The 121896-nt window shown below is 53.4% G+C and overlaps 1 protein-coding gene across 21 annotated transcripts; it reads left to right on the plus strand.

Moving 5' to 3' along the window:
• The first annotated feature begins 19902 nt into the window (after positions 1–19902).
• Zmynd8 (zinc finger MYND-type containing 8) lies at positions 19903–117723 on the plus strand. 21 transcript variants are annotated; one of them, XM_076851996.2, is made up of 27 exons: positions 22312–22331; positions 23141–23226; positions 23518–23624; positions 23871–23953; positions 24668–24822; positions 29842–29912; positions 51665–51813; positions 58015–58233; positions 61093–61206; positions 63150–63242; positions 64345–64432; positions 66734–66789; positions 69241–69318; positions 70982–71097; positions 75807–76288; positions 85657–85797; positions 92288–92440; positions 94500–95003; positions 98905–99285; positions 101291–101481; positions 104509–104589; positions 106241–106319; positions 108026–108265; positions 109631–109791; positions 110660–110726; positions 115565–115648; positions 117108–117723. In XM_076851996.2, the coding sequence occupies exons 5-27, from the start codon at positions 24782–24784 to the stop codon at positions 117245–117247; spliced, it is 3729 nt and encodes a 1242-aa protein (XP_076708111.2). In that variant the 5' UTR covers positions 22312–22331; positions 23141–23226; positions 23518–23624; positions 23871–23953; positions 24668–24781; the 3' UTR covers positions 117248–117723. The 21 variants fall into 21 exon arrangements, with proteins under 21 accessions (XP_076708115.2, XP_076708119.2, XP_076708120.2 ...); XM_076851995.2 differs by having other exon boundaries at positions 22314–22331; positions 23138–23226; XM_076851997.2 differs by lacking the exon at positions 23871–23953 and having other exon boundaries at positions 22314–22331; positions 23138–23226.
• Positions 117724–121896: the final 4173 nt, after the last annotated feature.

A 121896-nucleotide genomic window follows, 5' to 3' on the forward strand; every position in this document is an offset into this window, starting at 1 on the left:
ACGCACGCATGCCAGGCAAGCGCGCGACCGCTTGAGCCACATCCCCAGCCCCACCCAGGGCTTCTTGATCAGCGCTTTTCTCTTTGGCGGGGGACAGACTCAGGCCTTGTACCTGCCACGCAATTGCTCCACCTTAATTCTCTGCAAAGCGTGTCAGTGGTCAGTGGTCACAGTGGTCAGTGAACCTCAGAAGTGAAAGTATGGGGCGGGAAGACTGACTTTGCACACCAGATCCCCCCAACAGATCTATAATCACAAATCAGCCCTAGAAGGAACAGGAAAGGGCTGATGGAGATTAAAACTGGCAGGGGGGTGGTGTGTGTGCTCATTTGGTTGAGACTGGTTCCAGAAGGCTCAGTTTTAGGAACTCAAACCAAAACTAGCCTAAAAGGACTGACTAAAGGCCAGCAGAGCACAGAGACCACCGAAAACAGCACTCCGTGGGCTGGAGATAGAATGTAAAACCAATGTGACATTTTTTGCCTACTTCACATTTTAAGAAATGCCACGAGCCCGGTGCGGTGGTTCACATCTGTAATCCCAGTGACTCAGGAGGCTGAGGCAGGAGGATCATAAGTTTGAGGCCAGCCTTAGCAACTTAGCGAGACCCTAAGCAAGTTGGCAAGACCCTGTCTCAAAATAAAAAGTAAAAAAGGCTGGAGAGGTGGCTCAGTGGTAGAGGGCCCCTGGGCTCGATCCCCCATACCAGTAAAGAAAGGATTTGAGGAGTGACCCAGGGTACAATGAGGTGACGTGCGTCTTCATCAGGTCGCTCTACCCCGTGGACAAGGTGCTGTGGGCAGGGTGGACGTGAGTAGACCTGGAAGGGGAGGGGACTTGGGCTTTGGGGGCTTCTGTTCAACGTGCGTTTTGGGGGCCCACATTCAGCCCATGGTAGTGTTTAAGAAAAGCAAAGCAGGATCCGGGAATGGAATGGCTTGGGCTGGTGGTGGCCATCAGGGATGGGACCCTGTGTGGAGACGAGGTGAGGAGAAGCACCCCAGGAAGTCCATGGGGGAGCCACCTTCCAGGGAGGGCAAAAGTGAGTGCAAAGGCCCTGAGGCCCCGGGCCCCAGGAGGATGTGAAAGTGAGAAGACAAGGAGGTGCGCTTGGGAGGAGCCGGGGAGGGCGGGAAGGAAGTGAAGTGGGGAGACGGTGGGAGGACGGATCAGGCCGAGCCCCGGGTCGGGAAGGGTGTCTTGTGTCCGTGGTTCTAGGGCCTGAACCCAGGGGCACTTACACCTCTGAGCACATCCCCAGCCCTTTTTATTTTTAAATTTGAGTCAGGATCTCATGAAGTTGCTGAGGCTGGCCTGGACCCCGCAGTCCTCCTGCCTCAGCCTCCTGGATCTCTGCTATCCTGGGTAGGCCCCATCACGCCTGGAGGAAATTCTTTTTTTAAATTGTGGTCAAACGCAAGCGTTTGTGTTCTGTCCAGTGTCCTTGGATACCTTCAGGTTGTCCCAACTTCACACCCTTCTCCAGGATTTCCTTATCTTCCCCAGTAAAACTCTGTTCTCATTAACCCTTCCTCCCTCCCCCTCCTCCCCAGTCCTTGGCCCCTGTGTGTGGCGCTGGGAGGGAACCCAGGGCCTCCTGGTGGCAGGCCACTGCCCGCTCTGCCATGAGCAGCCTGCCCAGGCCTCCTCAGGTACCACTGTCGGTGCCTCCAGGGGGTCGTGTGTTCGAGGTCACCTGTGTGGTCACACTGCGCTGATTCTCTCTCTTCAGTTCTGGTTTTGTTTTTTTGGTGGTGGTGGTGCTGGGGATTGAACCCAGGGCCCTGTGCATGCGAGCTGTAGCCCCGCCCCTCTCTGTTCTGTTCTTCTTTTTTTTTTTTTTTGTAGTTGGACTCAACACCTTTATTTCACTTGTTTATTTTTGTATGTGGTGCTGAGGAGCGAACCCAGGGCTCACATGGGCCAGGTGAGAGTGCTCTACTGCTGAGCCCCAGCCCCAGCCCGAAAAATTGCTTTTTAAATAAGCGAGAAGGAAAACCCTGAGAGCCTGTTTCCCTGAGGAGCTGCTCTGGCATTTACATGAGATGACACTGCCTCCACCACACCACGCAGGGGCTGGAACAAAGGTCACCTTTACATCAGCCCAGACAGCGAAGTGCCTCCCCTGTCCTGTCCAAAGACAGTGTGTGATATCTGCTCCCTGTTAGGACTTAGCGTATGGCCTTAGAATTTTATTCTGTATGGAAATTTGGCTTCATTTCCAGATTGAGTTTCTTTTTTCTTTTTTTTTTTTTAGTTAATTGATGGATTTTTATTTATTTATATGTGGTGCTGAGAATCGAACCCAGGGCCTCCCACAAGCGAGGCAAGTGCTCCACCACGGAGCCACACCCCAGCCCTCTAGATAGAGTTTTCTTCCTCTCCTGGACTCTAGATGTTTTGTGTTTGGTGCTGGGGATAAACCTAGGGCCTCAAGCACTCCAAGCTGGTGCCCTAGGGCTGGGCTACACCTGGCCAGGCTGCAGGTTTCTTTCTTTCTTTTTTTTTTTTGAACTGGGGATTGAACTCAGGGGCACTCAACCACTGAGCCGACTCCCCAGCCCTATTTAGAGACAGGGTCTCACTAAGTTGCTTAGAGCCTCATCATTGCTGAGGCTGGCTTTGAACTTGGGATTCTCCTTCCTCAGCCTCTAGAGCCACTGGGATTACAGGCGTGTGCTGCTGCACCCGGCTCAGGTTTCTTGAGTAATATCTCTAGATGTCCTCGGAGCTGAACTCTGACCTCATACAGTACGGTTTTCACAATGTGTCTCATGACCAATGGCTAAATCGGGCTCCTCCCCCTGTCTTCCCAGTCCAGGCTCTATCAGAGGGACAGTACCTATTCCTTAGAAGGCCCAATCCCAGGCCTAGACTTCCTGAAGTCTCCCAAGATCTCAGGTTTCAGGGATTGTCAATCAAAATCTGTCCCCTGCAACTTCCACAAAATGAAGCTTCTAAAAATTGACCTTCATGTCCTTCCTCTGATACACAATCGAGAAGCATGTTTGCAGTGTGGCCATAGAGTCCAACTTGAAGGGCACACACACCCTTGTACGTATTTACACCAAAGCTTAAGTGTACAGAGACCCATTGACCCAGCTACTCCTCTTCTAGGAATTTTTCCTGTAGATAATCTTTGCCCAAGACAGATGAACAAGGATATTTATTTTTCCATTGTTCATAATAGCGGAAGACTGGAGGCGACCCAAATGTCCATCAGTAAGAGAGGGTTCACTAAATTACAGTCCAGCTGCAGTGGCCAGGGCTCCACAGAGACTAAAAGGAATAAAAGAGGCTGTGTGCATGGAGGGCGAGCAGCTCTGGAAGACCATGAGTTCATAAAACCAGGGTGGGAACGTGGTGTGACATGTGACGACGTGTGGTGTGCCAGGCCGGGTGGGAACGTGCATGTGGCACACCAGGCCTGTGGTAACAGACAGGGAGGGGCAGTCCCTGTCCAGGTTCCAGGGGTCTTTCGGCTAACTGGAGCAGTGAATGCGTCTCGGAGGGCATCAGAGAGTCAGAGAAGGGGGGGAAGGAAATGTCATTTATTTTTTCTTTTTTGGTGTTGGGACTTGGGGTGCTTAACCACTGAGTCACATCCCCAGCTCCCCCCTTTTTTTTGAACCAGGGATTGAACTCAGGGGCACTCGACCACTGAGCCACATCCCCAGCCCTGTTTTGTATTTTATTTAGAGACAGGGTCTCACTGAGTTGCTCAGAGCCTCACTACTGCTGAGGCTGGCTTTGGACTCATGATCCTTCTGCCTCAGCCTCCCAAGCCACTGGGATTACAGGTGTGTACCATTGCGCTTGGCAAGATCTCACTTTTTCCCTGGATAAAAATTTCTATACTATTTTTAGTTTGTGTATGTGTGTGTGTGTGTGTGTGTGTGTGTGTGTGTGTGTTCTGCCAGGGATCAAACCCAGAGCATGGAACATGCTAAACTAGAGCTTTACTACTGAGCTACACTCTGCCTTTACTTTAATTCATAACTGTGTGTGCATGCACTTCTTACTTAAAAGGATTTTTTCAGAGCTGGGGCTGGGGCTCAGCACGTGTGAGGCACTGGGTTCAATCCTCAGCACAGCATAAAAATAAAATGAAGGCATTGTGTACACCTACAACTAAAATATTTATATATATATTTTTTCAAATTAATATGATATATGCATCATGTGTTGGTCAGGGGTGGTCAGGTCCTGGCCTCCTGCTAGCAGGAGGTTGGGAATTCTCCATCTGTTCTCTGCTGAATTGTGTCAGCAGAAGCTATGTGACCTTCAAGTGTTTTGCGGTGGCAGTGTTTTTACATGCAGGCTCAGTGGGCAACTGTCACCCCTAGTCCTTAAGAGACCCCTCACGGTTTGCCAGGCTGGGAGCGGCTCATGCCCAGGAGCTCATCTGCCCTGACACAGTTCTGCGGTGTCACTGGTCACTGGAGCAGCCAGGAACTCCTCCAAGGTCAAGAGTAGGAAATGCTGGAAATGCCCCTCAGGGTTGAGCCCACATTCTTTCTCTGCTCTCCCTGGTGACTTCAAGCGGCAGTCCTGTAGCTCACCCTGGGTGCACCTGTGAGCCGGCCTCCACCTGACCCCCTCGAGGCTCCACCCAGGGAGCAGCTCCGGGCCCACTTGACCTTCGGAGCGCTGGGCCTGGTGGGTCACCCCTTCCTCCTTCACCTTCCTCCCCAGGTTCCAGATGCCCCTCTGCCCTGGTCCGCTGCCATCTCACCTTCATGGTCAAAGCCAAGGTCACAGCCCAAACTTCCAGCTGTGGAAGCCCCCGGGGAAGGCCTTGAAGTCCTTCCGTCCTTTCTCTTCCAGTCCTAGGTGATCTCATCCGGATCCTCGCTTAAATAGTCCAGATGCTGGCCGGGCCGGGGCTCCGTGTAGGGCGCTCGCCCAGCGGGTGAGGCACCCCCGCCCCACCCTGCACCACCACATTAAAAATAAAAATAAAAAGTCCAGATGCTGAGGCTGCCCCAGCAGGACCTCCAGCCCAAACCTCCGTGCGGCCTCCCTGACTGACGTCCCCACCGGGATGACTAACAGCTCCTCCGCCCCCTCCCTGTCCTCCCAGCTGCCAGCTCAGGCCGGAAGCCCTTGGAGCCATCCCTGCCTCCTCTGCCCACACCCAACACCCTGTGGGTAGAGTTCTCCAAGCCAGCCGGAGTCCTGCCCCTTCTGTCCACCTCCTCAGCCTCCACCCGGGTCTGAGCCACCCTCATCTCAGGCCTGGAACGTTCCAGCAGCCCCCGCTGGTCTCCATACCTCTGCCCTGGCCCTCTGCAGGCTCTGTTCAACCCTGTGTCCCCGTGAACCCCTTAGCCTGTGCCCCCAGGCGGAGAAGCCTCCAGTGGCTTCCTGTCACTTCTCCTTTAGAAACTGAACTCTAAAGTGGTCTGGGCAGAGGTGTGGCTCAGTGGGAAAGCCTGGCCTAGGGGCCTGGGACCCTGGGTCCAACCCTGCCCTACGCCTCCCAGTGAATAGGAACCTCTTCCTATTCTACCCCTTCCTTAGAACCTCCTGGCCTCGTCCTCCAATTTCCTTCCAGGGTACAAAACATCCCTGACCTCCCACTGTCCGCGCAGGACATGGGGGGGCGGGGGCTCCTCTTCCCTTAGTCTCAGCCCCAGTGTCTCTGGGTGGCATCATTCTTTGTGGTGATCTGGCCTCTGCCACTGGAGGAGGGTAGGACCCCGTCCCCCCATATCTCCAGACACTGCCAAATGATCCCATGGAGGGCAGAACTGTCCCTGCTGAAGACCACGGCCTGCCATGCAATGCTGCCCCAGACGTCCACGCCTATCTCCAGGTCTACAATCAATTGTCACCTTTCTTTTTTGCGGGGATTGGGGTGCTGGGGACTGCACCTGGTGACACTCTACCACTGAGTTACATCCCCAGACACCCCCCTTTCCTGGTCCTGGGGACTGTGCCCGGGGTGCTCTACCACAAAGCTACATTTCCTGCCCTTTTTATTTTTTGAAACCGTCTTTCTAGATTGGGTTGGGCTTGATCCTCCTGCCTCAGCCTCCCAAGTTGCTGGGATAAGAGCCGGGCCCCACTGCACCCCGCTCAGCTCTCTCCTTGTTGGAGGCCTCTGTCCACCCTGATTATCATGGCTGCCCCTTCCTGCTCTATTTTCCTCCATGGCACTCCTGGCCACCAACAGGCTGCCTGTGTGGTTGTTGTGTAGACGGGCTCCTGGCTCCTCTCTCCAGGAGGGAGTGTTCCTGGGGTGTCAGCTGCTGTGTCTGTAGCACTTGACTGCGGGCCTGGCTCGGTGGGCACGTGGGAGGGAGTTCTGGAGGAACACGTGAAGCCAGCCCTTGGAAGGGACGCCTGAAGGGGAGACCTGGGCCTGAGGAGACGTGCCTTCCCCTGGGGGCGCTCTGAGCACAGACAGACAGAGCGGAGGAAAGCCAGACAGCCCTGTTAGTGTTCTGCCGAGGAAGGACTGCAGGCTGCTGGGCCTGAAGCAGTGTGGGCAGGGCTGCTCCCTCTGTCCAGAGGCAGAAGGGGCAGTTCTCCCCGGCCTCTCCGGGCTCCAGGTGGCGTGGCTAGCTGCTGCATCTCTCAGTCCTCCCTCCAAACATCCTCTGCCCTCGGAGCGCACCCATTGCTGTCCAAATTTCCCCTTCCATTAAGGATGTGGGTCATGGAATTAGGGCCCATCCTAGTAACTCCATTTGGGCATTCTGACTGACCCCTTCCACCGTCCTTTGCAGTGGTCCGTGATGCCTCCCTTTAACAGGGGACTGTTCACGCTGGGCCAGAATCCGCGAGTCCTCTGTGAGGCCAAAGTTGCCTTGGCCCTGCATCTGACAGCTTAGTGTTCTTTACATTTGATACAGACCCAGGTGGGGACTTTGTTTTTTATCCCTTTCACTGAGTAGGAGGTCCTCAGTTTTCCTCCTCTGTAAAATGGGTTCAGAGGGATTTGTGACCAGTCCCTAAGGAGATGGAAATTGCAATAGAAGGATGGCCTAGTTTCTCTCTCTCTCTCTCTTTTTCCTGCAAGATCAAATCCAGAGCCATAGACATGCTGGGCAACACACTACCACGGAGCTACATCCCCAGTTCCATCTAGCCGTTCTTTGTGAAATCTGTGCTGGGGAGGTCATTTCCTCTGAGTCCTTATTCTGCCCTCAGTGGCTGGTGGTGTTCTCTATCTACCCAGAGGTTAGAGGGGGTGAGACCTTCCAGGGAGGTCAGGCAGAGAGGTAGCTATGAAGAGGCACTGCCCGGGAGGGTCTGATGGGATCAGGCAGTCAGGAGCGCCAGGTGAAATACAGGATGTACTTTCCAGTGTCAGTCCTTGTTTATCTGAAATTCAGATTTAACTGGGCTTCCGGTTTTTGTATTTATTCAACCTGGCCACCCCACAGAGGTTCTGATGTCAGGCTGTAGCTGGGACAGGAGGCATGGAGGCCAGCGAGCCTCCTGAGGCTGGTGAGCAGGGCACTGGGGGAAGGCAATGTGGGGAAAAGACCCAGGATCAGGGCCCTGGGCAGCCGGATGTCCCAGCCAGGGTAAGCCCCACCTGTGCAGCTTGGGGCCTTTGGCTCCCCTGGGCGTGGCGCCTCCTTTGTTTGTGCTGCTGCCCACAGCCGCTATTCCAGGAACCAGACCCACACAGGGACTCCCAGCTGTGCTCCCCAATTTGCAGCTTGCTTTTGTAATTAAGGGGGTTCTCCCCAGCAGCCCCCCCCCCCTTCCTGCATCCTCATTAAAATCCACTTTGCTCCTTCTCTGACTTGAAAATGAGGCACTTGCACATCCTGAAGTTGATCCATTCATCACTCCCTCATTTAACACTCACCAAAATTATTTTTGAGGACCTACTGTGTGCCAGGGAGACACAAATTGAGCCAGTCACTAAATAAGAAATTGATCATAAGAATCTATCAATGTTTTTTGTGCTGCTGAAGATTAAACCCAGGGTCTCCTGCATGCTCAGCAGGGGCTCCACCATTTGTACCAGAATCTGTGCTCATTATCAAGCTTCAAGTGTTGAATTAATCCGAGGACCATGGTAGAACAGGACCACCTGACTTATTCAAAGCAGGCCTGGGAAGGCTACTCTGAAGGAATGAATTTCTTTTTGGGTGGTTTTTTGGTGCTGGGGATTGAACCCAGGGCCTTGGGCATGCGAGGCAAGCATTCTACCAGCTGAGCTATGTCCCCAGTCCCAGAGTTAACTGCTAACAATGGCAGCAGCAATGGCCAACCGGTTCCGGGCTCTGCTGAGTAAGCACTTTTACTACTTGAACTAATTTGATCCCGACAATACTGGGGAGGGCTCTCATCTCCAGGACATAGGTCCAGAAAGGTTAAGTTACTTACCCGAGGCAAGAGAACGCAGAGTCGGGATTTGAATCCAGGAGGCCCAGCTTCTGAGCCTCAGGCTGGTGGGAGCTCAGACCCAGGGCCAAACTGGAGGGGAACGGGCAGGCCCCCTGCAGCTTGGTTAAGAATTTGAGACTTTGGCCGAGAACAATGGGAAACCTTTTAAGGGGTGTGGAGATGGGGGCTGGGGATGGAGAAGTGACCTGGTCCAAATCGAAATTTCAAAAGGTCCCTGTGCTGCCGGGGTGGGGGAGGGGAGCAGAGTCCTGGGACAGGGGCGGGTGGGGAGGCTGTTCTCTTCCAGCCCAGATCACAGACGAGGGTGGCTCTGGGGCAGGGGACTCCTGTGCAGGATGGAGCTGCGCCGCCGCAGTGGACTGTGGAGAAAGATCAGAAGGTGAGTCCCATGGTGCTCGGGACGGAGACCAGGGAGAGAGGTCCAGGGTGACATTGGGGGCTGCAGGACAAGTGGGTGGGAGCCACTGGGGGCTCGAGATCTTGAGCTTTGGCCGATGCCTCTGCGTCTGGATTCCTGTCTGTCGTTGGTGTATTTTTGTTATTATTGCTACGTGGGTTCCTCTCGCCGTCAGGTGTCCGAATCCACGTTGGGTTCCTTTGCTGTAGCTCTGGCTTTTTGGAATCTCAGAGGCGGAGAGAGATCAATTTCATTTTTCCTATGACTGTCTTCCTTTTTCCACCCCTCCACGCCTCCGTTTTCTCACCTGTAAAATGAGAGACCTCTCGGGTTTGTCAGGAGGATTAACTTAATGAATACATAAAATGAGGTTCAGAATGGCGTTGGGTCTGGCGAGACTCATGGACCATAAGCTACTCTTACAAGATGACGGTGGTGTCCTCTGGAGGAGGGAGATGCATCCTGGGGTGGCTGCAGGAGGAGGAGACCAAAGCCTGTGGAAGAAGCTCCAGTTTCTCAGCAATTCCGAATGGAGCTACTGTACCCAGCGATAGGGGAGTTGTGTTTTAGAATTTTCTACAGAAGCTCAAGGATTTAATTCACTCAGATCAACAGGCCTTGAGACTTTTGTGTGCGGGACCTACTCCAGAGTTGCCACAGTGTTTATGAATGAGAGACTTCCTGCCTTGAGAAATAAGGACAGCACATTAATTCTAGAAGTTTCTAAGTTCTGGGAAGAAACTGAAACTGCCTGTGACCTGATGTGATCCCAGAAGGTCCCTTGGAGGTGGAGGCATTGGGTCCTGGTCTGAAGCAGAAGATGGGCAAGTGCCAAGGCCCCAAAGAGGGCAGGAGACAGTCGGCAGGTCGGGGGACACTGGAGTGCAGTAGAGAGGCAGCGGGAAGGTGGCTCACTTTTTAGAAATCATGTACAAGTGGAACTTTGTGGTCCAACCTAGTAGACAGTGCAAGGTGCCCCGGGATGATCTCCTGAAGATGTGGTATAGAACTACTTTGTGTTAAGAAGCGGTCATTCACTGGGCAGATGTATCTGTTTCCGCGCACTGGGGATTGAACCCAGGGGTGCTCTACCACTAAGCTACATCCCCAGTCCTTTTTTTTGAGATAAGTGTGGCTAAGGTGTTCAGACTAGTCTTGAACTTGTGATCCTCCTGCCTCGGCCTCCAAGGTAGCTGGGATTTTACAGGGGTGCACCACAGGCCCTGGCTGCACAAATGTTTGTTGAGCAACTACCATACCCCAGGCACCGTGCCACCCTGGGGAGCTCTGGTCAGTGGGGTGCACAAAATCTTTGCCTTTGTACACAGACATGAAGCAAGCAAAGGAGTGTGCTCAGGGAGTTTGCTGAGTCTTAGGAGGGAGATACAGAGATGCCTCCCAAACTGAGGGATTTGGTGTCCAGAGGTGGTCAGGATAGGCCTCTGGGAGAGATGGTGTTCGCGGTGGGACCTGAGCCAAGCGGAGTCCTCCTGTGAAGGGGTGTTCTAGGAGCTGGGGGCCGCGTGCGCCCAGGACTGAGGTGGAAACCCAGCCTGCAGACAGGGAGGGTGAGAGCTGGGTGGGCAGAGGAGGGAGGGAGGGAGGGAGGGAGCTGCCCAGGGAGGTCCGCCGCCCTGTTCAGAGCCCTGTTCAGAGTGGCCGGATTTTCTCCAAACCAGAGGGTTGTAAATGTTTTTGTAAATGGCCCCATAGTTAAATATTTTGGATGTTCTGGGCCAGCTGTGGCCTCTGGGTAGGTACTTGACCCACAAAGACAGCCATCAACGCATCAGCATATGGGGCTGCCTTCTGATAAAACTTCATTTTTGGACACCAAACTTTGAATTTCATGTAATGCATGCATTCCACAAATTATTTTTATTTTTGACCAATTTAAAATGTAAGAAAACTTTTTTAGCTCAAGGACCCAACCGAAACAGGCAGTGGGTGGTGGAGAAGGAGCTCAGTGGTGGAGAGCTTGCTTCATGTGTGGGAGGCCCTGGGTTCGAGGTTCAGCTCCCAGCATGAGGTGGGGGGGGCACAAACAGAAACAGCTGCGGGGGGGGGGGTTGGCTGAGGGGGTCCACAGCCCAGTTCTTCTTTTTAAATTATTTTAGATGTGGTGGACCTCTATTTTATTCATTTATTTATATGCGGTGCTGAGAATCAAACCCGGGGCCTCACACATGTTAGGCAAGTGCTCTGCCACTGAGCCCCAGCCCAGGCCCCGCGGCCCAGTTCTGAGCAGGAAATGAAAGCATGTGATTAGTGATGGGAAAGGTGGAAGGGGAAGAGCCAGGCACCCAGTGCACAGGGCGTGGCGTGCACAGGGCTGAATTCCCATAGGACACAGGGAGGGGGGCTGCTGGAGGGCCCCAGGCCGCGGGCAGGCAAGGTTCCACTCAAGGAAGTCTGGGGAGTGAAATACAAATATCTACAAATTTTAGGGGTCACAAGAAAGATACAAATGTCTGCCTGTAATTACAGCGACTCATGAGACTGAGGCAGAGGATTGCAAGTTCGAGGCCAGCCTGGGCAGCTTGGGAGACCCTGCAGCTCAGTGGTAGAGAGCCCCTGGGTTCAAACCCCAGGACCGGAGGGGGAGGAAGAAAGAAATGATGGGGCTGGGGTTATGGCTCAGTGGTGGAGCCCTTGCCTAGCATGCATGAGGCACTGGGTTCAATCCCCGGGTCCACATAAAAATAAACACATAAAAATAAAATAAAGGTATTTTGTCCATCTACAGCTAAAAGAAAAATATATTAAAAAAAAAAAAAGAATTGAAGGAAGGACTTCCAATTGTGCAAAATCCTCATAATGAAACGACTTCCCAAGGAGCTGGGACTCGGGGTACCCTACCACACTCAGCTAAAATTTGCTTTACTTTTTTCTTTTTTGTGATAAAGGGGATGGAACTCAGGGCCTTGCACAGGTCAGGCAAGGGCTCTGCCCCTGTGCTGTAGTCTTTTAAATCTTTTTTATTTTGAAAGGAGATGTCACTAAGTTGCTGAGGCTGGCTGAACTGGCAATCCTCCTTCCTCAGCCTCCCCTGCTGCTGGGATGACAGCCGTGTGCCGCCATGCCCGGCCCAACCTGTGCATTTTCGTGTAGCCTGTTGTTTACCAGGCAGATGAATCAGCGCCTCCCTGTTCCTCACGGCTGAGAGATGTTCCGTCCTGTGGACTTCACCCATTTTGTCAATCACTGGCCACTTGATGGGCATTTGGCTTGTTTTCACCTTTGGGCTCTTGTGGATAGTGCTGCTCATAGGAGGCTCGGAGCAAGCAGGTGACACTGGCTTATTATCAGGGTGCCGTTGGCCATTGTGTGGGCAAGAGGCCAGTGAGAAAGAACAGAGCTCTCAGCCTTGACTCCAGAAGGTCCCCTGGGTGTTGGGATCTATCAGGGAACTGGAGCAGAATCCCACGCCCCCAGCGGGTGGTGGGGGTGGGTCAGTCCCTGGGGGAGCAGGACACTGGCCCCTGTGCAGCCATGGGGAGTGGTGGAGATGGTGAAGGGCAAGTTCAGCCCTCTCTGAGGCAGAGACCCTGGCCTTGCTGATCTGTGCTCCAGGGCTGGGAGCGGAAGGGGGTGGAGGAGGCTTGAAGCAGCTAGGGGAGGGGATCCTGCTGACCCAGCAGAGGAGCCAGTCATTGCTCCTGTCCCAGCAGCGACTCAAGCTAGGTCACACTGGCAGGGCTACATGCCTGGGGGTGAGGGACAGGAACTACATGGCCTTGTAGCTGAGGAATCAGGAAAGGCTGTCTAGGCCTGGGATTGGAGAGAGGAGCTATTTCGTCAGGTAGAGTCCTGAGGGAACCCTGCCCTGTGTCATCCCTAGGAAAGGGGGAGAGCAGAGGGGGAGGGGCAGGAAGTCAGCTTCACTGGGAGAGTCCTGGTGTCATTTAATTGGTGGAGAATCGCTGGAGGGTTTATTTATTTATTTATTTATTTTGTGCTGCTGGGGATTGAACCCAGGGCCTTGGGATGCAAGGTAAGCACTCTACCCACTGAGCCACATCTCCAGCCCCACTTTTTATTAAGTCAGCAATGAAAGTGATTATAGCCACGTGAGTTTTCAGTGCTTTGTTCCCACCACCTCTTTGGTGCAGCCCTGTGAGCTAACCAGCAGCCCTGTGAGCTAACCATCGGCGCTTCCTACCTTGCCGATGGAGAACGGTACCTGGTAGTTATGGAAGGTACCTGGGGCTGTGCAGCTGGAGGGTGAAGAGTCACGGTCAACCCTGCGTGCAGCTCGGTCCCGTGTGGACATGTCTTAATTATCTTTTTATGGGGATTTCATCTGGATGGACTGGATATGGAGGAGAGTGAGGGTCGATGGGAAGGAGAACATTCTGGAAGTTTTTGAGTCTGAGGAATGGGGGATGGTGGAGGAAACAGTGATCTTGTGTCTGATGACGTCTTCATGCTCAGGCCCTCTGCACCTCTTCCTGATGCTACTTGGGCCTTTTTGTTCCTCTGACAACAAGCTCAGGCCTCAGGGCCTTTGGGGGGGCTGCTCCTTTCACTGGAAGCTCCTACCTTCAGCTCCAGTGTGAAGCCTCTCTTGAACTTCCCCCACCTGCCTGAGGCTGGTCCTGCCCACCAGCTCCCATGTCACTTCCCGTCTCATCCCTCTGCCTGTTTCCAGCAAAGGATTTGACTTTTTCTTTTCTTTATTTATGTTTTAATTGAACCCGGGGTACTCTGATGGTGAGCCATGAACCCAGTCTTTTTAATGTTCTATTTTGCGACATGGTCTTTCTAAGTCGCTTAGGGCCTCGATAAATTGCTGAGGTTGGCTTTGAACTCATGGTCCTCCTGCCTTGGCATCCTTAGTTGCTGGGATTACAGGTGTGCAGCACCACGCCTGGTTCAATGTGACCTTTATGTTATTCATGTACCCGTTGCTTCCTCTGTTCAGCTGTGGGCTCCTTCAAAGCAGAAGCTACAGACAAGAAGTCAGCATTAGCAGGGCGCAGTGGCACTCACCTGTAATCCCAGTGGCTCCGGAGGCTGAGGCAGGAGGATTGTGAGTTCAAACCCAGCCTCAGCAACTGCCAGGCACTAAGCAACTCAGTGAGACCCCGTCTCTAAATAAAATACAAAATAGGGCTGGGGAGGTGGCTCAGTGGTCAAGTGCTCCTGGAGTTCAATCCCCAGTACCCTTACCCCAATAAAAAAGAAGGGCTAGGGATAGCCCAGTGGTAAATTGTCCCTGGGCTTAATCCCTAGTACCACCAAAAAAAAAAAAAAAAAAAAAGAAGAAGAAGAAGAAGAAAGAAAAGCACTGTTTATGTGTTTATGAATGAGGGAACTAGTAAGATGTTACATCTGATCTAAAGATGGATTTAAAGTACTGCACATATAAGATGTGAATAAATTTACAAGGAGATGAAAAAACTGGCAATAATTAGTTGCATTCCAAGGAACTAAATTTGCATGTCTAAGGACAAGAATCACTTCTACAACTCACAGTAATAGCTCAAAAATAATGAAGGGGAGCTGTGACTTGGTGGTTGAGTGCCTGTGAGGCCCTGGGGGGAGGATCAGCACCCTGAGCACCAAACAAAAGGAAAAAAAAGAAAGAAAAGTGCAGATAAAACTGAACCGAACACACGATGATCTTTGTTTTGGTCAATTTACAATTTTACCCAATGTTAAATTTACTAATTTATAGTGAACAGAGTAACACATTTATGCAGTTGAAATGCAAAAGGTGGAAAAAGACATGGGCCTGGGGCTGGGGCTCAGAGGCAGCAAAAGGTGGAAAAAGACATGGGCCTGGGGCTGGGGCTCAGAGGCAGCGCTGGCCAGGCACGCGAGGCCCTGGGCTCCATCCTCAGCACTACATAAAGTAAAATAAAGGTAGTGGTCCACTTACAACTAAAAAATAATGTTAAAAAAAAGATGAAAGAAAGAAAAGGGTGTGGTGGTGAAGAGTGTCCCATCCCTCACCTGTCACCCAGGACTCCTGGATGTAACCATTGTTAGCAGGTTTTTTTGTTTGTTTGTATTTGGTACCAGGGACTGAACCCAGGGGCACTTCACCACTGAGCCACATCCCCAGTGCCAACCCCCTGCCCTGTTTTTTTTTTTTTTTTTTTTTTTGATTTAGAGATAGGGTGTCGCTGAGTTGCTGAGGATGGCTTTGTGTTAGCAGTTTTAAGTATGCTTCCGAGAAGAGACTATGAATCATCAGCAAATACATTACACACACACACACACGCACACACGCACACACATGCACAGTTGCCTTAAAAAAAAAAAAAAAAAAAAAAAAAAAAAAAAAAACCAAGCTGGGAGTGGTGACTCATACCTACAACCCCAGTTACTTGGGAAGCTGAGACAGGAGGGTCTCGTGCCAAGGTAGCCTGGGCAATTCAGAAGACTGTCTCAAAATAAAAGTTTTAAAAAGGCTGGGAAATAGTTCAGTGATAGAGCACTAGCCTGGCATATGGGAGGCTGGCCTTGATCTTGCAGTCCTCCCGCTCATCTCTAGCAGCCAGGATGACAGGCATGGACCACTGCGCCTGCGTAGCAGATTCTTGTTCCACGGCTGGCTGCGTAGTGTCCTGTTGGGTGGCAGGATGGACGGCATGTGTTCAAGCGGCCTCTTAGTTGTGGTGTGGAAGTAGTGTGTCAGTAGCTCCTACCTCAGTTTCCTCATTTGGGAAATGGGGTTGATGACGATACTGGTGCCCAGCTCATAGAGATGTGAGGCTCCAAGGGTCGTTCATGTCCCAGTTGGAGACAGTGCCTGGAGCAGCGCCAGCCTTGTAACATGCCAGCTATCCCTGCTTATCACTTTCCCCTTCGGAAAGGTCATGGTGAAAGGAGGAAGGAGAGCGAGTTAGAGGCATCAGAAAACACCTTTTTGCAGGTGAGCAGAGGAGGACACAGTGATGAGCAGAGTTTCTGGGGAGTCACCACAGTGCTGGACAGTGTGGTGCTCCCAGGTGGGTGTCACTATTGCTCCCACTGTGCAGACGAGGACATCAAGGCAGAGAACTGCACACCTCCAGCAAAGTCTCGCAGCTGGGATCCAGAGCCAGACCGTCAAACCACCCGCACACCCACCCGCACACCCACTGCTGCGTAGCTCTGCCTCTTGATGTGGGGAAGAGAGGAAGAAGATTCAGGGTGCAATAGAGACGGGGTCCAGGGGGCTGGCTGCTGGGCTCGGCTCAGAGGGAAAAGCCTCTGCAGAGAATGGGGGATGATGCTCGGATCCTCTCTGAAGCCGGAAGGAAGAGGTGGCCAAGGCCAAGGGAAGGCTTAGGAGAGGAGGCTTGCTGATGCTGAGAGGGGATCTGGGGAAGTGAGGAGGCCCTGGAGGAAGTGCAGAAGCCCCAGAGAGGGAGGGAGGGAGGAAAAACCGAAGGACCTTCACCTTGGAAGTGGTTGGAGCAGAGTGAGCCCAGGGAAGGTGGGGGAGGTGGGCATCAGAGATGGGAGGGGCCTTGGCAGGCCAGTTTCAGGACTTGGGCTGTCACTGGGAAGGTGACTCTGAACTTAGGAAGGACAGATCTGATTTGTGTGTGCGGGGGTTGCCTGTGACGGCATTGGCCAGGGCAGAGCCAGGGGCTCAGGCAGAGGCTGTTTGGGCCATCCAGGGCAGATGGCGGGGACAGATCTCTAATCCACAGCAGCCACCAGTGTTTGGCTCCCACTGAAGAGTTCGGACCATGCTCTTCCTTGAAGCCCCCTGACAGTGCAGTCTCCCAGCCTCGGGTGGTGCCCGTGCTGGGGACTGGCAGGTGCTCTGGGTGGGGCAGTCTAGCCTGCTGCAGGATTCCCTCCCTCTCTCCTTCCTTCCTGTCCTGGGGCTTGAACCCGGGGCCTCCTGCTACCCCAACCACCTCCTAGGATGTTTGGCAGGAACCTTGGACTCCACCCTAGGTGCACCTGCGCTCCATCCCTTCCATGTGACACCCCAAAGTGTATCCAGATATTGCCAAATGTCCCTTGGGAGGCAAAATCCACCTCCCCCACTCTCTGGAGGGAGGGAGACAAACCGCCATGGCTGTTAGGAGACAGTGGCCACTCCTCGCCTGCCTGCTGGAGGCTTTATTTTGTCCCTGCACCTCACACCTTGCCTTCTGGTGCTGGGCCATCTGCCTGATGGGGCACAGCCAGTCCCTCCACCGCCTGCCCTTTGTACCAGGCCCTCTCTGCCGCTAATCCTGCCAATTCCTCCTAGAAAGAAGTAAAAGCAAGCAAACAAACAAAAAACCCAACAAAACAAAACAAACAAACACCCCCGCCCCAGGGTAGATAGCTTCTCCCAGGGAGGGACAGGGCCTGGCTGCAGCTAGCCATCACGTGGCCATGGCTCCCTGCTCTGGAGGTGAGCCTTTCTGTCGTCATGCCCAACATTGGCCTGGATTCTCTTGGGCCCAAAAGGAACAAAACAAAACAAGATATTTCAAATACTCCCTGCCTCGGTCCTGTCCCTTTCACATAATGGACAAGCCTGCCGCAAGTTGGGGGCAGATAACTCCGAGTGGCTTCTTTTCAGAGGCAGTCACACTGGCTATCTCTGGAGATGCAGCCTGCCTGGGCTGCCGCTCCTGCTGCCCGCCTGGCCGCCTGCCAGCGTGGGGTGGGGGGGGAGCCGTTCTGCAAGGCCAGGCCTTGGCCAGCGAGGTGCCTGGGCAAGAGCTGGGGCCAGCCTCACTGCTGGGATACTGTCTCCACCGCCCCCTTCTCTCTGTCCCCTGGGAATATTAAGAGAGACACGTTTTAATCTATTTTTATTAACTCGTTGCTTATTAATATCACCAAGGAACCTACTTGTTTAGGCCTGTGCCGGCTTTTCTATCCAGAGGCAAATGGTTTCCCTTTCATTTCAGCCAAGGATTCCCAGGCCCAGCACAATGGGCCTTTTGGATCCGATAATTCCTAGTTGTGTGGGGGCTCTCCCGGGTCCACTAGGTATTCTGCAGTATCCCTGGCCTTCCACTACATGCTGGCTCTGCCCCCATGGCAGTGGTGACAGTCTAAAACTCTCCAGACATTGCCAAAGACCCCCACCCTGCTCCCCCAGGTGGTGGGCAAAATCGCTGAGAACCACGGATTTCAAGAAATGTAAAAGGCACGTTTTAGAGATGGTCAAGGGAAATGGCCTTGCTGGAGGTTCCCAGGGGGAGGGCGCTTCCTCTGGGCTCCAGTCAGTACTGAGGGGGGCTGGATGAGTCTAATGTAGAGTTTCACCCAGTTCCTTTGGGTAAAGCGCAAGGGGCATCTCAAGGGGTGGACCTCCTGAAAGAAAGCTCAGGCGTTGCATTTGATGTTGGGAGAATGGAACCTTTTGTTTCTGCTGAGCTTGGTTTAGCTCTGCTTTTGAGTCTAGAGGCAGGGCAAGGTACAGGCTTTAGGGATATGAGGTCAGAGTTGGGTTGGAAGTCTGAGTGACAGCACTTGCTGGCTGTGTGACGCCGGGTAGCTCATTCACCTCTCTGGGCCCACTTCCAGGTTCCTAACAATGCTCCTTCCTTCATGAAATCAGTCTGTGCAACACTCATTTAACAGTCACCGCACTCAGGCTTTAAGAAGGGATAGAAATGGGTCTCCAGGTTGAGGCCTGCAACATTTGGCTTTCTTTATTTCCTGTGTCTTAGCCACATTCCACCAAGTCCAGGAATGACCCTTAGCAGGCCGGGCCTGGCTTCCTCTTCAATCCGCATCCCTCCCAGGATTCCATCTGCCACCATACCTTTGTCTCGGTCCCCAGCCGAGCTGTCGTTTTCCCAGATAACCTCAGAGCTATCCGAATGCCAGCAGCATTCCTCCAACGGAGCTGAGCTGCCAGAATAAGCCAGCAGCTTCCTGCTCTTTGCCCCAGAAAACATTTCAAGTGATCAAGTGATGGGGAGAGGGCGGAGGGCGGGGGAGGATGCGGCAGCTGCTTATGCAACAAGCTTTAATCCAGGGTTAAAATCCTCCACGCGCACCCGCGGCCGCTTTCATTTCCTCATCGGGTCTTGGAAGTTAGCTGCACATCAGATCCGCCACCAGCCCCGCCATCCTGTTGGTTTCCCCAAAAGCAGCACCCGCAGAAACCGTGTTCCCAGTGGGATGGTGGAGGGCTGGATGGTGGAGGGCTGCCGCCCGCACAGCCAGGAGAGCACAGCTCCACCGCTCAGGCCTCTGCCATTTGGTCCCTGGAAGTTCCCCTCCCCAGGAAGAGCCAGCTTCTCCCTTCTGGTGAGGCCTCTGCCTGTGGCACTGGGTGCTGGATCTTTGTCAGCCCAAGTGGCTACATCTCAGCCTCAGCAACGTAAAACAACGAAATCCTGTCCCTTTTCAAAAGCCTGGGCCTTGTCTTACAGTACAGTGTGTTTGGCTCCCCGGCCAGATCCTGATTCTAAGATTCCCAGCCAGGAAGAATTTACACACACGCTCTAGGCATCGCTGGGGGCGGGGGCAGGGAGAGCTAGCAATCTGCTCTTGGCTTTCTTTGTGGGATGGTGTGAGACCAGAAAGTCCACAAGTCCTCTTTTCCGAAGGAGAGGAGACTTCAGGGTAGCTCTTAAAGAAAGGCACTTATTTACCTTCTGTTGTTCCGGCTTGCATTTTTTTAAAAAACAAGTCTTTTTAAGCACCTGATTGTTTAAAAACAAAATAAATGCAGAAAAAGAAAGCATCCTTGAACATTTTTAAGATCCACTTGGATTGGCCTTTCCTTTGCCTTCTCCACAAAGGCAGCTTTAGGAAGAAACAGGCTCTGGCCTCCTAATACTATGGAGATGGGTGGAATTATAAGCAGCTCGGAAAAACTAGTTAATGTTTTACTGGGGAGCAGTGCCGGAGATGGGGGGGCGGGAGGGGCCATCAAGTGTAGGTCTGTGTAGGTCTGTATAGCTGTTGCATCTGCCTTCGGAGCCCAAAGAAGCGGGTCTCCGTGGACATAAATTGAAGCAAGAATCTTTATGAAGCTCTTGGGATTTGTGTGCCCCTGAGGAGGGCCCAGTTCCCTAGAACGCACTTCAGAGAGGAGTGGCGGGAAGGGCTGACCTGGGGTGTGCAGGCCCCACTGTAATAAGGGTGCTTGTTTCTTGGCCGGGTTTGACATCTTTCTTTCTCCCTCTGGATTTAAATGGCTTCTCAGACTGAGAGGCAGACTGCCTGTGCCCTGGATTCAGAAGGTACACGCCTCCTCGGGAAGCAGAGGCGAGAGACAGCGGCTCTCTCTCTCTCTCTCTCTCTCTTTCTGCATCTGCCCAGAGAGCTGCAGCTGGTACTTTTCCACAGGCCTTTTCTGCGATCTCAGGGCCTCGCTTTTCCCAGCCAGACCCAGAGTCCGAGAGAGGGTTAACAGGCAGGAAGCTGCAGCCATAGCAGACTCATACGGAAGTCAGATTTTTGTTTAACTGACAGGTTTAGCAGGCCTCAGGGGTGGGGGAGGGGGCTGGAGGGGAAGGGAAGTTAGTAGGTGGAGGCCTGTGGCCTGCTAGGAACGGATTTGGCTTTTCTTAGGGTAAGCAGGAGAGGGCCCCCCCTTGGCAGCTTGGCAGGGAGGCAGGAGCCATTTTGCTTTTCCTTTGAGGACTGACCCAGGGGGGCCAGAGGTTAGACTCTGGCCTGGCCGGCAGTAGCTCCCTGGCCTGCTTTTCCAGGAGGCATTTTGACAATGACTGTGCAGACTTGACCACGCTCTCCCCGCAGTGGCCGGCTGCTGTCCTGGGAGAAGCCCGGCGGGCCTGGGGCTGATTTCCTGGGGCTGGCACCAGAGCTGCTCTGAGGCCTCCCTCCAGCCCTTCTCCTGTCCCCCTGAGTCTTTCCTGGGCTCCTCGCTCTGCTCAGCATTCCCCTTGGGGAACCCCTCTGCCGGCTAGCCGTAGAGAAGGGCCAGCCTTTCTCCTGAGGAGCAGGCCAGGGCCCTGGGGCCAGGTGACGGTGAGCCCTTCCAGCCCACCCCAGATGCTGCCTTCCCAGTGGCCTCCGGGCCTCGGGCTCTGCAGGAGCAGGTCAGGCTGGCCGCACTGGTTCGCCAGTGCCGGGGAATCCAGCCAGGGTGTGGGAGAAGTGCGTGCGGGGGCCCCTTTCCCAAGTTTCTCTTGCCGCAAAAGGCCTAGCTTAGCCTGTCTTTTTCTATGCACAGGATGGCTCTGGCTCACCCGAGCCTCACAAAGATAATCGCTCAGGAAGTGTTTCAGCCAATCCGGGGCCGCTTTACACTCCGACTGGCCGGCGCAGCCAATCGGGGATGAGCTTTTATTAGGCGGCCAGATCATCAGCCGAAGTGCCAAACCCTTTTTCTGTGAGAACTAGGAGCCTGTCCTCCATGTTTTATAAGTATTGACATTACACAGTGTTAACAATGCATCCACAGAGGTAAGCTCGGCTTTTTAACCATCTTTTTCCCCCTCCCTCTGAGACATCCGAGTTGTGGGCGAGCAGTGTGACTTCTCTGTGGCTGGCTGTGCCACACTCACCCCAGAGCACTTAGGTTAACTTGGAACTCTTTAGAGAGATTTTTTTTCTCCTTTTTTTTTTTTTTTTCTTTCTTGGGTCACATGGCTAAGTAGCCATTAGCCATAGCTTGGTTTTGCAACCTGGCAAGGGCCTGGCACACCTTTGCCTCCACCAGGGCATGGTGTTTCTGGAATAGTTTGAAGCTAGACCCTGGTATGCCAAGAGAGAAGCTTTCTTTTCCTTTTTTTCCCCTCCTTTCCCTCCCTTCCCCTCTCCTTCTCTCCTGAGCAGTTTCCCCTGCACTATTGTCTTCTCTTGGGTCACATGCCTGCTGGGGGAAGAAAATGGAAGGTGAACACGCAGGCTTCTCTCCAAGGAGCGCTCATGGCAGACAGCAGAGCAGGCAAGTTTGCCTTCCCAGAGAGGTTCTGGGAAGGCTGGACTAAGTTCTGACAAGAGAGGCCGAGCGCTGGAAAGAGAGCCCAGCCCTCAGCAGAGCAGCCAGGAGCCAGGGTAGCTCTGGGCCTAGGTGGGTGGCGGGGTGCGTGCCTCCTCTTTCTCTTCCTCTCCAGAGCTTCTCCCTTGAAACTACATTGTTCAGCCTTTTCTCCTGACTTAGCTTGATACAGAGTGTTCTGCAAACCAGCCTACAGCCAGCAAATGTTTCTGAAAGTGTTTGCTAGGCTCTGGAGGAAGTTTTTGGAGTAGGGATAGGGTTTGGGGGGCGGGGTGGGGGGGTGGGAGAATCTTGGACAACATCCTGCATAAAAAAAAAAAAAAGAAAGAAAGAAAGAAAATCTGGGAGGACCCTGAAGCCCTCAGCTTTCTAGTCTTGCATGATTTTCAATGAACTAATGTATCTTTTATCTTTGTTTTCATTTTTTTCCCTTGTTTTAAACATTGTATCATCCTCTGTGCTCCTGTGTGATAGAGTGCAGAGGAAATAAAATCATGTTTGTGGCTCCTGACAGCATTCCCTATCCAGTTGTTGGGTTGTATTGTTGTGGTGCTGGTGTGTGTTTTTAATAATACCATGTAACTGTTTAAAAACAATTTCGTTTTTGATCAAGTCCCAAATCTGCCAGGCTGTTCTCTCTTCCTAACTGTGGAAAAATGAGACGGTTACTTGAACATTTGTTGGGTAAGTAAAGCAATCCATTTCCTCTGTGACCATGTAGCCAGATTTTTTGTGAACATTTGGGGTCTGTTTGGAAGAGGGGGTCTTGGCTATAGCAGCTGGGGGCTTCATTAGCAGGAACAAAATAAGAGCTTTTAAAGAGAGTCTGGAGTTTAGGTGACTGTTTGAATCCACTGTTTTTCCTGATAACCTGCAGCTAGGAGGGAAGATTTCACTTCCTGTTTACCCTCAGCCAGGGGAGAAATGTTCAGGGCATGTCTCTTGCTTCTTTCTACACCTTTAACTGGGTTTGTTTGGATCTTAGGACTCTGGGTAGGAGGTCTGCTTGTTGTTAGTTAATGCAACTGCTTGTTCTTAAGTCACAGAGCCCTACAAACATGGGGGGGCCAGGAGCTAACTGGTGGTGTGCGTGTGGGGGTGGGTTGTGTCAGTACTTAGTTTTAGGGTTACTTAGTGCAAAATCCCATCCACCACCAAACTTGATTTCATTCAGGACTCAACTGACCAACAGAGTTGGCCTTTTTCCATGCCTGACCCACACATCTGTAAGCATGCTGGCCTGACTTGGCTTTATTTGTCTTTTTCTACCTTCCCCCTGATATCTGTATGCTGTAGCTAGAATTTAAAAGTGAAAAAAAAAAAAAGTCAACTTTTGCTTAGCGTTACCTTTAGAATTCCCTTGGAAATTCATTCCATACATTTCCAGCTGGGAGACCAATTCAGCAGGATTTTAAGTGCTAGAAATATATTCAGTATCTGTGTTATGCCAACTTGATGAAGTCAGTTAATCTTTTTTTTTCTTTTTAAAGTAGTGTCCAGCCACCCAACTTTTGACACCAGTTGGATGAAGGTGCATTGAATAAGGAGAAATGCACCAGATTCTAAGTTGAAGTCTAAGGTGGGCCAGCATCTTAGAGTCAAAACGCAGAGGGTGGTGATATTTTATGTGGAACAGCCCCCCCCCCACTTAAGTTCAGACACTTAGCTATTTTCTTTGTTCTTATCTCCTTGCTCTAAATGGAAATTTCATATTGAGCTTCTTGTGGTCTCCCTAGAAGCAATATCTAATCACAAGACGCCTGGTTTGGTGCCTTCAGTGTTTGCATAATACTGTGTTTGTTGGGCTGCAAGGAGACTTAAGGGCAGAGCATTTGTCCTCTAAAAGCTTGCATTAAAATGGCTCCCACAGGTTTGGAAAGCTAAGACCTGTTTTCAAGTGTGCTGCCCCAGCACCTTCCCAGCCATGGATCAAGCTGGTCACTTTTCCTCTGGTACTGTGGCCATCACCAAGCACGGGTCAGTAAAAAGTTAATTGCTTTTCAAAGTAGCCCTCATTTCCCAGTTCCTAAAGGGAAGGAATGTCTGCATTGCAGCAGGACGAGGTAGAGACAGCAGTGTGGGCCCACGGAGCAGCCCAATGGGCTTCCTCTCTCTGGCTCTTGAACCAATAGACTGGGAGGAAAGGTTAAAGACTGACAATTGCAGTGGCCGGACTGAGAAGGGTGTTCTGGAAATTTCTACTACCATCTTTGTTCCTTTCAGGAAAAGCAGTTCCCCAGGCTGAAGAGTCCTACATTCCATTCCTCGGGCCTCCCCCTTCCTCCCCCCTTGCTTCTCTCATCAAGGTAGAATGTTCTTCTGCCACATTGGTAAATTGCAGAGGGAGGAACAGAATGATGGGCTGTTTTCCTTTTTCCTTCTGCCTCCTTGGTCCCCAAAGAGGATGACAGCTGCAAGGAACAAACACAGACACACTGGAGCTTTTGATTCCTTTTTTTTTTTTTTCCTCCAAGACCCTCCAGGATGGATGCACTTTCTGCTTTGGGAAATTAAGTGGTATTCACGTGGGGGAGGGGGAGGGGGAAGCAGCGGCTTTTATTAGCTCCAGAAAATGGTCAGTGTTCAGTCTGTAACTAGGAATTAATTATATATAATCACTCAGTAAACTTTCTTCAGAGTTTTTCTAATTGCTGAGCATGAACATAGTGAGGCCGTTGGAGCCAAGTCCAGCTACTTTTATAATTAACAGCTCAAAGATTCGAGTCAGAAAGAAAGAAACAATGAGGGCCTCTTGGTTATAAATTAGGGATGAAAACAATAGTTATTTTCCTTTCTTTCTTGTAACCCCTTTTCTTTTAAACAAAACATCCCCCTTTTCTTTCCCTGGGGAGAGCCAGTAGGGATCTTAGAAGTAGAAGACCGAGTCACTCTTTAGAAAGCTGGGTGACAGTAACCTAGCAAAACCTGCAGGCAGGGGTGGGTTTTGGAAGGACCAGCCACTTCCAATGGGTGACCTTCTTTGTTTCTTCAGCCTTCTCTCCCCTTCTCTCCTCTGGCAGAGGCAGCCAAACATTTGTCAGCCCTGGATCTTGTTTTGCCTCTGGTTGACCCTGAAAAGAAAGATACATTCAAGGGGGCCTTCCCCACCCTGCAGCAGAGACCTGAAAGCCGGCATGTTTGGAGGCCCCAAGTTGTTCTTAAAATGCACAAACAAGTAAGGATTCACCCTTGGCCTCAGGTTGCTGCACTGGGGCTGCCCTTCCCCCCCTGCTCTCCTTACAGACAAACAAGCAGGCGGTGGCCACGCCAGCTCTGCAGCCTGAGCCTGCCAGGCTGGCCCTCCCCATCACGGTCACCTACCTACCGGCCGGCACTGAGCCAGTGCCCGTCCTCGCCCTGGCTTGGCCCTGGGCTCTGTGCCCTCTTTCTCCCCTGGAGCAAAAAAGCAGTCACCTTGAAACTCCTCATTCCCAGCTCTGGAGGAATCCTGAGGCCAATTCTCAGACCTTAACAGTAAATGACATTATCCACCATGAGGCTATTAGTTTGGCCTCTGAAAACGGGTTTTGCAAAACCTATTGTTCATTCTCAGGGCCCTGTTGGGGGTGGACCTAATTTGTGAGTATCCTGTTCCTTGGAGAGGGTAACGTGCAAGTTGGGGTTTCTCTTTTGCAGACTGGGGTTGTCTTTCCATGATGTTCACATCTTGGGGGTGGCTCTGCAGAGAGCTGGGTGGAAGGTGGCCGTTTTCAGGCTTATAAACAGCCTTTTAATTTTACCTTGGCCTCAGCCTGGGGTGCAGTCCTCCAGCTTAGCTCTCCAGACGCCTGCTGTTCCAGAAGCACTTTCATTTTACCTCACTTGCAGGATGGATGCAGAGCTGGCCGCCCTGCCCTGAGAAGGGGGAGTGGGCTTCTTCCCACCCCCACCCCGCCCCCACCCCCAGCCTGCTCCCTGGGAACATTTCCTGTTTGCACGGACACCTGTCTTGTCTGCCAGTGTGATTCCTAACCTTCCACCCACCTAGTTCCAGGGCAAGAAGGCCCATCCCAGAGCCTCCTGTTGAAGGCTCAGAATCTGAAAGGGAAGGCTTTTCCTCAGGAACCTGCGACTTCACAAACTCTCTCTCCCTGTCATTGCAGGTTCTTTTTTTTTTTTTTTTTTTTTTTAAGCTTCTAAACGTTGGGTTGTTGGTGTCCTTTGGTCGAGCTTCTCCTGGTTCTGATATTTAGGAAGGTGGCTTTGAAACTAGCAGAGCTGCTTAGACACAGGCTCAGCTATTGAACAAACTGCTACCATTTTAGCTTCAATCCAGGAATGAGGCAGTGTTGCCAGACGCCATTTTAAGAATCCTGCATAAATAGCTTAGCCACCGATGACGGCCTGTTTTAGGTGAGTGCTTATACAAAGCTGCTCTGCTAACCATTCCCTCCCCCTGCCAATTTAGAAAAAAATTAATTGCAGATTTTAGGGAAGCATGTTTTTTTTTTTTTTTTTAAATTTGGATGTTCACTGTTTTGTGTTCTAGAAGAGGAAGATGTTCTGCCTTGGGGATTAAACATTTCTTACAGCCTGGACCATTTTGGGATTTTGAATGAAAGTAAAAAAGCCAAGAAAAGTCCTGTCGAATGATGCATGATTCTTGAATTGCCGTGTGATGAGCCTCATCTGAGAACCAGGGTCTTGTGCATGCTGGTTATATATTCTAGATGGGTTAGAGATTGTTGGTTAAAAGTCAAATAGAAAGGGCACTTAGGGAAAAGAAATATCTGGGCGTTGTGTATCTAGGCATTTTTTTTTTTCTGTCAAACCTGGATGCTTTTTCTTGTCTCTCTCTCTCTCTCTCTCTCTCTCTCTCTCTCTCTCTTTTGGAAGTGTGGAAGGGATGAGATTCCTGGGAATTACGGACCAGCCCTGAGCCCTTCTGAGTCCTCAGAATTAATAACCAGAAGGCTTAAAGCATCCTGGAGGTGTAGCAGTTCATCTGTAACTTTTAATTGCTCTTTTCTTTTTTCTTTCAGTGCATGCAGGTTCAGAAGCAAGCGCAGACTTTTCTTGATTTGGCATTAGGGGAAAAGCTTTTATTCTTTTGGGGGCCAGGGTGGGGGATGGTCTTCATTGTGTTTGTAGGTGCTGTTCTTCTTCCTTCTTTGAATTGCCTGGACTGTATCAGTTTGTGAAATCCACAGGCAAGTGACTTGGGTAAATGTGAGTGCCAAAGGTGGTGGTGGTGGTGGTGGCGGCGGCGGTGGCGGCGGCTACAGTAATGTATACAACTAGTTGATGGTGAATTTTCCTATGGGGCTGTGGGGTGGTTTTCAGCTAATCTCACCCTTTTCTTTTAGTGGCCCCCAGTCTCCCCAATAGACCTTTAAAAAAAGAAAAGGCATGCCAGTTTGAAACCAGGACTTGTCCTTCCTTTGTTTTTGATTTAAATGATCAGGTTGCAGGAAGCTAGCAGATATGGAAGGAGAGAAGCTATGTATTTTCTAAGACTTACTGTGTTAATGGCAGAAGTTCAAAGCATCTCTCCAGATGCAGCTGCCTTTTCTTTTTAACAAATATTTGACTGTTTTTCCCCAAAATGACCTAACAGTTCTTAAACCTAAGTTGACTAAGATCTGTTGGGCATCCAGATAGATACAAATCTTTTCTCATCACCCCTTTTGATGCAATATTTATAGCCCCCCCCAACACACCAGTACTTAACACTAAAAAAAAAACCAAAAACCAAAAAACAAAAAACCTGAGATCAGTGGTATAGAAAAAAAAAGGAAGTCTCTTTAGATGTGGCTATTGGAAATGACTAATTGTGCATTCTGGTCTTTGCTTTTATAAACGAAGTTTTTTTTCCCCCTTTTAATGCATAGGAACTGCAATTTCCTTTAGTCAAATATAAGTGTGTGTGTGTGTGTGTGTGTGTGTGTGTGCACGCGCGCATGTGCCTGGGCATATATGTGCACGGGTTTCTTTTGAAAGGATGGCTTGCTCATCTGTGAAAAAGATGGTTTTCTCAAACCGTTGTGCTTGAAATCCTGGGCTAGGGCTGGTGGTGCTGTTGCTGAAGTTAGGTGATCTTGGTGCCCACTTGTAATACTTGAAAGGATAAAACAGCTCAACTTTCCCCCCTCTCTTTTGCTCCAGAATTGATTATCTTAAACTCAGCAGCAAACAGCTACCCCATAACTAGTTTGCATTTCTTAGCCTCTCAGCAGCATTCCTGCCTCAAGTATTCAGCTCCTCCAGGCTGTTACAAGCCAAATAATTGTTCTCTTGAATGCCTTCCTCCTCCAGGATCAATACACCTTTGAATGTTTTCATGGCAGCAGAAATCCTTCAAGTGGGTTTTTGGGCTCTGTTATGCCTAATTGTTGCTTTCACCACTGTACGGTTTAGTTGAAGCCCAGATTAGCGTTTTCTGCATCATTCAAAATATGGGATCGGTTTCAAGAAGTTTAGGATTTCACAGACTTCTTGCTAGAGAGGGAAACCAAATTCTAGTTGCTGGAAAGATCAAGGTTGCTCTTTAACCTTTTGAAGTTAACCATCCACCCATCTCTGAGAGCGGTGTGGGGCTTTTTTGTTAAAATCTGTTTCCAGTCACTCCAAGCAAGAACCAACCCAGCAGCACAACCCGTGTGTGTGTGTGTGTGTGTGTGTGTGTGTGTGTGTGTGTGTGTGTTCGATCCAGTGGTGTGTTGTGGGCTGAGATGTGTAGCTCTGAAGTTGGAGCAAAGGAGTCTTAGTGCTAAAATCACCTTCGATCAGTCACCGTTGTGTTATTGTATGTTAGTGAGGTGTTTAAATTTAGCAGGCTGCTCTCTTCTGACGAAAACCATTTGTGACAACGTGTCAGTTGTTCTTTGGTGATTTGTGTCACTGGCTTCTCTACAGATGCTGTGTAAATTAAGTTGTTAATGGGGTCCAATATCGGAATGCTAAACGTGTTAATATCCTGATTTAAACCCAGGCCAGCCTCCTCCTCTTCCTCTGCTGGGACTGGCTAGTGGAGGCCCGGAGCTCCTGTAATTTAATCCTGAGCTATCATCTTTTCCTTTCTGCCTGCCGCCCATCCTGAACTCTCCTCCCAGCCAACCTGGGGCTCTTCTGAACACGTCTGCATCCTACACTGGGGTTCCAGGCCCAGGCCGCCTTTCTGGACTCTTTTTGGCCTTGTCACTGTCTCAGATGGCCCGACACAGACAGGACGTTCTTCTCTAGCCTTCTTCCTGCCCTGGCTTGAGTCTTCCCAATGGAAAATTCCAGCCCTGTCAGTTGGCGACGCACCTCTTGCTCCTTGTGGAGCTGTGGTCTGATGGAATCGCATTCTGAGTGGTGGCTGCCTGGAAAGTTCTAGCGCCTCCAGCCCTTCTTCACACCTATAAACTCATGACTTCACTTCTTCCCTGGGCCTGGCTTGGGAGGTGGTATGGGGGGAAGATCTGGAATGGCCCAAGTTCCAGCGGAGAGGGAGAGAAGGTTCTGGAAGACTTTCCAGCTAAAGGTGCTTGCTTACCTGCCTTCTCTCCCCATCCCTGACTCTTGGCGGGGTCTTTCCTCATTCCACCTTTGTGGGGGAGGATAATTAGTCCAGCTCCAGAGGGAGCCAAGCCTGCTCTACAAGGACCCACCATGGAGGGGTGGGGGGCGGGTGCACAGATCTCTAATTCCCGGAGTCGATGCTGATTGTTGGAATTGTTTTGCAACCAGCTGTTCTTCGGCATATTTCACTACTTTGTAATTTAACCTGTATCTTTTTTTTTTCCCTCTTTGTGTTCCTGCCTCATCAGAGAATTGTAAGATTTTGAGGGGGGGGGGCGGTCTGGGAAATACTCACTGCAGAGTTTAGAGATGAGAACTCTGGGAACTCTGCGAACCCTTCCCGCTGCCTGACTTTGAACCCAGTGCTGGCAGTGAGAAGCTTGTGTGTTTGAAGGCTGGGTTCTCCTGAGCCCAAAGGGGTAGGTTGTAATTGTGTATCCAAAAAGATTTGCTTCTTTGCATACCCAATAGCATGACCATTGGAATAGTAATTTGACTTAAAGAACCATCTAGGGTTTTAAAGGAGCCCTTTAGGAATCTTACACTGAAATCAGGTCTGTCCTTTCCCCTGTGGTGGAGAAGGATGGGGCTTGTCTTACCAGTGGGCTGTGGCTAGGCTTCTCAGGGGCTGAGAACCTCCCCAGGCAGGTTCTAGCCCACCTAAACATGAACATAATCTGCTCTGTTTCAGCTTGGCTGAAGAGGAAATAAAAACAGAACAGGAGGTGGTAGAGGGCATGGATATTTCTACTCGCTCCAAAGGTGAGTAAAATTCTTGCATTATCTATTTCTGCGGGGTTTCTTTTTATTGTCGTGAAGGGTGGCCCTCTGAGCTGGCATTGCAACAGTCTGTGAATTGTGAGATGTGGACCCTTTGATGGCTGAACCTAACTTCTGGAGAAATCTTTTGATTGTCTAACCCTAACCCTAACCCTAACCCTAACCCCTGCACGTATGCATAGGTGTTGGGAATTGTCGGGAATTGTCCCGACATTAGGTTTCGGGCATGTGTTAGGCCTGGGGATGGGCAGCTGCTGCTGGCTTCCTGATTTTAGCAACAGGCCTCTTTGGGATCTCAGAAGAGGGATGAAGTTGGCCTGGTGCCTGGGGAAATGGTGATCTTGGGTCAGAGATGAGAAGGAAGATCTGGGCTTTCTGGAATGCTGGGGGCAGTGTTTGCATTTAGGGCAAATCGTGGCACATTAGGGCACATCCAGTTTGTTTGCTCAGGGTGTGAGCGGACTCCTCCACCATACTCCTGGGCTGGTCTGTGAGACTCACAGGCCTCTGCAGAGGGAGCAGGGCCTCACTCCTTCCTCAGTGTGCTTTTAGAAGTGAGCTGCTGAGTCCTCCTCATGTCTGGTTGATGAAAATGCTTGTCCCTAAACTTAATGGCTGTACCAGTGTTTTTATTCCCTTAGCACCTCCCTGAGTGCCTGCTCTGCGTGCAGGGAGGCGGGAGGGGCTGCAGAGAGGGCGCTTACAGATTATTCCAGAAGGACATTCTCATCTGGCCAGAGGATCACAACAAGTGACTCCCTAAAGGCTCCTGAAACAACAACAACAAAAATGTTTTGAGGATTTTTATAAAGCAGCATGTCTGTCTTTCTCTTTCTCTCTCTCTCTCACACACACACACACACACACACACACACACACATTTACTCAGTACTGGGGTGTGACCAGGGCCTTGTGCATGATAGACAAGCACTTGACCACTGAGCTGCACCCCCAGCTCTTTTTATTTTGGGACAGGGTATTTGCCAAGCTGCCCATGCTGGCCTTGAACTTGGCGATCCTCCTGCCTCAGCTTCCCTAGTGACTGATGACAGGTCAGCATGGCATTTTGGGCCCAGCTGAGGCTCAGATCACCAGCAAGGCCGGGCTGGCTGGGGCTGGCCTGTGCTGGGAGCAGGAGAGGTCGCAGCTCCTTCCCGTGCAGGGCCATCGGGTTCCGTTGTTGGGGAGAGTCACGGAGTACCTCATGCAGAGGAAGTGCCTTTCCAGAACCGTGTTTGGAGACAGTGGTGCCCCTTGCCTGCTTGTGGCTGGGTGCAGTGAGCCTAGAGAGGCGTGGTGGCTTTGTCCTTGCTCTGCTGCCTGCTGTCTGTGTCTGACCTGCTCTTTTCTTATCGTGAAGGGTGCTGGGTTTGAAACTAAGGCTCCCTCTTCCCCCACAGCTATAAAATGGCCTTGTGTCTATGAAGAGCTTATGAAGGCTTGGCCATACCTGGCGCCTTCTCTTGATGAATTCCTCTGATCTTTTGTCTTTGTGGCGCAGGGCTTGCGCGTGCTAGGAGGGTGCTTTGCCACTGAGCTCACCGCATCCCCTTTGGTTTCTAATTAATTAATTATTATTATTTTTTTGTACCGGGGATTAAATCAGGGGTGCTCAGTTACTAAGCCACATCCCCAGCCCTTTTTAATATTTTATTTAGAGACAGGGTCTCGCTGAGTTGCTTAGGGTCTCATTAAGTTGCTGAGGCTGGCTTTGAACTCATGATCCTCTTGCCTCAGCCTCCCAAGCTGCCGGGATTTCAGTGTGCGCCACTGCGCCCAGCTGTTTGTTTTTTTTTTTTTAATTTTGAGACAGGGTCTTGTTAAGTTTGAGCTTGTGGCCCTCCTGCCTCAGCTTCCGGGAGGTTGGGGTTGTAGGCGAGCGCCTTTGTGCTCAGCCGCCCAGTCCCCTTCTGAGGTGGGAGCTGTCATTTCCCCTTGCAGATGAGGAACCTGAGGCTCCAGATGATGGGGTCTCCGGGTGGTCAGCAGCACAGCAGGACTGAACTGAGACTGGCTCCAAGGAGGTGCCTCCATCCTGGATGTGCCTGCAGTGGCCCCTGGACCCTCACGGTGACAGTCAGGGATCGCCATCTAGAGCAGGGCGCTGCCCTGCTCAGGCCCATCTGCCTGTGGAGACGCCTCTTCTGGTCCTGTAAGCGAGGAGACCTCCCTTCTCTTCATCTCACGCCTGGGTGCTCCTGACTCGTCACCAGGTGGCAGCCCCTCTGCTGCCTGAGTGACTGCTTCGGGTGACCATGGCCTCTCCCTGCTGGAGCTAGGAGCATGTTAAAAAGCGTCTCTTTTGTGCTGGTCCCTCCACCGACCTGCCAGCACCCTCCGTTCCAGTCTGAAGTCCCTGTGCCCTGCCTCCTGGGACAGCCTTGCTCCCTTCCTCTTGTGACATCCTGCTCTCCTTGGGCCATTTCTCCCGACTCCACTCCAGCTGCTGGCCTCCTTCTGTGCCTTCCTTGGGGCCTGTGTGCCCTCTGTCTGGAACACGCTGCCCTAGGACCTGGCTGCCTCTGTCTTGGATTCATCCCCGAGGGTGACTTTTCTTGGCCGCCTGGTCTGAAGGAGTCGTTCTTTCATTTTCTGTTGTTTTTTGAAATAAACTCTTTGCGTTTTAGAGTCACTTTAGATTTCCAGAAAAGTTGTGAAGGCAGTGCTGAGAATCCCCACGTCACCCGGCCTGCGCGCCCACCCCACCCCGATCCTGGCATCCTGGGTGTGAAGCATTTGTCAGAATCCGAGGTGGGGTGGCATGTCATTACCAACACAACCCTTTGCTGTGTTCAGATGTCCTTAGCTTAGCCACTGAGGCCCCTTTGTGTTCCAGGCTCCCCTCCACCATACCTGCTTGTCTTATCTCCTCAGGCTCCTGGCTGGGACAGGTTTTCAGCCCTGCTTTTGATGACCTTGACAGTTTCGAGGTGTGGGCCAGGCGTTTGGTAGGTTGCCCCTCGCCTGGGTTCGTGTGGCGCGTCTCAGGATGGATGGCGAGTTGCTAACCTCAGGATTGGCTGGATGGGTTTTGGGGAGAAGAACCCTCGAGGTACAGTGCCATTTCCGTCACATTAAGGGTGCCTGTTATCAGTAACGTACATCAGTGCTGATGTTGACCTTGGCCACCTGGCCTTGGTGACAGTTCCTTTGCTGTTCATATGGCCTCCTTTGGAGGGAAGTCGTCCAGGCCACAGAGTGGGAGGCCCACTCCACCTCCTGAGGGCGGAGGATCTAAGGAGATTATTTGGAGCTTTTCTGTGTGGGAGGTTTCCTTTCTTCTGCCCTGTTTGTTTGTTTATTTAATCCTTCATGTGAGTGTGAATTTAAGGATAATTGGTTTATACTTGAGGTTGTAATACAATGCTAATTCTCTATTTTATTGCACATTGTTCCCATTTTGGAAGTTGAACCCCCCCCCCACAACTGGGATGGAACCAGGACCCCTCTACCACTGAGATACATCCCCATCCCTTTTTATTTTTTATTTTGAGACAGGGTCTCACTAAGTAGTGGAGGCTGGCCTTGGACTTGAGATCCTCCTGCCTCAGCTGCCTGAGTAGCTGGAGTCACGGCATACTCTACCTCACCTAGATCTGTTTTTTTCTTTTTCTTTTTTTCCTTAATTGGAGAATGGTATTAGAAATCAAGATCTGGGGCTGGGACATAGCTCAGTTGGTAGAGTGCTTGCCTCACATGCACAAGGCCCTGGGTTCAATCCCAGCACCAAAAAGAAAAAGAAGTCAAGATCTGTGTGTTGGACATGCTCACGGTTCCTGGGTGTCTGTGCTTCTAGGTTCTCTGATTGACAGCAGGGAAACATTTACCTGTGTGGTCACCAGGGCATAGGCACCTGTCTGTCCATACTCTTGCATGTACCCATCTGTGTTAGCTAAATGTGAGATCATGAGATCCTGCACCGATCAGCTCTAGCCTCGTCCCCTTAGTTGAAATCTCCCCCCTTCAGCAGTGAGAAAGGTGGCTCCTGCTGTCTGCCCTTGGTGTACCATGTCCTCATGCACAGTTAACCTGATCTGTGACATACAGCTTGACGAATGACCGAGCGAACACTTGGGGCTGTGACTCAGGTCGAGATATTCGAGCATCGTCAGCATCCAGACGGTTCCTTGATCGCTCTGATATTGCTCTCATTCTGTATTTGTTGGTTTCTATGCCAGAATGTGGATGCCTTTTTTAGAAGGGCCTGGGCCTCCGTGCTCACTCCTCCTCTCCCTTCGGGGGTCAGGAACTGCAGAGGTTTCAAAAGCCAAACTCCTCCAGCCAGGTTCCCTGGTTCTGGGTTGCCTCCTCCCCAGTTCAGTCTTTATTCTTTGTGGCTCGGTTTCCCCCCTGGGGATGACGAGGACATAGGGTTAGTGCTGAGGTGAAGTGGCCCACTTGGAGAGTGCTCAGAGTGGAGCTGGGCCGCCGTGAGGGCCGAGGGGCTGGCCTCTGTAGGAACGGGCGTGTCCAGGTGGGCCGCCAGGGCAGGTCCTCCTTGCTGTCCGCCCATCTTCAGCCTCTGGGAAGAGGGTGTGCAGGGAGATGGGAAAACAGCATCCAGACCAACCCCTGCTCAACAGGGAAGGATCGCGTAGGGTGGCCCCGCGGACGGGCTTGGGACCTCTGTCTAGACTCCGACCCCGGGCACCACCCTGCACCTGCCTGTCTGCGGCCCGCGGCAGTGGGAGAGCGCTGCTCTGCCGCTGTTTGGGATGCGCTCCCAGGTGCCCTGTGCCTTGCTTGGGTGGGGAGTCCCTGGAGGGGCGCACCTTCCTCTTTACTGGGCGTTTCTGGGAGCTGTCCTTGGGCGGAGCTGAGTGCTCTTTCCTGGGGAGGGTGTCTGTGGTGGTGGCTTTTGTGTCCAGGACACTTTTCTCACAGAGCCGCTGGCACAAAGGTGTCATTTGTTTTTTGGTACCAGGGATTGAACCCAGGGCGCTTACCCACCGAGCCTCACCGCCAGCCCTTTTTGGTATTTTATTTAGAGACAGGGTCTCACTGAGCTGCTCAGAGCTGTATACACTAAGTGGCTGAGGCTGGCTTTGAACTTGGGATCCCTTCCCTCAGCTTCCTGAGCGGCGGGGACTTCAGGTGTGCGCCACCGTGCTTAGCCAGTGGGACGTTTGTAAAAGTGGACAGGACGGCTGTGGAGCCCGATCTCTTTCTGCTCCAGTTACCGCCAGGTCCGCGGCGCAGGGCTCCTGACTCAGTGAACGCTGGCTACTCCTCCAGCCTGCTTTTCTGTTTGGGAAAGTCAGTGCTTTGGTCCCACATGACACTTCCCGTCTGATTCTTTGGTTATGAGCCGTGGAAGCCAGCTCTCGTTCATTGGGATAGGAAGATGGTCAGTGGGCTCCCAGGAAGGCCAGTGGTCCAGGTGGCTCTGGGGAGTGGAATCGGTCTGTGGCCTCTCATGGACAAACAGAGAGTCCATGTGTCATGTGTCTGCCCTTTGGTTAGGGAAGGGACCCACCAACACCGTCCCCTCCAGGGAAGAGAGAGTTCTCCAAAGGAGCGGAAGGGACCACCTTGGCATGTGGGGAAGCTAGCGGCGGTACTCTGCTGGCAGTTAGGAAACAGGCCTGGGCCGTGCTCTACTTGGGAACCTCGGACACTGCTGATTGGCCCTTCTCCGGCGTCTGCTCCTTACAACTTCCAGGTTATCTGACTGGATTTCCACCTGCGCCCTCTGCCCAGCGAGCTCACCTGTTAACCACGTCCCAAGTCACCCTTTCCATTATGCCAGCCTTGGCATTTTTCAGGGTGTTCACTTCTCAGAAGATAGAGCTTTCAGGGTTTCAAGATGCCACTTGACCTTTGTGTACAAGGAAGTGTCATCTGGATGCCAGACGTGTTTGCGGGGCACATGTTTTGTGAGCACTTACTGGGCTCACAAAAAACCTGCAGATGACCACATTTGGTTCTATGATAATGCTTTGGGGTATGTACGCTGTCCCTGTTTTATAGTGAAGGAAATCGAGGCTCCTGTGAGTCTGACAAGAGTAGCACTGCCCGTCAGACTTGGTCTTTGACTTTAAGCCTTTCACTTAACCGTGGACTGTATCCAAGGGTTCTGAGTTAAATACGCGTAGGGCCCAGCGAGCAGGTCGGTGGCATATGGGATTCTGGGGGCTTCTGTGAATGGGGGTGCTTCCATTTCATTGTTGACCCCTAGGGATACGGCCTACCTGGTTTAGAAATGTGGTAAAAGAGAGAGGAGAGATGTAGTCTAGGTACACCAGCTTTTCAAAGACTGTGGATGAATTCAACGAAACTTATCTTGAGACGGAAGTGGCCGAAGACTGTCAGTTTGCATTCTCTGTGTTGGGTTGGTCACAGCAGAGTTCTTGCAGGACTTTGGGCACCCTGTGTGTGAGTCAGGACAAGCCCCTGGAAGGTCTGGCTCTAGAAGCTTGAAGAGTGATGGGCGCAGGTTGAGTCCTGTCTCTCTACAGGAGGGACGGTCCTGCCATGCACCATACTGCCATGCACCGTCCTGCCGTGCATGCATTCACAGCAGCAATTGTGGTATGCGTTTGCCAGGCTGACAAAGCTGAAAACATTTTAAAAAAATGTCTGTGTAATGTCACCGGCACAAGGGAATGAGCCACTTGGAAACCAGGCACAGATGCAGCGGAAGCCCGAGATATTAAAATCCTGCACGGTACCGTTGTTGCTGAGATCTGCCTGGGTAGGAGATGTTTTCGGAGACAGGATGCTAGAGAATATACAATTATAGCAATTTGCTAACCAGCCCCAGACCTTAATTAGTACAGGATCCTCGTTTTCATTGTTGTATGTAAATTAAGATTCTCACAAAGGGATTGTTTATGAGGATGGCTCCAAGATAGAGACCTTCTGTCATTTTTCAAGGAAACTCTTTTAAGAAAATGAAACTGTAAACACTTTGTGTAGAAGTGCTGAGAATTTTTTTCTTTGAAGAAATGAGCATCGTAATTTCAAGTCTACTTTGCCTTTTTTTACTTCTCCAAGTAGCACCGTCCGTGGACTGTGCAGTAGAGTGTATTTGTGAGTTAGATAACCACCAGATTGTTCCTCTCCCAGCAAGATCTGAAATATCCCGGAACTCGGAAGATGCCTGACTGGCAGCTGGGACGCGGTCCACCCTCCCTGCACGGAGCCCCGTTGGTGACGCCTGAGTGACTTAATTTAGCTTTGGGGTTCACTTGCAGAAACCTTGCGCCCGCTCCACGTTTGAAGCCTGTCCCTGGGACTTGTTTGTGGGACTATTACTATTCTGAGGGATCATGGTCAGAAATCGACCCTTTTTAGCCTTAAAAAGGAGCCCCATCTCTTTCTTCCTCCCAATGCCTTGAGTATACCCCAGAGAGCTTTTAGAGACCCTGACACTTTTTCACTTGAAGTTTTGGGTAATGTTACAGGTTGAGTGTCCTTTGTCTGTAATACTTGGGACCAGAAGTGTTTTGGAGTTGGGATTTTGCAATATTTGCGTGTGCACAATTCAGTATCTTGGACGGGACCTAACAGAGTTCATCACTGTTTCATACGCATCTTCCACAAGTGGCCTGTAGCTCATCTTGGGCAGTATCTTTAGTGGGCCTCTCTTGCGACTGACCTGTCACACGAGACCGGGTGTGGAATTTTCCGCTTGTGATGTCACGTCAGCATGAAAAGTGTCGGATTTTACAGCATCTTGGGTTTCGGGTTGTTGGTCTCGAGATGCTCAACCTCTACTTCATTTGGCTACAGTGGATTTTCTTTTCTTTTTTTTTTTTGACGTGGGATCTTGCTGTGTTGCCGGGGGTGGTCTTGAACTCGGGGCTAAAGCCGTTCTCCTGCCTCGACCCCCTGAGTAGCTGGGACCACAGGTCTGCGCCGTGGGAGCTGGCTCATATAGTGGATTCTTCACCAGTGACGTACGGAGCACGTTTGGGAAGGCCATGGCTTGTGGTAGGAGTGAGTGCAGTGCTGTAAGGTCCCCAAGGTCCCTGTCAACCTCCTGGGAACCCCTGCCTCCCCCGCATTCCTAGGAACCTAGAGATCAGCATTTCACAGACAGGAAGAAACACCTTTATTGATCCCCGCCTCTGCTGTCCGGTGTGTGCCTCGATTCCGTCCTGGACACGCCTTCTCACAGGACTTTGAGGACCATGTGGTTCTAGGTCAAGAAAAGCAAATCCCACCCCTTGTTCTATACCACTGACCTGCACCCCCTGCTCTCCTTGGTTTTTAGGATAAAGATCACAGTCCTCAAATCCTCATGCACTGTCCCTGCCCATCTTCCTGGCCACCTCACTGGCCTCCTTACTCCCTGTATTCCTCTCTTCTTCATTCATACTCCACCTTACAGATCCTTGAAAGAGTCACTGCTGGCCACAGGGCCTTTGCTCATACCTGGAAGCTCTCTCCTCCCCTTTCTCTCCTTGATGCCCCTCCCCACCCCACCATTTAAAGCTCTAGGAGAGGAAGAGTTCTGCCTGTTGTTTGGGTCCATCCTCTTAACTAGTACTGTGCCTGTCGCAGGTGGTGCGCCATGAATCTTTATTTTGAATGAATGACTGAACTTTGTCTATCTGATGGATGGAACTTTGATCCTTTTGTCTTGGTTTCTAGCATAATCCAGTGCCTGGAAATACTTCCCTGGCTCAGGTGTCTGTTCTGTGTGCTACACCTCCTGGCTTATCTTTTTCCTCCAGGGACGTGGGACTGTTGGACGTGGCCCCTTCCTTCTGATTGCTTCCCGTCTTGAGTACTGTTTCTGCTGGGCTCCAGGTGTGTGTCCTGCTTTGTGTCGAGGGCTGCGGCGGATTGGGTGGTGCAGGGCAGACTCCTTGTTGTGTTGGGGACGCCCCACAGGGCTCTGCAGACTGGCTGCCTGTGGTCCTGTGATGCGCCCTTACTGAGCCGCCCTTCAGCAGCCTTCCAGGCTGCCTCTCTCTGAGAACACCTCCCACTGGTCTTCCATATCCCTCAAGACCCAGGCCCTCCCTCCTGAGCCCTTGATTCACACAGTGTCACTCTTGAAAGTGATTAAATGGCTCAGGAAGGGAATCCGTTTTGATCAGAAATTCTTAGGCTTTCTAAAGGTCTGAGAAGTTTCAAGCTAGACTAAAGGAGGATCGAAAGGCAAGGCCGAGTCCACCTCTCTAGGCCTTGAGTTCACCTTCCAAACCCTCCAGGCCGGTGGGGGCCTGCCTGCCTGTGGCCTGTTCTGGGTCTTTGTATCAAGCTCCTACTGCCCAATATGGCAGCCACAGGATGGCAGTGTGTGTTTGATTCACAGTTTGCAAAACCAGACCTAGCCCCGCCTCATGTGCACAGCAGCCCGGTGGGGCTGGAGGCCGCCATAGTGGAGAGCACAGATGCAGAAGAGACCCAGAACAGGGCCGCCATTGTAGCCAGTGCTGTCGGGCCGCCCTCCTCTGTGGCTCCAGAGGTGAATGGGCTCATTGTGAACTGAGCTGGGCTCGGAGGGGGACGCACACAGCCGGGCCCAGGGCCCAGTGCCGTGTGGATACTCCGCCTTGTGTGGAGTTGACATTTTGCTAGATGAGATCTCTCTTCCCATCTTCCCAAGTTGGCATTTCTTGCCCAGGTCCTGAGCAACTGCCTTTTGCCAGACCCCAACCAAGGTTCCTCAGGGGGTGGAGAGCCAGCTGCCTTCTCCTGGCCTCCTTCCTTCCCTGCTTTGGGTGTGTTTCCTGTCCCTGCATAGGGTGGGGGGGTAGGGTGGGTGGGGTCAGGGGAGGGGGGTAGGCCTGCTTCCTGTCCCTTCCCCCCGGGGGTCCAGCGCTTGCATCTCTTGACTGTGGGGCAGTCACCTCATAGTAGCTGAGTACATGCCTTTTTCAATGAAGGGTGTCTTCCTAGAATTAAAATCAAGTTTAAGGGAAAAAAAATGGCTTGTTGGGTTTTTCCTTTCCAATTACAATAAGATCAGTGTAGATCTCCTTGCAACAAGTCAAACCACTCAGAAAAAGTGAAGACCCCTCTTTTGGCAGGTGACCACTGTTAACCGTGGTGTCTTGTATCTGGACTCCCTGCCCCATGTATAGACAAACCTGTTCAGATCACAGGAGGCTGAACCTGAACCCCCACTCCATGTCCCCTAGTCCCGCTCCTCTGGCCTCCACTTTTTCTCATTGACCTCTTGGCTGCATCTTCTCCCTGCCCCGTGAGCGGTTAACAGTGGAGACTGGCCACCAGGGAGTCTGCAGTCCCACCTGAGGGGCAGCCGTGGCCAGTGCTCTGTGTGGAATGGGGGCCCTGCAGGGCCTGATTTGGTGACTTCACATCTGGTTTTTAAAATTTGGATTCTACTTTTCTTTCTTTCTCGTTTTCTTTGGTGGTGCTGAGGATTGAACCCTGGGGTCTCGCATCAAATCAATTAATTAATTATTTTGGGTACTGGGGGGTCTAACCCAGGGGTGCCTGACTGCTGAGCCAGGTCCCCAACCCTTTTTGTCTCAATAAGTTGCTGAGGGTCTTGCCAAGATGTCGAGGCCGGCCTCCGTCAGCGCCTGAGTCTCTGGGATCACAGGCCTGTGCCACTGTGCCCAGCTGCCAATTTAAAAATTTTAGAATAGTGATGTCCTGCTGTGGGGGCTTCTGATGGCCATCCTGGATCGCTGGTTCCCTCGTTACCCTGGTGGGGCTCTTCCTTCCTCACCAGGCTGACCTGGTTTGTCACCTCTTCCTCCCGAATGAGCCTAATTCCCTTTGTGGCACTTCAGTCTTTGGGGACCATCCTTCAAACCAGGTGGCTATTTTTGTGGGGCCAGAAATAGTCGGCTGTGAGGAGCGAGGGACTGTGTGGTAGGGCAGCTGGGCATCTGTGAAATCTGGACCAAGTCTGGGGGCCGTGGACGCCAGGCTGAGGAGGGGAGCGGAGGCAGGAAGGAGGTTGACTCCTCGCACTCCTGCCCCTGGGGGCGGGATGGGGTGACAGGCTTGAAAGGCCACTTTGGCCTTGTCCTGGCTGCAGGAGGCTTCACCGTGCAGGTGCAGAACTGAGAATCCCGGTGGCTGAGGACCTGGGGAGGTGTCCCCACAGAGATTTTCAGACTTAAAAGGCCCCTAAGACAAAGGGCAGGGAGGCTGGGGCCTCCGGTCCCTGTGGTCTCCTGGCAGGGAGTGTGTTTTCCCCGGGGAAAGTCACTTCTCTTTTTTTACTGCCCCTGATTCTCGGGAACAATAGCTCTCCCCAAGAGGTGGGATGAGTGGGAAGTGGGGGGCCAGGAAGCCTCCCAAGTCCCCTACATTGGTGTTCCAGTGGTGAGTCTGAGCACAGCCCTGACACATTCAGGGTATAAATCCTTATTTAATCCCTTTCTTTTAGGGGGAAATGGGCCCGAATGGCCCTGTGCCTGTGGAGCGGGGAATTTCCTGTTTTCAGGTCCCCTTTGGGCTGTGGGCTCCACATTCCTGCTCTTCTGGATTTGCTGAAGACATTCCTGAAGGCTGGGGAAGACAACCTGCAGAGAACATTCTAGATGGAGGTGCATCCATGTGCAAATGGCTTGTCTGAGCAGTAGAAAGGGGGCCGCTGCTCGCTGGGGGCGCTGTAGGTCTTGATAAGAGGCTCTCGAGGAGGGCTGGAGCAGGATGTGCCTGGTCTTGTTGAGGCAAGCAGACCAGCCGGTGGTTGGATAGTTGTGGGACTGGAAAGTGGCTGCCAAGAAGGTTGGAATGAACGGGCAGAAGTGGTGGTGGGGCAGGAGCACCCTTTGCTGAGCACCTTTTAGGTGCCAGGCACCCTGTAGACCTGTCATCCTAACCTGCCTCCCTCCCTCCCTCCCTCGCTCTCTGCCTTCCTTCCCAGCACTGGGGATCAAAGCCAGGGTCTTGCATGTTTCAGGCAAGCCCTCTACCCCTGCCCTTCTTATTTTGAGACAGGGTCTTGCTAAGTTGCCCGGCTGGCCTCCAACTTGCAGTCCTCCTGCTTGAGCCTCTTGATTTCCTGGGATGAGGCCTGAGCCAGCACACTCCCTGCACCCTGGGAGGCGGAGGATTCTTAAGGTAGCTTCTCAACAAGCCGTAGCCGAGAAATGTAGGAGCCCTGTACAAAAAGAAAATAGAGAAGTACTTCCCTTGCTGTACCTTCCTCCCATACATAATCACACACTCCTGATGTTTCTTTTTAAACTTTTTTTTGGTCTAGAATGCAGTCAGTCATTTTGAATTTACTAGCCATGTGGCCATGGGGCTCTTTTCCTCTGGGCCTCAGTTACCGTGTCAATAAAATGGGGTTTCTGAGAACCTACTGTCTCTCACAAAATTGTGGTGAGTTGAAAATCCACCCCCCCACCAGTAAATGGAGGCAGCTGTTTGTTTCTGGCCCTCCTCCCTGGAGGGCAGGCCCTCCCCTGATGCTGGTGGCCTGGATATCTGGAGTTGCTCAGTGACTATCTGTGAGTGACTGTTGCCTTTGTTTTCTTCCCTTTGAAATGCAGGTGAAATGCTGGGTGTCCTCAGCCCAGGCCCAGGCCAGGCCAGGCCAGGCCAGGCCAGGCCAGGCCAGGCCAGGCCGGTTGCAGCAGCGGGGTGGCATGTTTACTCAGGGTTAGGCCTCCTGCCAGCTCACCGGAAGGTCCTTGATACCGGGCTTCTCAGCACAGTGGATCTTATGGACCTGATCAGTCTGTCCTGGGGCCGTCCTGTGGGGTGTATGGCAGAGTCCCTGGTCTCTGTCCACCACAGGCCAGTAGCAGCCCCTCTCTTTGTCTAGTCGCAATTACCAAAATTATCTCCAGACTTTGCTGCTGGGTGTCCTCTGGGGGGACCCAGTTGATGACCTCTGTTCCACACTGTTTTAAACATCTGAGTCCCTTAAAGGTGGGCCTGGATGGATGTGCGGTTGGGGGAGGGCTGCTCTGAGTTCCTGCTGTATACTGGATCCTGGGGATACAGATCCAGGGTAGGAGCACCTGGCGTGTCCTGAGTGTTCCATCAATCTGTTATCCCCATCCCCCACTTAAAGTGTCACAGCATTCAGGGGCCCAGCACTTACTGCGTGTCCTAGGTCTTGGCAAACCCAGCGTGCCTGGCCCCTCCTGCACCTAGGTCTTGTGGCTGCCTGGTTTCTGAGGCCTTTGTGCCCTGACAGCACACAGATGGGTCTCTGCGTCCCACCATGTGGCCGCCCCTGATGCTCTGCATGATGCTCTGCGTCCCACTCCCGCGCTGCTGTGCGTCCTGTCTTGGGCTCCCGTGGCCACGCTGCAGTGGCTGCCCTGGCGCCCACTCTGAGCGCACCTTACCCGGGGCGGTAGGAAGGGCATCTCAGCATCGCCCCACTGGTGTCCTGGGGACGGGAAGCCTCCCTCCTTCCCTCCCTCGGCTCCATGAAATGTGGGCGATGTTCTGCATCTGAAGTCCTCCCTTCCCCAGAGGGGTGCCCTGCGATCGCTCTGGAGGGCTGTGCTGGTCAGCATGCTCTTGTCTTCATTAAGGGGACTTTCCAGAGGCCTGCGGAGCGCTGCCCGGTTCCCAGCGGCTCCTCGGCCTTCATCTCCTCCTTTCTGAGGCGCCTTTCTTCCCCTTTCTTCTCGCAGACCCACTTCTGGGCTTCAGCTGCAGCCGCCACAGAATCGCCTTTTTGTTTCTGAACGGGCCCTCGAGCCGCCACGGCTCCCACTGCCCCATTTGAAGTGTGGGGCACCTGAGCTTCCCAGAAGCCCGGCCGCGCAGTGGGGGTGGGCACGGAGTCCCTGCAGCCGCGTGAATCACGCAGATGGGTCTCTGCCAGCAGAGCCAGCGGCCTTGGGACGGCCGGCCTGAGGCAACCGGTTCCTCCACATTCCCTGTGTGGTCTGGCCGAGGTGGCTGGCCGCCCTCCATGTGCCATGTTGGAGTGGCCTGGAGGCCTGGCCTCTGAGGGTGGGGAGTCAGTGCTTTCCTGGAGCGGGTTGGGCTCTGCCTCTTGGTAAATTGCACCAAGCTGGTTCTCCAGCAGGAGATCCCTGGCCGGTGCTCTCGCCTCTTCCTCCCCCAGGGCCTCGATCCAGCTCCAAGGAGAAGTGAGGTCGCTCAGGCTGCTGAGCTGGAAACAGAAGCCCTTAGGAAACCAGCCCCCTTCCCTGGGTAGAAGCAGGTCCACCTCTTCATTCAAACTGCCCTTTGATCCCATTTTGCCCTGTGTGTGGGGTGGGGGAGGCTGTGCAGGGGCAGGGTCACTCCTCCCGCACCCAGGAGGGGCTTCTCCTTTCCAGGAAGCGCATCAGAACTCAAAGGCAATTTGAGCAATTATTAAGACAATTGAAAGCACATTGAAAATACAAGGCACTGCCCGCAGTCCCCTTCCCCTCCTCACTCCTGGCTTGCAGAACAACCAGGACTCCTTGTGTTTATTCACCTTCACCTGAATAAATGGCCCTTTGGTGCAGTGCACTGAGGACTTGCAGCTTGGCTCTGCTGCTGTCGAGGGTGATAAATCAGAGGCGAAGGCTCAGGGACATGAAGGCAAGCCTGTGCCCCAGACGGCCTGGTCGCAGAGAGGTGATGGTGTCCTTGCCCCACCAGGCGACCTAATGTGTCCAGGACCAGGGCTGGCCTGCTAAGTGGTGACTCTTAGCCTGTCCTCTGCTTCTTCCTCCTCCCCCTGGGAGAGGCTGCCGAGGAGCCGGAAGCAGGAATGTCTGCAGAGCAAGCCTCTGTGTCTTTGGAAAAGGACAGGCCAGACCCTCGGAGAAGCCAGGCTTCCTCCATGGCCGGTAAGCGTGCCCTCCCTGATTCCTGTGCTCACTGTGGGTCGCGGTGCCTGACTTGCCGGGGAAGTGACCCTCTTATCCCTCTACCTTGTTTTTCCTTCCACCCCGTCTCCTGGTTCTGGGTGGGAAGCTCCCGTCACCCAGGGTGTCCTGGAGGAGCCACCAGGGCCGTGGAGGAGGCCGCTGTCCTCTGACCTGGCAGACCTAGGCAGGCGGGCGCCGTGCTCCCCAAGGGTTCTGTGGCTCTGAGGCCGCGTCTGCCCCAGGACTGTGGGGCTCACATGCTCCTGGAGGCTCGACTTTCTTTGCTCTAAGGACAGTTTCACTCCCTGCCCCCATCCTTTGCCCTGATTCTTGCTCTCTGCCAGGAGGAAATTCCGGGCCTTCTTCTTTTTAAATGATGTATTTGCTTCTTGCGGAGGCCCCAAGGTTCCTGCAGTGGGAGGCTGCTTGGGTCCCTGCTCCGGGTCCCTGGAGGGCAGCTGCTTTGGAAGTGATCAGCCCTGCTCCACCTCGCTGCTTCTGGGAGGGCAGCTGCGGGTGGTCCTGTTTGAGGCGGGCTGTGCCGAGGGCCCTCGGAGGGCCGAGGGCCGTGGTCACTGAGAGCTGTCTTAGCCTGGCCTCGGCCTCCTCTGACCTCCTCTGCTGCTGTTACCCGGGAATCCTGCATTTTTATGGTCTGATTGAAATGCAGAAATCCATCCTGGCTCATTCTGCATTCCACATGGACTGGTGTCTTTGATAACTGTGAACTGTTTGTGGGGTTGATTTAACTTGCACTTTGGAGAAGGCAAGCTCTGCTTTGGGGGCATGGTGGTGGTGGGGAGGAGGAGGAAGAGGGGGAAGAGAAGGAGCAATGATTGAGATAGTTCCTTGATTGAGCTCTCTTTGTGCCCAGTCTTCTCCTGAAAGCTGAGCAAAATCAACTCATCTCCTCCTTTGGTGACTCTGCCCTTATCACCATCTTACAGAACAGCCCAGAGAGGCTGAGTCGCTTCCTTACGGTCACACTGCTGGGGAGAGCAGAACTATGTTCTGGAGGCTGTTAATGCCAGAGAGCAGTTTCCTGACCGCCTGTCTTTGTCATCTATGACCTGGTGCCTCTACTCTGTAGGATGACCAGTTGTTCCAGTTTGCCCAGGGTACCCTGCTGCGGTGGTGGACATGTGGTGGTGGACATGCGTGTCCCACTTATCTCGCATGCAGGCCCCAGCAGGCCTGTGCAGACGTCGTTAAGGAAATTTAACACCCACAGAAACAGGAGGCCTGGGCCTTGGCACTTCAGCCCTTCCCCTGGAGGGAGGCGATTCCCTGTAATACGTGTCATTTCCGAGACCCAGGAGAGCATCCAGTGCTGACTCAGGCCCTGGGCGTGGGTGGGGACAGGGTGCCTGGCGTGGCCTGTCTGGGAGGCCTCGGTGGAGACAGGGAAGGGAGGGGAGGTGACCCTGGAGCCCCCAGCCTCTTTTGTAGCACCCGGCAGGTTCTGATGCCACCGTTGGAAGATTCGAAGGTGAATGTGCTCCTGGGGGACTGTCGTTGGAGAGAATGGTGTGCCACCTTTGCCCAGTTCCCGCAACTCCTTGTGGGACCTTCCCTGCCCCTACAGCTGTTGGGGAAAAACAAAAACAAAAGCAAAATGAGAGCCACCTGTTCAACCCTGGGCCCTAACTTAGCAAGTCCTCGCGCTCGGAGCCAAGGATGAGGCCCTGCTGGGGCGAGGTCCCGTGGTGCCAGGGTTGGCAGCGTGGGCCTCAGAGCCAGCACAGCTGCCTGGGTTCAGTTCCCAGCCTGCCACTCAGCAGCTGTGCCTTCTTGGACAAGTGACCTGGAGGGAACCACAGGGAAGCATTTTAAATGGTGCCTTGTGCTTATTGCATGTGACAAAGGACAGTCTTGGCTGTTAATACCTGTGGCTCAGGAAGGCTCAGAGGCCAGGCCTGCTTGGAGGATGGATCCCCTCAAGTCACGGCGTGGCGGGCAGGGGCGGGCAGGGTTGTTCTGGTGGCTCCCTGTTAGGTCTGGGGAGGATCTCATCACATGCTGGCTCTTGGTGCCCAGGAGACTTCCCGTATTCTGAAGATCTTGGGGACGTGTCACCAGCCGGGAAGCGTGTGCTGCTTCCTGTTGCAGGCCAAGCTGTTTCCCAGAGTCATTACCCTGCTCCTCCCCAGATCCCTCACGGGCCAGACCTACCCGGAGGGCGGGTGGGGGCCCAGGCTGGCTGGTGGGCCAGCCCCATAGAGTCACCAGAGAAAGTGGCCAGAGAAACCCAGACTGAAACAGAACCAAGAAACCCTTCAGATCAAAGGTGAACCCTTCCCCGCGCCACAGTCCAAGTGGCTGTTTGTCATCCTTCCAAGTTCGTGGATGAAATGTGCTTAGCAATACGGCCTCGTCAGAATTAAATCATTAAAGGAGAGAAAAAAAAAATTGACTCAGCCTTTTGGAAAAGCTCCCCGGGGTGGCTTTGTTACCATGACAGCCAGATTTCTACCACCATCTTGTCACCACCAGAGGCCTGGTCTTAGCCAAGGGCTTGCGTCAGAGCTGACCGCCATCTTCGACCTCTGAAAGGTGTGGGGTCTGGTGGACGTTTCCTGGGGTTTCTGCCTCGGAGCCTTCAAGGAAGGCCCTGCTCTTGCCAGATGTGTCTGCTGATTGGGGGCTATTAAATTTCTGCCCCTTGGATACAGCCACTCAACTCTCATTAACTCTGGGGGGAATCAGGGCCTTTGTAACCGCAGACAATTGTTTTTTTTTTCAAAAAAATTATTTATTTATGTTTTTAAAAATATTTTTAGTTGTCCACGAATACAACACCTTTATTTTGTTGGTTTAGTTTTATGTGGTGCTGGGGATCGAACCCGGGGCCTCGCACATGCTAGGCAAGCGCTCTATCACTTGAGCTACGACCCCAGCCCACAGTTGGGGTTTATATGTTCTGCTGAGACTGGAAAGTTGGGGATACTCTTCAGTGTGGTGACCTTGGGCCAGACCCGTCCTTTTATAGTGCAGGACCCCGGTTTCCTCTCGGGGTCCTGGTGGGCTTGGGCAAACCTGCGTGGGTCGCTCTAAATGGTTGACGGGAATATTGATTTCTAGTGTTGTTCGTGGAATTAAAGGAGTTTGAAGTCCCAGAGGGACTTTAAGATCTTCTGGCCCCGTGGTCTTGATCTCCAGGACACCTCTGAGAAGCCTGAGTAGGCTGTGGCCGCTCGGCCCAGGGAGTGGGGTCTGTGTGCAGGACGCACCTCGTGTTGGTGGTGGGCTCCAGGGAAGAGCTTCCACTTGGGTCCCTTTCTTCCTTCCCTCCCCACTTTACAGACCAGGCGCTGAGGCCCTGAGAGGGAAAGACACTTCCTGGGGCTCTTTGACATAGCCTCATTTTCCCGCCTGGTTGCCTTGCCCGGCTCTGTTAGTGGAGCCCCAGACCAGGCCCCGCAGGGTGATGGGAGGACGCTTCCCTCCGCGGAGCACACCTCCCCGGGCCCGAGACCTCACAGTCCCCCAGACACACACCACCCGGAGCATCTCAAACTGGGCGCATCTTAGTCCCTGGAAGGCTGTTGAAGAGGGTGGCTGGGGCCTGCCCCAGTGTCTCTAATCTCCTGTAGATCCAGAGCAGAGCCCCAAATCGTCATTTCTAGTGTATTCTCAGGTGCTGCTGCTGCTACTGCTGCTGGTCACCCTCACCCCAGGGGACCTCAGTCACAGAGATAACAGGGTGCCAGGGGGAGCTGGCGCTGCTCCGGCCCCGGCGGCCACCTGAGCGCTGGCTGGGCTGGTCCGATCACCAGACCCTGTGTGTCTGGGGCTGAGGGAAATGAGTGGCAGGTGCTGGGTGGTCCTAGCAGTGAGGATGAGCTCCCTTCCAAAATCCTCCTGAGAAACACTGAAAGCCTTCCCTCCCTCTCCCTCTGGTGGGCTTCTCTCCTCTCACAACACACTTGAAAACACACCAACCAGAGCCTTTGCCTGATTGCTCTCGGTGTGTGTGTGGTGTGGCTGGGGTGGAACCCAGGGGTGCTTTGCCACCGAGCTACACCTCAGCCCTTTTTAATCTTTTTATTTGTTTATTTTTTTGGTTCTGGGGATTGAACTTGGGGGACGCTTGACCTCTGAGCCACATGTTCAGTGGTGTTTTATTTAGAGACAGGGTCTCACTGAGTTGCTTAGCGCCTCACCTCACGGTTGCTGAGGCTGGCTTTGAACTCTTGATTCTCCTGTCTCAGCCTCCTGAGCTGCTAGGATTATAGGCGTGTGCAACCAGGCCCAGCTCCTTTTTATTTTTTAAGACAAGATCTTGCAAAATTTGGAGGCTAACTTTGAACTTGTGATCCTCCTGCGACAATGGGATAACAGGTATGCGCCACCACTCCTGGCTCAAAACACCTTTCTTAAACTTTTATACTCTGAAACTTGAGCAGAGTAGGGGTCACGTAGCACAAATCCCAAGCGCCTTCTGTGGTTCTTTTTTTTTTTTAAATTTATTTATTTTTTTTAGACAGAGAGAGAGAGAGAGAGAGAGAGAGAGAGAGAGAGAGAGAGAGAGAGAGGGGGAGGGAATTTTTTAATATTTATTTTTCAGTTTTCGGCGGACACAACATCTTTGTTTGTATGTGTCTGTGGACTGGCTCGAACCCGGGCCGCACGCATGCCAGGCGAGCCGCTACCGCTTGAGCCACATCCCCAGCCCCCTTCTGTGGTTCTCAATCCAGTTCCAACTTTATCACCTGGGACTTTTTTTATCCTGAATTGGGCCTCCTCCTTCATTCATCAGGGACTTTGGTTCGCACCTGCTGCTTTTTTTCTTTCTTTTTTTTTTTAAATGTGTAACTGAACTTTATAAATACTTTTAATCTCCCTTATTTTGATAAAGTCATCCAGGCACATAGTGAATACAATACACAGAGGTATACAGTGAAAGATAATCTCTCTCCGCTCCCTACAGGTCTCCTTCCAAGGCGGCCACCTGTCCCTGCTGTACTTATGGTTCATGTGAGAGTCTTCTGAGGATGCACAAGCACCAATGTAGAGTCACATCCTTACGGTCCCTTAATGTGCTGGATACCTGTTGCTTTTACAATGTGGCACCGAAGCTTGACAATGTCAGGTCATGGGGAGGTGCCCTTTGGATCCTTTCTGGTTTTGCAGTGCTAGGGAACACTCCAGGGCCTCACACATCCCCGGCTCTTTTTAATTTTTACTTGGAGACAGGGTCTCACTAAGTTGCGGATGCTGATCTTGAACTTGCCATCCTCCTCCCTCAGCCTCCCGAGTCACTGGGCACCTGGCTGCCTGTCTTTCTCAAGGGCGGGAGCATTCCATTGTGTCTGTGGACTGGCTCTTTGTGGACGCAGAAGTTGTCCAGTTCTGGGCACAACACACGGTGGCTGAGTGGGATCCTCTTGTTCCTGCTCTGCTCCAGGAGGGGACTGTGGAGCCAGGCAGTGTCGAGAAAGTGAGTTTTCCCGTCAGACAGTGGAGAGGACCCTTCTGGGAAAGCCGTTTTCCCTGGGGACGGTCCCTATTCCCGGAGCCTGTCCTGGGTTCTGTCTTTTAGCTTTCTCACTAACTAGCTCCTGTGTCTTGGGGGCGACCCTTTGGGCTTTCTGGGCCTCCACTTGGTGTCTGTGGGATGCTCCCCCAGACCCGGGCTCTTCACCCTCAGGACACCTGTGGTTAGCACTGAATTTCCTCTCATCACTGGTTTGCCGATCATTGGTTCAGAACTTTCTGGAAGCCTGGTGGTGAGGCAGGAGAGTCCGCTCATTGTCAGGCCTTGCGTTCCGTGATATTGGACCAGTCCACCTCCCCTGAAGGCGGGAGATGGTGCAGGGTGATGTGCGTGCTGAGACCTGCCCGGTGGTGAGCTGCAGGAGGAACATCTTTGGAGATCGTCATCTTCCTGTATCTCACATCCCGTCCCAGCCCGGTCCCAGCCCAGTGCGCGGGGTGTGCTCTCTGCTCTCCACTCTCCTGTGTCTGTAGCTTTTGCTCTCCAGGATGTCAGCTGTCCCAAGCTGCGCCACTATTATCCATAAGCCGAGGAGGCCACCTTGGGGCATGGGATGGACTGTGGTCCTTGCAGGTGAAGACGGAATGGATGGTGGTAGAAGGATGCACTAAGATTCTGACTGGGAGGGAGGCTGGAAACAGGCGGGTCTAGTAAGAGGGGGGCTGGTACTTTTCAGGCGAGAATCAATAAGAATGTAATTTGTATTGATTTCTTGGGAGGAAGGTCTCAGAGTGCCCACTGCTGACAGCTGGGAGAACTTTCCGGTGGGCAGGGTCATTCTTTTTACCTGTTCTGTTTTGTCAGCTGTGAGCATACACAGCAGCGCTCCTTTTCTGCACAGAGCAAGGTGCGTCGTTGCCCTGGTATGTGGCCTTGGTGACCTGCCTTTCATCGTTTCCTGATTGGCCATTTTTGTGGGTGTGGAAAAGAAGTTCTTGGGCATGCGAACAGCGCGGGTGACTATGTGACGGATCCTAGGAGCTTGGTTGCGGCCTTGTCAACAGGGACACAGTCGGGAACGGTGATGAGTGTGCAAGGTGGAGACTCATTCTCACCCCGACGTGGGATTGTTGCCTGTGGGCCCTGAACTTTTTTTGTTTTGACAACCAACCAAGATTTCATAAAAATATCACGTAGGAGTGGAGAGTGGTGGTTCATGCCTGTAATCCCAGCTCATTGGGAGGCCGAGGCAGGAGGATCACAAGGTCAAGGTCAGCCTGGGCAAGACCCTGTCTCAAGATAAAATTTTAAAAAAGGGTTGGGGATGTAGCTCCGTGGCAGAGTGCTCCTGGGTTAAATCCATAATACCCTCCCCCCCAAAAAAGTCATGCACATCGAAGAAAGACTGTTTGACCTTGACCTTGGACAACAAAAAGGGGGGCAGGTATATTCTAGGAGGAGGAGTATACTTGCAAATGACCTTGAGTTTGGGGGAAAATGCACCCCATCACACTCACCCTCCTGTGGGACCCTGGCCACCCTGGTGCTTTAAAATGTGTGGTCCTGTGTGTGTCTTTCAGATCCTGGCTCTGCAGACAGAACAGCCCAGAAAAGAAAGTTCCCCAGCCCCCCCCACTCTTCCAATGGCCACTCGCCGCAGGACACTTCTACAAGCCCCATTAAAAAGAAAAAGAAGCCCGGCTTACTGAGCAGCAACAGCAAGGAGCAGGTAAGGCTGCTGCCGGGCGCGGCGTGGCATGGGCCGCCAGCGGGCAGCAGTGCTCCGCTCCTCGGGGCCGGGCTTGGCAACTGTTCAGCAGGCTGCCCTGGCGCTGCCTGCCATTTGCATGTGCAGAAAGGGCAGCTCAGAGGGGCTGTGTGAGGTTTCCAGGGGTTCTCGGGTCTGTTTGGGGACAGAGTAGTGACCCAGAGGAGATGAGGATATTGTTCTCGAGGGGCTGGGGCTTCTCCCTGGCTTCACGTTGCCATACTCTGAGGACAGTTTTCCCGGTGGCCTCAGGATCTCCCCTGCTGACCAGTGCTGGGCGACACAGCTCCCTGCCGGTCTCGTTTTCTCATCTGTAAAATGAAGGGTGTGGGCCCCTGGTAGAGGCATGGCCCAAGGGTCACCTCCCCTTCTCCTGAGCACAGGCTCTCTGTCCCCTTGGCTGACAGGGTTGTCAGAGGCTGGGAAAACCTTTCACCATCCTGGGCCTCATCTCGGGAACCTTCTGGCCCTAAAATTCTCTGGTGCAGCTTAGACATTCCAAATAGGGGACGTGAGAGCCCTGTGGACTCACTGGCGGAAGTGTCCACCCCGTGTGGACTGCGAGGTCAGGGGCCTTGAGTGGTTCTTGAGCTGCGGTTCCTGCGACCCGCTCATCTGTTCTGTGCATTGCCGGGCCCTGGAGTGGGCTCTGGGGATGGAGGGTTGAATTAGACGAGATTGCCGCCTTCACGGGAAGGGCCTGCCACGTTCAATGCCCGGCCTGGGAGAGGCGTGTGTCCAGCGCAAATCTATTTCATTCTCAAAATTATAGAGTGAGCTGCCAGCTCTGCCCTTGGCCCTGTGACTGGGCACGTGGACCTCCGTGGGTCTGGTTTCCTCGTTCACGGAATTGGGCGTCCTGGCGCTGCTGCTCAGGCCCCGGGGCTGTCATGGAGACTCACGGAGCTAAAGGACAGGGCAAGAGCAGAAACGAAGAGCGCAGCCGGGCTCCACCGCCAGAGTGTGATTTGACATTCGACCTGGGAGGCAGGCTGTTTCTGTGGCAGTGTCCTAGACCCCGACACAGTCACGTGTGGCTCGTGAGCCCTCGAAATCGACCAGTGTCAGGGAGCAACTTGGTCTTTTCCATTCTGTTTAAAGTGACGTGGCTGCCTGGGGCTGGTAGCTGCCTCGCCAGTTAGGGATCCCATCGAAGGAGGAGCAACTGGGGGGTCCCACGTGTGTTTTCAGGGGCTCTTGGAAAAAGTACTTGGGGAAATAAAAAAGCGTTGATGATGATACCGAAGCAGTGTTTGCCCCATGTCACCTGCTGTTGCAAACATTTGTGTCAGTCTGAATGTTTGTGCCAGGAACGGCCGTGTGCGTCACATTTTACAGTGGAAAACATAGAGATTGAATTGCTCTTTCTGTCCCAGAAGCTGGTGAGGACCTGCTGCAGTTGCCCCGGAGCCATCTCAGAGCTATCAGAAAGAAAATGGCCGTCAGATAACCCTCAGCCCTTAATTAAACCACCAGTTTGGCTTCCTGAGCCAGCACTCCCTTTCCAGTTCCCAGGGAGTCCTGAGAGCAGATGCCCTTCCTGTCGGAAGCTGTCTTTTCCTGTCCCCTCCCTCTGCCCGTGCACCCATGCCCATCCATGCACACCCATGCCCATCCATGCACACCCATGCACACCCATGCACACCCACAGTGGGAGTCCCCACTGTTCTCTAAGAATTTGCTCACAGTTCTTTCTCTGGAAGCTAATCCGCTCGGGTATTTGCTGCTTTGCCTTCTTGCCCTGTGTGAAGACCGTTTCTGTGGCACAGAAACCTCATGACCAACTGGTGTGTCTGTAAGTTGGTGTCCCCTGCTTTGGACTGGCAGCCTCAGAGAAGGAGCCAACGTGCAGGGCTGTTGTCACCTCAGGGCCTGACACAGGGTGGGAACTCGCGAATGTAGAAGGCACCCGGCCAGGGACACACAGGGCCTGAGCACACTTCCTGTCCTCTCCAGTATCCAGATGGGGGAGGCGCTCCTCTTGGACACAGGATCCTTCCAGTTCACTGCATCTGGGACTCACTGGGTGGTCACATCAGTGGCTTTCTCTTTGAGCTTCAGTTATGTCCTAAAACAGGGTCTGGGCCTAGAACATCGTAAGGTCCGTTGCACGTTTGCATTACTGATCCAAACCTCCAAGGCTCAAAGGCCCAGAGACTTTTGTTGGCAAAGATGGAGTGACCTTCACTGAAACCGGAAGACGTCCCTGACCTTCGACCCTGTCATTCCTAACAGCATTTTTTTTTAAATGCTGGCAGAGTAGGGTCAATATTCTTCATGTGCAATCTCTGTTTTCCTCACAGGGAACTTACAAGAAACACTGGATACCTACTGTTTTAATTTTTAATATTTATTTTTTAGAAGTGGTTGGATACAATACCTTTATTTTGTTTATTTCTTTTTCTGTGGTGCTGAGGATCGAACCCAGGGCCTCGCACGTGCTAGACGGGAGCTCTGCCGCTGAGCCCCGGCCCCGGCCCCTGGTTTCCTACCTTTCCTTTCCCTCCCCTTCCCCATATGGTGGTTTGACCAATGTGTCATGATTTCTGTCAGACACCAACCTCTGAGGATCGTGAGATTTCAAATAACAGCTTGCATTTCTGGGTTCTTATAAACACTCAGTGTCTTAGCTGTTTGATTGGCTGTGACAAAGCACCATGGGTGGGTGACCTACCAACAGCAGGAATTTCTGGAGGCTGACGTCCGAGATCGGTGCCATCACAGTTGTGCTCTGTGGTAGAGGTGAGATAGAGGGTGTCCTGTGCTAGAGGGGGCTCGCTGGTATCCTCCCGGATAAGGCCCAGGCTCAGAGGCCCCGCCTTCTAGAAGATACCAACTTGGGAATTTTGAGGGAGACACGAAGATGTAGACCAAGCACTCAGCAGAATCCAGCAACAGCCAGGGCTGAGTAGAATCTGCCCTGCAGACGCTGGGCTGAGCTGGTGTCAGCCTGCAGCCGCACTCCCCACCCCTCCCTAGAGTGTCACTAGCAGTCAGCTCTGCTCAACCCTTCCACCTCTGAGGGGGGGGATGGGATTAATAGTTTCCTGACTTTTGACTTATGGTCTCTTTCTTCCCCCGCCCCCCCCCCCCCCAGTTTTTTTCTGTGTTCCAGTGTTATGAAAGAAAGCCATTCTGGCCTTGTAAAAAAGCAAACCATACATTTCCATTTTGGATGGAGACCTGTTATTATCAAGAGCTGAACCAAGTTTAAGTGCAGCACTTTTTTGTCTCTTTTTCACGTATCGGGAATTCAGAACTTTTAGAGGGAGGCTTTCTGTTCTTTTTTTTTTTTTTTTTCTTTAATTTTTCTTTCTGTGGTGGTACTAATCAGACCCAGGGCCTTCTGAAGGCTGAACATTTGCTCTACTACTGAGCTGTATCCCCAGGAGGAGTTTTAAAAAAAAATTATTTTTATTTTTTTTGGTATTGGGGATTGAATCCAGGGACGCATAACCACTGAGCCACATCATCTCCAGCCATTTTTAATATTTTATTTAGAGACAGGGTCTCTCTGAGTTGCTTAGGGCCTCCCTAAGTTGCTGAGGCTGGCTTTGAACTTGGGATCCTCCTGCCTTAGCTTCCTGAGCCTCTGGGATTACTGGTGGAGCACACCTGGCCCCAGGGCGGGGATTTAAGAAGAGCTTTAAAATACTTTATTTTGGGCTGGGGATGTAGTTCAGTAGTAGAGCTATTGCCTGCCATATAGTGGGTTCCCTCCCCACTATCAAAAAATAATAAAACAGAAAAACCTCAACCCACAAAAACACAAACTAGCACTTCTCACAGCAGTCCTTGCTTGGAGTAGGCAGCATATTAACCGCTGGAACAGTAGGTGGGGACCCCACAGGTTGGCGTGGGCTCTGCCCACCATCCCACTCACGTCCAGGCTGGTGAAGGTTCCTCACTCCGGGGTCTGGTTCCAGGGCTGTGTGGCTCTCACGGGCTTTGCAGTCAGCCCCACTCCTTTGCAAATGCAGGACACAAGCTGATGCACAGTGCTGTCACTCATCTGTGCCACCTGAGTGGCCTCTGCAGGCATTTGAGCTTGTGGCCTCCCCTCTACCACACAAGTGCAAGTCCAGAGCACCCGTTCTCGGGTGGATGTAGATGAGGTGTTGGCGACTGCTGCCTGTGGCCCAGGAGCCTGTTTTTATAAAGTTTTATTGGCACACAGCTCTGTGGCTGCACTGCACGGCCAGAGCTGAGCACTGTCAGTAGAGACCGAGTGGCCTGCCAGGCTCACCTCTTTGTAGAAAGTGCTTGCCGGCTCTTGGTGTGCACGAAGAGATTCCAGAAATGAACAGAAGGGTCTTTCCCACGCTTCTTGTCATGCCAGCCCCTGGAAGGGCAGAGAATAAGAACATGTGCACTCAGGACCTGTAATTGTCCCATGATATCACCGGCTGTTTACCTGCCTGCTCTGCTTCCCTGTGGGGAAGAAAAAATCATGACTCATTTTGCCTGAAATGATTTGCTTTTCCTTTTAAAAGTGTTCCATGTTTGTTATCAGATTATTTTTATGGAGCAGGTAACACTTACAAGCAGCAGATAAGGAAAGGATCTGAGTGACAGGCGATTAATCAGGCAGCTGGTTCTCAGCACCCAGGGCTGCTCCAGGAGAGGAGGGAGTCTGGAGACTGGACAGCCACCCAGGACAGTGGGGTGGGATAGTGACGGGGTGTGAGAGAAACTCCATGCTGAAGGATTAGTCCCCAGCACCAAGGAAACAAAAACAAGACCAAAAAGATCCGGCTTGTATTTGACGGTAGACGTGGTTGCGAGTAAGGGAGGTTCGCGGTCACACTGCACTCTTCCTGTTTTATTATCATTGTTATTTTTTGGTAGTGGGGAGGGGACCCAGGGGTGCCGAACCCTGAGCCATATCCCTGTCCCTTCTTGTGCTGTATTTACTTATGGTGCTGGGGTTTGAACCCAGGGCCTTATGCATGCAAGGCAAATACTCTACCCACTGAGCTATATCCCCAGCCCCCTTTTTATGTTTTATTTTGAGACAAGGTCTCAGTAGTCCTGAGGGCCTTGCTATGTAGCTGACCTGGCTTTGAACTTGTGATCGTCCTGCCTCAGCCTCCTGAGGCTCCTGGGATTATAGGTGTGCACCACCACACCTGGCCCCCTCCCTTTTTAAAACAAGTTTTTTGAGACAGGGTCTCACTGAGTTGCCCAGGCTGTCCTTGAACTTGAGATCCTCCCGCCTCAGCCTCCCGAGTTGGGGTTACAGTTGTGCGCCAAGCTTTCTCGATCACCCCGCTAGTTACCGGGCTGTTTGATGCTTCCGTGGACTTGATCATAGATGTAAATAGGATTCCATATTGGAGGGCAATGGCTGTTTTCCTAATGAGTTTCTTCTGAGTGATTTTATGTGTTTGGAGGATGGCTTTCCTGTATTTTTGGTGTCCCTGGACCTGCCACCAAGTCATTTTCCTGTGTTGTTTGTAATGAAGGCTGAGGTTCTCTGGCAACTCCAGGTTGCCTCAAGTTGTTCAAGAGATGTGACTTGAGGAAGGTTCTGGTTGGTTCATGACTTTGTGCCTTGGGGGTGGCTTTAAAAATGGAAGATCCTTTTTTGGTCACTCAGATCCAATTGCTATATTCTCAAAGTGCCTACAGCGTGAAGACTCCCAGGGCAGATTGCACACTTCTGTTGGCTTTGTAAACGTGAACTTGTGTACGTTGGGTTCTTAACCATGGGGACGACATTGGTGATGGTGGCACCGTGTTAATTCCATACATTCTATCCTCTCATTTGAACACAGCCCCATAATCCCGTGACGTTAGATACCTCACCTTCATTTTACAGATGAGAAAACTGAGGCCCAGAGGTGGGGAGACCCGTCCAAGGTCATGCGGCTGTTTAGCGGTAGTTAAAATTTGTACCTATGTAGGTCAGGGCCGCCTGGTGACTCTGAGACACTAGTGTTCAGTCTGTGGCCTTTTAAAGTGGGAGGGAGGAAAGACCCTCATAGTTACCCAATGACCTGCTAATGTTGTGGACATAGAGGAACCGCAGCTAGCTCGCCTGTTTAGCAGATGTGAAATGCTGTGATTTTCTTGTGTTGTTATTGATGTACTTGTTCAAATTCCTGTTGAGAATGCACATTTGTTTTGAAACCAAACCTGTCTTTCTTGCCTACATTTCAGTCAGAACTAAGACATGGTCCGTTTTACTATATGAAGCAGCCACTCACCACAGACCCTGTTGATGTTGTACCGCAGGATGGACGGAATGATTTCTACTGCTGGGTTTGTCACCGGGAAGGCCAAGTCCTTTGCTGTGAGCTCTGTCCCCGGGTTTATCACGCTAAGTGTCTGAGACTGACATCGGAACCAGAGGGGGACTGGTTTTGTCCTGAATGTGAGGTTAGTTCCCAACGAATGAATACATTACCTGCTTCGTTTCCTCTCTCTTCTCTTCTTTTGACTTACAAACTTTCCAATAATCCAGATTAAGGGGAAAAGAGACATTTCTTGCCTCCCACTCGCTCTGTCCTGGCCACCCCCCTTTTGGTCCAGCATCTGCCCCTGGCTGCGGTCCTGCAGCTCTTGGAGAAGTGATCGCATGGAATATTGTCTGGGTTCTTCTCGAGTCTTTGAATCGCTTCGAGATCTGCCGCTGTCTGCTCCTTCTGGAATGCACGTCTTACACGATAACTTTTGAACCCGTTGACAGTTCACACGATCTGAAATGCTCTCGCGCAGCTTCTCTTGCGTGTGCCCTGCTGTGTCATGGGATCAGCAGCCGCCGCCGACCTGGGACACCCAGTTTGGGTCCTGGGTTCTTGGTGGTGGCTGTGCCATCTGAGTCTTTCATGCAACAAGTATTTCTAAGGGAGATCTGGAAAGTGCTCAGAAAAGTAGGACGGATCACTTTCCTTTTAGCAGAAAAGGACAGAAGTGAAAATAAAGTTAGAAATAATGAGTTTGAAGAGAGGTGCAAATTGAAGATGGGGAGTAGGGAGTTCAGGAGCCGCAGGGCGTTCCATTTTAAATGTCCAGGCCTGGAAGCCCCCCTGAGATTTGAGAAGGAGCTGATGGAGGTGGGCCCTGCCGCTGTCTGGGGGAACCTTCCAGGCAGGGGTGCGGCCTGGGCAGAGCAGGGGAGCACTGAAGGCAGCGTAGGCCTCGTGGGTAGCCAAGAGCTGCCCGAAGCCAAGCTCCCGCTCTTATTAGACCAGTCCCTGGACTTGCAGGGTTCTGAGGCAGCGTCTGTCCTTGGCCACTCTGGACTAGGAGGCTCTTTCGAATGCTGAAAAGAAGAGTCATCTGAAAGTCATTTAGAGTAGAATGTCTCTTGGATCCCAAGGCACGTTGGCCTCAGATCTCACATGAAGATGCGTCTGGGGAACCGTGGAGGGGCTGCCTGGGTGTCTTCTGTGGGAAAGAAAACAAGTCACAGATAGTGTCCCTGCCTCCACTTCTGTGCAGGGGAAGGAGGAAAATAGAAAACAGGTGAAAAGAAATCAGGCATCGAGTCGTTCTGGTGACGACCCTGGGATGGCACTCTGCTTCCGAAATGGCTGGAAGGTGGCTGCTGGTTCCCTTGGTCACTCTTCCACCGAGACAGAGGTGGGCTGGGTGTCGCCCGCCCTGCCCGCCTGTGTTTGGAGCCAGGTCTGGTTCTGCTACACCTAGAGCGAGACCTGGAACCTCCACCGGTTCCTTGGGTCCTAAGCGACTGTTCCCATTTGTTTCATCCTATTGCAGAACAGGTAGTGGTTCCCCTGGGACGCTTCCTCTGCAGGGAGAGCTCCTTCGAACTGTGCCTGAAGCGGTGGGGTTTATTGTCAGCATGTGTGGGAAGGGCCCAGAGACGGGGCCAGTCCCAGCTGGTGCCCAGTCAGGCCCTTTCCATCTCATCCTGAGGCCACGCGTCCCCCTCAAGGCCCTCGGTGGGCTCCGGTGGCATGTGTGACAGAGGAAGACACTTCTGGCAACTCTTTGTCAAGCAGAAGGATTTTTTCCTCCTTCTCCAGCGGATTTACCCTGGCCTCAGGGTGAGCTTCCGATCCTCAGTTCCTAGGCAACAAAGGCTTCCTAAGGGCTTCATGTAGCACTTCCAGGCGGTGCCAGCCAGGAGGAAGGAGCAGGGGGTGAGGGAGTGAGGGACAGTTGGGCATGTAACCCGAGTGTTCTCCTTGGGTGGAGCCCAGCATCAAACTGCAATTCAAACCATCACGAGTTCTGCGTGCACGGTCCACAGCCTGATTTTCTTCCAGGGTCGCCCGGTAAGGCAGGCCTCTGGCAAGACTAGCTCTTCAGGCTCTGGTAGCCCAGGGATGAGATGCGTGCATCCTGCAGCCTTTCTGACTTCCTAGTGACTCTTGGGTGGTCCTTCTCCTCAACCAGCCAGACACATCTGAGAGTTCCCAGAGAAGTGAAGAGTGGAAACAGTCCAGATTACCCAAGAAAACGTATCCTCGCTCCCTTCACAGATGGCCGAGGAACATTTCATGACTTAGGAGCAGATGCTATTTTTGTTGTTGCCAGGACATGGGCCTTTGAATCCCCGAGATGTGGTATCATATCATTTCTCTCTGTCTCCTCTTTGATGGGACTTTCCCTTGTGACATGACATCTCTTGCCTGTGTGGACAGACAGGTAGATTCTGCCCTTTGGAAATGTGCCCAGGAATCCCAAGGGAGTTCACCTCAGTGCTGATGAACAGTGGATTAATTATTAGTCCACTCCCCCCACCCCCCAGGTTCTTCCTGTAGGGAGCCTGTCTCTTGCCATCAGCACAGTGCTGGGCCACGTTCCTGCACGATAGCTCTGAGTCTCAAGAGGCTCGAGATTAGCAGCTGATGACAGTTCATCTTGGGAGGAGATCCCTCCCCCGAAAGCATCGGTGACCTTCCCACTCACATCCCCTTCTTGAGAACCAAGGTTGGGATAAGGATGCTTTTCCAGATTCCCATCTCCCCCAAGCTCCCCCGGATCCTGTCGTCTCCCTGAGCTGGAGACACTTCCTTGTAAGGTAGTCAGTGGGTGGTTGCTTTCTAATGTCTACCCACAGATCCAGCATATTTTGGTCTGGTAGATTGGAGTCCTTGCCAAGGGAAACAGCTATTCACATTTAGATGGGAATCTCTTTTTATGTGTATGTTTAAAAAAAAAAAAAAAAAAAGAAAGAAAAGAAAAAGTAGAAGGAGAATAATCCCGTGGCTCTGTGATTTTCTTTTTTCTAACCGGATATGTGTGTGTATGATTTTTGACTCGTAGAAGATTACAGTAGCAGAGTGCATCGAGACCCAGAGCAAAGCCATGACAATGCTCACCATTGAACAGCTCTCCTACCTGCTCAAGTTTGCCATTCAGAAAATGAAACAGCCAGGGGTAAGAGGATCGGTCCGCCGGTGTAAGCGTAAATGAAGATAAGACTCCGTGTAGTTCTGTTAGCAGCTTTCCGCGTTGCTCGTCGGCTTTGCTTTTCAGATCCCTCTCCGGGCTCTTTGGACTTGTCTTGTGTGTCCCCATTTTAAGTCTGTCAGGTAAACATCAGGTACGGTGCCATTCAGTGAGTTCTCTGTGGTGAGCTCTCCGGGTCCCCAAGGAGCTTAGTCAGCAAATAACACGAGGTCCAGCGGTCAGTGGGGCCTTAAAGTCCTGATGGGTGGAGAAGTACAACTCCACAGCCCCTGGCCCGAGGGCTGTGTGCTCCTTCCCTCAGCCTGGGTGGAATTCCGCTTCAGGGAGAGGAGGGCATCCCATTTTATTTATAACTGAGGTCTGGTGTGGAACCAGGGAGATTTCCATAATGGGTGAGAATTCGGTTAGTTCCGTCAGTTGTGAAATGAGTCCTGCTGCACAGCCTTTGCTACTTTTGGAAACTGTAGACAGCAAGGCTGCCAGGCTTGGCTGTGCCTCACATGGCACCCTGCTGGGAGGGCCCGCCATGCCCTAGGTGTGTCTGTGATCATTATGATAGTTTTCAGGAAAATGGCGGAGGAATATCTTCTGCCAAAAATAATGTGATGATACAATGGGCATGTTAGGACTCTGTCTCCCTCCAGATGAATCTAAAGAAGTTGAAGGATGGGTCCTTCCTTTCTGATTCGCTTTCTAAGTCGGGGCATATGCAGTAGCCGACTATCTCACTGCTTTTAGTGACCACTGTGGTTCTGTTTCTTTAAACAAATAAAAGTTTGCTTTGAGAGATTCTGAAATTTGTTACGATGAAGAAATTAGATATTGAATTAGTTACTATTTATCTCTTGAATTAAATCTCAATTGATGGAAGCAAAGCTGTGCTAGTAGCTTTAGTTTAGTTAAAAAACAAAGATCTTGGGCCAGGGATGGATCTTGCCTAGTATGTGTGAGGCCCTGGTTTCAATCCTTGGAACCATAAAAAAAGAAAAAATCTTTGATTAAATTTTTTTTTTTTACTGTGGAGTGATTGAACGTGATGACTATTTACAAAAAGAACGGACGGAGTATGTAGATTTGTCAACTCTGTCAAGTTTTAAACCAAAGGACAAAGAGAAGAAGCTTTACTTTCTCACTCTGTTTGATGTAAAGTTGCCGATTTTGTTAACCTCCATGCTGGAACCTGGGGCCTGGTACACGCTAGGCAAGTGCCTTTCCCGTGAGCCATACCCCTGCTCTGGAGCATTTTTTAAATTTACAGTGGTCAAACTTTCATTCTGGATCGAAGTGAACACAGGTGATTGCAAAAGGAAATCTGTTCCGATTCTTTGCTTGGGTATAATTTGGTATTTAATTAAATCTTTGGATTTAAAAAGAAAAAAATTGCTAAGTAAATACCACCCAGCCATCTTGAGCTGAGTCAAGTTAGAGCTTAAGCAAATGGGTGAAGGTAAAGACTTTTTGCACAGTTCTTGTACTGAAGGCAATTTGACCTCTGAAAAGAGGAACGAAATCTCACTGTCTAGATTTCCCATTGCATCAGAAACATCTGTTGGCACCCAAGAGACTTTGTCTTTAGGTGTGAACACATATCCCCCTCAAGTCAGTTTTGGTGATGAGTCCTCTAGGGTGTGGCCTAGCTCTAAAGTGACCCCTGGTGTGTTGGGACTCTCAGCCTCATTGGAAGGGGACAGAACCTGCTACTTGGGTGTATGTTGATAGCGAAGCAAATAACAAAACCCCAACCAGTTTGTCTGGGCCCAGGATTATCAACATCCAGGCAGCCTGGGATGGTGGCCAGTGGAGCTGCCCACGGCCTCCTTCCTGGCAGTCTCGGAGAGGTCCTCTTCTCGGTCCCGTGTTGGTTGGAGCGTGGTCTTCCTGGCCTGTGCATGTTACCTTTTCTCTTACAGACAGATGCATTCCAGAAGCCCGTTCCCTTGGAACAGCATCCCGACTACGCAGAATATATTTTCCACCCCATGGACCTTTGTACACTGGAAAAGGTTGGCCTCCGCCGCAGAGCCTCCCGTGCTGGCCCCCGGGGGTGGAGATGCCAAGGCAGCCCCTCGCTTCCACGTTAGATCAGTTTTATTTGGAGAGAAGAACTCTTGGTCCGCTCACCGCCTTTCCCCTGTGACGTCCTTCCGGGGGTTGAGGGGGGTCCTGGGAGGTGTGCTCACTGCTCTTCTGGGAGTGATTCCAGCTTCTACCTCAAAGAGCCATACTTCTAAGAATTAGCGATTTGATCGACTCGCGCCTTACGTCCTCTTCTCTTTCTTTCGGATGTGCTAATGAGAGCAGCAGGAAGGAAGAAGAGAACATTTAAGTAGCTGGGAAACCTCCAGATTAGCAATAAGGACGTGGCTTCTTAGAATCGGCTTCTCAGCCGATAAGGCTATTTTGTTAATGCCCGAAGGTGTTTTTCCGAGTTCATGCTAAAATTCCATGGTGAAAATTATATTTGTAACACTTTAGATTGCGCACACCACCATGGTGCTGATCTCAAGCCATTAACTCAATATGGGTGATGAAAAGTATCCATGAAGAGGACACATTGCTGGGTGTGTTGGTGCACGCCCGACATCCCAGTGACTCAGGAGGCTGAGGCAGGAGGATTGCAAATTCAAGGCCAGCCTCAGCAACTCAGTGAGACCCAGACTCAAAATGATATAAAAAAATGAAAAGAAGGACTGGGGATGTGGCTGAGTGGTAGAGTGCCCCTGGGTTCTTCCCTAGTAGTCCTGCCAAAGAAGAAGAGGATACATCTTTCATACTGTTGGCATAGTGTTGTGTGAAGTGGGGATGGTGATGTGTGCTTCCTTGAGTTTTCAGGAGGCTCATGCGAGACCTGTCTTTATAATTCACACAAATAGAGAAATCGACCTCTTCTTGGAAGGAACCTCTTAACAAATGACAGCAGCGTTAAGATGAGAAAATCCAAGTTCCTGTGATGAATTCAGTGGTGCATTTTTTAAAACAGGGTCAGAGATCTCACAATAATAGGATCATGGGGAATGAGTGGTGGTGAGCGGATGGTGTGAGGGGCAGGTGGTTCTGCTTGGTGTGGAGCCACTGCTTACTGTGCCCCGTGGCTTCTCTTCCCAGAACGCTAAAAAGAAAATGTACGGCTGCACGGAGGCCTTCCTAGCTGACGCCAAGTGGATCTTGCACAACTGCATCATTTATAACGGGGGTGAGTGGCCGCGCGGCGCCCGGAGAGGGCACCCCGTGCCTGGTGCGCGCTCTGCTGCCCCTCGCGAAGAACCGGGCTGCAGAGTCGAGCATCAGGCTTCGGGGGACCGAGGACACTGTGTGCGCATGGCCGTGGCGTGTGAACGGGGCCAGTGCGACGTGCACGGTAAGGCGTGAGCCGACGTCCGCGGCTCGGTGATGCGTGGTTTGCGCTCTGACGGTCCTCTCCAAACTCCTTAATTGAACGGAGGTGGAAATGTCAGGAAATGCGCAGGTTCATGAGCACGTTCAGTGACTTGGACGAGCGCAGGGCCACACCTCAGGTCAGGCGGAGGCTTCGCAGCCCACCTCCGTTTCTGCCGGGGCTCCGCTCTCCCTCTGTGCCTAGAGTTCCAGATGGACGGGGCTGGGGATGCTCTCCGTGTGGGGGCGCCCACCCTGCGTTGGGATTTGGCGTGACTGAGGATCGTGCCTTTGTAGTTGCCGGTGATCTTTTGCTTGGTCAGCACGCCTCGGTGGGTCCCTTCCCCTGGTTAATGATGGACGTTCCGGTGGTCTCTGTCTTTGGGCTGTTGTAGAGGAAGCTGCCGGGGATGTGGTGCCCGTGGTGGTCTGGGCAGGTGTGCCCGTGGCTCTTGGCTGTCTGGTGCTGCACCGAGTGGGTCATCTTATCTTCATGAGCACTCTTGTCCCAGTGTGTGCACAGGGCTCATGTCAGTGTGCTCCACGGGCAGACATGTGATGTCCAGCGTCCCACATCCTGGCCTTGCCTGGCTTTATGACATGGCCGTTCTTGGGTGACGTGAAATGTCTCCTGTGTCACCAGGGGCTTTGATTTGCCTTTTCCCCATGGCCAGGGACTGAGTCGTCATTTCATGTACTTCACAGTGATTTGTGTGTTTTGGTGAACCCCCGACTGTTCGCTCAGAAGCTGGGCTGTTGCGCTCTGTGGCTCACTGCTGGAGCCCTTTATGTGCTGGATCTAGTGCTGACGGTTGTGTGTTCGTGGATTTGGAGGATGGAGGAGAATTTCCATCTGATTTTCCTCTGGGCACCTCCCTTAAGGTTCTTTTCTGTCTGCCTCTGGCTGGGCGGGTCTCTCCGTGTCCTGCCCACCTGGTGCCCTGGTCTGCAGGTCAGCTTGTGCTTGTGCTGGGTGGTGCCTGCGCCTGACCCTCCACTTGCCTCCGCCTCCCTGGCCTTCCCTGTGCCTCAGCCTCTCGGCCTCTAAGACTCCTTCCCCGAGGCCCAGGCCATTGGAGCTCTCTGTCCTGGGCTCTCTACTGACCCTGGCTGCATCACCACGATTCCCGAGTGGTGCTGTTTGTATGTGCTTCATCTCTGTACCCGGAGGTGCCTCCTGTTCTCTGCGTATGAGTGGCCAAGTGCAGACCCTCAGCCAGCGTTCCAGGGGGGCTCCCTGAGCAGGAGCCCGCATACTGCAGGGCTGGGAGAAAGGGGAGGCGCTGGGCGGTGAGCAGAGAGGCCCACCGAGCATGTGAGAGAGTGAGTGAGTGGGTCAGGGGAAGGAGAAGACCAGCAGCCGCAGGGATGGCCAGTGGGGTGAGGGGAGCAGGGACTCCCGGTTATTTGGAGAGGCTGCTGTTGGTAGCTCCAGGGGCTTGTTGGTTACAGGGTCATCAGACCTAAGGAGTTTGGATATTTAGGTCACACGCGCGTGTGTGTGTATGTGTGAAATCTGTTTGTCAACAAGTGTAAAATTTTTGAAAATATTGTAAGGGTCAAAGAAAGCATGGTTTTTTTTAACCACTTCATCCCCTGCTTTAGAGCAAAGGTGAGGATTTGGGTTAGACCTGTCCAGGTCTCTTCTTTGTTATGAGTGTCCTGCTGGAAGAACCTGACCTTGGCTTCTTAGTTGATAATTGAGCTTGAACGCTCTTCCTTGCTTTCTGCTGTGGCTACTGGAGGACTCTTTGGAAGCCCCTGGCCCAGCCACGTGGTGACGTCCCCGTCGCCTTCTTGGGTTGCTGCAGTGTGGGGTGACGGGTACAGTAAGGCTCCTCTCCAGGACTTTTGAGCCTGTAGAAGATCAAAACCTTTTTCAGATATTAATCCATGATCTGGGGAAAGCCACACCAGTTGCTTGGTTTGGGAGATGACCTTGAGGCATCAAAGACTGGTTGGTCTTGAAGGGCAGATAATCGGAACGGACATTAGAAAGCAGAAACTTTGGTCAACTGCTGGAGGAAAGCGAGCTAAATGTTGTCAGGGGACATCTAACGGCAAGGTGGGGTGCTACAGTGTTTCCGGTAGAATTAATCCTATTTTCTTATTCCCTTAGGAAATCACAAATTGACGCAAATAGCAAAAGTAGTCATCAAAATCTGTGAACACGAGGTATGTGTTTCCCACCGACCTGTAGACGCATCCAGAGCGGGGTGCTGGGATCTGGAGGCGCGGTGGGGGGCCGTGGCCACCGTGGACTTGGTAGAGGGGCCGCAGTGTGATGAGCGCTCTGCCTCCCGGTGGCCTCAGGGAGAAGATGCTCCTCTGTGGTTTTCTCCCTGAGGTCCTGGCCACCGCCGGGGTCCTGAGCTCTTTTCCTGGTTGTCACTAGAGCTCGCTGTGTCTGTCCCTGGCTGCACAGCCTGTGGCTTGGAGTCGGTGTCCTTTCTGTCCTCCTGAAGATGAGGTTTGGGTGAAAGGTTCCGTAGGGGGGCCGGGGTGTCCTGGAGTGGCTGTCCTACGGACCCCCACAGGCTGGGCTGGACCTGTTGGGTCTGTGAGCTGTGAGACTTCGTGTGGTGGGACAAGATGGCAACCAGAGTGACGGGGGGCGGCGTTCTTTACCAGATCCCTTTGTAAGAATAGCAACCCGAGACCCGTCTTTGTGCATCTGTCCCTTCCTTCCTAAGCGGACCTGCCTGGGATGGCCGGGGAGCATCCACGAGGCACATGCCTCTGTGCGTGTCCACAGAGAGAGAAAGTGAGATTTTCTAAGCTGCCTTGTCACTTGAAGTTCGAGTACTTTCTATTTTCTGGGTAATTGAACACATGGAAAGAACTGAATTTTTCATGGCTGCGTAGTATCCACGGACATTTTTTGTCATTTGAGTGGAACCTACTTGTGACAGCACTTTACCTAAGGTGACAATGCATGCCGTTGCCCTTCCGTCTTGGAGTGTCCCATCTGCTTCTGATGGTCACTTTGCACAATGTTTAGACACACAGTGACCAGGTCGGAGGATGTGAACAGGGCAGAGGGCTAGGTAGATGCTTCCCGGTTGTCTTCCCGAAGAGCTGTTACGCCTCACTCCGCAGCTCGGGAGCGGACAGCGGGGAGGTGGTCTTCCCTCACCGTGGTCACCAGTTTGCCTTTGTTGGATGACAGGTGGCTGTGTGCGGTGTGCCTCTGGAAGAGCCCAGCAGCTGAGTGGGGTGGGAGGAGATGCCCCCTCCCTTCATTCACTCATGTCTTTGGTCACCTGTTAAGTCAGTCGGTTTTCAGTAAGTGGCCCCTGGCGTGGTGATAGGTGACAAAGAGAAAATCGGGGCTGTTGACGTGGGAGACAGTAGCAGCAGCTCACCATGCAGTGGGGGAGCTTCAGGGCTTCGGAGCCTGGTTGCCTGGGTTTACTTCCTGACCCAGCCACCTTGGTGCTGGGACCCTTGGACAGGTTCCTCAACTTCTCTGGGCCTCATTTTCTCCTCCTGAAAAATGGTGGTAAGAAAAATCTCCCCTCGTTGGCATTGTTGAGTCGATCCTCAGGGAGCACTCAGAAGGCCACCAGTCCCCAAGTCTTCGACAGCTGTTCACTTGTGTGGATACTGTGTCATCTGGCTCATTCCGTGTTTTTTTTTTTAACCCTGGGGTTGGGTACCGATGGCACCCTTTTCCTTCCGAAGAAGAGGGGAAGACCAGGGAATATGGAGCATCTTTTCCTAAAGTTAGTGAGCTGGGAAATGGTGGCAGTGAAGTTGGATCAAGGAGCTTCCTGGCTGTACTTTCTGAGTCTGGAAGTTACTGTGTGCTGGATTGGGGTTGGATTTTTGTCACTGGAAATAAAGTAGGGATGGTGTGATTAGAAATGGAAGTGGAGCATGGTGTGTTGGGGGACAGAGCAGCTGGAAGGGCTTGGAGAGCGGCGCTGGTTCCAGGTGAGCTGTGTCCAGGGTGTGCACATGACCTTGAGGTGCTCCAGGCATTTAGGTTTCATTGTTAGTTTCTCAAATTGGCATGACTGGTATTTGGGGCCTGGGAACCCCCCAGGTGTGACCATCCAAAATGCCTTAGACCTTTCCAAGTTTCTGGGGCGGGGGACGGGTGAGGAACCTGCCTGCAGACCCAGTGCAGGGAAGTCTCTGGAAGCTTTTGAAGCAAGTTCAGATTTCTGTGGCTCTGGGTCCCGCGTGGGGGATGTGCTGTTGTGGGGTGAGAGTCCGGGCTGGATACCTGGGGTGTGCTTGGTCCAGAATGTGATGGTGGTGCCAAGGTTGGATCTGTTTCCAAAGTGTTCCCACTGTGGCCCAAATCATTAAAATCATTAAGAAAACTCTGTGTGAGCCTGCAGTCCCAGCTCCTCAGGGGTGGGAGGATCCCTTGAGCCCAGGGTTCTGGAACAGCCTGGGCAGCACAGCAAGAACCCTGTCTTACAAACCAAATCCAGCAACCAGCCAAATCACCAAAAAAACCCAAAAAACCAAAAAAACAAAAAAAAACAAAAAATCAAAACCCTGGACGTTCAAATAAAAGCACAAACACTTTTAAAAAAACCCATCAAGCATTCATGAAGGCCCCCAGGTGTGAGGCTCCTGGTTGACATGTTCTAATGTATTTTTGTTTTACAGATGAATGAAATTGAAGTATGTCCAGAATGTTATCTAGCTGCTTGCCAAAAACGAGATAACTGGTTTTGCGAGCCTTGTGTAAGTTGGATTTACTTTCCTTATTTCATTTTCTGAACTCTGTCTTTGATGGCTCAGCCTTCTCCAGGGGGCTTAGGAGTCGAAACTTTGGATGAAGTTCTAATACGTGTTTTTACTGATAAAATAACCTAGATAGAATGAGCCTCCTAGGCTGTTCGTATGCAAGAACTAGTTAACCCGGGAGAACTGCAGAACCTGAGTCGAAGGGAATTCGGTAGGAATGTGGGATGCAGGCAGGGGCAGGTGTGGGATGTGGGATGTGGGGGACAGGACATGTATGATATGGGTCACAGGTTGCATAAATAATGCTGAGAGTTTTGTGAGTATTGATGAGTGTGTCATCCACAAATCTTCTTGGGCCTGTTTTAAGAAGGTTAGAAATACTTTCATGGATTAATGTTATAGACTCTCCAATCCATGGTGGTATTTTTTTCTTTCTTTCCTTTTTTTTTTTTTTTTAAATTAGCAAAGTTTAGCTTTTTATTGAAAATGTTAAGAGCTGTCAAAAAGATCAAAGCCTATGCTTGAACCTTGGATTCCTGGTTTCCATTTTCTTCTCTGGGGCAGAGGGAAGGAGGGGAGGGGCCTCCTGCTGACACAGCACCTGCTGCTGCAGCGCCCCCACCAGCCCTGACGTTGCAAATGCAGCTCCCCAGTGTGGACATTGGCCAGGGCCTTTGCAGATAAACCAGGCCAAAAAGATTCAACATTTATACCCCCTGCCTCAACAAGGGTATCGACCTCATCCTCTGTGACAGTCACCTTGTCCTCGAGAAGGGTGAGGGCAGAGTAGATGCCAGCTCGGGGACAGAGGCCATGGCAGGCTGCAAGGTGAAGTGAGATCTTCACCCCAAGTGGCCTTAGTTTCCTTGGAAGGACCGAGTACCTGGGTGGCATCTGAGGAGAGAACAAATCATGGTTCTTGAGGACCTAAAGACACCTTGGTTTCTCACTGTGGATCTGAATTTCCAAAATGGTGTTTATTTTTGCCCTCTGTGACGCTGGAGGTCAAAGCCAAGGCCCCGTGCCTGTCAGCTGGTATTTAGCAGAGAGAAGTGTATGGGGGGTTGGGTAGAGGGGGTGGGGATGGAGGGCTGGAGGGGCATGACCGGGCAAGTGAAGGGAGAATCACGACGTGCCTATGTCACTTCGGGCCTTTGGAGATAAACACCTGGATAGCTGGGGCTCAGTGGCAGAGCGCTTGCCTAGCACGTGGGAGGCCCTGGGTTCCATCCCCAGCACCACAAAAAAAATAAAAAAACTAAATAAACAAAATAAAGGTATTGTGTCCATCTACAACTAGAAATATCAAAAAAAAAATGGAAAGAATAAACCCAGCCTCTGCTGCCCTCTGTGCTGGTGCAGGGCACGTCAGCCCACACTTGCGGGGAGTGGCATCAGGGCTCACAGGAAGGCGAGTGCCTTGCTCACAGCCGTCCAGGGGACAGCGGAGCCAGGACTCCAGCCTGGTTTTGTTGTCCTCGGATTCGGTCCCCTCCCCATTGGAGCCCTCCCCAGCTCTGTGCAGGCACCGCGGCCCCCTCTCTAGGGAACCCCACGGGGCCTCTGTGGCCGCCTTCTCCCCGCCGTCTCGCCCTCCCCAGCCGGGAAGTGTGTCTCACTGCCAAATGTGTGCCAACTCTGGGTTCTGTTTTTCTTCTAGAGCAATCCACATCCTTTGGTCTGGGCAAAACTGAAGGGGTTTCCATTTTGGCCTGCAAAAGCCCTGAGGGATAAGGACGGGCAGGTCGATGCCCGTTTCTTTGGACAACACGACAGGTGGGCGTTAAAAACAGGCTTTGAACATGTAGCTTCACCCGAACCTTTGACACTGTCATTGGATAAGAAAAGAGGTGGAGGGTATGGCTATTATTTTTATTATTATTACCATTTTTTAAAAGCTGATTTTTCCTCTTGTTGTTGGCTGGCATGGCTGTGATTTGTTTACTGTCGTGATACCAACCCTTGATCTCGTGGTGGGAAATGTTTTCCTGTGCTGTGTTAAGCCTGATAATGTGTGGGCTTCAGTTTTTTTTCCAGGTACGTTAGAAAATAATCTTACGTTAGTGGTTTTGTTGATCTAACTGGCATCGGGATGAATTCCCGGGCTATTTTAAGTGCTGCCGTCCTTTTTTATTTTTTCATTTTTCCCGTCGTAAATTAAATCTCTGTGCAAATTGCTTTTCAAAATAATGCTTTCAGGGATCAGATGTATTTTCCCAGATTGCCGGTAAATGAATCTCTTATCATCCTGCTGGGTAGTTCCCTCCTGTTCCCTTTTCTCTGTAGCTAAAGTGGGAAATTACCAGGGGCTGCTGTTTTGACAGGTGTGAGCCTCCCCTCCCAGCATCTCTGCCCTCCCCATATCCGCCACACACCGGGAAGTGCCTTTCAGCTAATAGCAGTTCCCTTGGGGCAGAGCCCCTGTGCTCAGAACAACAGGTAGACAGGGATGAGCAGGTTTATATTGCAGTCCTCTCCTGGCAAGTTCCCTTAGGGTTAAATGAGGCACACGCCGGACCGCCCCTGCCCCTGCAGTTTGGAGAGTGCATAGGGGAGTCTGTTTAAATACACGCAGCACAAATTATACCCCACACGGAATACACAGAAAATGCAGTTTGTATTTTGAAATTTTGCTTGAGGTCTTGCAGATCAAAGAACAGTGTGAATTCCAAAGTAACCCACTTCCTTGTTAGGAATCCTGACAGTGCTTTGTCAGGAGACCAGATGGAAATTCCTTGATAGGGCACTGGGTTTGATAGGAGGTATCATATTTGGATTTTAATGGCTCTTGTTGGAAATCTGCTGGAAATTCTTTTATTAAATTTTCTTTCAAAGAAGTATACATTTGGAGCCTGCTCAGCCTGGGTGCTGGGTGCTGGGGACGTGGGAGTGAACAGGCAGGCAGGCAGACATCGCTGGGAAGATGGGTCACACCCAGGAGTCCGCTGGGCTAGCCATCTCCATCAGGAGGTGGTGGTGGGCCTGGTGCAAAGGTTTGGGCAGAGTGGGCAGCAAGAGCAGAGGCTCAGGCAGGGAAGGGTGGACCTGTTGTGTGGTCAGAACAGGGAGCAGGGAGGAGAGGATGGTGGGAGACCGGTCCCAGGGGTGGGCAGGAGTTGTTGTTCTTATCTGAAGAGCTGGAAGAATCCGTGGCAGCCTGTTGATCCCATGTCCTGATCAGAGCGTGGGAAAGTGAGCCGTCTTGGTGATTTAGGATTCCTGTTCTAAAGGCTGGCACAGTGTGGGGATGTGCACTGGGATGTAGGTGACAGGGATAGCAGTGCTTGCCCCACCCACCAAGTGCACCAGGAGCTGAGTCGATCATCCAGCTCCCTCTTCTGGGACCATCCTGCAGAGACCTCTGGTCCTTCCCTTGACAGCCATCCGCTGAGAGTGGCTTAGGTTGCTAGAAGGAAGAGTGTGGGCTTTGCTCCCCGGTGGGCAGAGGCTGTCCCCGCAGCTCGCCAGGAGCCGCCGGGAGCCAGGCTCTTTGTGTTAGGTGGTGAGACTGCCCCTCTGAGCGTCTCTAGTACCCTCTACCCCCGCAGAGTGACCGTGTTGCCCTGTTGGTTTTAACTTGGGTGAGGGGGGCCCAGGCAGGGGGTTTGGTAAAGACCGTCCACAGTGCTGCAGTGACAGAAAAACCCTAAAATGTCCAGCTGTCTCCGAGTGTCAGAAATGACCGGCATCCTGGGTCCCGACAGCCACCTTTCTGCCCATGCCTGCGGGGGAGGTTCTCCCCAGGGGAGTCCCTCTTTCCAGGAAGGGTTGCTGCCTCCCCAGAGGCAGGCAGGGGGGCAGGCTCACGGACAGCTGCTCTGGTGGAACCCAGCAGGACCCAGAGTCCAGGCTCGTTGGCACAGAGGCCAATGCACTGTCCCCTGCTTGGGGAGCTCAGAGGTGCACTAGAGGCCAATGCACTGTCCCTTCTCAGAGAGTTCAGAGGTGCACCAGAGGCCAACCTACTGTCCCTTGCTCCTGGAGCTCACGTTGGGGTGGAGGAGCCAAAACATAAGCCTGACCACGTCCAAGTGAAGTAGGTCGGCGGAGGGAGAAGTCAGCGCCAGCTCCTGTCAGCTTAGTGAGTGCTGGCGTGGGCCTGGGGGCCTCCTGCGCGACTCCAGGCGTGTTCCTTGCGTGCCTTTTGTCTTCTAGAAGAATTTGCTTGTGGTTTTTTTTTTTTTTTTTTTAAGTTTTATGGTAGACCTGCACATGCACAGCCAAGTTAAAAACTTAGGAACTGGGTTGGGAGGGTGAGGCTGGCCTGTCATACCAGCTACTTGGCAAAGCTGGAGGCTGTCTTGAACCTAAGAGTTCAAGGTCAGCCTGGGTAACATATCAGGATCTGTTAAAAAAAAAAAAAAAAAAAAAAAGACTAGACGACAACAACAATGAAAAAAGAACTATTTTATTAAATACTTGCAGATTTTTTTTTCCTGTCTTTTGGGAGTTACTGGGGATTGAATTTAGTGGTACTTGACACTGAGCCACATCCCTAGTCCTATTTTGTATTTTATTAGAGACAGGGTCTCACTGAGTTGCTTAGCACCTCTAAATTGCTGAGGCTGGCTTTGAACTTGTGATCCTCCTGCCTCAGCCTCCCGAGCCCAGCTGGGGTTACAGGTGTGTGCCTGGCTCAGAATTTCTTTTTAAGCTAACATTAATTGAGTACTGCCTGTGCACTAGGGACTATTTTAAGTTTTTTTTTTTTTTGCAGGGGTTGGGGGTGTTATATTTTTGTTTTTGTAAGTTGCTTTTATCTGTTCTACTGATAAGAACACGGGGGGGGGGGGGCAGCAAGGTCAGTGCTTTGCCCGGGGTGACTCGGGACCTCTCATGACAGGTCCTCTCCCAGAGACTTCATATAGTAAAGCAGATCTAATTTCCCTTAAATATTTTCTAGGCTCGTTTTGAGGGAAAGAAGCACTTTCCCAAAGCCCCTTTGAAGGCACCTAGGAACTTGGGAGGAGACAGTTATGTACTTGAAGCACGCAAAAGTCTGGGCAGAAACAGGGTCACAAGATGTGGCTGCAGGCTCAGGAGTCCCTGGTGGGTGCCTGGCCCTTGGCTCAGGGCCACTGTGTCTGCTCCACTGGGGAGGCCTTGGGGACCTCACCTCCTATCAGATCCGCCCTGTCCAGCCTGTGGGCGACTGGCGAGAGGCCTTTGTCTCCTCCTAGCCTCCCCGGTCCTAGGGAGGTAAGGCTTCGGGCCTCAGCAGGAAGGTGGCTGGTCATTTCTGACACTCAGAGAACAGCTGCACATTCTAGGGTTTTTCACTTTTGGTTTCCGTCACCAGCCGCTATTGTCAGAAGCCAGGAGTGGCAATAAGGCACCTGTGTGCTCCATCCCACCCCCACTGATGGCCTTACTTCCTCTTAAAGCACAGGACTTCAGGGTGGACTGTGGGCGAGGGGAGAGGTACTGCTAGAAGCCCACAGTTTTGCTTCTTTTCAAAGCATGAGAAGGCGGGGACTCTTGGTCCAGGTCCTGCTCCCGCTGCTCTGCGCGGCAGGGAGTAGGTGTCCCGCAGATAGTGGGTGCCGCTTCTCCCCGGAGCAGGGCAGGCATCCGTTCCCGACACCCACTTGGCTTCTCCTTGGTTTATACCTGGATTGGGCTCCTGTCTGTGAAACCCAGAGGGACGCCCTGGAAGACCTTATTCCCACCACTTAGCAGTTACAACCTCTTGAGCTGGGCCATCAAAAGTGCTGCAGGCTGTGTTCTGACTCCCGGTGTGCCATCACCCACGGTGTCTGTTCAGGTGTGCCAGCCCCCTCCTGCAGCCACGCGGCTCGCTGGTTCTGTGAAGCAGCCACAGTTTTTTTCTTCTTTCCCCCCTTGCTTTCAGGGGTCTGTGCAGTGTGCTGGGCGCTGGGGCATGGATGCTGGGAAGATGGGACTGGAGGTTTCCCACCCGAAGGCTTGGAGGCTGCTTTGCAGTGATTTTCCCTTGTGAATTATCTCACATTCACAAACATGAACCTCCTTCTAGGAATGGGTTTCCGAAGTCCTAGTCCCTTTTAGAATAGCAATAAGAAAGCTGTTTGTGTCCATGTGCAGTTGAGGGAGATCTGGGGAATACCCTTTTTGGTGGTACTTTGGAGGAATGCAGTAACTTTTTTTTTTCTTTTTCTTTAATTCTCTACCAGCTAAAAACCAGAGGGGATTTATTTTGTGTGTGTGTGTGTGTGTGTGTGTGTTTTTAATGGATTAAAATGACAAGACTGTCGAGCCTTTTACTATCTTTGCTGAGTTTCGCTGTTCTGTGTTCTGTCCTTGTGCCAGAACATGCCTGTTAAGTGGATCATTCATTAAACATTGAAACCAAGTCATTTATTTAAAAAGAGAATAAGTATTTAAGAATCTTGGCAAACATGCTAGGCTAATTTGGTTTGTATTCAGGAAAGAAAAAAGAAAAAAAAAAAAAAGCCTTGCAAATCACTAAATTTGACTTGAACTTTCTTTCTCTTTTGCCCTCCCAGGGCCTGGGTTCCAATAAATAATTGCTACCTCATGTCTAAAGAAATCCCCTTTTCTGTGAAAAAGACCAAAAGCATCTTCAACAGCGCCATGCAGGAGATGGAGGTCTACGTGGAGAACATCCGCAGGAAGTTCGGGGTCTTCAATTACTCTCCCTTCAGGACGCCCTACACGCCCAACAGCCAGTACCAGATGCTGCTGGATCCCGCCAACCCCGGCGCGGGCACGGCCAAGACGGACAAGCAGGAGAAGGTCAAGCTCAACTTCGACATGACGGCCTCGCCCAAGATCCTCATGAGCAAGCCCCTGCTGGGCGCGGGCGCCGGCCGCCGCATCTCGCTGTCGGACATGCCGCGCTCGCCCATGAGCACCAACTCCTCGGTGCACACGGGCTCCGACGTGGAGCAGGACGCCGACAAGAAGGCCACCTCCAGCCACTTCAGCGCCAGCGAGGAGTCCATGGACTTCCTGGACAAGAGCACCGGTCAGCCCCGGGCGGGGGACGGGCGGGACAGGGAACCCGAGGCCACGTGGGCGAGGGAAAGGGCTGCCGTTGGGGAGGGGCTGGCCGCGAAATAAAGGCCTTGAACGCAGAACCGAGGCCGAGACCAGAGGCGGGGCTGGACGGGCTCCTAGCAGCCGGTGGGGGATTGGTGGGAGCACGGCTTCCAGTGGGCGGAGCCTCGGGGTCGCGGCTGCTTCACTAGAACAGGGTGTGTGTGTGGGGGGGTCCTGGGGGTTTGGCCCTAGCGGGTCAGGGTCACGCCTCTGCGGTGCTGTGCTGGAACTGGAGCCTAGAACGGAGCCGCGAGCTGGGGAGGAGGCGCTGGGGACCAGGCTTCTCCACCAGCTGGTCCCCACTGGGAGTCCTGATGCCAGGCTTCCCACCTGATGGCCCAACATGGTTGCTGCAGGTCGCTGTAGTTCACGCTCCATTCACCGATGGCTCCCCGCCCCCTTGGGCGCCAGCGCCAGAATCCCACAGCCTCCGCGGGAACTGCAGGGTTTTGCTTCCCTGCCTGCAGATTTTCAATGAGTGATTAGATGGGGTCCTTGCTCTGGGGGACCTACAAATGAGATTAGTGTTTCCAAAAGGCTCCTAGAGTTCATTCCTGCACCTGGCTGGAGGTGGCCAGAAATCCTTTTAGAGTTCACTTCTAATGTCACTGCCTCTTGGACTAATCACAGCAAACTCCCCATAACTCTGTTCTTCTCTAAGGATTTTATTTTAATTAAATAATTGACTTTTCAGAACATTCACATTCAGTGCTCAAATATCACAGAAACACATAAGATAAAAAGTCCTTGGGGGGCTGGGGTCGTGGCTTGGTGTGGAGCGCTTGCCTAGCACATGAGAGGTATTTGGTTCGACCCTCAGCACCACATTCAAAAAATAAATCAAGTTGATATGAAAATGCCATTGCAGGTCTCCCTGGAGTTGTCCTGCTCCTTCAGCGTCCCTGTCTCACAGTTGCATTGCTTGTTAGGGACGTGTGTGGGGCATGTGGAGCATTTGGACAGGGTGCTTATGGTCTCAGTGCCTCGGTTTCCCCTCTGTAACGTGAGGGTCTTAACGGTGTGCCAGGGAGGTCTTGTAAGTAAGAGGAGTTGGGGTGCACTTAGGACAGTGCCCCAGACAGCAAGTGCTGGCTGCTGCTTCTCCTGGTGCTGCTGCCCACGTGGGTCAGGGAACTGATGCCAGCAGGGATGGCCACTGGCTGAGAGGGAGAAAAGTAATGGTGGCTTGAAAGAATTCTTTCTTCCCCAAAAGAATTCGGTCACGTGTTCAATATTCTGTGAACGTCATTGCCTTCATGAGGAAGTGGTTTTGCTACTTTTCTTGAATTGTGGTATTCACGTTCTTTGTTGCTGTGCCTTTGAGATATGGGCCCAGAGAACCTTCTGTACTCAGCATGATGGTTCCTGGTTAGCCAGCTATTGAGAATGGTGGAGACGGGGACACCCAGGGCATGTGCCTCATCTCAGGGACTTCACCCGTGGCCGCCATGCAAGAATGTGGCCTTGGGGCTTTCAGATCTTGATATTCTTTCAGAGAAATGGAAAATGTGGATTTTTAAGTAAAATCTCCACTGATTAAATGTCAGGGTGAGATGTCTTGGGGTGCTTTCTGGGGTAGCACATGTGCAGTTGGAGCAGCAGCTTTAGACTTGGGGCTGAAGTGCTCACCTTCAGTCGACGCCCCGCCTTCCTACTTGCACCATAAAACGATTTTCACTTCCGGATTTTTTTTTTTTTTTTTAATCGTAATAAGCAATAGGAGACTAGAGCCCAGCAGTAGAACTTACTAGCATATTACGACTGTGGAGCCATTAAAGATAAGAGAGTCCTGAAGGATCAGCCATCGCTCTTCAGGAGACTGCTAATGACCCTAAAGGTAAAATAATGGTGGGGACTTGGTGGCTGTGCACTCAGAGGTTCACACCGATTCTACTGCGCTGTCCCTGGGTGGCTGCAGGGAGGCAGAGCATTGGTGCTGCGTGGCTGCAGGGTCTTTGTTATAACAGACTGCAGCTCTGCCGTGTACCCTGGGGTTCCCCCGGACTCGCAGTGCAGCTGTAGGGTGTTGTCCCTGGAGCCACATAGCTTGTGTGGACAGTGTCAGAAGGTCTTTCCTTTTGTCCCCTTGTTTCTGACCAGAGGTCCTTAAAATCTTACTTTAATTCCATGCATGGTTCTGTGGAAGCAAGGTTCACAGAACATGCATGGTGTGGATCCCCCGGACCCTCGGCCTGTTAGTTTTCATAGAGAGCTTGAGAAGGTGGGATTTCAGTTTTGGTGGCTCTGCTGCGGGTCCCCGTCACTTTCTGTGGAGCTTTGTTCCATTGTTGGGTGTTGGATCTGCAACTCAGCTTTGGCCTATGCAAAGTGAAATGTGTAAGCCCCTGTTTTTAAATGGCTTCTTGTTTTTTTTCCCTTAATGCCATGAAGTTCACTGATGTTAATACATAAGTTGCTACAGTAAAATAAAAAATGCTGGTGTGTAAACGGCCACTAGTTCTCCTGGGCCACATGTCAAGAAAATACAGTTTGTACCATTAGAACACATCTAATGTGTTTAATGTAGCCTCTGTCTTCCTTCTGGAGCGGCAAAGGAGAGGGATAAATGGCCTTAGACTTTGTGACAGAATTCCTCATCCTTTGGGTTTTTGGGTGAGAAGCCAGTAGATTCCCTTTAAACTTCAGAGTTTCTTTCCTAAATTATAACTCTCTTGCTCAATATGTGCTCGGGACTTGGCTCATCCTGAGCCCAATAGTGTAGGAAACAGGGATGACACTTAGAATGTTGTTGTTGTGTTTTTTTGGTGGCATTGGGATCGAATGCAGGGCCTTATGCATGCCAGGCAGGGGTTGCACCTCAGAGCAATCCTTGGTCTTGCAATCCTCCTGCCTCAGCCTCCAGGGTAGCTGGGATTATAGGCATGCTCCACCCCACCCAGGCAGAGTCATTTTAATCTTACAAATTGCCCCTGTTTCTATAAGGGGTCAATAGTAGATATTTTAGGTCTTAAAGATGTATTTTGCAGCTGTAGACATGAGGTGGGTGAGTTCTAATAAAACTTTGTTGGTGGACACTGGAATTTGAATTTCGTGTGACTTGCATGCTTTATATATCAAATCCCCGTAGTTTGCAGGCTACATGGAACAGGTGGCATGTCAGATTCCGCCCATGGCCCAACTTTGACAACCACTTCTACTGACTGAGCCAGTTAGGGCAACTCTGGGCCGGAGTCCTCGTTTCATGGGTGCCATCGAGGGCCCTGCAGAGCTCAGGGGAGGCACAGAGCCTGCTTCCTTCCACGGCAGCCTGCTGCCCTCTGCTGTCCCAGTGACAGGAGCATTTTTTTTTTTTTTTTTTTTAACAGGGAGCAGGAGCTATTAATGGCCCCCACGCGACACAATGGAGACAAAGCTGTGGCTTATCCAAAATCCTGCTTTAAAGAGAAGACCCGTCATGTCATAGAATAGGAAAACCATATAAGTAGTTTATGACAGTGACAAAATACGCAAGTCGCAGCACAAAGCCGCAAATTGGAATAAGTTATTCTATAAAATTTCTAAGAGACTTTGGAAATCTCCCTTTTGTTTGGAGGATTAGAGGCGCAGACATGGGCCCTCCTTCTCCGGGCTGGATTTGCTCTCTGAGAAGCTCTTTGGTCAGCGGGAAGCCGTTAGCTCACGGGTTCCTGGAGTCCCGCAGGCTGGACGGCCAAAGTGTTTCTCATTCTCAGTGGTTTTTCTGGTTCCTCATTTCTGTAGGCCTCCTGGCCAGAATTGAGGCCTTCACCAATATTGGCTTTCAGGATCCCTGTGCAAGACATTAAAGTGAATTAGGGGAGCACCCTGGGGCCTGCTCTCGCCCCTCTCGGGGCTAATGGTCCTTCGGTGTCATAGCTCCACTGTGGGGTACCAGTCAGGGAGCGGGGAACGCGGTTCTATGTTCTCATCTCATGGTGACATCAATACTTCTTTGTTGTAAGATAATTGTTAATTACAAGAACTAAAGTCACTAACGATCCCACCTCCCATAGTCAGCCCTCCGATGTTATTTTAGGGCCTTTTGGGGGGTAGGTTTATAGGTCACACTATTAAACTGAAAACTTGAAATAGTCCCCCAAGGACCGGGCTGCTATGGAGATGCATAGGTCAGACGTGGTGGAGACTGTGGTGAGGAAAGCCGCAAGACACAGCTGTCCCGACCTTTGCACACGTCTGCCTGTGTGCACATTTGGTAACACTGCCACACGTGCTCATTCTTCTGATAAGGGGATGCACCGCTAATGTCTGTGTTTTTTTTTTAAATTGTAAAGGAGATGCTTATAGCTCACTAATGGGTCTTGACTGACCTGTAGCTCTCAAAACGTGGAGCGAGCTACTGGGACCTTGTCTTGCAGCTGGTTCTGGCTAAGGGAGCTCAGCAGGCTTCGAATTGCCAGGTTGGTGATATTTCAAGAGCATCTGTAAATGGTTTTTCAATTGCAGTCTACCCCAATTTTTACCCACTGTTTCAAATTTTCTAAAAATTTCTCTCTCCTGAATCGAACGTGTTTGTGAACTGCTTTAGTTCGTGGACCCCCTGGTTTCCATGTCTGGTGTAAACCGTGTAGGATATTTTTGTTGTTGTAATTTTGAGCCTCACTTTCTTTCATTATTGAGATGGGGTCTTGCTGTGTTGACCAGGCTGGCCTTGAACTTCTGAATACATGGGATCTTCCTGCCTCAGCCTCCCAAGTAGCCGTGACACAGGTACATGCTACTGCACCTGGCATCTTAATCCTCCAGGTGTGTTTCTGTGTTAGTAAATAACCCTTAAAAACAGCATTTGCCCAACACCTCTTAGCCCACCCTAGACCCTGTGGTGTCAGTCTGCTGCTCGACTCACCTGTCCCGAGGCACCTGAGCTTGTGCAAGGTGCAGCCCCTTGAACATATAAGTTGTTTTCAAGTTTTGTGAGTTCTGCACATTTAGCATGAATCATTAAGTCCTCTACCCACGCCCGCCCGCCCCAGTGCCGGGTGTGTGGGAGAGAACGAGGGGCACATTTTTCTAATTTAATTCTAAGACTCCTATGTTTCATGGAGTCAGAATAGCACTTAGCTCAGGCCAGGGTTTTGTAAATGGAGATAATAGATGATGTGTTTTAGCCCACACTCGTGAATTGTACATCAAAGTGTAAAATCTGATTAAATTATTTGTGACTTCAAAGGCAGTTAGTTCTTCCTTTGGGCAAGATTTATGGCTTCCTAAAAGGATTGGTGTCTGTTTCAAAGTTTAATTGAAATGAACGTTTCCAAATGTCCTTTTGCTTTTGCAAAAGGACATTTGGAAACGTCTAGAATGATTTAAAGCAGTGTTTCTCAACCCCGGCTCTCTTGACAATTGGGCTGGACAAGTCTGTTGTGGGGTCTCTCCTGTGCACTGCAGAATGTCCAGCAGTGTCCCTGGTCTCTTCCCCTGAGATGCCAGGAGCACTCACGTCACGGGATTGCAACAGGCAAAAATGCCTGCACACATTTATTGCCAGATGTCCCCAGGGGCAAAGTTACCCCTCCAGTCCCTGTTAAGAACCTTGGATTTAATATATGTCATGTTAGTCTTTTGGACCTTAGCATTGATGATATGAGTGTTTGAAGTTCTTCAATATTTTAATTTTAACTTTTAGTTTTGTGTCTTTTTCCTGAGTATACAATATTCCGCCTACTTTGGAAGAGACCCAAGTGCTTCCTTCAACTTGACATCTTCCTTTGTCATCATGTCAATATGCTGTGTCCTCCCCTCCCCTCCCCTCCTCTCCCTTCCCCTCCCCTTTTCTTTCCTGGAACCCAGGGCCTTGTGCATGCCCAACAAGTGCCCTCCCACGTGGCTGCACCCCTGGCCCTGTCTTTGTGTCACTGGTCACCCAGCCTTATTTGTAGCAGGGCATCCTATGAAGATGGACTCCACTGATGTGTCTGTATGAGAACGTCATATTTGGTTGTCTTTATCGTGTCTTTGTTGCTTGTCATGACCACTGTAAGGAGAGGAGAAGCGGAGTCCTCATTCTTGGGTGAACGTAGTAGGTACTCAGGACGGTTGGGCTGTGACCTGGGGGTCCGGTAGCCTGGAGGAACTGCTCTGACATTCCCACAGCCACAAGGAGCTGTAAACCGATGTCACCTTCGATGGGCCAGCGAGGGAGAGCTCTGAGGTGACGTTGGGGGACCAGCAGCCAGTGTGTGGGCAGGTGTGTGGCTGGAGGTGGGAACTGCTGCCCCTCCCAGGTGTGGCTGGAGCCCCCTGGGGTCAAGGACTGGACGTAATTGATGCAGTATTTTTGGTGCCACGGTGTCGCTCGCTCGGCTTCCTGAGGTCGGGTGTGGAATTCTGCTCTCCTGCTGTCGTGGGGGCTCGCAGAGCTCCGAGCCAGGGCTGGCAGGGGAGGCTCAGTGGTGGACACAAAGTCCTGGATCCCATCCTGGCACCAAGAAAGAAAGGTCCAGTTCTGGAGCGTTTTGGGTTTTCAGGTCAGGGCCCTGTGTTGGACGTGTGTTTTCGGACTGCGTGTGACACAGAAGGGGAGCCCCACACCCCCGGCCTCCCTGTGCAGCGTGTGTGGAGACAGGACAGCAGGAGTGGGGGTCACGTAGAGGCGGGGCGAAGTGGGGTGCACAGACCCCGGTGAAGAGTCAGGTTGTTGGAGGCCTGAGGGCGCTCAAGGAATTGCACTGGAGGAGGGTGTTAGACTTGAGCTCACAGGGGATGGTCATGGCATTAACTGCTAGGAGGAGGACAGGTCAGTACAGGACATTGCATAGACTGGGGGCGGGCAGGTGCATTTGGAGGTGGCGTGGGAGGTCTCTTTCTTAAGGAGATAGAGTTCTGCCCAGATGGGATCTGTGGGTTGCTAGATGACCCCAAGCTGCATTCCTTCCCGAATCCGTGAAGCTTTGCAGTCCTAGGCCCCTGGGGGGGGGGGGGTGAGTGGGCCCTCTCCTGTCCAGACCCACCTCATTCTTGCCACAGCCATGTGTTATGGCCGTTTCTTCAATCCTAATATTTAAAGGTTATCAAAAGAAGCATCCGTAGAGTTAAAAGCTTCCAATTATCATTTTTAATACACATGCATGTGTATAACAGTTAAAAAAATGACTTCACCCTGTGAGTTGCTAAAACCCACAGCAGGATCTCAGGTAGGACTGTCCTGCTAGAGCCCTGTTGGCTGCAGTCGCCTGCTCTTCACTTGAACTTGACCCTGTAAGCAGGGGACTCTCCGTGTTGGGTTCTGTGTGCTCAGTGGCTCTGCTGTCCCTCAGGATTAGGTCTCCTTGTCAGTTCCCAAGCAGTTCCTGAATCATAGTTGATAGGAATTAGAGAAGCTCTGATCCTCCATCTGCACAGGGAATTCGTTATCTGGATCTTTTTAGCTACCACAGATCTCGTCTGCACAGAGGTACGACATACAGGAATGATTATTTAAAAATTCATAGTAAAGATCTTACTGGTCATGTTTCCTTAAAATGCCTTGTGTTCATCTTGTTTCTTTGTGTCCCGTGGTAATGACGGTGACAGTGGCAGCAACGCCCCCAGTTGAAGGACTGCTCTGTGCCACGGCTGGGCCAGTCTGCCAGTCCTCACAGTAGAATATTTGAATATTTTTAAAATCTAATTCTCAAGACGATTTCTCCCGTTAATTGAGCGCTAAGCCCGAGTGGATGGGCCCATCTAGCCCTCAGCCCTGCCCCCGCTTCTAGGGAGACGAGGATTTCCATGTGGCATTGGGGGCCAGGTAGTTCTTGGCTGTGGGGTGTCATGGGACATTTAGCCGTGTCCTGGGTCTCTCCCTAGTAGATACCAGCAGCAGCCCCGCTCCCCTGCGCATTGCCAGTCCGTCCTGGGGGGGTCATGCGGGTAGGGGGTGCATTCACTTCTGGCTGAGAGTCACGGGTTCAATGATGAAACCGAAGCCTTCGAGGTCAGTGAGGACATAGAAAACAAGTGCCCAACAGCAAGCAAGGGTCAAGCACTTGGTAGGTTCCAGGTGAGGCTCGGGGGACGGGCAGTTGCTGGACTCACTCCCCACAGTGGCCCCAGGAGGTGTAGCTTTCCTCCTCCCCTCGATCAAGCTCTGAGCGTCCCCCTCTGCTGCTGCCAGGTTGGGGGCTGGGGGGCCACCTGCCCAAGGCCACACAGCAGGCCAGCAGCTGGGCTGGGATTGGAACTGCAATGTCTGCCTCCCGACCCCTGCTTACTCCAGGCCCCCCCAGTCTTTCCCGCCAAATTACATGAAGAGAAAGTCGACAGGTGCCAGGCCGAGCTTGGCTGATGGACACCGAGCCTCGGAGCTGGTGTGCAGAGCGAGCCCGTGGGGTCCCTTTTCTGCACATCTGTGTTAGGAAAATGAGGGGGCAGAGGCCCACCTCTGCCCCAGGGGACGAGCGCTTTTGAAGTCCCTGGGAGCCTCATTCCTGCTCCCTTTGCCATCGGTAGACCAGGTCACCTCAGAGTCGAGGTTTCTTGCCTGTCTGAGGACTGGCCGTTTGTCGTGGGTCACGGCTTTAGACCCAGCTGGTTTAGAGGGGCCCAGCAGGCCCGACGGTTCAGTCCCAATACAGTCGAGTGGCCAGGGCCAGCGGGCAGGGTCTGGGGGGGCTCTTGTTGGTGCCTTGTTTTATTAAAAGAAGCATTTGGTTTCTGTCCTCCTCCTCTCTTGCCCAGCGAAGGGAGGCGCGGGGCAGCAGGTGGAGGGCAGGTAGTTAGAGGTTCAAAGCCGCAGGCTGCAGGACCATTTTCGCCCCCTGTTGAAGTTCCAAACACAGAAGGAGGGGAGAATCACCAACGGCTCCCTCCCTCCCTCCGTCTGGTCCTGAGCAGGGCTTCCTGCAGCCTGGGAACCCCGGACCAGTCGCCGCAGATCTCCCCGGGGCTGGTTGCTCCCCAGTAGGTGTGGGCTGTGTGAGTGGCCCCTGTCCCCCCGCCCCCGCAGAGGCCATGCCATTTTCCAGCCTGGCTCCTGATCTCCACATCTGGACCTCGTGGGGGCTGCCGCAGTTCACTGATGTTTATTTTGAGATTTACACCCGTGGATGGGCCAAACCAATTTCGTGGGCAGCTTAGCCGATTTGTCTTAGAGCTTTGTGTTTAACAGAGGACTGGGGAGGCCACCTTCCTGGTGGCTTTAACGGTTTAGTAGCGTCAGGTGACACTGGAAATCAGCCACCAGCCAGCCCCGCCCTCTCCTTCCAGCTGGCCAGAATGGAACACGCGCCCATCTGTCCCCCCCCCCCCCCCACCTGTGCCTGCGAGCGCTCCTGTCGGTGTGTAAGTCCATCTTCTAACAGTGCCATACCTTTTCAGCCTCACCAGCCTCCATGAAGACGGGACAGGCAGGGAGTCTGTCCGGCAGCCCGAAGCCTTTCTCCCCGCAAGCGTCTGCGCCCATCATGACGAAAACGGACAAGACGTCCACCACCGGAAGCATCCTGAACCTTAACCTGGGTCAGTTGGCACCTCTGGCAGAGTCTTTCTGTGACAACTGTGACTTGGCAATTGTAATGTCCTTTTCTATGTGTGGTTCTTGAACCTTTGAACTCTTTTCTCTGTGCAGATAATTAAAAAGGTGCAGTGGGTGAAGGTGAGGTGAGTCATGCCCCCAGCCCTCCTTTAACTTTGTTTTGTTTTTGGCATGGCCTCACCGAGTTACTGAGGCTGGCCTTGAACTTGCAGTCCTCGGGCCTCAGCCTCCTGAGTCACTGGAATAACAGGCGTGCAACACCACACCCAGGTGCAGCTGTTCTTGTCTTGAAGGGCCTCAGGGCAGTGTTCAGAAGCCTGTTTCTCCTTAAGCCTATAAGCCAGTTCACTGATATGTGAATGCATACATGTGGCCGAAAGAAGTTCCATGAGCCAGTGTTAACTTTCCTGCGCCCAGTGTACTCTGATACACTGTTCCCTTTAACTTTCTGATATCGATTTTCATCCCTTGAATTACTATTTTTTAATCCATTGGGTTTTAGTTGGTTATTTAAAAAATACTGTGTTAGGAGAAAAAAGAACTGTCAGGCCAAAGTGTTACAAGTTTGCACTAGTAATGCCAAACAGCCAAGTGCGAAGTCGCTTTGAGCCTTTCTGTCATGACTCCCGCTTCTGTTGAGCGCTAGTATTGGGAGTATGGTGGCTGGGAGAGGTTAGCCCGTCAGCTAGGGACCCGGCTCTATCAAAGCTTCAGGCCCAGGGAGGGTACTCAAGGGAGGGGGGCAAGAGGGTTCACGCCTCCGTAAACACCTAGGAGGAAGAGCCAGCCGTGCCGATAACCGGAGGAAGAACATTCTAGGGGAAAGAAGAGGTTCTGGAGGTGGTGGGTGAGGACCCACTCCCTGTGCTGTAGGAGTGGCCGGAGGCCGGGGCGGCTGCATCCCGTGGGCAGGGGCAGGAGGGGAGTCCATTGAGGTCTTGCAGACCCTGAGGTGGAGGGGCCTGTGCCCACCTGAGGTGTCAGAAGGACAACTCTCTGTTGATCAGTCATTTGTCTGGTCAGTTGTGTCTCCACCCCACATGGGGCCATGTTTGGGACATTTGCTTGTCCCCAGTGCCGCTGAGTCTCCTGCGGTGCCCAGGACCCTCATGGCGTGGAATCCTGGACCACACGGTAACTGGGCCGATCCCTGGCCAGCGGCAGAGCTGTGGGCCAAGAGCTCCCCTTGGAGTCTGTTTAAGATGCTTGTCGGCCCCCAGGTGGGGAGGGCAGAGGGCATTTAGCGGCAGGCACTCTGAGGCCAGCTCTGCGGGAAGTGAGTGCCGGCCATCTAGATGGACAGGCAGGGCTGGGGGCGTGCAGTGCCGCTGGAGCTGGGAGACGCCAGGTCTGGACAGCTCCCTGGGTGCCCAGCGGCCCCCCGCAGCCCAGCTGGAGCCCAGCTGTCTGTCCTTGGAGCCTGGGTCTCCTGCGTGCTGGGTGGCCTGTCCCCGCAGCCCAGGTGGAACAGGGCACTCAGGGTGGAGCTGGGGGTTCGGATTCAGAGTGACTGAACCAAAGGGAACCCACTGCTGCCTTGGGAACATGGACTGTTTCCTACAGTCCCCAGAACGGTGGCCTCCTTTCCCACGCCTCCTCCCTCCTGCACACCCGAGCCGCCGGGCTGGGTGAGGCCTGCTCCCTGCATTCCTCCCTGCCAGTCCCGTGCGGCCAGGATCGCTCCTTCCCTAAATGAGGTGACCGGCAGGCATCCTGGTGACACTGTGGGTCTCTCAGTGGCTTGATGCACGTACGTGGGAGTGCAGGACCCTTCCTGGGGCGTGTCTGGTGGGTGGGCAGTGGTGCAGGCCAGGGCTCCTCCTGCCTCCCTGGAGGCCCCCAGCTTCGGACACACTGGGCAGTTTTGCCGCCTTCCCAGCAGGATGAAGGCCTGTGAGCTGGGCGGTGCCTGGGTGGGATCTCAGGTCCCTCATGGGGGAGGATCGCTGGGTCCTGAAGTCCAGCCAGGGCAGCGCTGAGGGGTTCCAGCCCTGCCTGGGGCTGAGCGCGAGCTGCGTGGGCTTCGTCACGCCTGTCTCTGTGACGGCCTTCGCCAGACAGGAGCAAAACAGAGCGCCAGAGACAGACGGATGGTGACAGTCTCACAAAACAGAATTCCATTGAAAACCCCCCAAACAAAAACAGACAGACAGACAGACAGACAGAACACTGGAAAAGACAAGATCACAGTGATGGAAGCAGCCCGGGGTTGGGGTGGAGGAGGGTTGGGCTGCAGACCAGGAGGGAGCACTTGGGGACAAGGACTTGCCCTGGGGGTTTGTACGTCTGTGCCTCTCTTCAGACAGAGCTGGGTTTCCTCCAAAATGAACTCTGCTCTCTGTGGGTTAAAATGACTTTTTAAAATAAACAAGCAGCACAGCCTTTTAGGTAGGGAAGACAGCCCCATTCTGTGGAAGGGCAAGGGAGGCACAGAGAAGCAAAGTCACCTGTGCACAGTCACACAGGATTTGGGTGGGACCAGGCCTTCCGGCTCCGGCCTGTCTGGAAAGCTGGAGCTGAGAACCCCGAGCTGCAGGGCTGTGGGTCAGGGCTGTGCTAGGCTCCTCGCCCTGGAGTCTACTGTGCCTCTTGGGTAGGTCAGCCCAGGGGTCAGGGCTAGGTGAAGGTTCCCTGTGGGCAGTGATAACGTGGGGGACAAAGGAGGAGGCTGCTGCCCATCGCGTCTGTGTTTGGAATTAAAGATCAGAATTCCCTGTATGAGCATGTACCCTCCCAGATTTAAAGTCTTGGCTGTTGGAACTGAGTGCAGTGGTGCCCACCTGTAATCCCAGTGCCTGGGGAGGCCGAGGCAGGAGGATCCCAAGTTTGAGACCAGCCTCAGCAACTTAGCAAGGCCCTAAGCATCTTAATGAGACCCTGGCTCAAAATTTGTAAAATGGCTGTGGAGATGCAGCCCAGTGGTAGTGTGTCCCTGGGTCCCCTCCCCATTCCCCCCACTGCCCCAAATTAAAATAAAAACTGGCTCATCTGCATTAAAAGAAAATCATAAAACTCTACGTGGAGAGCCAAATACAGCCACCCAAAATACAAAACCCGGCCCCTGGGCTGGCAGCTGGCTTCGTGGTCGGGCTCAGTGAGTCACGGTTCCTGTGGGAGCGGCTCCCGCCCGCCGGCCAGCTGCCCTCACTTGCTCTCCTCCTTCAGACAGAAGCCGAGTCCCGCTGGCTTGTTTCAGGCCCCTTCTGTGACTTAATGGCAGCATAAATCACACACCGAAACCTGAAATCTGCCGAGAACACGGTGCTGGATTCTCGCCTCCTTCTAGAGCCCCTGGTCAGAGGCGAAGGGCCAGCAGGCCAGTGCTCCTGTGGTGGCCGCAGTGTGCCCAGGCGCTCTGTTGAAGGTGCTGAGGGAGCAGTGGAGCGCTGTCTGGCCTGGAGCCTTGCTGCTGTCCTTCTGCTGTCATTGACAGGGGCCACCTTTGTCCCTGTGCAGGGCAGTCCCTTGGAAGCCAGCCATTCCTTAAGAGCGTGGTGTGAGCCGGGCCTGGGCCGCCCAGATGTTCTCCCGCTTCCTTACAGCGAGTGGGCTGGGAAGCCCTCTGCTGGGCTTCGGTTGAGAGGGACTTCTGCCAGGGACTCTGGTCTAATGAACTGTCTCCTTGAAGGAGCCGCCATGTTGTGGCTCCTGGAAGTCACTCATCATAGTTTGCCACAGCTTTAAAACAAAGGAGATCTGTTTGTCTTTAAACTATTTATCCAGGCACCTCATTTATTGGCTCCGGTTGTCGTCCATTTCTTGGTTATTGAAAACAGCTACGGTGAATCCTGATTTTGGCCCCGGGGGACAGTGGCCGTAGGGTGAACTCCTGGAGGTGGAGTGGAGGTAGAGGCCCTGTGCAGTTGACATTTTGAGAGGGATGGCCAAGTTGACCTCTAAAGGGGTTGTGCTCCCTGCAGAAGCGTAAGGCCGCGCGGCTTTCTCTAGCATGGGTATTTTTTTTTTAAATCCCTGGCTTCCATTTATAGGCTGAGCTGTCTTCATATCAACTGAGAAGTTCAAAATCCTGGCAGCACAGTGAATTCTGAAGATGGTCCCGAAATAGAAGGGCAGGGGTGGGAGAAGTCCTGATAAGCCACCAGGAGCCAGAGGCACAGGGCAGTGTTCCTTCTCCCTGTGGACGAGACAGAGCCCCAAATGCTGCTGACTGCACAATGCTAACGCCCCGAAGGTCCCGGGCCTGAACCCAGCCCCCACACTGGGGGTTGACCCCAGGAGCACTCACCCACTGAGCCACATCCCCAGCTCTTTTTATGTTTTATTTAGAGACAGGGCCTCACTGAGTTGCCGAGGCTGACTTTGAACACTTGAGCCTCCTGCCTCAGCCTCACGAGTCACTGGAATTACAGGTGTGTGCCACCGTGCCTGGCTGGTGGTTCATTCTTTTTAGTTGCAGACGGACCCATTCTCTTTATTTTATTTTATGTTTTAAATTCTTTCTATGTGGTGCTGAGGCTTGAACCCAGGGCCTCACATGTGCTGGGCAAGTGCTCTGGCCCCGAGCTTCAGTCGCAGCCCCTGGTGGCTTGTTCTGAACAAGAACGGACATAGTGGCCGTTGATCGAGGCGAGAACCCGCTTATTTTGTCAAAGAGGGTGCTTTCCTTTGGTTGTGTTCTTCCTGTGAATGTGCAACAGGTGAGTGTTCCTAGGGTCAACTTGAAGGGCCGCGTCTCTCACAGGCGTGCACGCGCACACACGCGCACACACAGGTCGAGGGCTCAGGTGAGGGCTGTCTCTGATGAGCCCCACGAGGCGGTGCAGCTGCTGGGGTGAAGTCCATGTGGGATTTCTTTACTCACCGAAGTGGTCTTACACCAGGGTCTCAGCCCCAGCTGCCCCTGGGAGTCACCTGGGGGTTTCCCCAGCTCTCCCAGACTGTAAGTCAGGGTTTCATACGGATGCCGTAGGTCAGGACGTGTATATTTTTTATTTTTGCGTTTGTTTCTTCGTGTTTGTTTTTAACCCCGTTAACTGTAAAGCGCCTGAGGCAGAGGCACGGGGTGTTTTGCACTCCACGGGAGCCTCGGTTCGCCGCGGGGTTGGCGCGCTCTGCTGCTGTTTCACTATCGATGCTCTTTGTAAGCTGCAGATGGAGGCAGGTACAGGTGAGTTTCTAGCTCTTCCCTCCCAGGCCTCCTCCTCCCTCGAGGGACTCTCTGAGCAGCCTTCCGAGGGGCCGTGAACACACAGTGCACACCTGGACTTTTGAGGGTGCTGTTCTGGAATCATAGCGGCAGCGTCTTGGCTAGCTTTGAGCACTTACTTCCAGAATCTTGCACGTTTGGAGGAAAGAGCCCTTCCCAGTTAACCTGGGTGGGAAGAAGGTCGTTGGAGCAGTTTGTTGCTTCTGTTGGGTGGGGGCTTTGGGGACTTCGCTCCTCCTGGTCACTGAAGGAACTGGTTTCTCCACGTGCGGTGCTGGAGAGTGCCCTCACTGGTTGAAGGTGAAGGGCTTTGGCTCATGCCAAAACAGAGGGAGAAAAGCCAGCGGGAGCTTTGCAAGCTCTGGGATGCTCTCCTGGGGCTTAACAGGCCAGGGAATAGGTTGCCTTGGGTGCGGGGTCAGCAGGGGAGTGAAGGGAAGTCCAGGAGATGAGTGGAGTGGCTAGGAACAGGCTCAGAGGTGGCTTCTCCTCTCTGGTGGGTGATCAGATGTCACCTGCTTTCTGACCTGTGTTCTGGGGTTGGCTGGGCTGGGTTGGAGGGGACGCCACAGGATAAGGTCAAGGGAAAGACAGGGCCCCCCCCCCCCCCCCCCCGTGATCTCTCACTGCTTTATGGACCTTTGTGGCCACCGTAGTTCTCTTCCTCTTACCTTGCTTTGGGATGGGAGAGCAAGTTCATCAACATGGGCTCATTGGCCCGTTTGGTCATACAAAGAGCCCTTGGTGGAGTGACGGAGGGGACTTGGGTTAGGGGATGTCATCGCAGAGGGCTTTGCCTGGGAGTCATGATGAGGAACTTCTGTTCTTACCTGAGAGACCGCGGAGGCTGTCGGTGAAGGGAGCCACAGCCGGAAGACCTCCTCTCCCCTGTTTTCCTTTTCTAGTTTGACCCCCAGATTGGGTAGACCAGGAATGACCAAGGCAGCCTCTGTGGATGGTAGGCAGCCAGGGTCCCAGCCCCAGGTGTCTCCAGGAGCCCGAGCCTCATTTGGTGGAAGCCCCCCTCACTGGGCTTGGGGAGTCTGGAGCCGTGTTGGCTGCCGGGTGCTCTCTCCCTGCTGATTGTGAGACCGAGCTCCTCCGGCTTTGGAGGGTCTCCGGTCCCACAGACTCTCTGCCTGGAACCCTCCAGCTTACACCTGAAAGCCGCCCGTGGGAGTCCACCTGCTGCGGGAGCTCGCTGGCCGTCACCCCAGCCTCCATGTTGCCGGTGCGGGGGGAGCTCGGTGGTGAGTACCGCTCGGGCCCCGCGCCTGGGCTTAGGAAGGTGCGGTGGTGTCTTCCAGATCGCAGCAAAGCCGAGATGGACCTGAAGGAGCTGAGCGAGTCCGTGCAGCAGCAGTCCACCCCGGCGCCCCTCATCTCCCCCAAGCGGCAGATCCGCAGCAGGTTCCAACTGAATCTCGACAAGACCATAGAGAGCTGCAAAGCACAGTTAGGTATGGCTTCTGCTGGCTTGCTGTTCCTAATAATGTTTCTGATTGTTTGTAACGATGACATCCACCTGGACCGGAGAGGGTCCAGTCCTGTCTGCTCTTAGCGGCTGTTCTGACCTTGAACCACCGGTGGAACTAAAATGTCTTTCCACTCATGGCAAAGTGTCCTGGACCTGCTAGTTAATTATTTAGTTGATCCTTGCTGAAGACAGCCTTGAGGACTCACGGTGCTGAGTTCTCCTCTGCCCCTGCCCCACCCATGTCTCACATCTCTCCTGAGTGGGTCTATAGGAACCTGTCCCCGCAGGTGGGCCGGTCACTTAATCCCTCTGGGGTCCTCCCACACAGCTTTGTAAAGCCCTCCATTCCTGTTGACTGAGTGCCTCTGGTACATCCTGCCCTGTGCTCAGCACAGTGCATCCATCACTCTGGGAGATTGCTACTATTCTCAGTCTCATTTTTCAGATGAGGAAACCGAGGCTCAGAGAGGCACATCACTTGTTCAAGGTCACACAGCCAGTGACACTGGGAGCAGGATGTAAATTGTCCCCATTTTGATTCTGGCGCCTAGTACTTACCACATGTGTGGTCTAGCTTGTCTTTCTTGCGTCCAGCCATCAGCTACACTAGCACAAACCTGAGATCTAAAAACCAAACCACGCCTGGGTGTTCTCCACGCCAGGCCCTGGTGGAGGCAGGAGTGTTTCCTAGAGATCTGCCAACCTCCTGGTCATAGGCTCCCCATGGCTCTTGTCCTCTTGTGGGTCTCTCTTGGTGTGTCCAGGTCAAGACGATTCAAGAGGCCGTTGCTCCTGAGTGAAGGCAGTCCAAAGAGTCGATTGGGTTTTCTTTCTGATCTTAATTTTTGGGCCTAGTGTTTTTTACCTGTGGCCTGGCCACACTCGGGCATTGCAGGAAGCGCATTGGGGGCTGAGCAGAACTGCTGCTGGGAGGGGCTGCTCCCCTGTTGGAGCACCTGCTGTTTTGTGCCCCCCCCCTTTTTTTTTTGGTGGGGCTGGGGATTGAACCCCGGCCTTATGCATGCAAGGCGAGCACTGTACCCGCTGAGCCACACCCCTGACCCCTGTTCTTCTCTTTCCGTGGACATGGGCACATGCAGGTCCATCTTGGCCCCTGTGAGTGGAAGAACAGTGAGCAGTCCACTCTGTCCCGGGGCCTGCTGGTTACGCTGTCACCTGAAGAGCCCCCTCCCCTCCCCCATGGCTGCTTGGCCACAGGCCTGTGTCCCAAAGTAGGCGAGTCCTCTGCCCTTGGCTGACTCTGCCCGCCGTCTTGGTGAGTCGGGCACCAAATCCTAAGTTAGAAAAAGCAAAACCCAGACAAGACGGGTGCCGCCCGCACGGTAGTCCCCAGTGAAGGTGCCCGCGGCCGGGTGGGCTCGGGCCTTGGCTTACTTCTGGAGACCTGGACAAAGGGTGTGAAGGGCACAGAGGCTTTGGAAGCACCCGGGAGGAGGCTGGTGACGAGTCTGAGCCCGGGATCCGCCTTCTGCTTTGTCTCCTGGTCGTCTTTGTGTTAGGACAGGTGATCCTCTGAGCCTCTGTTTGTTTTTTTAATATGTTTTTTTAGTTGCAGGTGGACACAGTACGTTTTGTTTTATTTATTTATGTTTATGTGGTGCTGAGGATTGAACCCAGGGCCCTGCATGTGCGAGGCGAGCGCTCCACCACTGAGCTGTGACCCCAGCCCTGAGCCTCTACTTTTAACCTGCAGGTCGGCTGGTTGCAGTGGCTTGTCCCTCTGTCCCTCTACCCTCTCCCTCTCTTACCAGTGATGCGGACTTAGCTCGCTCCTGTTTAATCATGTGTCGGGAGGTCCCAGGTCACCTCTGAAGGCTAAGGCCCGAGGCCTTTGCAGACCCGGCTCCCGCTGGTCACTTGTATCCAGCCGCTGCTTCCATTTACTCCCGTCCCCCAGGCCAGTGTGATGCGATTGGAGTGTGGTTTTTGTCACTCCAGCCTTTGGCATGGGGACCATCTGCATTTCCTGGTCCTGCTTTTCGCGACTGCGCCACAGGCTGGGTTTTCTCTTTTGAATTTAGGCATCAATGAAATCTCGGAGGACGTGTACACGGCCGTGGAGCACAGCGACTCGGAGGACTCCGAGAAGTCGGAGAGCAGCGACAGTGAGTACCTCAGTGACGACGAGCAGAAGTCCAAGAATGAGCCGGAGGACGCGGAGGACAAGGACGGCAGCGCCCTGGACAAGGAGCCACCCGCTGCCAAAAAAAAGCCCAAGCCCGCCAACCCCGCGGAGGTCCCCGAGGAGCCGAAGAGCGCGTCTCCAGTGGGCGAGAAAGCCGAGCCCGTGGCCGTGAAGGCCAGCCCCGAGCCCGAGAGGGACTCTGCCGAGAGAGCGAAGCCGTCCCCGCATCCCGCCAAGGACAAACTGAAGGGCAAAGATGAGACGGATTCCCCGACGGTGCACTTGGGCCTGGACTCGGATTCAGAGAGTGAACTTGTCATAGACTTGGGAGACGACCATCCTGGGCGGGAGGGCCGGAAAAATAAGAAGGAACCCAAAGAGCCACCTCCCAAGCAGGACGGTAAGTCCTTGTGCCCGTCTGCAGGTTCTCACTGGGCTTGGAACGCCCCCGGCCCTTGTGTTGGCAGAAGCCACAGGTCCCCCAGCACCGGGCAGCGAGGAAAGCTTGGACGTCCTTACGTTCCCAGGCTGAGGACAGAACAGGACCAGGGCTTAGGTGTCGGCCCCCTGGCCTTGGCCTGCTCAGTGCCCACCGTGATTGATTGGGAGCCCAGCAAGGAAGCACTTAGAAAACGGTCCTCTTTAGCCTAAGCCACTGCTTTTCCAACAGGCTCACTCATGTCCCTGAAGTGTTTCTTGACATGTCGACCTCTGACCAGGCTCAGGTGCCTGCGAGCATTCAGTCAAAGGTCCTCCTTAGTCCAGCTTCCTGTCTGTCCCTCGTGCCACTCAGGCATTACCAGGTACATTTTCTTAGGAGAATGTGCAACTGTTTGGTACGTGGTACCCGAGTGCCCGAGAGCCTTTCGAGGACCTAGAAACTGAAGGGGCAGCGTCTGGTGACATGCCACCTGATCTGATGTCGTCCTGTTCATTCAGCTGACCAGAGCCCAGGGCTGCTCGGCTTGGCACTAGTGACAGTTGGCCCTGCAGAGTTCTCTGTCCTGTGCAGGGTGTCTAGGAGCATCCTGGCCTCTACCACTAGGTGGCGACAGGACCTTCTGGTGTTGGCTGTTAGGTGTCCCTGGAGGGCATGACACTTCATAGAGCACCCTGTCTCCGCAGGAAAACCCTCTAGCAGGAGCTTGGGAATGAGTTGGAGGGCGTTCTTGCCCCGACAAAGCCGTCAGCACATTTTCCAGCTGGCTTGGCGCATGGGTGGTGGGTGGAGCCCAGCATGCCCACGGAAGGTACTGAAGAATTAATTAAGGGTCCCTGGAGAAATGTTGCCTGGGGACAGACTAGAGGTCACAGCCATAAAGCCTGATGTACTTTGTGGGTAACTTAAAGCGTAGCCAGGTTTAATTTTTGACTATGCCTTACTTCTGAGAGCTGCTAACTTCTTATCCAAACCATTGAGTAAGATGTGAGTCTGTGTCCTTTGAATTTCCCCAGCCTGGTGGCTTAAAGCAAGGTCTCAATGTGTGTGGACAATCTTGCTGCTGCGGAGTCTCAGTTGTTAGTGGGGAGAGGGGGTATCCCGCCGCTCAGGAAGAGAGAACAGGATGTCTCTGAAGTGTGCAGGAGCGGAGAGGGAAAGGAGACGCAGCACAGAGAAGTCAGGCCGACCGTCCCTGGCCATCTCAGAGATTCATAGATGCTTCTGAAAACCAGTGATGTCATGCGTTGAGTTCTGAGAGGCTGCTTTTTATTATTGCAGAGAAAACGGGCAGCAGCATTTGTTCCGTGGGGATTGTGGAAGTGTGATTTGGGTGTAGGTGGTACAGGACTCCTGAGGCACATTATACTGCTCTGTTCTTTCTGGAACAGGCCTTTTGATTGATTCGTTTAATGCCCCTTCCTCTTCCAGACAGGATTTGCAGCAGATTGACAAGAATGCATAACCATGAAACAGAAAGAAAATAGAGAAGTCAGTGTAAAAGGGAAGTGAAGGTAGAATAACTGGGCAACAGTTTTAGGCAAAAGTACGAGCTATTAGCATTTAGAGTTGGGCTCTGAGCTTCCTGGCCGTGAAAGCAAAAAAGGAAGAGATCCTTAAAAGATCTCACACTCTCCAGAAACTCAAAATCAGTCCAGTTGTTGAAAAAAAAATAGAGCTTTTCCTCACACTGACGTCTCCAGGAAACTTCTCCTGGAGCCCCTGAGTAGATGCTGGATGAGTGAGCAGAAGATTCTAGAACCCAGTTCAGTTGGCAGCCTCTTAGCGATTAGGAAAAACCGAATGACCTTAAAACCTGCGTGGTGGTTCGGGTCTCGAGGCTCAGGCTTGGACTCTGCAGTGGAGCAGGGTCCCCACAAGCGCCTTCGCTTCTGCTCAGTTGAAGGGAAAGGCGTTTGGGACGGTGCCGTGGGGACTCCCACTCACCCTCCGCGTGGAGTGCAGCCTGTGGTGGAGTAGGTACCTTCAGAGCAGAACCGCTCTGATCAGAAGCAAAGGGAGTCCCTAGAGACCTGCTCCCTGCTGCGCCCAGGAGTCCTGTCACCCTTCCCCACCGGGATGCTCATGCAGGGTGGCAAGTTCTGGAACATGTCAGGGAATTTAAATGGGCAGCTCCCGGGGTGCCGGCCCTTTAAAGGCTTCACCCTTTTGGGATGAATTTTGGGTGATTATATACTCCAGATTTCTAGCCAGTGAAGTTTCCTTGAGATTCCTCCCCACCAATCATCAGAATACCCTGGAAATTAAAATTTGCCTAAATGATAACGTGGGGAGCTGGAGGCGGGAGTCTTTTCGGGCCCCCCACCCCTTTTCCTAAAGGAAGAGCAGCGTGACCCTTGCAGAGCAGCTGCCCCACTGCACAGCTGCGTGTTTGCTCTTATAAATCAGGAGGGAGTGACCCTTTGGCATTGCCCTTGGCAGGGGCACGCAGGCCACAGCGCCCAGCGATACACACATTATGTCATTGGCAGAGAGGGAGGCGTTGAAGGCGCTTCCGCAGGTGGGAGCCCGGCTCTCAGTAGAGCCCAGGTGAATGCCTCCTGTGTACCTGGAAGGGGCAGGGGCTGTGTCCAGTTACTCGTAGGTCACCCGGGAAGGATCGGGACCCCTCATTGCAGGAAGAGACCCCGCCCAGCCCCACTTGGGCTGATGCCCAGCAGCTGGCTGAATGCTGCCCTCCAGGGAAGCGGGAGGGCTGCCCCAGGCCGGCCCCGAGTCGGCCAGCTGCTGTCGCTCAGCTTCCTTCTCCCGGCCCCTAAACCCCGCGGCGTCCTGACCGTCCTCCCTTCATCACGCTCTCGTGTTTCATTTGAGGAGTTTGGTGTCCAGGCAGCACGGAGTCTGAGGTCGGGGGCGGTTGACCCGCACCCATGTTTGCAGTGTGTTCCCTGATGTCCTCTTGGGGCCAAGTCCACCTAATCCACGGTTGGGACTTCGGTGGCCATGACCAACCCCCTGGCTGAACGAGCTCCCTGCTCTCTCAGTGCTTCTGGGTCCTCTGCCTCGTCCGCTCCTGCCCCGCTGTCTCCTTACCACGGTGGCCCTGTCATGTCCTGGGCTCCTCGCTCTGCCGGGTGAAGCCCCAGCCCCGCTCCTCCAGGAAGACCGCAGGGCAGCGGGCGCCACCTCAGGCCTTCACATGCACGGTGTTTGTAATTCTCAAGTCCTGCCTGTGTAGTTGTTGACAGCATTAAAAGAAACTCATTTTAAAAGACGTGAACACGTCACACTTGACCACCACACACTAGGAGAGCCTGGACTGTGTACCGTGGACACGAGACGGCAGGGCCAGCAGACGTCCAGAGCTAAAACTCGCAGAGTGACTGTGCTGGGGAGGTTCTGGCCGTGCGTGGGGCAGAGTTCCTTTCAGTGTCGGCACCTCCCTGGGACGTTGTCCTGGAGGGAATTGAAGAGACAGAGGGGGCTTTTCTTTCTGGGCGGGTGGCTCTGTGCTGCTAAGTGCTTGGCAGGGGAGAGGCCATCTGGTTCTTGGGGTGCAGGTGTTAGGGGATCCCTAGCTAAGGGCTTCGCCTGCCCCTCCGGAGGAGTCCTGTCTCGGACAAGCACTTGCAGGGATTCTGTGGCCCACTGCTTCGTTCCCTAGTGGGGGGCTGTGTTCACCTCCTGACCCCCAGGGGCCGTGGCTTGGGTCTCGATGCCAGCCGGGCTCAGTGGAGGCGAGATGGAAGGTGGAGCTGCTGCTCCTGGGTGGGCGCCTGGCGCGGACCTCCCTGGGCACCCCTGGCTTTGGTTGGTTTTGCCCAGAACCCAAGGCAGGTCCCTGTCGGAACGGAGTCCAACCTGCTCTGTTTGTCTGTCTGTCTCCACGCCCTGGCTGTAGTCGTCGGTAAAGCGCCGCCGTCCACGACTTCAGGCAGCCAGTCTCCCCCCGAGACGCCGGTGCCCACCCGCTCCTCCTCCCAAACCCCCGTGGCCGGCGTCCCGGCCACCACCAGCACGACGTCCACCGTCACGGTCACCGCGCCGGCCCCCGCCGTCACAGGAAGCCCGGTGAAAAAGCAGAGGCCGCTCTTGCCGAAGGAGACTGCCCCGGCCGTGCAGCGGGTCGTGTGGAACTCATCAAGTAAGTTTCAAACGTCCTCCCAAAAGTGGCACATGCAGAAGATGCAGCGTCAGCAGCAGCAGCAGCAGCAGCACAGCCAGCAGCAGCAGCCTCAGTCTGCCCAGGGGACGAGATATCAGACCAGACAGGCTGTGAAAGGTACAGCCCCCTCTGCTCTGCGTGGCGCCCACTCCCGTTGCCACACCGACAGGACAAACCATTGCCGTTTTTTCCCTCCCGTTTGTGTTCCGGCCATCGTGTCCTGAGGGCCTCCCACGTTCCATTTGGCGTTATTTTTTTTAAAGTTGGTTTGCAACTCACTTTTCACTTAAAAAAAAAAATTTTTTTTTTTTAAGGTGATACATGCCTCTCTTCTCCTCAGAAAGGGGACAGGATGTTCATATAGAATTTTGTTGAGTGTTGTCCCGTTCACCTTCCATTTCATTGTCCTTCCTTCCTCGGTAGCCACAATCAGTCACCTAAAACCCTTTCCTCTGCATGTACACACAAGTATCTACACCCCCCCCCACGACACCATAAAAGTACTTATTTTCCCCTTTTTTTTCCTTTTTAAGACATAAAAATGGTACCATACTTTTTTTTTTTCACCCATCAGCATGTTTCGAGGTCTGCCTGTGTCCCAGCATACGGCCCTGCCTCCTCCTTTTGGACTGCTGCGTAGTATTCCCTAGTTTATGTAAAGCATTTCCTTCCCCGTGGGCTTAGGTTACTTCCATTTTCCTTCCTACCATAAGCAGTGCTGCAAAGAAAGTCGTACCTTTGTATAGTCTTTCCACGGGCACATGAGCCAAGCCCTTGGCCTTGATTCGGGAAGAGTACGGTGTAAGAGGTTGACAGTAAAGCTTACTCTGAAAACCAGGGATTTGCCACACCCATGAGATAGGCCAGCGGCAGGAACTGCTTGATGAAGTTGCAGTATTGAAACTCCCACCAGAAAGCGGGACGCTCCATCTGCAGCTGACGTCAGGGCACACAGAGGGCCGATCTGCCCAGGGTCAGTTTGCCCAGGTTTGTGAGGCTGGGGTACATCTGTTCCTCGGGGAACCTCCTCTAGATCCTGGAAGGTGGGGCCCCTGATTGAAAGTCTCCTAGTGAGTGCACCGTGGTGAGCAGGCCTTCTCATTAGCAGCAGGATGCAAGGTAAAAAGGTCGCTGGACCTCAGAGGAGGCCCGTGTAACCCTGAGATTGGGGAACGGAGAGGAAGGAGTGGAAAATTGGAGAGGTCGAGTTGGAGGACGGTTGAAGTGACCTAGTGCTTAAAACACTGTTGGAGCTGGGCGCAGTGGCCCACGCCTGCAATCCCAGCAGCTCGGGAGGCTGAGGCAGGAGGATCGGGAGTTCAAAGCCAGCCTCAGCAAAGGCGAGGCGCTAAGCAACTCAGTGAGACCCTGTCCTTAAGTAAAATACCAAATAAGTCTGGGGATGTGGTTTAGTGGCCCAGTGTCCCTGAGTTCAGTCCCTGGTACAAAAAAGAACAGTTCTTGGGACAGAGCTGGGTCTAGGTTGCTGGAGACGAGGATGAGTACGTCTGTCTTCCTACCCGTGAGCATGCTCCTTCCCCGGGGAGGCTTGGTGCTGCCGGAAAGACTCGTGGACATTATGGTCCTCAGCTTTCCAATTGTCTCAAGATAAAGTGACAAGGACCGATGGCTTGTTTGCAGCGCTAGTTAAGGTGGTAAGACACACCTGAATCAGCTGGTGCGCTAGACAGGGAGTCCAGGTGAACTGACCTCTGCTTTGACCTGTGTGGAGGTTTGGGGCCTGTAGGTAGGTTGAGGGAGCAGGGAGGGTGAGGTGTGGGCTCAGGAGAGTCAGGAGACAATATGGGGGCAGAAGGGCGGGGCCAGAAGACAGAGCCCCCTCTTCTGTTGCCCTGTTGCAGGTCGGAACCAGCTGGGGTTCCTTGGGCACCTGGAGTCTGCCCCGGGCACTCGGGGTACCAGGGCTGCCTCACAACCTTGAGCTCTCAGAGGTGGTTCATGTTTGCTCAAGTTTTTCTACTGGGGTTGGGACCTAGCCTGGCTCCTTTGGTCACTGTAGAGTAGAAAAGCCCACAAGGGCTGCTGCACTTGTCACCACAGCGTTGTGCTGGGACAGCCCTTCCTATGTTTCTGGGGTGACCAGAACCCTTTGTTCTCCTAGCTGTCCAGCAGAAGGAGGTCACGCAGAGCCCGTCCACGTCCACCATCACCCTGGTGACCAGCACGCAGCCGTCCCCCCTGGTCAGCAGCTCGGGCTGCACAAGCACCCTCGCGTCCTCCGTCAGCGCCGACCTGCCCATCGCCACCGCCTCGGCCGACGTCGCCGCCGACATCGCCAAGTACACGAGCAAGGTGAGTGGCGGGCGCCGGGTGGGCTGCTGCGGGGGCCCGGGCAGAGGACCCTGTTGCTCCCAGCCCAGATCCGCACTGGCTCTGAAGTCCGTTCTCAGCAGGGTATCGAGGGCGGACTCAGTCTCACCCAGGAAGCCAGGAAGGCTTAGATCCTAAAACCGGCCCATAAAATCCAAAAGGCGCTGGAGTCCCCTTTGGCCTTCAGGCTGCGCATGGAGCACAGGCTCTCCTTGAGTGCTGGAGCAGAGGACAGCTGGCCCAGGGGCTCTGGGCCCCCGAGGTTCCAAACAGGGAGGATTCCAGGGTCAGCCGCGTGCCACTCGCGATGGTTTTCTGTCCTGTTCATCGCCTGAGCCAGTTTTGAGTTGATATTTTTATTTAAACTTAATTCCTGTCATTTAAATCCGTTCGGTTTACAAACCTAAATAAATGAAGCTTGATCTCACCAGATACCGTTTGTGTCAAGGCTTGGACCTGGAGGGAGACTGACGGGGTGTCACGGCCCCCACCCCCGGGGAGCCTTTCTTGCGGACGGCTCTGTGGGGTTGGAAGAGGGCTGATTTCAGCACCCATGTAAGGTGGTGTCTGGTACTGTCTGTGTTTCCATGTGCATTTGTCCCTGCTGTCCCCCTCCTTTGATCTGGTCCCAGCTGTTTATTTACAGATAGGTAAACTGAGGCCGGCCGGTGGTCAGGCTTATCACTGACACTAAGCCCCTGTTCCCGGCTCCTGTGGCCGTGGGCCTTCCACCGCCCCCTGCAGTCCCCTTTCCTCTGAGGCAGGACCTGTTTCCAGGGACGTTTTCTTCACCATTTAAAAGAGCGGACAGGGTCACTTTGGGGGATGGGGGTGGGGTGCTCCTGACGAACCTTTCTCTCTCTGAGGTGACCTGTTGTTGGAGACCCGGGTTTCTGTGTTTTGGCAGAAATGCCTTCCTTATTAACTCCGAGGTCTTGGCGGTATTTGGAAGTGGGCGTGGAAGTCACTCCACAATCCATCTTTAAAATGGGAAGTCAGCATTGCGTTCTTGGCAATGGAGTTTCCCCCACTGTCCCGCGTTTTCTTGTGAGGCCATTTGGTCCAGTGCTTTCTGTGGACGTGCCTGGCAGCAGAGTCCGGGGGTCCATGAAGAAGGACCCCCTGGGAACCACACACAGCAGAAAGTGTGTACCCTGGCCGCAGCCTGCAGAGGGCGGGACTCGCAACAGATATTTCACTCATTTGACTCCCATTTTGGGGTGAATTGGGGTTCCTCTCTTGGGGCCCGCCAGCTGGCATGCAGGTGCGTGCTCACATGGATTTGTTTTTGTGCAAAACAGAATGTGAACAGGCCTTCCTTTATGGCCACCTCCTCACTGGTGGGCAGGCCCGGGTGGCCTTGGCCTGGTTTTCCCAGTCCCTTGCCCACACCCCGCCGGGCGCTCTGTTGGCACCTGGCTTTGTTCCCTGGGGAAACCGCAGCTCAGGGAAGGTGAGAAACTATGGCGGGACAGAGGCGTTGGATGCAGGGTGTCCTTTGTCGTGCCTTCCATCTGACCTGGAGCTTAGGAAAGCCCAGGGGAGACTGGCCGCCGTCAGAGCAGGCCTGACAGACCTCTCTCCTGACCCCTGCTGGCCCGTGGCGGGGGAGGAGGGAAGGTCTTCCCACTAACACATTTGGTCAGCGGTCTCTGGGTGGCTGCCACACTGCCCTGGCCGGCTTCACAGGCTGACCGGTGCCTTGAGAGACTCGTTAAAGGGAAGGAAGACGGGAATGAAGCAGGCAGGCAGTGCCCGGGCTGAGGGCATTCAAATGGCAAATAGCCAAGTCCACCTGGCAGGCTGCAAAGGAACGAGATGTTGCAGGTGGACAGGCCTCGAGCCAGCACCAGGGCCTGCGTGTTGCACAGGTTCATCTATAGGAATAAGCAAACCTGTAGGGGTAGAGGGCAGGTTGAGGTTTGAGGCCAGCGGGGGCCACTTAGCGAGACCCTGCCTCAATATAAAAAATAAAGTGGCCTGGGGGTGAGCTCAGAGGGAAGGTGTCCCGACTGGGTTCAGCCTCTAGTACCAGAAAAGGGCCAGGGTTGTCAGAGACCTGGGAGGTGCAGACGGGGTCATTGGAGGGGTGGGGACTAATAAGGAGCCGGTGTTCTTTGGGGCGTAATGAAAATGTTCTGGAATTGATTTATAGTGATGAATGAGTCACTTCAAATATTTTAAAAGCCATTGGTGTTTTGTGTGCATGTTTGAGCGTGCACTGGGGACTGAACCCAGGCCCTTGTGCCTGTTAAACATGCTGTGGACCTATCCTGTCACTGAGCTAGGACCCTGGCCACTCAGACCCTAAAAACCACTGCATTAGGGGCTGGGGATGTGGCTCAGAGGTAACGCACTGTCCTGGCATGTGTGAGGCACTGGGTTTGATTCTCAGTACTGCAAATAAATAAACCAAATAAAGGTCTAGCAACACCTTAAAAAATTAAAAACAAATAAATTTACATTTTAATAAAATTGGAATATACAGTTTAATGGTATGTTGTGGATTATCTCTCTCTCTCTCGGGATTGAATTGAATACAGGGCACTTTACTACTGAGCCTCTTTATTTAAAAAAAAATTTGACACAGGGTCTCACTCTCTGGCCTTTAACCAGCTGCCTCAGCTTCCTTAGTAAACGTGTTTTTAAAAGAGAATTGATTAAGGGTTGGGGTGTAAGTCAGTGGTAGAGCACTTGCCTACTATGCTCGAGCCCCTGCATTTCATTCCCAGCCCTGAGAGAGAGAGAGAGAGAGAGAACTCAGCAACAGTAACAAGACCCCCTCTCCCTCAAACCTGCCGTGTTAGGCAGGACCCATCTGTGGACCGTTGGGCCTTTCCGGTTCAGTCTGCAGTGTAGAAACTAGCATGAGACTTGTGAACTAGTCTTCAGGGCAGGAGGACCAGTGACCGGGAGGGACACGGTCACTGCTGCCTTCTCTGTCGATGTCAGTTCTGTTGCCTGGAGAAGCCGCCGATGGTGACTGGATGGTTTGTTTTTGTCTTTCAGATGATGGATGCCATAAAAGGGACGATGACAGAAATCTACAACGATCTTTCTAAGAATACTACTGGAAGCACAATCGCTGAGGTCAGAGGTGACAGGATTCCTTACTTAGCTCTGGACCGTAGAGGCTGCTATAAGGGTGACGTGATGCACCCGGGCCTGCCTCCGTCGCCGCGGCCCCTGCTGTGTGAGGGGTGGGTGGGCTGCTTCCTCCCCAATGCCCGGCCAGCAGCTGTGCCACTTGGCCAGGTGGGATAAGTAGCCCCATCCGAGCCGGAGTTAGTCCCTGGGTGAGACGGGAGACCGTCCTTCCGCTTCATGTCGCATCGATGCCGTGGTCTTTCCATAGGCCGGGCCTCTCTGCAGTCGTGATGTAAGCATTTGCACACAGAAATTCTCAGGGGGCCCAGGGAAGCCTCGGACTTCTGGTGAAGCACGAACGGTCCCCTGGGAAAGGGACTCTAGTGCAGTTTGCAGAATTCCCTCTCTGGCCGATTGACCTGGAGAGTGCGCTGCTGGCTGTGTGGCCGGGACAGCTGCTGGCTGTGTGGCCGGGACAGCGTGGGCCAGCTCCCAGGTCACCAGGTGAAGTGCAGGTGGCAGGGTTTCTGGGGTCCTGAGGGGTGAGGATGGAGGTGGGGAGTCCCATGCACGGCCTCCGACGGGGGACCTGGCAGTTTCTGAAGGAAAGCTGTGTGAACACAAAGGGTTAGGAGGAGTGGGTTTAAGAATTCCTTTTAAGAACCCGCCTGTGGTTGGGGGTGAGCGGGTTCGTGGTGTCTCACCTGGAGCCCTGGTCAGATGGGGCCGCACTTGTTTTCCCATTTTGGAGGGTGATATCCGGCCCCCTCCCCCGCCCACTAGACATGAGATTTTGGCACTGAAATGAGGTTGTTCACCCTCGGAGGGTAAATCAGAAGTTTCAACCTCAGCCCCTGTGACCTTTGTGCTGGGGACTGTCCTTCGCAGCACCACTGGCCTCTACCCACTAGGTGTCAGTAGTAATCCTCAGTTGTGTGACAACCAAAGTGAGTCCACATTGTCATTGTCATGTGTGACCAAGCCGCTTGATAATTAAAACCCTCAGATCAGTTCAGTCCAAGCTTATTTTCCCTTTAAATCAATATGGTCCAAATTGGGGTTCTCCTCCTGCCAAGATACCCTTTCATTTCAAAGACGCTGGGCTTTGGAATTTCAGGTGAATGATCATGGATTCCACCTGGATGTTTTATAGGTGAAAAATCACAGCTATCTTTATTAAATTTTCTTAGACAAAAATGAAAACTTTTTTTTAAAATTACTTTTGGGGTGCTGGGGATTGAACCAGTGGTGCTCTGACACTGAGCTTCACCCCAGCCTGTTTACTTTGAGACAGGGGCTTGCTTAGTTGTCGAGGCTGGCCTTGAACTTGCCATCCTCCTGCCTCAGCTTCCTGAGCCTCTGGGATCACAGGCTGCGCCTCTATCCAGACTTCTGATGTATTGTTTGGGGGACTTGGTCCTTCACTCTAAGTGGCTTTTCTAGTGCCGGGTCCTTCCATGGTAGGTGGTGCTCTCCGCTGGTCTTCAGAGCCAGCATTTCTCATGAATTTGGGTCAACCTGGTCCAGACAGGTGCTGGGGGAAGGTCAGCGCCCAGCCTGGCTGCCCAGTCAGGAGAGGCTGAGCTCTTGGGGCCTGCTGGGGAGCAGCTGGACCCTCTGAGGGCCTCTTCGGAACCTGCTTTTCTCGTTCCAGATCCGCAGGCTGAGGATCGAGATTGAGAAGCTGCAGTGGCTGCACCAGCAGGAGCTCTCCGAGATGAAGCACAATCTGGGTGCGTCCCCGCTGCTGGGCCTGCAGGGCTGGGGGGGAACCTCGCGCCTTGAAGTCGGGCCCAGAAGTGGACAGAGTCAACTCTGGGCCAGCGGGACGCCATTTGTGTGTGCTGGAGGAGTGGGCACACCGAACCCTGGGGTGGCTCACCCGGAGAGGTCACTGGTGGGAACCCTGCTTTGTTTTGAGGCTACCGAGGACGGTCACTGACCTACAGTGGTTCACCTTCCAACTCCTCTGTAACTTGCTGGTGCCTCAGTCTCTTCACTTGAAATCTGGATACAACAGAACCCTCCACAAGGGGCTTCTTTAGGAACTGCATTAGCCAGAGCGTAGAAAAACGATCAAAACTGAGGAGCTGTCTCCTGAGAAGGGTCTGCGGGGTTCCCAGAGGAGACGGGGACCATGTGGTTTGTGGCCTACATGGCCGGAAAGACTTAGAGGCAGAGACGGTGCTGCAGGACGGCGAGCACAGGCTGCCCGGGAGTGGGAGCAGCCCTGGCCTGGGCTGGGCTGACATTTACAGGGGGGCTGTGTCCGAGCTGGGCTGGACGGGGAGCCCGGGTGGGGCTACACAGTTTCCCCCAGGTTTTCCTGGGTTTGCATATTTCCCTCGTTTCACAGGGGCTGGGCCAGGGTTTGCGACTGTGCTTTCTGAACCTCAGTGGCTGTGGTGTCTGCACTCCTCTGGATCCCAAATCCCTGTGTCAGTTGGGTGGCTGGGGGGCTCAGGTCTGCCACCGTGTGGTGGTTTTCTTTGTCCCTGCCCCTTGTTGGAGTACTAGAGATTAAACTCAACCACTGAGCCACAGCCCCGTCCTTTTATTTTATTTTTAAATTTTTGATACAGGGTCTTTTTAAATCGATGAGGGCCTTGCTACATTCTGGAGGCTAACCTCAAACTTGGATCCTCCTGTCTCAGCCTCCCCAGTCTCTGGGATCACGGGCCTGCGCCCCAGCTCCCCGGCTGTGTTTGTCTTCCTTATAAGGGATTAATTTTTCTGAAATTTTTTTAAAATTTCAGAGTATTTCAGGAATTGAACAATGATTCATTTTCCTTTATTTCTACCAAGGTCACTTGCAAATGATTTGCAAGTGGACTTATGTTCTGAAGTAACTGGTCTTGACTGCCTGGTGTAAACCTAGAGAACTCTCATTCCTGGGTGACCCGACACTTGTCCTTAGCACAGTGATCAGCCCCAGAGTTCCTCTGGTGCCTTGGATCTAGGGCCACAAGACACACCCCTGAGTCCCAGGCCCTGCTCTACCCCGTTTCCCCCTCTGGGAAAGGAGCAGAATGGTAGTCCTTACCCCTCAGAATTATTAGAAGCCACACCTGCAGATAGCAGAAGCTGTGTAAGTGTTCGATAGGGAAACAAAGTATATACTAATGATTATTTGAAGGGTTTGTTTGAGGAACTCCTGTGATGTCCTCTGGGGTTGAGAATCACCATTGGTCTCCTCTTGTCTCCACACTGGGGACCTCACGGACACTGTCACGTGTGGCTCTGTAGCCCCGAATGGCGGATTCCTTGCTTACAGATGACGACTGGGCTCAGAGAGGCTGTGTTATGGGCCCAGAGTCACACAGCTGGTGGGGGTCTTTCCTAGTCGGGGTTTACACCCCTGCCTGTCTGAGTGTGGGGTGCAGCCACCCTATGCCCAGCCGGGGTCAGTGATGCAGCCTGCGCCCCCGCCCTCCCCCAGAGCTGACCATGGCTGAGATGCGGCAGAGCCTGGAGCAGGAGCGGGACCGGCTCGTTGCTGAGGTGAAGAAGCAGCTGGAGCTGGAGAAGCAGCAGGCGGTGGACGAGACCAAGAAGAAGCAGTGGTGTGCCCACTGCAAGAAGGAGGCCATCTTCTACTGCTGCTGGAACACCAGCTACTGCGACTACCCCTGCCAGCAGGCCCACTGGCCCGAGCACATGAAGTCCTGCACCCAGTCAGGTAGTGCGCACTCTGGGCGGCAGGGCGGGGCCTGGGCTCCAGGGGACCCCGCGCTGAGGGCGGTTAGCTGATTAGTGTGGGTTCTGGGAGCGAGCGTGAGTGTGGCGCACAGACCGAGCTGACCACGGGCGCCTGGCTGCCGACTTTTGATCTTCTCTTAGGGCGGGGATGGTCCTCGGCATCCGCGGGGCACAGGGCAGCCTCAAGTCAGAGCGGGCCGGCCCCCATGTCAGCAGTACTCGGGTCCATCCTGTTTTGGGGGTGAGAATAGACCCACAGCTCTAAATAACGGGGATTCCTACGTGGAGGCCCGGGTGTAGGTGTGCGGTCTGTGTTGCTGAGGCCGCAGCAGCAGCAGCCGTGCCCCCTCCCCAGCTGGAGCAAGCCGGCTTCTGCCGAGAGCCGCAGCAGAGAGGACTGCCCTGTTGGGGTTTACCAGTAACGCTTCAAAAGTTAATCTTCAGAGCTAGTGTTTGTGGCAAAGGACTCTAGCTTTATGGGGTTGGAACTGAAAGTCTTGGGCTGGGGTGCGGCTTGTGGTAGAGCACCCTGGGTGCCATCCAGAGCACTTCCCCCACCCCCAAAAGTCTCCATTTAAAAGAATTCACTGAAAATATTACATAAAAAACACAAGGTTGTATGTTGTAGCAAAATTTGCAGAGCTGGCGTGTGAGTGATTCTAACTTGAGAAACGGCAGTCCCGGGCTGGCAGACCCTGAAGGCCCTATGAATATTTGAGGCTTTGTAGCCAGAATCTGGCTGTGTGCCAACAAGATGTCATTCCTAAGAACCGGTGGCCGACTCACTTTCTGTCGCCGTCCACGGGAGGTGTCTTCTCGCAGTCTTTAGACTCCTGCTGCCATGGCGTGGCACTCCGCTGGTGTCTGGAGTGTGTGAGGTGCCCCGAGCGGGCCCTGCAGCTTGGCCACACTGCCCTGCGGCTCTCGGGGCGTGGTGAAGCCTGGTTTATGTGAGTCACTGTCGGACGCCCGCTGTTCCCACCGTCTCCAGAAGCTCTGTGCTCTCTGACGGCTTTTCCCACCTGCCTCAGACAAAAACAAGTGTCCAGGGCTGTGGTGGACCTAAGCCTCTGAGTCATGGCGGGCTCTTGAGGACAGGGGTCATCAGCTCCGAGAACACGCTTTCCCTTCCAGAATGACGGATCGAATCGCTGAGTATCAGAAAGCCAAGGTGCTCTCACAAAACCGACTCGAGACCTCTGGGTGCCTGGCCTCCCTGGGTCTGCACTGGACCCTGGGTGGGGCCTGGCCGCTGGTGCCATGGGGCGCGGAGTGGGCTCCACACGGGGCCGGAAACCATTGTGCCTGGCTTCCCATGGCTTCCCTCTCTCCCCTTTGTCCCCAGCCACCGCCCCTCAGCAGGAAGCGGACACCGAGGTGAACACAGAGACCGGGAGCAAGCCCTCCCAGGGGGGCTCCTCCAGCGCCCAGCCAGCCGCCTCGGACACCACCAGCGCCTCCAAAGAGAAGGAGCCGTCAGCTGAGAAGAGCAAGGACAGCAGCTCGGTGAGGACCCCCCGTGCCTTGGCCAGTGCCACCCACCCTCTGTGTCCAGGACCCTTGCCCTTGTGTGTCCCACCCACCAAAGTCCCATGCTGTCTGGGTTTGTCTGGAAGAGTCAGCTGACGGGGGTCAGGGCCTGCCCCGTGGACGGGCCAGAAGGCGAGGCTGAGTTGGCCTGTGCAGGACCTGGCAGCTGCTCTCAGGACCTCCCGGTTTAGAGCAGCGCGTCCAGGAGAACTCTGTGATGGGGAGGGTCCCGCCCACTGTGGCTGCCAGTAGCCCCTGCGGCTGTGGAGTACTCAGGATGGCGAACGAGACCAAGCATCAGATTTTTAAATTTGACCTTAGTTCACTTCGATGCAAGTAGCCGCATCTGGCTGGTGCTGCCATAGTGGACCATGGAGGTCACACCCGCTCATCTGTACACGTGACATCGATCGTAGGGGGCACACGGATCATCTTTCATGTTTGTAGTCATTGTGGACTTTGGCCGTCATCATCAGATAATCAGTCGAGACCCTGGTCTCAGGGTTGGTACTGCCTCACAAGAGGCCTCCAAAGTGAACGGATCCATTTCTCCTTCTGTGGTGCAGCAGGCTGTCGGGTGTTGGGTCGGTCAGCCGGTGGGTGCAGGCCCAGGGAAGGTTCTCAAGCTCAGGCTGGAGTGCTAGGGAGGGGCCACCCCGCGCCGGAGGAGTCTGGGAGCCAGAGCACAGGTGTGTGCACACCTGTCCGACTCCCGCGGACCACGCCAGGTGGAGGGCACCGAGATGCCCTGGGGGAGCAGTGAGCACTCCCGGGACTCCCTGGGTTTCCCTGGGGGGCTCCATTGGCCCCAGTGCCCTGAGTCCATCTTTCTTTGTATTTCTAGACCCTCGACCTTTCTGGCTCCAGAGAGACGCCCTCCTCCATTCTCTTAGGCTCCAACCAAGGCTCTGGTATGTCGCCCCTGGTGGGCGAATGGCGCTTTCACTTTCATGCGGGCAGGTTGGGAGCCATCTTGTCAGGGAGCCCAGGGTTAGGGCAGTGGTTTTCAAGCTGTTAGGGATCTTTGGGGAGCCTCAGCTGGGCGGGCTTGTGGGGTGAGGGTATGGCTGGGCGAGGCAGTTTCCCCACACTTCTCCGCACTGGTCAGGATTTACCTGTGTTTTGTTACCGGGGCCCACGTGACACTATTTGGACACAGGGTCCTGCCCTGGGAAATGCCAGGGTAAGCAAAGCCCCGTAAAGTCAGCTCCTGAGGGTCCTTGGGCCTTCAGAGAGGTAAAGACAACGTGGAGGTGGGCGGTGTTTCTGGACCATCCTTCCCTCTGGCAGGCTGTTTGGGGGACTTTTCTGAGACGAGTGGATTTCTTTCCTGGGGTTCGGGCCGCCCTTCTCTCTCAGCCCTGTGGTCTTTCTCCCGCACTTTCCTAAACCAGTTCTGGTCACTGCAGGTGGGCTCAGACCCAGGCCTTGCTTGTTGAGGACCGTCTTGCTGAATTCAGGGTTCTTGCCTGTGGCCTTTCCTCCGGGGCCATTTTGCCTGCTGGTTCTCTTCAGCTGGACCAGAACCTCAATGTCACTTGTGCACACCGAGCGCTTAGAGGAAGCAGTGTCTGTGGTCAGGCGGGGAGGGTTCCCCAGAGGCCAGGCCTGGAAGGGCCCGTGGGAACTGGATGGTGGAGATGGTGGAGTGGGTCTAGGGAGGATGTGAACTTGGCCTTGGATTTGATTGAAGTGCCCTCAAAAAAGCACCGCCCTCGGGCTGGGATCGTGGCTCAGTGGTAGAACGCTTGCCTGGCATGTGTGAGGCCCTGGGTTCGAATCTCAGCACTGCGTACAAAATAAACGCCCGTCCACAACTAAAAAATATTAAAAAAAAAACAAGCACCGCCCTTTGTGCTTCCCTTGTAGTCCTCAGATGGAACCTTCAGTCATGCCACCGCGTGGCACTAAGATGCCGCGGCATCTCGGATCGTTTCAGAACAGAGCCAAAGCGACTTCAGGTCTAGTGGCGTGGTAGCCCCAGAATATCGCCCTGCAGCTTGGCTTTCATGATGGGAATTTGAACGAGTTGCAATGATAAAAGCTTCTTTGGGAATCGAAGTTGAAAAAAAATGAGCTTAAGACAGGAACTGAGCCGCCTGTGAGGGGACTGTGGGTGTGTCCGAGCTGGGGGCGGCATGCGGAGGGCCAGGCTGGAGTGCTGCTGCCCACAGCTGTGCCGTCCAGAGGTTCTGCAGCTGCGAGGTGCTGACGGAGGTGGCCCGGGAAGACTCGTGACACTGTGTGTGTGGGATCTGCCAGAATAAGGATCGCATGTGGCACGGTGGCCAGGAGAGAGGACATGGCTGGAGGGCCTTTTTGTAGGTGGTCAGAGAGTAAATGCAGGCTCCGTGGTCTCTGTCCATTTGCTTCGCTCAGCCGTGGTAGCAGGAAAGCAGGCCTAAGATGACACAGAACCAATGTGAGGGTGTGTGTGTGGGGTATGGTGTGTGTGGGGGTGCGTGGGTGTGTGCTGATGCGTTTGGGAGTGCAGAAGCAGGTGTTGGGCTGGGCGGGGCTGAAGCATCGTGGTATCTGGGGAAGTGAAAGGAAGGTCACTTGGGAGCCTGTGGCTGTTGCCGGTGGGGGACCTGAGCCGGGCAGGTGAAGCCCCTTCTGTGGCGCGTGGAAGATGGCAGAGGAGTGCTCACTGGTGCTTCCTGAAGGACAGGAGGCACTTGCACTCCTGGTCGCGCCCAGTGCCTGGGGGAGAAGTCACTCTGTCCTGCAAGGCCCAGGGAAGCCCACCGGAGGCCCGAGTCACTTGGAGAGCGTTTGCCGAGCCAGGACTTAGGTGACCCCAGACCCGAGCTTCACCCCCGGGACCCAGACCAAAGCACTGCTGTTGGAAGTCAGAAGTGGTTGTGTCGTGGCGCGTGGGGCTCAGTCACAGGGGCCGCAGACGTGGCCCTGGTCTTGGTGTGCGCCTCCTCCCGCTCCCCTGCTCCTTCCTCCCACGTGGCCTCGTGGCCTGGTGTCCAGGCCCAGCCCTGGGCCGCAGTCTGGCTCACAGGACCCGGGCGCCCCGGCCTTCCTGCTTTCTCAGCGCCGCAGTGTGACTCCTCACCTGCACCCGAGCCTCGGGGCAGCTGGAGGAAGTTCCCCAGGACCACAGCCCTGTCCCATGGCTAGTTTAATCTCGATCGCTGGCCTCAGAAGCACAGATCCTCATCTGCCTCATCCTCCCTGCAAACCCCTTTCATCAGCCCCCATTCCGCCCTGAAGAGGTGACTGTCGTTCCCTGCTCCGTCTCAGACTCCACCTGTCCTTCCTGCTGCCCTCTGTGTGACATGGGGGACACGCTCTGCCTTTCCCTCCTGGCCACCTCCAGCGTCTGACCGCTTCTTGCTTCCTGTCCTTTGTCATAGCCATATTCTCCACCCAGCTGCCTCCTTCCCTGGGTGTTTAAATACGCTTCTCTCTCTGCTCCCTCCTCCACCCCCCGCTTTGCCAATGGAATGTTGTGCCCTGAAGGCCGTGTCTTATATCTGCACTGTGCCACTGGTGGCCACTAACCCCTGTGGCTGTGGAACCCTCGAGCTGTGACTAGGAGTGGAGTTTCATATTTTACTTTAGTTGACTTAACAGTAGCTCTGCCAGGTGCAGTGATCCACATCTGTTAATCCAGCAACTCTGGAGGCTGAGGCTGGAGGATCATAAGTTCAAGGCCAGCTTCAAGACTTAGCAAGGCCCTAAGCAACTTAGTGAAACCCGTCTCAAAATAGAAAAGGGCTGGGGGTGTGGTTCAGACACTTGAGTGTGGTGTGACTCACAGGACTTCCGTGTCTAAAGGGGCCTTCCCCCAGGTGTTTTTGGTGAAGATTGGGACTACACTGAAGGAGACGTGGTCCCCCGTTTTATGGTTTGGAAAGAGACTGGGCAAGGGCAGCAGGCTGGGGTGTGGCTCCACTGTGGAGCACTTGCCCTGTATGCATGAGGACCTGGGTTCTGTCCCCCGCCCCACCAACACCCGCAACCCCCAATTTTTTTTAATTAAAAAAAAAAAAAAAAAGAAGGTATTTTGGCAGAGGAGGAATACCAAGCAGAGGGTTCATCGTCAAAATGGAAGGACAGGAGTACTTGGCGCCAGGGCACTGGTGACATCTGCGTGTTGACCAGCAGGCCATGGGCCGTGGCCCCGTGGGATTGCAGACCTGAGTGCTCTCATTTCTTCCCAAAGCCACGTGTACTGAGGAGTTGTATCAGAGCAGCAAGACTCTCATCTCCAGCCCCCTCACCCATCTGGCTAGCTGGTCAGTGCATGGGAGATGTGCAGGAGGTGGACCGTGCAGGGGGCTCCCGAGCTGTCTCCAGTACCTGTGCCGGGGGGACTGAGGAGTCCGTGTGGAAGGAGAGGTTTAAGTAGGGGCGTGAGCTCCCTTGGTAGGTGGCATAGGCCTCCCCTGTTCATCTTTTTCTTTTTTTTAAATATATATTTTTTAGTTGTAGGTGGACACAATAATTTTTATGTGGTGCTGAGGATCGAACCCAGTGCCTCACGCATGCTGGGCGAGCGCTCTACCGCTGAGCCACGACCCCAGCCCCTCTCCTGTTCATCTTTTAAGACTTCCTGGTGCTGTGGCGTCTGCCTGCAATCCCAGTGACTTGGAAGGGTGAGGCAGGAGGAGCACAAGTTCAAGGACAGCCTCAGCAACTTAGTGAGACCCTGTCTCTCAATACAAAAAAAGAAAAAAGAGAGATTTTACCTAAAGCAGCTGCTCGGCCGACAGAGGGGAATAGGAACTAGAACAGGGATCTCTCCCCAGCCGTCTCCTGCTGGTTCTGGTTCTTATCAGCATCCTCTCCTGTACCTCTATCTCCTGATTTGATTTTTAGACAAAAGGCAAGGGTGAGGTCCTCTTGTGACTTCCTCCTCCAGTGTCACTTAGGCTACTCCTTGGGGGCTGCCTTGCAGGCCGAGTCCTCAACACCCCTTCTTCTTGTGCTGCCGCTGCAGGCACCGTCCACTGACCCCACTTGACCCCCATCTCCTTCCCCCTCCTTCTCGTCATACTCTTTTGGGGACTGGAGCATCTGCTCTGTAACCATGGTCAAGTCTCCTTTTGTCCATCTGAGTCTGTAAAGGCCACCTGCAGGACTGGGGTGGTCGGGTCATTGTGGAGTCCCTGGTCTGCTGTGGTCCGTTTCCTTCTCAGGCTTCCTTGCCCCTGGAGGCCTCCCCGCCATCTTATTTTCAGTTTTTTTCCACCAAACTCCTGACCACTCCAGCTATTTCCCTGAGACCCTTTTCTTCCACTCTTCGCCTCTTTCAGCTGCAGGTTTGATTTGTGGGGGAGGAGTGGCCCTCGCCCCTCTGTAGCCCTGCGCCTCCTCCCCCTCCCCCAGCTTCTCCAGCGCCCTCTGTCCCTCCCTGCGCCTGGCCGGGTCACCACTGTCTTCACTGACCCGGATGCTACCTTCCTCCCATGGCGTCCAGCGCCTGCCTGTCTTCTTGTTGGGCTAGGCTGTTAGCAGAACAAGCGGTTTTGAGGATTTTGCTTTCAAAATCCTGACACCCTGGGGCTTATCTAGTGCTGGTGGCTTTCCCCTTACCTTGCGCCTTGTCCCCCGCCTGTGGCCTGTGCTGTGTGCAGTGGTCCTCTTGGGGTTTGATCACGTGTTTGAAGGCCGCAGTGGCCCGCGGTGCCCCGGGTGGGAGTGCAGGAGCCAGCGGGTTCGGGGCTAGCGCCCTCGGGGGTTGTGCGGAACCGACCGTGACCGACTCTGAGCTGCCTTGGTATCTCTTCAGTTAGCAAAAGGTGTGACAAGCAGCCTGCCTCTACCCCAACCACCACAGACCACCAGCCGCACCCCAACTACCCCGCCCAGAAGTGTAAGTATGACCCTGTCCAGCCGCGGCCAGCTCGGCTCGCCAAGCCTCGTCCTGTGTGTGTCCGTGTTTCTCTGTGGCCGTGTCCTCCTGTCCTGTCGCGTGGGCTCCCCTCGCTCTGCAACTTTCTTCTTAGTGACGCCCCTCGGGGCCACTGCCCGCTGCTTCACGGTGAGAGCCGGCTGGGCTGGGCTTCTGGAGGGTCAGCCTCCGTCTGATCCCAAGACACCAGCTCTCCGTGGCCGGTGGGACGAGTCCACCGCGCCCCCACTCCCTCCGCCCCCTCCGCCTGGCCCGCTGCCCCGGGTCTTCCAGGACCCCAGCTGGTCCCAGTTGTCACCAGAGCCGCAAGGGTGACTGCCTTGTGGGACTTTTCTCATGTGTAGTGATGTCCAGCAGCGTCACCCCCTAGGGACGCTCCAGAAGAGCTCCAAGTGCAGGGATGCCTAGTGGGGAGGGGCCAGAAGATCAAGGCTCCACCCCCAGCCCCATTCTGTCCGCCACAACACTGCCCCCTTCTGGCCGGCCACACCAGTTGCAATGAGTTCTCTCCTGGTGACCCTCCTGCCCCTTGTCTTCCAGAAACAGCTCCCGACTCACCTCACGTGCCTCCTGCTAGGCAGTAAGAATTGCAGCCCCGTTAGGTAACAGTAGGGTCCCTTCCTCAGCCACCCGATTCTGCCTCTAAGCTTGATCCATGACCCCTTCCAGCCCAGTGTCCTCCCCTCACCTCAAGAATGCTTTAGAAATCTGTCTGAACGTAGTAACTTGGTAAGTGACCCGAGGCTCGCGGGAGCTGGCTGCTGGCCGCGCAGAGCCTGCAGAACTGGGCTGCTGGAGGAGGGCCGTCACTGGCTCCTCTCTGACTCTTCTGTCACCTCACTTGTCACTCAGCTTCCTTCCTAGTGCTGTGTCTATGTGTCCTTGAAGCCATCCTAGGTCTTGCTCTGGTTCTGCATCCTTTTTAGACCGTCCCATTGGGCGTGTGCGTCCAGGTGGGCTTAGCCCTCTGGTCCACAGTTATCCTTTTTTTATGATCCTCCCCCTTGGGTGGACACTTGTGATTTGGTCATGGGTCTATTTTCCAGTTGCCTCTAGATTGGTTCGAGGACCGCGGTGGGTGGACGCACACTGTCCGCCAGTCTCCAGGGCCTGCCTCCTGGCTGAGCCTGGACGCAGGGGTGCCCGGGACGTAGTGAGGGTGCAGGTCTCCCGTCCCAGTAGTCTTCATCCTTGACACCCTACTGATTTTGCAGCCAGCTGTGTCAAGTCCTAAAAATCCTAGGCTCGAGGTCCTAGTTCCACCTCTGTATTCTAGAGAGCCACAGACTGGGGGAGATGGACGTGGCGGGATTTGGACCGTCCATGGCGAGCGGGGTGGAGGAGAAGGTGGCTTCCCGGCTAGGAGGGCGCGTGGCCGGCGGAGCGGGCAGGGGTGCTGACCGGTGCCTTCCCTCCGCAGACCATTCCCGGAGTAGCAAGTCCAGTTGCTGGGGCGGCGGCGAAGAGAAGCGAGGGTCGGCCCGCTCCGAGCTCGGCGCCGGCTCCAGCGCCAAGAGCCTCCTCCCGAAAGAGTCTCGGCTCGACGCCTTCTGGGACTAGGGGCAAGCTGTGACCAGACCGCCCGTCCCACGGGGGAGGACCTCGGACACCAGGAAAACGGGAAGCGGCGGAGACGGAGAAGGACCCCTTCAGGCTCAGGAGGGCCGCGGGCGCCGCGGGCAGCCCCCACGCAGCAGCGTCCAGGCCCTCGCCGAGCGCCCGCGGGAGGGGCCGCTGCTGTAGGTGTAAATAATGTACAATTTGTGGATGTCACTGAACTAGAGCACCTTCCCTTTTTATATTTGTATCGACTTTAACTTATAAAAAAAGAAAAACAAGTTTAAAAAAAAAAATCCACCCAACAACGAAAGGAATGTTGGCTGCGGAGGCGCACGGGCAGCCTGCCCTCGGGGCACGGCGCTCCTGGGCCTGGCCTGGTGGGCACGGCGCTCCTGGGCCGGGCCTGGTGGGCACGGCGGTCCTGGGCCGGGCCTGGTGGGCACGGCGGTCCTGGGCCGGGCCTGGTGGGCACGGCGGTCCTGGGCCTGGCCTGGTGGGCACGGCGGTCCTGGGCCGGGCCTGGTGGGCACGGCGGTCCTGGGCCGGGCCTGGTGGGCACGGCGGTCCTGGGCCGGGCCTGGTGGGCACGGTGGTCCTGGGCCGGGCCTGGGCTTGCTGCTGCACAGCCTCACCCTCGGCCCCCAGGGAAGCCAGCGTTGTCCTGTGTCTGTCCCCGCACACCAGGCCGGTGGCCCCTTGGGATGCCTGCGTCACAGTGTCCTGCCACGCAGGCCCTGCAGACCAGGGGCCGTTTATTCTGTGTGGTGTCAGTGGTGGCTCCTAAAAGGGAAAATCAACATCCTGTTTACAGAAGATGCTCGGAGGCTAGTGAGCCCTGCCCAGCTCGTCACCAACGCGGCAGCAGAGAGAAGCCTTTTCTTGTTTGTGGTTCCTTTGAACACTCACACACCCACGGGAGGAGATGCTGTGCTTCTAGAAGCAGGAACTCAAAGGCAGATGCACACCGAGGAGCGTGCGTCGGAGGAAGCATGTGTGTATTATTTATATGATGGAGCTCTGCGTTTTTATGTAAGCATGAAACAGTGGCAGTATGAGAAAGCAAGACCGTCATGCTGTCTGTTACACTACGTAAGCTGTAGTACCATTTTGTATGTTGTGTAAAACAAAAAGCATTGATCAAAGCAAAAGGTGATGTATGTATATGAGAATATTAATTGTACGATATCATTCCAGTACATTCTGTTGTACATTTTAGTCTCGTTTACTTTCTCTTCATTGTTGATAAGAGAATGCTGGCTGTACGGTTTCCAGCTAGCCACCCACATTAGAGAAGAAAGAAGAACAGATATTAGAAGAAAGCAGGAGAGAAAGAACATTTGTGAATTACAGTTGTCAAAAAAAAAAAAAATAGCCTAGCTGGCCTTATTTGTGAAGCATAATTGCTTTTAGCATATGGAAGTATTTTTTCACATTTTCTTTGTATAAAATTTGTATTAAACTTAAATATCTTTTTTGAAGATGGTGTTTCTTTGTGACTGAGCCCGTGGAGTTGCACGGTGTGGTCTTGGGTTCCTTCCCTCCCTCCCTGCCTTCCTCCCTGCCTTCCTCCCCTCCCTCCTTCCCTCCCTCCCTCCTTCCCTCCTTCCCTCCCCCCCCTTCCCGCTCCTCTTTCCTCCCTCCCCCTTCCCTCCCTCCTCCCTTCCCTCCCTCCTTCCCATCCCCCTTCCCTCCCTCCCCCTTCCTCCCTCCTTCCCCCTTCTCTCCCTCCCTCTCTCCCTCCCTCTCCCCCCCTTCCCTCCCTCCCTCTCTCCCTCTCTCCCCCTTCTCTCCCTCCCTCCCTCCCTCCCTCTCTCCCCCTTCTCTCCCTCCCTCTCTCCCTCTCTCCCCCTTCCCTCCCCCCTTCCCTCCCTCCCCCCTTCTCTCTCTCCCTCTCTCCCTCCCCCCTTCCCCCCCAGGTTTTTCAGATTCTTCACTTTTTTTTAAATTAAACGGTTTTGGCAAAATGGCTTGGTCTTCCTCGAATTTGGAGTTTTCCCGGTGGTGGGGATGGCTGTCCATGTTTGCAGCCAAACACAGGAGGAGGGGCCCTGAGAGGCCAGCACCCCCACAGGGCGGCACCTGACCCTAGTGGCCCTTGTGAGCACCGGGGGTGTTGCAGGAGGGCGTGGGGCAGTAGGGAGCCGCGACTTCTGTGGCCTTGGAGACCTGAGCCACCCAGAGTCCGTGGCTGTGCTGGCCTCCATGCTCCAGGCCTGGGAGGGGCGGAGTCTGGAGAGCCTGAGGCTACTTGGCCTTCTGGGCAGCAGGGTCCGTTTTTGCTCTGGCCAGTGGTCCCCAGATCTCCAGCCCAGCAACCCTCCTGCCAGGGCCCCGTTTGAAGGTGTGTGCCGTGTCAGTTCCTGAGTGGTCTGCCTGTGGTGCACTGCCCCGGCACCGGGGTGGGAGGTGGGATGTCCCCACCCTTGCCAAGCTTGCATTCCCAGTCATGGGGCTGGGATTTCAGCAACTGGAGCAGAGGGGGGAGCATGGGCCTGTGGGCTCCTCCCTTAGGATCGCAGGGAGGTCACGGAGTGAGTCCATGCAGGCAGGGTCCTCAAGTCCTCCCAGGGTCAGAGGGTCAGGCTTTGTGGCCAAAGCAGCCAAAGGGCACCATAAGTAGACGTGGCAAAAACCATAAAGTGCCATAGACTGACCTTTGAGTTTCAGTTTATTGCAAAATATTTTTTCCCCAACCACCTAAAAATGGGAACATTTTCTACTTATGGGCCCTGAAAAAGCAGAGAATGGGCTGGAATTGTCAAGGGGGATGGTGTAGAGGAGGACCAAGAGGCACAGGTGACTGCCCCAGTTGGAACCATCCGGCATCCTCTCTGCAGAGGGGATGTTTGAGCTAAGACCTGAATGAAGAATTGGCTGTGGGCGATCAAGTAGGTGAGGAAATGGTCCAGACCCAGGGACCAGGAAGTGCAAAAGGACTGGGGCACCTGTGAGCTTCGTGGGCTTGATGAACAGCAAGAAGGCTGCGTTGGAGTGATGGGTTTGGAGACACCAGGCTCCAGTCGGGGTCTGTAACGTGCATAGTGGGCTGTGATTTTCTCCTTGATGCTTGGCTGTGAGCCACCCTGAGAGAGTCTAGTCCCTGCCCCCTCTGCCTAGCTGCTGTGGAAGCAGGCCCAAGGAAGTGACCAAAGTGCAGAATCAAAACTCAGAAACGTTAGTTTCCTTTTACGGGTGCCCATGTGCCCCTTCTCTGTCACCTCATCCTTAAGGTCAGGAAGGCGGGGTAGGCTGGAGCCTGTAGGGCCAAGGGGCCCAGGGGACAAGTGATGGGGCGCCGTCCCCCACTGTCTCAGCCCCAGCGGGCCAAGCCTTTTGCCTCTGGGCTTCTGTACTCTGGGCCTGGCGCACCTGTCCATGGCTGGCACAGCGAATTTTAGTTTTACGATTTATCATTCTAGCCAGTGCTGTCACATGACTAAAAGTTCAAGAAACACAAGGGCCCACAGTATAAAGCCCTTCCATTCCAGCCGGCTCCCTCCAGTGTCCTTCCTGCATGTCTCTCTGTTGGCGAGTTCCAACAAATGCAGAGACATCTTTGCCCTTTCTTACAAATGGTAGTGTCTGTCCTGCCCTTTTATCTAAAACCTCGACTGTGGTTCCTTGTTGGTGCAGTTCCAGGGCATCTGCGGTTCTTTGATGGTGGCGTGTGCACACAGACCCGCAGCAGGAGCGTGCGTGCACCTGTCACAGTGGGGGTACCGTGGAGTCTTGCCCCTGGCAGCTGCACCAGAGGGTCAGTGCGTGGTGGAGAGGGGGCAGGGCTGGAGGTCCTGTAACTTTCATCTGGGTCCACCTAACGTCTCAGTCTGTGAAGATGTGATGGGGTATGGTGAGCCTGGAAGAGGCTGCAGGGCCTTGCTGCTTCCTCCTAGGGACCCACAGGGACCACCAGACAGGAGAGTCTAGAGGTGACTTTTTAATGTAGTTGACGCTTGCCACCTGGTGGCCACTTGTGGGTCTGCAGCCACAGAACCGAGTGGTGGGACTACTGGAATGGGAAGTGTCCCTTCTGCTATGGAGGCAAGCACTGGGACACGGTGGAGAACAAAACAGGTGCCAGAATTCTCACTGGGAAGAAACCACCAAGGACATCGGCCCTTTTCATGGTGTCTTGACGGGGGCCTTCTGAGATCTGCTCAGATGACCCTGAAGGGGCAGCGAGTGTTGGGAGCCACTGACCCGGCTGGAGAGCATCCAGGTGGAAAGAAAAACAAACCTACAAGCCCTCAGGTGGCGCCCCCACATTTTCCAGGAAGCAAAGGCGGGCCTGTGAGACGGGGGGAGGAGGAATTGGGGTGGGGTGTGGGTGAGGGCGCAGTGGGAGCGTGTGGGCGCCGTGGGAGCGTGTTGGGCCCTTGTGCCCCAAAGAGGGCAGGAAGCTGGCACAGGGGTCGGTTTGTTTTTCTAAACATTTTATTGTGTTTAATTCACTCATTTAAATTATAAAATGATATGGAGGCATCAGTGGGGGCACAGACCCCTGAGCCCCATCCCCAGCCCTATTCTGTATTTTATTTAGAGACGGGGCCTCACTGAATTGCTCAGCGCCTCGCTGTTGCTGAGGCTGGCTTTGAACTCAGGATCCTCCTGCCTCAGCCCCCTGAGCCGCTGGGATTACAGGCCGGTGC

The sequence above is a fragment of the Callospermophilus lateralis genome, chromosome 3 (assembly GCF_048772815.1).
Source record: "Callospermophilus lateralis isolate mCalLat2 chromosome 3, mCalLat2.hap1, whole genome shotgun sequence".
Classification (NCBI taxonomy): Eukaryota; Metazoa; Chordata; class Mammalia; order Rodentia; family Sciuridae; genus Callospermophilus; species Callospermophilus lateralis.

What these genes read in the sequence shown, in the direction of transcription:
- Zmynd8 (XM_076851988.2), top strand. Translation starts at nt 24,614, where the DNA reads ATGGGTGACCTTCTTTGTTTCTTCAGCCTTCTCTCCCCTTCTCTCCTC. An exon ending in TTCTTAAAATGCACAAACAA is followed by an intron (nt 24,823 to 29,841) that starts GTAAGGATTCAC and finishes GCTCTGTTTCAG; the next exon opens with CTTGGCTGAAGAGGAAATAA. An exon ending in CGAGATGAAGCACAATCTGG is followed by an intron (nt 106,320 to 108,025) that starts GTGCGTCCCCGC and finishes GCCCTCCCCCAG; the next exon opens with AGCTGACCATGGCTGAGATG.